Source organism: Bufo gargarizans, chromosome 10, assembly GCF_014858855.1.
Source record: "Bufo gargarizans isolate SCDJY-AF-19 chromosome 10, ASM1485885v1, whole genome shotgun sequence".
In the NCBI taxonomy this organism is placed as follows: domain Eukaryota; kingdom Metazoa; phylum Chordata; class Amphibia; order Anura; family Bufonidae; genus Bufo; species Bufo gargarizans.
In genome coordinates this window covers 88,455,020-88,599,198 of record NC_058089.1, presented here as the reverse complement: position 1 = coordinate 88,599,198, position 144,179 = coordinate 88,455,020, and the positions used below count along the sequence as shown (strand labels likewise).

General features: G+C 44.5%; 1 protein-coding gene across 1 annotated transcript; it reads left to right on the top strand.

Moving 5' to 3' along the window:
- Positions 1-69,921: 69,921 nt before the first annotated feature.
- LOC122920079 (5-hydroxytryptamine receptor 3A-like) lies at positions 69,922-120,185 on the top strand. Its single transcript, XM_044269289.1, has 9 exons — positions 69,922-69,928; positions 70,574-70,719; positions 74,978-75,022; positions 76,404-76,513; positions 78,158-78,330; positions 81,831-81,991; positions 115,509-115,716; positions 118,494-118,715; positions 119,905-120,185. Exons 1-9 carry the CDS (start codon positions 69,922-69,924, stop codon positions 120,183-120,185), a joined length of 1,353 nt encoding a protein of 450 aa, XP_044125224.1.
- The last annotated feature ends 23,994 nt before the right edge of the window (positions 120,186-144,179 follow it).

The following is a 144,179-nucleotide window of genomic DNA, read 5'->3' as shown; positions in this document are numbered from 1 at the left end:
TGCCTTTGGATCTTGACCCGCTCGCAATACTCTGTCTGTAAATCGGTAAGGAATCAAGATGCTCTATGAGCTGCTCTCCTCTGGAGGGACTCCTGATGCTGGAGGGGGGCATCCCCTCACTGTTACATCTTGGCACATCTGCATCAGATGCTACCCTGACTTAGACTGACTAGACACTTCCTGATGCCCCTCCCCTGCTAGGAAATGGTAGTAGCCCACTTCTGTCCATAAGGGGGAGAATGGAATGGCAAGTTCCATTGTATCTAAAGATCTCTATCTGCTGCCACCTGCTGGTGATCCAGGCATATTACATGTACAAAACAGTTTCATAGCACCATTTTCAATGGACAGTGACAAATGACCTGAAATAAATACACAGATGACATTGTGGTTAGCAATTAAAGACAGTAGCAGGATGTAGAAATTATGATACCACTCTGGGGTATTACAAAAGCAGCAACCCTCTATTTACCACCATGGGAGTTCTGAAAAAAGCTGAGCACCAGGTCAGCTATTTCTGGCAGTCCCATAGAAGTAAATGGAGTGATGGCCGCACTTCCACGGTGTGCTGTCCATTTATCACTATGGGCCTTCCAAAAACAGTTGAGTGCACTTGCTCGTTCTGGAGATAGGAGCGAGTCCCAGAGGTGGTATATTCTAGGTATATGCCATCAATGTCTGAGATGAGACAACACCTTTAATTTGTAAGTAGTAAGTAATTGTAATGTTTTTCTGTCTTTAGCATGCCATACACCTTCAATAGCTGTTTTCATCCTCACATTCTAGAATATACATATAATTTATAAAATGTTATTCATTCTGCTGGGGGCAGCAATGCAAAAAAAAAAAAAATTCAATTCTGCAATTTTTAGTTTTATAGGCAGGGCCGGCGCCACCTGTAAGGCTATCTAGGCAGCGTGCGGTTTAAAAAAAAAGCGTTGCCGCAAGTTTTCTTTTAAAGTACAGTGGCGGGCCCTCCCCCGCACCGGGCGGTTGCCACACTGCCCGGGCTGGTGCGTCTATGATTGTGCACCGCCCGGGCGCAGCCTGAAGAGAGGGACTGACAGGAGGAAAGGCGCCTCTAATGTAGCGCGGCCGAGCTCTGTTCGGTCCGCGGTACAGGAGCTTTTGTTTCCTGTACCCGGCCGGACTGACAGGAAGTGCTCACTTAGTGTGCACTTCCTTTCAGTCCAGCCGGGTACAGGAAACAAATGCTCCTGTACCGCGGACCGAACAGAGCTCGGCCACGCTACACTAGAGGTAGGAGGGAATGAGAGTGACAAAGGGGGGGGGGAGTAAATGAGAGTGACAAGGGAGTGGGGGGGAACCGAGAGTGACAAGGGAGGGGGGGGAGGAAATGAGAGTGACAAGGGAGAGGGGGAGTAAATGAGAGTGACAAGGGGGGAGTAAATGAGAGTGACAAGGGAGGGGGGGTGAGAGTGACAAGGGAGGGGGGGAGGAAATGAGAGTGACAAGGGAGAGGGGGAGTAAATGAGAGTGACAAGGGGGGAGTAAATGAGAGTGACAAGGGAGGGAGGGGGGAGAAGAGAGTGACAAGGGAGGGAGGGGGGAGAAGAGAGTGACAAGGGAGGGAGGGGGGAGAAGAGAGTGACAAGGGAGGGAGGGGGGAGAAGAGAGTGACAAGGGAGGGAGGGGGGAGAAGAGAGTGACAAGGGAGGGAGGGGGGAGAAGAGAGTGACAAGGGAGGGAGGGGGAGAAGAGAGTGACAAGGGAGGGAGGGGGAGAAGAGAGTGACAAGGGAGGGAGGGGGGAGAAGAGAGTGACAAGGGAGGGGAGGGGGGGAGAAGAGAGTGACAAGGGAGGGAGGGGGAGAGAAGAGAGTGACAAGGGAGGGAGGGGGGAGAAGAGAAGAGAGTGACAAGGGACGGAGTGGGGGAGAAGAGAGTGACAAGGGAGGGTGGGAGAAGAGAGTGACAAGGGAGGGAGGGGGGAGAAGAGTAGTGACACAGGGAGGGAGGGGGCGAAGAGGTGACCACGGGAGGGGGGGAGAAGAGAGAGTGACAAGGGAGGGAGGGGGGAGAAGAGAGTGACAAGGGAGGGAGGGGGGAGAAGAGAGTGACAAGGGAGGGAGGGGGGAGAAGAGAGTGACAAGGGACGGAGTGGGGAGAAGAGAGTGACAAGGGACGGAGTGGGGGAGAAGAGAGTGACAAGGGAGGGGGAGAAGAGAGTGACCAGGGAGGGAGGGGGAGAAGAGAGTGACAAGGGAGGGGGGGGGAGAAATGAGAGTGACAAGGGAGAGGGGGAGTAATGAGAGTGACAAGGGGGGAGTAAATGAGAGTGACAAGGGAGGGGGGGTGAGAGTGACAAGGGAGGGGGGGAGGAAATGAGAGTGACAAGGGAGAGGGGGAGTAAATGAGAGTGGACAAGGGGGGAGTAAATGAGAGTGACAAGGGAGGGGGGGTGGAGAGTGACAAGGGAGGGGGGGTAGGAAATCAGAATGACAAGGGAGTGGGGGGAATGAGAGTGACAAGGGAGGGGGGTGAGAGTGACAAGGGAGGGAGAGAGTGACAAGGGAGCGGGGGAGAAGAAGAGTGACAAGGGAGGGGAGTGACAAGGGAGGGGGGAAGAGAGTGACAAGGGACAGAGGGGGTAGAAGAGAGTGACAAGGGAGGGGGGAAAGAGAGTGACAAGGGACGGAGGGGGGGAGAAGAGAGTGACAAGGGAGGGAGGGGGGAGAAGAGAGTGACAGGGAGGGAGGGGGAGAAGAGAGTGACAAGAGGGAGGGGGGAGAAGAGAGTGACAAGGGAGGGAGGGGGGAGAAGAGAGTGACAAGGGAGGGAGGGGGGAGAAGAGAGTGACAGGGAGGGAGGGGGGAGAAGAGAGTGACAAGGGAGGGAGGGGGAGAAGAGAGTGACAGGGAGGGGGGGAGAAGAGAGTGACAAGGGGGGGGGAGAAGAGAGTGACAAGGGAGGGGGGGAGAAGAGATGACAAGGGAGGGAGGGGGGAGAAGAGAGTGACAAGGGGGGAGGGGGAGAAGAGAGTGACAAGGGAGGGAGGGGGGAGAAGAGAGTGACAAGGGAGGGAGGGGGAGCAGAGAGTGACAAGGGAGGGAGGGGGGAGAAGAGAGTGACAAGGAGGGAGGGGGGAGAAGAGAGTGACCAAGGGGAGGGAGGGGGGAGAAGAGAGTGACAAGGGAGGGAGGGGGGAGAAGAGAGTGACAAGGGAGGGAGGGGGGGGAGAGAGAGTGACAAGGGAGGGAGGGGGAGAAGAGAGTGACAAGGGAGGGAGGGGGAGAAGAGAGTGACAAGGGAGGGGGAGGAGGAGGAGAGGTAGTGACAAGGGAGGGAGGGGGGAGAAGAGAGTGACAAGGGAGGGAGGGGGGAGAAGAGAGTGACAAGGGAGGGAGGGGGAGAAGAGAGTGACAAGGGAGTCCCCAGAGTCAGACCAAGAGCCAGACTGCAGCCGGAGACCAGATCTTATTGTCCTGGTGGTAAGTAGACAATGCAATATGTTTATTATGTAATTGTTTAGTCATTAATACTACATTGGAAACTAATTTACCTCACATTAAGGCTCCATTCACAACGTGTACGTGTTTAGCGGATACACAGAGCCGCGGATCCGCAAAACACAGAAAGCAGCATTTTGCGGACCGCACATTGCCAGCACTAATAGAATATGCCTGTTCTTGTCCCCAATTGCGGACAAGAATAGGACATGTTCTATTTTTTTGCAGAACCGAAGTGCGTACCAGGAAGTGCGGATCCGCAATTCCGTGTCCGGGCAGCACATTGTGCTGCCCCATAGGAATGAATGTGTCCGCAATTCCGTTCCGCAAAATGCAGAACGAAATTGCGGACGTGTGAATGGAGCCTAAAAGGACAATTATAGTCCCAGAACCAGTACAGGTTAATGTAGTGGTACTGGTGTCTATAGCCTGTTCTTGCAGAGAACAGACACTGTGCAGTACTGGTGGTAAAGGAGCACTATAGTGCCAGGAAAACAAACTTATTTTCCTGGCACTATATAGTTGTTAGGAGTGGGGCTCCCTCCCACTGGGCTGAAGGGGTTAAAACCCCTTAAGCCACTTACCTTCTCCCCGATCCTCCTCTCAGCTGCAAATGCGCATGCGCACCCATTCAAAACTATGTTCCACGTCTTACCACTGTAATTTTCACAGTGAGAATCGCGGAAGCACCTATAGCGGCTGTCAGGGAGGCAGCTACAAGAAGCTTGATTAACCCTAAGGGAACATAGCAGTTCTTTTAATTTAAATGCTGAGAAAGGGGTGGAACATATGTGATGTCATGATATGGGCAGATCGTATGATAAGGGGGGGGGCGGCATTTTTTATCTTGCCTAGGGCGGCAAAAATTCTTGCTCCGGCCCTGTTTATAGGTTTTCATGTGGGCCAGTGCGATTCCTGCAATACCAAATTTATATAGTTTTGCATTACAAAAGTGTTTTACTACTTTTCCATAATAAAAAAATACTTTGCAATATTCTGACAGCCATAACTTAAAAAAATAAATAAAAAATTCTATCCACTGAGTTGTTTGAAGGCTTTTTTTTTTTTAGGAATTAGTTGACATTTTAATTGGTACTATTTATGGGTACATACGATTTTTAGATCACTCTTCATCCATTTTTTTGGCAATGTGATAAAAAAGCGGTTTGGGCTTTTTTTCTTTCTTTAATTATTTTTATGGCGCCTGCCATGTGGGTTAAATAGTGTGATTATTTTATAGGACAAGTCATTATTATGTGCTTTCTTTTCTATTTTTATTTTTTTTAAAAGAGCTAGCGGAGATTTTTTTTTTTTTTTACTTTTTAAAAGAAAGAAAAAGTAGGTTGCTATTGACTAAGGCACAAAAGAGATTAAATTACAAGGATTACAGTGGTAAGAATAATAGTCTTATTTATTTATTTTTTTAAAAGGTCAGAATGGCTTAGGCTAGTTTACGCTAGTGCTAAACGGTTCTGGCAGGTTGTTCAGGTAGAGGACCAGTTTGTCGGAGTTCATCGTATCCGGTATAGTCGGATACTATCTGTCCCCATGGGAGCCCATTTACCATTATGGGACCCGGCGAGGATCTGTCCTGTTTCCAGCATTAGTGTCCCATTATAGTCAATGGGGCCTGGCTGTGCCGGATGCAATGAACTCTAGCAGGCTGTTCCTTTACCAGCACAGCCTGCCAGAACAGAGCGCTAGTGTGCAACTAATTAGAAACATGAGAGAAATGATACTCACTTTATCTGGCTGAGGCATCTCACCACCAAAGGATTCTAAACATCACAATTATTTATTTGCAACAAGTGTTTTCAACTTTTTTTCCCACTACTTTACTCCTATACTGTTAAAGTGGTTTTCCGGTAGTTTGATATTGATGGCCTATCCTCGGGTCATAAATATCATAAATTCTCACCTGCTATGTTACCTAATGTCTACATATATGAATTATAAATTGTAGCTGTATTTATGTGCTTTGCTGTATGTATTGTATCTCTCATGACTTAGTATTTCGTAAAATTTTCGGTATTTTAGTTTGAGGGAAGGATGATTTAACAATATCGCCTGACCCAAGAGAGAGTCACCAGAACCACCCCATAAATGCACATCCGACAATAAGTCAATATCAAAAATATATATAAAGTTTATTAGACACACCAACAGACACATTAAAAAATTGTATACAATTAGAACAAAGTGCGGTATGCAATATATTATATGTAACCAACACATAGAGGTCCACTGAATTGCCAAACCATAGGCATATATATTATAAACCAGCATATACAGATCCAGTATAAAGCATGAGGCAAATATTAAATAAGGTGAGACCACTAAAAGTACAAACAGACCAGGATAAGGTCAAAGTGAGAGAGCCAAACCTACAAAAGCCGCTGAGGACCCCTGTGGAAGCCGGATTGCTCCGGCGATACCCGTTAGCCGCTTTCTCATTTTTTTTCAGGTCCACTGCACCAGCGGCTTATGTAGGTTTGGCTCTCTCACTTTGACCTTATCCTGGTCTGTTTGTACTTTTAGTGGTCTCACCTTATTTTATATTTGCCTCATGCTTTATACTGGATCTGTATATGCTGGTTTATAATATATATGCCTATGGTTTGGCAATTCAGTGGACCTGTATGTGTTGGTTACATATAATATATTGCATACTGCACTTTGTTCTAATTGTATACAATTTTTTAATGTGTCTGTTGGTGTGTCTAATAAACTTTATATATATTTTTGATATTGACTTATTGTCGGATGTGCATTTATGGGGTGGTTCTGGTGACTCTTTCTTGGGTCGGGTGATATTGTTTCATGCTCTTTCACCACCCCCTGCACTCCGTATATTATTTGGTGTGCCCCCTGACTCTGTTATTCCATTGGAAGGATGATTTAAATAAATGTGAGGGGAAAATTATATCGATATACATCTGTGACTAGACAGCACATTTCCTTGTAGGTAGAAAAACATTTGATTATTAAACAAAGATGATTTAAATAAATGTGAGGGGAATTTTTTATTTTTTCCTGCAACGTGTAGAATGGCTACACTGCCTATTGATATCCATCTGTGAGTAGACAGACTTCCTTGTAGGTAGAGGAACATTACTCGTTTGCTGTTATTTTAAAGAAACACTAAACACACAAAACATTTTTTAAGTAATCCGTTCCTTAACCTTTTTTTCTTTAGATTCTATTCTTCCGCATACTGCAGTGAAAACTGAGAAATAAAGAATTCTAGAGGTGACCCATGACATCAGCTCGCTCCCCTGTACAGTATCTATTCACCAGTGTGATGTTGAACCCCTTCAACCACAGTGACATACCTGCACGTCACGGTGGTTGAGGAAAGGTATGGAGCGGGCTGCTGCTGTGAGCCTGATCCATACTGACGGGTGTCATCCGTATCATACAGTAGGCACCCAGCCGCAATGGCGGTGAACGGAGATCCCGCCGAACCCTGTCATTTAACCCCTCAGGTGTCACATTCAATACTGATTACGGCACCTGTGAGGCAAGGCAGAGGGATGCAATTTCCTCTGCCTTTTGATCGGGGCCCATATAGTGAAATTGCCTCCCAAGCCTGCCATGATACGCTCCCTGCTGCTCTGCCCACAAAGCACAGAACAGCAGGGAGCATGTGAAAATCCTATTCACCCTAATAGATCTCTATTAGGGCAAATAGGACAAGGGATCAAAAGATCCCAGCATCTAGTCCCCTAACGGGGTTAATAGTTATCAAACAAAAAGTTAAAAGGAAAAAAAAATCACCACCCTTTACCTTTTTTACATATAATAATAACAATAAAAAATAAATATATCAGGTATCGGCACATCCGAAAATGTCGCTGCAGTAAACGCTGTAACGGAAATTTCTTTTGAATAACAGTGATAAAAAAAATGGCACCAATAAAAACTACAGTTCGTCTGCGAAAAACAAACCCTCATACAGCTTTGTGGATGAAAATCAAAAAAAGTTATGGCTGTACACGATGCAAAGACAATTTCGATTTTTTTCAAAAGGTTTTTATTTTTTGGGGAAGTAGAAAAACAAATAAAAACCTATACAATCGCTGTGGCGCTGTATTTGTATTTAGCCACAGAATAAGAATGTCATGTCATTTTTAGTGCACAGTGAAAGCTGTGATCTCAAAACCCTAAAACCTTGGCGGAATTGTGTTTTTAACTTTTCCAATTTAACGCCACAAAGATTTTTTTTTTCCCATCTTCCAGTAACAGACATGAAAAATACAACTTATCCCGCAAAAAATAAGCCGTCATATGGCTATATGAACGGAAAATTTAAAATGTTATGGCTATTGGAATGTGGGGAGGAAACAACAAAAAATGCAAAACCAAAAATGGGCCTGGTACTTAAGGGGTTAAACAAGCACTGATCAACTTGTTAGAAATTGCCATTTTCTATGACCCTGCATGTGTAATACCCCAGAGTGGTATTACCAGCTCTTTGTGCCCCCTACTATCACCTTGGTTGACACAATGTCATCTTATGTAGTGATTTCCAGGTCCTGTATAATATGCATATTCTTTCCCTTGTAATGTACTGTTAAAGTGTAATGTACCTGGTCTACCAGCAGATGGCGGCAGCAATGGCAGAGCTAGTTTGCTTAGAGTGGAACCTCCTATCCATGTTAGCCCTCTCTAGAGAGGGAGGAGTTTTAGTTAGTGAAAGTTAGTCTAGCTTATCCCCTCTATGGGGTAAGCAACAGGCCCTCGTCCCTGTTGGACGGGTCTTGCCAAGGCCAGCAAGAGCACCAGCTGGATGTAGAAGCAGAAACAGAGAGCTTCAGAACACAATCGGCTTGATGGGCACGTGGAGTTGTTTCCTGGCCACACATTCTGTTATCGATGGCTGACGACAGAACAGAGAAAGCGGAGGAAAGGCATTAGCTGATGATGATAACAAGGGCACTGTACTGCACGTTGATGTGACCTGGCTGACGCAAAGGAGACCAGGAGAAGGAGGATACTTTTGCGCTAGCTTCAACTATTTGTACTTCCACTTTCCACAGTAACTGGTGATGCCGCATTTTGTGCTGCAATTGATCTGTGATGCCTATATTTGTGTTTGAATGCACATGGCTTATTTTCAGCTTGCAGCTCTTGCACATGGCAATGCTTTAGTCTTCTGGCACTGTGGTGTAAAACTGCCAGATAGGACATACTTCTACAATTTGCACAGAGCCACAAACAGCTGAGCTTGACTTAGGTCTGGCATCCTTTGAGCCTATGTCCACAGTATCAACGGTATCACAAGTTCCCAAGCTGACCATAGTAAAAGTAAATCTGGCCCTGGCAATTTTTTGGGAGATATTGGCCGTACATTGTGTCTGCCCCTAATTGCCGCCACCATGGTCACCACCCACTTCCACTGATGTTACCGCCTCCTTGGCACCCCGATCCAGCTCCCAGGTCTTGTCCAACACACAATCATCGTTATCCTCCACCCCACTTTTTATCAGACTGTTATGTGTCATCGTGGGCTCTTTTTCACCTTCCCAATTCCTGGCTCTGTACTTGCCATGAGTTCCACTGTCACTACCATTGCCATTACCACCACCACTGTAGCTACAAGTGTCATGGCTAACATCACCAACACAGCTATGCATGGGGTCCAACACCTCTGCCTGAACCTCCTCCTCATGGTAATCCAAACACTGACTCAAGTCATCAACAGAGAAACTATATTTACTATCTTCCATAGAACATGGGGTTTAGTTACCTCTTTTTTAGGAAAAAAGAAGGCACCTCACTAGAAGAGGGCAATGAAAACACAGAAGATGCAACTGAAAGGCTTCTATGGAGTTGCAAGAAGAAATGCTATGACCGTTGGCTCCAAGATATGGTGTCAGACTCAAAAGTGAAATCCACATCATCCTGCTATGACTGAGAGGAGAAGTGAACCATCCATTCCACAATCTCATCGTCTTTGCCTCGTAAATAATGTGGTGCCAGAGAGAACTGTGGCCTACCCCCTGTACTACTGCTAGCTGGATGGCTGGTGCTAGTACTGGTGTTTGCACTACTACCCACATTCTTACTCTGGAATGATGAGGCCTAGGTTTGTTTTTTGCACTCTTTCTTTTTCCAGAAATTTTATTATGAGGCCTATAAATAAAAGTCACGGTTTTGGTACACAGATTAATAAATACCGTAATACTAGCAAAATTGCAAGTTTTTTTTTCTGTAATTTAAAGACACAGGTGCAATTAATTGTCTCTCCCCTTCTACAAACACACTGCACACTGGTATTGACAATTTGGTAATACAATTTTTGCAGTATATGTGTTTGAACTGCACAGTATATTGCAGCAATAGAATGCATTTACTAAGGGTACTTTCACACTAGCGTTTTTCTTTTACGGCATAGAGTTCCATCCTAGGGGCTCTATACCGGAAAAGAACTGATCAGTTTTTTCCCCTTGCATGCTGAATGGAGAGCAATCCGTTCAGGATGCATCAGGATGTCTTCAGTTCAGTCTTTTTGATTATTCAGTACGGAGACAATACCACAGCATGCTACCGTTTTATCTCTGCCAATAAAAACTGAACACTTGCCTGAATGCCGGCATTTTTTTCAATAGGAATGTATTAGTGCTGGATCCGGCATTCAAAATACTGCAATGTCGTTTCCGTCCTTCCAGTCTGCGCATGAAGGTGAAAAAAATAAATTCCGGATCCGTTTTTCTGGATGACATGGAAAGACGGATCCGGCATTTCAATGCATTTGTAAGACGGATCAGGATCCTGATCCGTCTTACAAATGCCATCACTTGGCATACATTTTGATGGATCCGGCAGGCAGTTCCGGCGACAGATCTGCTTGCTGGATCACTCTGCCACAAGTATGAAAGTACCCTAACACAAGTATAGTAATGTAAATTTTGAATTTTGGCAGTTAAATGTGTTTGAATTACACAATATATTACATTAATAGAATGCTTTCACTAACATGAGTATAACAATGCAATTTTTGCAATACAATGTGTTTAAACTAAACAGTATATTATAGTTAATAGAACGCACTCACTAACACAGGTATAACATTGCAATTTTTTCATTAAATATGTTTGAACTTCATGGTATCTTGGAGCAATACAACAGGTTTTTTTTAACACTAAAAATAAAATGAGTTCAATAACATGGGTATACAAATGGCGTTATATTACAGTATTGCTTTTGTTGTAACTACCAGTCATCTTGCAGTAATATACAATGCATTCAGTAACATAAAGTACTGGTATAAAGTACTGGTATAAAGCACTGAAATGCCTAATTACAAATGGTAAATGTAAACAATTTTTTAGACAATGTGGAATTGCTTATTATTTGGAGCAGAACGTTTGTTATTGGGGTGCTGGCAATAAGCCTATGAACTGTAGAAACAAGATTAAAAAATAAAAATAAAAAAAAAGCTGGTTGTGTGTTCATATACAGAAAAAAAAAATATGAGTTTCAGGTATAGCCCGCTAGTGTCCTCCGTGAAACTTGTTTTACGTCACACTCACTAGGTACGGAGCCTGTGTGGATCAAAACACATCCAATGTGTTTCGGAATGCATGGATTCCTTCGGCAGGGATGGGGTTTAGATCCATACTTCATGTCTTTAAATATATTCCGTGCTCCTGGATCACCTGCGCTTTTATTGAGGAGAATACTGTCTTGTTGCCTGCCATTACCACATCAGGTAAATTCCAATTAACATAAATTAGGCAAGTTCTTATTGGACAGCCCCTTCTACATTCTTAATTATTAAACATGCAATGTGTAAATGGGACCAATGAGTATTAGATAGAAATGTTAAAAAAGCAAATAATTTAATCTCCTGATTCAGTCCTAAGGGTACTAGACGATTCAGCTGAATGGAACCTTTAAAAGTGCTATTAGATTTCTTCTTAAAATGACCAGAGAAAGAATGTCCCATAAAATGTTTTTTAATGTTATTCACGTTCCCCTATTCTTTTATATAATTCCCGTTTAGTCATGCCCACATAGATTTTTTTAACATAGACATATAATAAATTACATTACTCCCCTGGTATTACAGGTGATATTACCCCTTATGGTATATTTATTTAGATTTTCACCATTCTCCATACAGTGGATATAAAAAGTCTACACACCCCTGTTAAAATGTCAGGTTTCTGTGATGTAAAAAAGGATGAGACAAAGATAAATCATTTCAGAACTTTTTCCACCTTTAATGTGACCTATAAACTGCACAACTCAATTGAAAAACAAACTAAAATCTTTTAGGTAGAGGGAAGAAAAAAATATAAAAATGTAATAATATGGTTGCATAAGTCTGAACACCCTTAAACTAATACTTTGTTGAAGCACCTTTTGATTTTATTCAGCACTCAGTCTTTTGGGGTATGAGTCTATCAGCATGGCACATTTTGACTTGGCAAGATTTGCCTACTCTTCTTTGCAAAAACACTCCAAATCTGTCAGATTGCAAGGTCATTTCCTGAGCACAGCCCTCTTCAGATCACCCCACAGATTTTCAATCGGATTCAGGTCTGGTCTCTGGCTGGGCCATTCCAAACCTTTAATCTTCTTCCGGTGAAGCCATTCCTTTGTTGATTTTTATGTATGCTTTGGGTCGTTGTCATGCTGAAAGATGAAGTTCCTCTTCATGTTCAGCTTTCTAGTAGAAGCCTGAAGGTTTTTTGCCAATATTGACTGGTATTTGGAACTGTTTATAATTCCCTCTAGATTAACTAAGGCCCCAGTTCCAGCTGAAGAAAAAACAGCCCCTTGGCATGATGCTGCCACCACCATGCTTCACTGTGGGTATGGTGCTCTTTTGGTGATGTGCAGTGTTGTTTTGGCGCCAAACATATCTTTTGGAATTATGGCCAAAAAGTTCAACCTTCGTTTCATCAGACCATAACACCTTTTTCCACATGCTTTTGGGAGACTTCAGATGTGTTTTTGCAAAATGCAGCCTGGCTTGGATGTTTTTCTTGGTAAAAAAAAAGGCTTTCGTCTTGCCACTCTACCGCATAGCCCAGACATATGAAGAATACGGGAGATTGTTGTCACATGTACCACACAGCCAGTACTTGCCAGATATTCCTACAGCTCCTTTAATGTTGCTGTAGGCCTCTTGGTAGCATCCCAGACCAGTTTTCTTCTCATCTTTTCATCAATTTTGGAGGGACGTCCAGTTCTTGGTAATGTCACTGTTGTGCCATATTTTCTTCACTTGATGATTGAAAGTATCCTTTCCTTCTCAATGCACCTTGATTCCTTTCATTGTCCCCGAAGACAGGCCTGGAGAACTATCAATGACACACACAGTATGATGTCAGAAACAGCTCTGAGTTTATTCTTAACCATACAGGCCTTTTATACATCCATCCATACATACAAGACCTGCTGCGGCTCTCATTACAATAGTGCTGACAAGGAACAGTTCCTTATACAGACAGAAGGTCAATGTAAATATATATTCACCCTCTAGTATGATGTCTCCCAACCTCCTGTCCTTCATACAGATCATATAGCTTATTCTATTTAACCCTTCAATCCCCTCTTAAGTCATGATTAGGGTCTGTGGGTTTTGGACACATTACACAAAACATCTGTATGAGGGAAGGGATACATTGGATACAACAACATATGACAATCAAGGAAGCAATTATAATTATAATACTGATCAATAATCTTCTTAATCAACTCAAATCCGGCAGCCAGCTCAATAACCAGTCCCATTAAGAGGATGAATTAACATCTTTCTTGATATTATTAGCAATTTCATATAATGCTTGAATATGGGACTGGATTGATCTGGAATGATCAGATAAATTAAAGCAACACAGTCTTTTAAAATCTTGACATTCTATATTATGTTTAAGTAACAGATAATCCACAGCAAATCTAGTTTCTAGCACTGCTCCTCTTACGCCTTGTATATCTAAAAGCATGTCTATTAAGGCGATAGAGGTATGATTCAGGGATTTAGCTAAGTCAAATGCAATAGAATTTATAGTACGAGTATTATATATAGCCAGTCCAGGCACTCCTAATATAGAGGCACCCAAACTTGTATATTCTGTACGGCTGAGAAGGGGTAAAGTAGAGTCACAGTCTTCTGATAAAGTCTTGGTAACTGATCTGTACGCTCTCCTTATAGGGGGTTGACTGGGAAGGGCCAAAGTCAGCCTGGATAACGCACAGGGACCTCCAATAACATTAGCAGGAATGTAATTGTAAGTGTTGTTACCACAAGACAAAAACCATCCCTTAGGGAGCATTATATTTTGGGAGTCACAATCGTCTTATTACAACTCATGGAATTATCCAGGGAGCTAGCAGGCCTACTATTCTTTTTACAAGTGTCGTCAATATAATCATATACACTATTCTTAGGTAATCCACTTTTTATGTTTCTATTATCACAATATAAAGTCATATCCTGGGAAAGGGTAAAACAAGTCTCTGCTGCAGTCACGTTAATAGTAATTATTCTAATATTATCCCTGCTATTTCCTAATTTCTGACACTCCCCACAAAAGTCATACAAGGGAAAAAAAGATTGTGTATTGTTAGCCTTTGACCAGACTTCAAGGAGGGATTCATCGGGTGTAGGCACAGCAATAACACATGTTTGTATAAGATCCCGTGGGCTCTGTAAGTCTTTAAGGCACAATGAACTAACATTTAGGGCATTTGCCATTCTGACTATGCTATTCTGTTCAGAATAAAAGGGGACAGGAGCAAAGGGATCTTGCTCCTGAGCTCTTTTATATACTGGCTGATTATTTGGTGCACCGCAGAAAAAACTTATCTCCTCTGGGTGATAAATACATGTAGTAATAAGCCAGACTGGCAAGAAAACACAAAGATTAATAATCAGCAGACAAACAAATCTCCCAGAATATTGTGGGATCATCATCTTCAGCCTGTGGCAATGCACCTTTCAGGGAAACTTCTTCTGTGCTCCCCTCTTTGTTCAGGGAATTCACACCTGCTTCACCCTCTTTGTCTTTGTCTGTCACCGGAGAAGAAGCCTTTAGGGACCTTTTTCACTCTGCTAGCGTGAATCCAGATTGGAGCCTCTTTTGTGAGAATCGCTGTTCTGGTGACTGCTACCACTCGGGTGGGTGGTCCAAACGGGAACTCAGTCTGTTTTCGACCTTTTGCCAGGCGCTGGACTATCACCATGTCTCCTGGTTGGAAAGGATGCGTAGGTTCCTGTGGAGAGAAAGGAGAGGCACGAGCAACATCTCGTTCAATTTAATCTAAAGTTTCTACAAGTTTCCTCACATATTCTGCCTGTACTACTTCTAGATCCCCTTTTTCTATCACAGGGGCCTTTGGACCCCAAGGGGTGGGGAAGGGTCTTCCCATTAGGACCTCAAATGGTGAGTAACCAGTATTCTTATTAGGCTGCATCCTAATTTCTGCTAGGGCTATAGGCAATAACTTTTTCCAATTAGTGAATGTGCCTCCAGTAATTTTCCTTATTTTCTCTTTAATTGTTCTATTCATTCTTTCTACTACCCCTGAAACTTTCAGTCAATCCTAAGGGCTTTGGAAAGCTCCTTACATACCCTGGACGCAAAGAGTCAATTTGAACAGGACACCCCCATCTGGGGATGATCTCCTGTAACAAAATTTTTACTACAATTTGTGTGGTTTCATTGGTGGTAGGAAAGACCTCCAGCCATCGATAGAACATATCCACAATTACAAGTGCATACTCCTGCTTTCTTCCTATCTTTGGGATATGTGTGAAGTCAATTTGTAAGTGAGTGAATGGTGAAGTCGGGTAATTCAGATGCTGATGTTGAGCCTTCTTTGAATTATTTAGGTTGTTTATAAGACATATAATACACCGTGAAACATAAGATCGTACCTTTGATCTAAGACCTGGTATAAAAAAATCTCTCCGAATGAGGTCAGTGGTTGCCTGGGCTCCTCTATGGCAAAGACCATGATATTGTGCAATTAAAATCGGGGCGTACTGCACCTACCGACTGCCATTCTATTTTGTCACTACTGGTAGCCAAATCCTGGAGGCTGAGCAATAGATTGTCAGTAAGGGTAATGACTGGAACTAGGGAGGGCATTTGAACTGTTGCTGCCGTTCTAATAGCGGCCTCTTTTGCTGCCTGATCAGCTAGGGCAGTGATAGGCAAACTGCGGCTCTCCAGCTGTTGCAGAACTACAACTCCCAGCATGCAAAGACTGCCTACAGCTTTCAGCCTACAGCAGGGCATGGTGGGAGTTGTAGTTTTGCAACAGCTGGAGAGCCGCAGTTTGCCTATCACTGAGCTAGGGCATTCCCTTTAGCTATGTGCATTTGTAGACCAGTATGTGCCTTACAATGAATAATAGCAACTTTGCTTGGTAATTGGATGGCGGCCAGGAGATCATGTACTAGGGTGGAATGTGAGATTTGTCTTTCATCTGCAGCTATGAAGCCTCTCCTCTGCCAGATTACCCCATGATCATGTACATCCCCAAAGGCATACTTGGAATCTGTGTAAACATTTACATCTCTCCCCTCAAAAAGACAACAAGCTCTAGTGAGGGCAATCAGCTCAGCTGCTTGGGCTGACTGAAAAGGTATAGGATTTGATTCCAGTATAACATCAGGGAGTTGAACCACAGCGTATCCTGCATGATAAGTGTTGTCATTAGGACAGGAACAGGATGCATCCACAAAAATATCAGGTGCTCCTTCAATGGGTGTGGACTGTAAGTCAGGCCTAGGTGAGGTATGTCCATGTATAAGTTCAGCACATGCATGGGGAGGAAGCAAATAGGTGTGGCCATCTCAGCGACCATAGCAAGGGCTGCCAAACTCCTCAGACACGCAGGCATGCCCTGAACCTGTACGGGAATCACTTTTGAGAAAAAAGCAACAAGGTGGAATTTGCCTCCATGATCTTGCCATGGTTTTACAATTGTCCCTGGCAAATAAGTGAAACATCACGCTATAGTCGGGTAGGCCCAAACCAGGACTTGAAACCATTGCACATTTCAAATGACTAAAAGCTTGTGACATTTCATCAGACCATTTAATGAAGTCAGTCAGTGGCTTGTCTCAGAATATTATCATAGTAAGAACAATCAGCAATCCATTGGCAGCAGTAACCAATCATGCCAAGAAAGGTCAACATGTCTTTCTTGGTTTGTGGGCGGGGCAGACCCAGTACGGAAGTAATTCTGGCATGGCTGATTTTCCTCTCACCTTTACTGAGAACAAAGCCCAAATACTCAACACTTTCCATACACCATTGTAATTTCTTCCTAGAAACTTTGTGACCACTTTCACATAACCACAGTAATAAACTAGTCTGCCTGGCAGGCCTCTCGAGTAGAACTACATATGAGGAGATTGTCCACATATTGTAGAAGGACAGAACCATGAGGGGCAGTCCAAGGACGCAGTGTAACTTGGAGGACAATGGAGTAGACTACTGGGGAGTCTACATAACCCTGAGGCATTCTACACCAAGTATACTGGCGAAATTTAAATGTGAAGGCAAAAAGTGTCCGTGTCTCTGTCAACTGAGACAGAAAAAAAATGCATTCTTTAAATGAATAACAGAGAAAAACTCTGCATGGGCAGGAATAGCTGATAGCAGAGATGGTACGTCTGGAACCACAGGGGCTATAGGTATGATCTGTGCATTTACTGCTCTAAGATCCTGGACAAACCTAAAGGTATTATCTGCCTTTCTCACTAGGTTGATAGGTGTATTATAGGGGGAGATCATTTCCTCAATAACCCCTGCCTCTAGGAATTCCATCAACATAGACTCAATCCCCTTTTCTTTTTCTGGGGAAAGGGGGTATTGTTTAATGTAAACAGGTGCAGCGCCGAGCTTAAGCATTTCCTTATATGGTGTACAAGAGATAAGGCCAACATCTTGGTCAGTATTTGCCCAAACCTCAGGAGGTACCGGATCAAGTAGCGAATCCCGAGGTTGGCATTCCAAATATAAAAAACAATTATCCTTTGGAACATGAATGGGCATAACTGAGGATGTGACATGTAGGTGTCCCGTCTTGCTAATCCCCAACTGCAACTTTAACAGAACAAACAAATCTCTCCCTAATAAATTCACAGGACAATTTGGAATGATCCTAAAACTGTGTGTGAACATTGACTGGTGCTGGTATGGATGTTGGATCGAGAGAGGAGGAGTTTTATAAGATCTGGTCAGTATCCCATTAATTCCCACATAGGGCTCAGCATTCTCTCTTGGACCACTATAATAATCCTCACATATAGTACTACTAGTAGCACCAGAATCCACAAGAAAAGGGAGAACACAATCAGTGGTGATTCCTTATAGTGGTTTGTGATGAGAGTGAATGCTGGGATACTGTCCCCCAGGCATCCTCATTGCGATGTCTGCTGCCCCTAGGCTACGGGAAAATGAGGGGTATTATTCTGGGGCTGTGGCAGTGGTGGGGGAAGATCTCGGATCTGAGCTTGTGGGTAAGGTTGGGTGCCTTGAGCTTGGGTACCATTTGGGGCATGTTGTCTGAGTGAGTAAGGGCATCGACTGATCCAGTGGTCAGTCTTACCACAATTAAAGCAACCTGCAGGACGATTTCTATTATTCCCTCCTCTCCCTTGTGCCACTTCCCCTATTGAGCTGATTTGAGGGACAATTCCTATCCTGAGTTTGGTAATGGGCCTCTTTAGGTCTTACTATTTCAAAACAACCCGCCGTATCTTTCTCCAGTAACTTATTTTGGAATTGATCTTTATTATAACTAGGCCATTCGGAGATTATTTGTTTAACAGTAAGTTGGAGATGTGGCTGTAGATTGGTAAGGAAAGTCTGAATGAGCATAAAATGCATATTATCCTGAATACTCATTCCTGCCTCTAGAGTCCAAACTTCATTGAACCTCTTCCAAAAGTCTATAACAGACTAGCCTGATTTTTGTTTACAGGCTACAGCAGTTGGCAATGAGGACCTACTCTGAAAACACCTCTCCATTTCACACTTAATTTCTTCCCACATTGTGTCTATGCCTACCTCAGTATTTCATTTATGATTTCCAGCCGGCATATTCGGAGGCTCTATAGTGCTTATAGAGGGGACCTTACTCCAATCCCAGGGGGAATTGTGTCCAACTATCCCATCTATTATAAGGCGCATATCCTCCTGAGTCAGACATCTCCGTTTACAAGCTCTCTTCAAATAATGAAATGTCCCAGATGAAAATGAAGAGCGTTTAGGGCAGTGTTTAACAATCTTATTAATATCATCTACTTTAATGGGTTTCTTTAATAAGGTGTCCCCTACAGTCATAAAAGGGAACTGTTCCTCAAGGTCACTGTTCTCATCATGATGAGGTATATGTTCAGGTTTGGGGGAAAAAAATTGTGATCTAAGGCACATGGGAGCTATGACATCCCCAGCACCAGCCGCTGGAGCCTGACCACCTGATCAGGCATAGGTTGTGGTAACTGCGGAGGTGGCAGCGGGAGCTGGGGAGCTGTAGGTGGTTGGATGTTAGTAGCAGTATATGCAGCCAGTAAATCGAAGTCATCTTTTGAAAGGGATGGATATATCTGTGGGATATTTCCTAAATAGGGAGGAGGGGGTTTCTGGAGTGAACCCCTTGTCAATTCATTTTCTAACTCATGTTTCTTTTTATATCCCTCCTGGTTCTCTGCCTCCTGTTTGTTAACCTTTTTATTTGGTCTATCATACCAATATGGTGCATAAGTAAGCCAATTTTCCCCTCCCGACTTTATATACTGCATGTCCCACTGGAGGTCTGGACCATAATATGGGTAAGCTTCAGTTTCACCCAAACATAACCCTTTTACCATATCCATATGGAAGGTGTCATTAGCCCCTTCCCGAGGGAACGAATTTATACTCTTCATCCCCTCTGTCCATCCTGCCATATTAACCACCTAGGGAGTAACTAAGTAATAATCAGTCCCACAGACCCGGGCTACATAATCCTTACATGTTTCTCCTACATTCGGAGGGGGTGGAGAGACCTTTCCTTGCTTTGCACCAATTTCTTATAACTTAATTGAGACGGAGGCAGAGCAAAACTTTCCCTAGGACTGGCTGTACTGAACCGTAAAGGCTCAGACAATTCCTGTCAACTGGGTCAGAGGACTTATGTCTATGCTCAACTTTCTTCTCAACGGACTGTTAGTATTATCCCTTCCAACCGTCACTTGCGTTCACTAATTTCTGCGTTAGCGGGTTTAACCTCGCCAGAAAAGTGGGGTGTCTTACGGTTATCCAGGACACACACAATAAAGTTAGTACAGTTTTCACAGTATCATTTGCTGCTTACCTTCAGCATAAAAATTACTTAATGCTTCATAACATAACAAAAAGCAGAAGAAAGCGACAGAAAAGAAGCGATAGAAATTGGGTGACAAGAGAAATCAAGGTGCAGACACTATTTGAATTCTTCCCAAAAGAATTCCTCTTTTAAATCCTTCCCTAAAGAATTTATCTGTTAGACTTGGCCAGTAGTCTATTTATAGTCTATCTTGCCTAAAGATAGATACTATTCCTTTCAGTGTGTCTAAAGTGGATTCAAAATAGAAGCAACAGAAAATGTTTCGGAAAGCATCGAATGTCCCCAGTCTTTAAAGACAGGAATCTTCCGTACTTACCGAATTCCTGTATTTTCTAACCCTGGCAGAGCCCCCAGCTGAAAGTATCCTTTCCTTCTCAATGCACCTTGATTCCTTTCTTTGTCCCCAAAGACAGGCCTGGAGAACTATCAATGACACACACAGTATGATGTCAGAAACAGCTCTGAGTTCTGAGTTTATTCTTAACCATACGGGCCTTTTATACATCCATCCATACATACAAGAACAGCTGTGGCTCTCATTACAATAGTGCTGACTAGGAACAGTTCCTTATACAGACAGAAGGTCAATGTAAATATATATTCACCCTCTAGTATGATGTCACCCAACCTCCTGTCCTTCATACAGATCATATAGCTTATTCTATTTAACCCTTCAATGATGACTGTCTTCACTGTGTTCCATGGTATATCTAATGCCTTGGAAATTCTTTTGTACCCTTCTCCTGACTGATACCTTTTAACAATGAGATCCCTCTGATGCTTTGGAAGCTCTCTGTGGACCATGGCTTTTGCTGTAGGATGTGACTAAGAAAATTTCAGGAAAGACCAACTAGAGCAACTGAACTTTATTTGGGGTTAATCAGAGGCACTTTAAATGATGTCAGGTGTATGCTGACTCATATTTAACATGATTTTGAATGTGATTGCTTAATTCTGAACACAGAAACATCACCAGTTATAAGAGGGTGTGCACACTTATGCAACCACATTATTTTAGTTTTCTTTAGTTTTCTTCCCTCCACCTACAAGATTTCAGTTTGTTTTTCAATTGAGTTGTACAGTTTATAGGTCACATTAAAGGTGGAAAAAGTTCTGAAATGATTTATCTTTGTCTCATTTTTTTACAAAAACCTGACATTTTAAAAGGGGTGTGTCGATTTTTTTGATATCCACTGTATATAAAATTAGATTTTTAGTGGTTAGTATTTATATCCCACAAGGAAAAAAAAACCACTGTTTTTTTGTTCTTCTTCCTGTTCATTACACCTGTTTGTACAATTGGGGCAACTGCGTTACCCAGATTTCATGCTGGGTAGCATATGGTAGCTGTTCACCTATTATTTTATTATATGCTGTGAGAATTTCCCAATGTTTTTTAATTATTTTCCTAAACTGGCCCACGTGTTCATTATATTGGGTAATTATAGAGATTTTTTATTCATTTTCATAATACTGGGTAATAGGGATTTTCAAAGTGTAACTGCCGTTCTATTTTTATTTGTCTAATATACAGGGGCAGTGATGTTAACCATTTTTGTAATATACTTTAAATACTGAAATCATACATTTCTATTAGAAAAATAGCTCTAAAGTGGCCCATTTTCAGCCTTAGCAATGCTCCTCTGTCTTCTGTTTACATAACACAATCAGTGTTAGCAAGTCTCTACTGTTATGTAAACAGAAAACAGAGGAGAATTGCTAATGATCAAAATAGGCCACTTTAGAGCTATTTTTCTAATAGAAATTTATGATTTCAGTAATTCAAGTATAATACAAAAATGGTCAGTATGGCAGTTACAGTCAAGAAATTCATTTATCTCTACTTGTTATATGATCTGATTGTATGCTACGCTGACAAACACTGACCCCCATGATCATTTGTTATTTTCTGCATAGTATTTTTTCATCGAACATTTCCTTGTAGTTTTAACAATATTACACATTTGACATATTTATAAACACTAAAAACTAAAAATACACACCAAAAATCCCAAGAACTGCTCAGTCATTCTTCCTTTTATTTTAGGTCCTATTCTTTTTCATAGTAAAACCAAAGTTAATAAACAAACTATTCTTCAAGATGTGCCCCATGAGATCAGAGCATAATGATATGATTAGCTGGAAGAAGACTGGCCGTTCTCACTGCAGAAAGAAACTAAGAATTATATAAATGGTAAAAAGTATAAATCTGAATGTGTCGGCCCTCTACAGAGCAATGAGGGGAGAGTTGCAGAGACCGACGAGGAGAAAGCAAAGCTATAAAATATTTTTTTCTCCACTGTATTCACTGAGGAAAATAAACTGTCAGATAAAATGCAGAATGTAAAAGTAAATTCCCCATTAAAAGTGCCCTGTCTGACCCAGGAAGAAGTACAGCGGCGTCTTAAAAAGATTAAAATAGACAAATCGCCAGGACCAGATGGCATACACCCCCGTATCCTAAGATAATTAAAGAGGACCTTTCACTAGAATAAAACATCTAAACTAACTATACAGACATGGAGAGTGGCGCCCAGGGATCTCCCTGCACTTACTGTTATACCTGGGCGCCGCTCCGTTCTCCTGGTATAGACTCCGGTATCTTCATATGTTAGGCTCCATCCAGTTGAACCTGCCGGCCTATCATTCTCCCATGCTGTAGAGCTGGCCAATCGCAGCGCTCAGCTCATAGCCTGAGAGAGAAAAAAGCCTCTCAGGTTATGAGCTGAGCGCTGCGATTGGCCAGCTCTACAGCATGGGAGAAGAAGACGCCGGCAGGTTCCACTGGGTGGAGCCTAGCATATGAAGATACCAGAGGCTATACCGGGAGAACGGAGTGGCGCCCAGGTTTAGCAGTAAGTGCAGGGAGATCCCTGGGCGCCTCTCTCCATGTCTGTATAGTTAGTTTAGATGTTTTATTCTAGTGAAAGGACCTCTTTAAGTAATGTCATAGCCAGACCCTTATTTCTGATATTTACAGACTCTATACTGACAGGGAGTGTTCCACAGGATTGGCGCATAGCAAATGTGGTGCCAATATTCAAAAAGGGTTCAAAAACAGAGCCCAGAAACTATATTTAAAATCTGTTGTGGGTAAACTGTTTGATGGTTTTCTAAGAGATGCTATCTTGGAGGATCTCAATGAAAATAAGCAAATAACGCCATATCAGCATGGCTTCATGAGGGATCAGTCATGTCAAACTAATTTAATCAGTTTCTATGAGGAGGTAAGTTCTAGACTTGACAGCGGCGAATCAATGGATGTCGTATATCTGGACTTCTCCAAAGCATTTGACACTGTACTACATACAAGGTTAGAATATAAAATGAGAATGCTTGGACTGGGAGAAAATGTCTGTATGTGGGTAAGTAGCTGGCTCAGTGATAGAAAACAGAGGGTGGTTATTAATGGTACACACTCAGATTGGGTCACTGTCACTAGTGGGGTACCTCAGGGGTCAGTATTGGGCCCTATTCTCTTCAATATATTTATTGATGATCTTGTAGAAGGCTTGCACAGTAAAATATTAAAAATATTAAATTTTGCAGATGACACTAAACTAGGTAAAGCAATTGACACTGAAGAGGACAATATACTGCTACAGATGGATCTGGATAGATTAGAAACATAGACACATAGAATGTGTCGGCAGATAAGAACCATTTGGCCCATCTAGTCTGCCCAATATACTGAATACTATGAATAGCCCCTGGCCCTATCTTATATGAAGGATGGCCGTATGCCTATCCCATGCATGCTTAAACTCCCTCACTGTATTTGCAGCTACCGCTTCTGCAGGAAGGCTATTCCATGCAGCCACTACTCTCTCAGTAAAGTAATACTTCCTTATATTACTTTTAAACCTTTGCCCCTCTAATTTAAAACTATGTCCTATTGTAGCAGTTTTTCTTCTTTTAAAGAGGACCTTTCACCGATTATGACACTGTGAACTAAGTATACAGACATGGAGAGCGGCGCCCGGGGATCTCACTGCACTTACTATTATCCCCGGGCGCCCCTCCGTTCTCCTGCTATGCCCTCCTGTATCTTCGGTCACAAAGTTATGGTAGGCGGAGTCTGCCCTTGTTCTGCTGTAGCTCTGGCCAATCGCAGTGCAGAGCTCACAGCCTGGGAGGTTATTTTCTCCCAGGCTGTGAGCTCTGCAATGCGATTGGCCAGCGCTACAGCAGAACGAGGGCAGACTCCGCCTACCATAACTTAGTGACTGAAATCTCCGCCTACTATAACTTAGTGGCCGGAGATACCGGAGGGAATAGCGGGAGAACGGAGCGGCGCCCAGGGATAATAGTAAGTGCAGTGAGATCCCCGGGCGCCGCTCTCCATGTCTGTATACTTAGTTTACAGTGTCATAATTGGTGAAAGGTCCTCTTTAAATATTCTCTCCTCTTTTACCTTGTTGATTCCCTTTATGTATTTAAAAGTTTCTATCATATATTAGAGGCTTGGGCAGAGAAGTGGCCGATGAGGTTAAACACTGACAAATGTAAGGTTATGCACATGGGAAGGAATAAGGCAAATCACCAGTACATACTAAATGGTAAAACACTCAGTAACACTGACATGGAAAAGGATCTAGGAATTTTTATAAACAGCAAACTAAGAAGTAAAAACCAGTGTCAGGCAGCTGCTGCCAAGACCAATAAGATAATGGGTTGCATCAGAAGGGGCATAGATGCCCGTGAGGAGAACATAGTCCTACCACTTTACAAATCGCTAGTCAGACCACACATGGAGTACTGTGTACAGTTCTGGGCTCCTGTGAACAAGGCAGACATAGCAGAGCTGGAGAGGGTTCAGAGGAGGGCAACTAAAGTAATACAGGAATGGGGCAACTACAGTACCCTGAAAGATTATCAACATTAGGCCCCATTCACACGTCCGCAATTTTGTTCCGCATTTTGCGGAACGGAATAGCAGACCCATTCATTTCTATGGGGCAGCACGATGTGCTGCCCGGATACAGAATTGCGGACCCGCACTTCCGGGTCCGCAATTCTGTTCCCGAAAAAAAAATAGAACATGTCCTATTCTTGTACGCAATTGCGGACAAAAATAGGCATATTCTATTAGTGCCGGCAATGTGCGGTCCTGCAAAATGCGGAACGCACATTGCAGCTGTCCGTGTTTTGCGGATCCGCTGATCCGTGGATCCGCAAAACACACTCGGATGTGTGAATTGACCCTTAGAGTTATTCACTTTAGAAAAAAGACGACTGAGGGGAGATCTAATTACTATGTATAAATATATGAGGGGTCAGTACAGAGATCTCTCCCATCATCTATTTATCCCCAGGACTGTGATTGTGACAAGGGGACATCCTCTGCGTCTGGAGGAAAGAAGGTTTGTACACAAACATAGAAGAGGATTCTTTAATGTAAGAGCAGTGAGACTATGGAGCTCTCTGCCTGAGGAGGTGGTGATGGTGAGTACAATAAAGGAATTCAAGAGGGGCCTGGATGTATTTCTGGAGCGTAATAATATTACAGGCTATAGCTACTAGAGAGGGGTCGTTGATCCAGGGAGTTATTCTGATTGCCTGATTGGAGTCGGGAAGGACAAATGTCTTTTTTCGGCCTTATATACTATGTTACTATTTCATATTAAAGGGGTTATTCCATGATTTAAAAGGGCTGTCCAGGATTTTTATATTGATGGCCTATCCTCGGGATAGGTCATAAATATCTGGTCAGTGGGTCTAATTCTCGACAACCCCATTAATAACGTTTGAAGAGTTCATGCAAAGTTATGGAAAATTCAATTCGGCTGCATTCGCCGAATAACCCAAATAAATTCACTTTGTGACAAATTACTTTGTCATGAAGCGCATTTCTTTGTATGTAGCGGACACAATGACGGGGAACGGCGATGGCGTCGTCCCCCGTCATTGAATCCCTCAGATGCTGCGTTCATCACTGATTGCGGCACCTGAGGCTACAATTTAGGCCTTTCAGGGGTTAATCAGGGTAAAAAAAAAAGAGTAAATACTTACCTTATCTATTTGATCGCGTAGAGGCCATCGCGGCCATCTTGATTAAAGACACCACCTGAAATCTTGCGCAGTGACGCCATGAAATCATTCTGTGTGGTATCTTCAATCAGAATGGCCATGACGGCCTCTTCATACTCAAATGGATGAGGTGAGTATGTGTTTATTTATTTTTTTTACTGCGATTTCAGGGAAAATTCATTCGTTACCACGAAGCGCAAGGAAATTTGGCTTTGCAGTGAATTGAATTTTTCCAGAAGTACAATTCGAATACTTCGATTCACTCAAAACTAGTCCTGGCAGCACACATACTCCAGTTTCATTACAGAGTAATAGATTCCTATATTCTGCGTTTAATGGTCATTCTCTTATGTCTTATAAGAGGCCCCCAGACTTAAAGGACAGATTAGTAAAGACAAATGTAGGTACACAGAGACGTACAACACAGATGAATCTTTTGCCATAGAAATTGTATTAATTGCAATGAAAATGCCACAGTGCAGTTCACTTGTTGTCCTGCTGGCTGGCTGCATGCGTTCTGTGCAGGGGCGTAACGATGGCAGTACAACCAATAGTGACAATGCCCCCCCATACATTGTGCCCAATGAAGTAATAATGCCACCATAGTGTCTCCAGTAGAAATAAGATCCCCTATAGTGCCCCCCAGCAGTAACAAGGCCTCTCTATAAGGTACCCTGATAGAGCCCCCAGTAGTAATAAGGCCCCGTATAGTGGACCAGTATTCATCTTCATGGATAAGCTACTAACCATCTTGTCATGGATTTCATCATGAACATGGATGTGTGAATAAGGCCTTAATCTGACATTGCACGTGGAGAGACACTAGTGCATGCCATTTGCAGGAAGGACACTTGCCAAGACAACCATGTGACGCTCAGCAAGTATCGTGTGTGGTCCTTCTGATTTGATACTTTCTTGGTGTTGCAAATGTCCTGTCTGGTGACCGCATGCACCATGTCTGATCAATGGGTGAAACTGTCTGGGCAACCCTTTTAATGGCCATTTAATATACTTTAAAGACTACATTCGCATGACCGTATGCATTTTGTGGTCCACAAAGTGCAAATCCGCAAAATACGGATGCAGTGCATACGCGATCTGCATTGTTTTGCAGATCCATTGACTTCCATGGGTCCACAGTCTACATTTTGGGGACGAGTATAGGACATGTCCTATACTTGTTTGCAAAATGTGGTCTGTGGACCCATTGAAGTCAATTGGTCCGTAAAAAAATACGACTCCATGTTGGTGACTCCATTGTTTGCAGACTGCAAAATACATACAGTTGCATAATTGTAGCCTTACAGTGTGTGGTCAAAAGGACAGTCACAGGAGTGACAAAGGGGGGTAGGGGTGATGGATAGGATGAAAAAGGAAAACATACCTGTCACAGGCAAACTATGTGCCTGTAAGTTCAGAGCCTGGCTGGGAGAGTAGGGACAGCCTCCGCTTGTCACTTGTGGTTCCTTCTAGGAACTCATAACGTGCCTTTTTGTTTTTAGCTGAAAGTAAGGGCTTTCTTCTGGCCACTAAGCCATAAAGCCCAACTCTATGGAGCGTACGGCTTAGTCCTTATGCACACGACCATTGTTTTGGTCCGCATCCGAGCCGCAGTTTTTGCGGCTTGGATGCAGACCCATTCGCTTCAAAGGGGCAGCAAAAGATGCGGACAGCACTCCGCTTTGCTCCGTTCCGTGGTCCTCCCAAAAAATATAACCTGTCCTATTCATGTCCGTTTTGCGGACAAGAATAGGCAGTTATATCAATGGCTGTCTGTGTCGTCCCACAAATTGTGGAACGCACACGGACGCCATCCGTGTTTTGCAGATCTGCAATTTGCAGACCGCAAAACACACAACGGTCGTGTGCATGAGGCCTTATTGTTGTCCTATGTACAGATACTCCAGTCTCTGCTGTGGAACTCTGCAGATCCTCCTGGGTTACCTTAGGTCTCTGTGCTGCCTGTCTGATTAATGCCCTTCTTGCCTGGTCCATGAGTTTTGGTAGGCGGCCATCTCTTGGCAGGTTTGCTGTTGTGCCATGTTCTTTCTATTTGGTTATAATAGATTTGATAGTACTCCTGGGGATCATCAAAGATTATGTCTTTTTATAACCTAACTCTGACTTGCACTTAACAACATTGTCCCTTACTTGTTTGGAGAGTTCCTTGGTCTTCATGGCAGTGTTTGGTTAGTGATGCCTCTTGCTTAGGTGTTGCAGCCTTTGGGGCCTTTCAAAAAAGGTGTGTATATGTAATGACAGATCATGTGACTCTTAGATTGCACACAGATGACATAATTTCACTAATTATGTGACTTCTGAAGGTAATTGATTGCACCAGAGCTTTTTATGGGCTTCCTAACAAAGGGGGTGAATACATACGCACAGGCCAATTTTCTGTTTTCTATTTCTAAACAATAGTTTTATTAATATATATTTTTCTCATTTCACTTCACCAACTTAGACTATTGCGTAAAATTCAAATTAACAAAACATTGAATTTAAGACTGTAATGTAACAAAATACGAAAAAAGTTAAGGGGGGGAATACTTTTGCGTTAAAGGAAATATTAATTATTAATATTTTGTGTTAATCTCAATAAATGATATTCATAAATCGGCGTGAGTTGTCTATTGATGACTCCACCTATTTATACCTTAAATAAGACTAACTCTGTTGCACTTACACTTTTTCCCTGAACTACATGCGGCGCATTACTATTAAGGCGGATACTATAAAAGACTATACACTGTGTTATGAACAATAAAAGGAATTTATTACACACAATAACATGTCTACAGTCCACTATTACGCTATATCTATATATATTTATATATATCAATGGTTATAAACATATATACATATAGACGCGCACACCACAGTACACCAATACAACACTACAACACAGCAATATAATATTACACCTAACTACACTACACACAGTACAATATCTTACACAATTCCACCCCACACTCTACCTAAACATTCCACTTACACACATACATAGCAGCAGCCCACCCACCTGACTCTATAGGCTGTGCCTATCAATACCAGCAAAGCAAGTGTTAACACCAATACCAGCAATGCACACTTCAAGGGTTAATCTAAAAAGGGTTAACCCAGGGTTGGTGGGTTAACTCAGGGTTTATGGTGGCACAGCAGGGGAGGGGTGTTTGGTGGCAGGAATGCAGGGCAGCAGGGGTTGAATGGGTTAATAGGCAAGGGTAGGCTCCAGGAGAAGTATATAGTGGGCTCAGCATGCATGTTGGTACTTGCATCCCTGGATCCGATGGAAGCTGTTATTGTACCGGACGGGGTTAAAAGCAGAGTGTGCTTGGCGTGCATGCTGTACCTGCGCTCCCTGGACTTTGTGTGGCTGTCATGGTCCATAACAGGTAGCAACTAGTGTTAGGGACCACTCATAGAGGCGACCTTGACGTGGTGAGTGGCTTATTACGCTTTGGCCAAAATGTACACCAATGCCTCATTCAACATCCAGCATAGAGGCAGGGCAGAGTGCTGGTTGCAGAGTGCGATTGCATTTGTGTTTTTGCGTTTGTATGTGTATTTCGCCATAGCAATGTGCACCTGCATACAGGGTTGTGCTGACTGAACCCCCCACATTTTTCTTTTTTTTTTCTTTTCAGGGGTAGGAAAGGGTTAACACTGTGCAGGGGTTGAGGGGAATTATTACAGGGGCTGCTGGGCAGTGAGATCAGGGGTTATGTTGGGGTACAGGGCAGCAGGGGTTAAGGAGGAGGCAGGGCAGGGAAAGCGATACTTAGCCATTCCAGTGTTCAGGGGCTGCCTGCGCTTTCCTTCCCCCCCCCCCCCCCCCTCCTGTCTGGGGATGGTGGGGTCCTCTGCCTCCCTCTTCCTCCTGAGCGCTGCCTGCGCTCTCTGTTCTCCTGCCTCTAACACAGCGCAGTTTTCCTCCTCAGCTCTTCCTTTCCTCCATGGGGGCTGATTGGGGCAAGGTCGGTTTCTTCTCTAGCGCAGCACAGCGCTGCCTGCGCTCTCTTCTGGGGGTCTTCTGGGAGGTTGGTCGGGATTCACTCTTCTCTTGAGCGCAGTGCCGCCGGGGTATTTAAACCCTGCGGCATTCGCTCTCGTCCCGCACGCCTGCAGCCGAGTACAGGTGGGTTGGCACGGTGATATGACATCACTGCACCACCCCACGCATCCCGGCGCGCGCTTCCAGGCGGGGGAAGATTTGAATCTCCCGCCTGTGAAGCGCCCGCATACCTCTGGCGCTGGAATTACAGCGCCAGAGGTATGTCACACACAGGGGCAGAGGAACTCTTTGTTCCCCTGTCCCTGTTATGTAAAGCATCTCCGCCCTTTCCGGAGATGCTATCAAAGGGCAGAGGATCTATAATGATTTTCTGTCCTTTGAAGTGGCCGAAACTGGACATAATTGTCCAGTTGTCATCCTCCCCTCCTGCAGGCGCATTCCAGAGGGGGGCACCCGCACTGGGGGACATGTTGGCCGCATTTTATAAGTATACATACATATACACAGATAATTGGAGCATATCTTATATATTATATATACACATGCATTAACATAAGTATTTATAGACATGTGTGTAAATACAGGGCCATACACACATATCCATATATATACTCACATATATACCTGGGGCATATATCACATAAAGGGGACATAAATATGTTCCCATTGGCCATACAGGGCCTATATATATATATATATATATATATATATATATGGCCATACAGGGAATGTATATCCCTATTTGCCATATAAGGGGCCAATATATATACAGATATACATATATATCAATGAAGGGGCAGATACACATATATATCTATACATACGCCCACCTGAATTCCCTCTACATTTAGCAAGGCACTGTATATGCTCCTGTCCTGGGTGTTTGCCATTTTACCCTGATCTGTGTGGTCACCTGGTAATTCATTGATGTCACCATGTCTTTAGCCTTGTCCGTTCCGCATGGGGTCCAGGCATCTTCCTGTCCCATGTCTAAGCAGCTCTGTCTGTGACGGTCGTGCATCCATTCCACATGGGGTCCAGGTATTTGCCTGTCTCATGTCGGAGCAACTTGTCTGTGACCTCCAAGCATCCATTCCGCATGGGTTCCAGGCATCTGTCTTTGTCTGCCTGTGTTCACCTTATGTCCTGTTTACGTTCAGTGTGTGGTTTATGTCTGAACTGTGTCCTACGTTCTGGTTGTTTGGATTCCCGTTCCTGTTTTGCTTTTGTGCCTGGACCACCAGTGTTATTCACCAGCGTCAATTGTCTTGCAGGTTCCGGCCAAGTGCACTGAGACCATCCCAGGAGGTAGCAATCTGGTGAACCCTCGGGAAAGTCTATCCCCATCCTCAGGGGAACTATGAAGATTAAGGGTTCACTTAGACAACGGCCTTAGAGGTTGGCCCTAAATCAATCCGGTGCATTAGGTCCAGTAGTGACCATCTGCCACTGTTTACCTTGCCTGTTTAGCCAGAATTATGCCTTTCGTGTTTGGTCATGTTTAATAAAGTCTCATGTTGTGTTCTCTGATCCGTTTGCCTGGTTTTTGTATGTTCGTGATATGTTCAGGGGTTCTGTTGACCCCTAAAACATGACAGAAAAAAGGTGATTTTTTTGGTGCATCGTTTAACTCCGGAGTCATACGCACAGGACTAAACACCATTTAATATGTGATTCAACTTACGTAGTATATGTTTTATGGTGCCCTTGAAAGTATATAAAGGAGAAATTGCCTGTGATATGTTTAATCAACATAGACATACAAATACATTTTTTACCAGTCCCCAAACATTTAATTGAGAAGGGACATAGAGAGAACGAGGGCATTACCATTGCTCTTCTTACACACAAGCTCCACTCCTTTCTGTGGTCAGACCCTCCCTCTCTGTCTTCTTACTGCCAGGTCCTGTCAATCAAAGCAGCCAGGGAGGGGCTGGCCACAGAAAGAACTGGAGCAGTGGTGCAACAAGAGCAATGGTGATGTCCTAGTTGCACTAAAGGCCAAATTTGCATATTAAGAAAAAGTATTGTAACCAAAGTCCCAAATCAACAAAAGAAAAACTATGTGTTTATCTATCTATCTATAGCTCATATTAATATATCTGTCTATCTATAGCTATCTCAAACTTATCTATCATATTTCTATGTATGTATGTATGTATGTATGTATTAATATCTATCTACAGTATCTATCATTATTATATATTGGAAAGCACCATTAAATCCATGCTGTACATTAAGAGAGGGTAACACATACATAAAAAATATAAAGATAATATAAATATATATAATATCCTAAAAAATTAGAATACAATAAACATGAAACTGTTAATGAACTGGTAACTGCTACTATTTGTCTGTCTTCTGCTATCTGCAAAATATATATAACAACGAATATAGGTGCACGCTACCTTGGCTGCAACACAATGCGTAGAACTAGAAGTAGCAGCACACTGCTTAATGCACAAAGACACAGGTAAACGGTGAATATATGAAGAAGTAAACTGCGTTACTGCTATACTTACTATATGAAAAGTAGAAACTCTTCGTATATTATTGATCAAAAATATGCCGGGCCCATTTACCAGCGACAAGGTGGCTTCTAACAGACGGGACCTACTCTAACACATGCCTCTCCTGGGCTTTTGGCCTACAAGTTTCTGGGCAAAGTAGAATCCAGCTACGAGATACTCTGATTTAAAAGCAACAGGTAGATGGGCACAAGGGTCACAGGGGACTCCACTCCCCCACATATAAAACACAAAAGAAAATTAAACCAACACCTCCAAAATATATACAAAAAGGGACACGGGTGTACGCTGCACAATGCGTAGAACTACAAGTAGCAGCACACTACTTAACCCCTTCAGGATCCTGCCATTTTTGACCTTAAGGACCAGGCCATTTTTTGCATATCTGACACTTTTCACTTTATGTGGTGATAACTTTAAAACGCTTTTACTTATCCAGGCCATTCTGAGATTGTTTTCTCGTTACATATTGTACTTCATGACAGTTGTAAATTTGAGTAAAAATTTATTCATAAAAAAATACCAAATTCACCCAAAATTTAACAAAATTAGCAATTTTCAAAATGGTAATTTCTCTGCTTTTAAAACAGATAGTAATGCCGGCGTATGCAGCAGGGACCTTACTGTCAGTGACTAATGGCTCAGTGCCCCTGATTGGCCGATCAGCCCCCCGTACATGCAAGTCGCTGGTCCTTAAAGGGGTTGTCCAGGTTCAGAGCTGAACCTGGACATACCTCCATTTTCACCCAGGCAGCCCCCCTGACAGGAGCATCGGAGCAGTTCATGCTCCGATGCTCTCCTTTGCCCTGCGCTAAATCGCACAGGGCAAAGGCATTTTTCTGAGTTCCGGTGACGTACCGGGGCTCTCCATGGGGCTGACAGGAACCCCGGTGACGTCACCGGCACTGATGGGCGGGATTTGGCTCTGCCCTAGCCAGTAAAACGGCTAGGGCAGAGCTAAAGCCCACCCCTCAGAGCCTGTGACATCACCGAACACACCGCTGGGCGGAAGTTACCGCCCGGCAGTGTGTTATTGAAAACAAAAGAGCCCGTGCCCTGCGCGATCTAGCGCAGGGCACTGGAGCACATCGGAGCATGAGATGCTCCGATGCTAGGCTCAGGGGGGCTGCCGGGGTGAAAATAAGGGTATGTCCGGGTTCAGCTCTGAACCCGGACAACCCCTTTAAGTCTCATCCAGCTGTGACGTACATGTACGGCAAGGGTCCTTAAGGGGTTAATGCACAAAAACATAAGTATCAATCTATCTATCTAATATCTATGTATTTAATATCTATCTATCTATGATCATGTCCTCAGCTGCTAGAACACCACCATGAGACTGCGTACTTTGCGGCTCTAATTTTTCATAGATAGATAGATATTAGATAGATAGGTAGATAGAATAAAAATGCATTTTTTAAAAACTTTAGTCATGTGGTAAAGTGAAAAACAGACTTGCTACCTTACAATACACAGTCCTGCATGGCTGGAGATTACTTGGAGCATTTCTTTGCATTGTATGCTTTCATAATACAGAAGACTTAACACATTGTATATTTCAGTTACCTAAGCGCTATTCATGAAAGATATGTCACGGGTATTTTAGAGGGGAAGTCCAAATAGATTCAAAACTTCCTCGATGCCGATAGCTGTTATAAAATATATAATCAGCCTATACTCACCTGTTTTTACTTCCTTGATTTTAGCCCTACCACTGTGGTCCATCTCGTGGTGGTTGTGTGGAAGAAAAAAAAAAAAAAAAAAAAAAAGGGGCCTAAATGGGTGAAAATGCTCCAAACCCAGACACTGTAGCGTGTCTATAACCGGGTGAGCAATTCCTCTGCATGCGCTCCGCAGACACCGGTGGTCCATGCCTGATGGCTTCCCGCTGCTCCCAGTGGGATACTCACTTGGATCCTGCATTAGTTCCAAAGGTCTGTGTCGGCAGTTGTCACGGTGTGAAGACTTCTCCATCTATGCGGCCTGTTTCTTCCTTGTCTATCTTTGCCATATGGTGTGCGTGCTCTCCTGAACTCTTGAAAGGTCACTGCACTTGTTCCCTAATCTGTCCCAACCTATGGTTAACCTCCCTTGGACGTTTAGGGCACCTTCCCCTGTAGGTGGGCAAAGGGTTGGACTGGAAAAAGAAAAAAGTACTAAATGTGGCCCCGTTTTTTAGTTGGGACCAAACTGATGGAAGGCAGGGCCAGCAATACCATATTGGGGCACATTACACCACCCCAACAGAGCCAAATACCACAGTCCAACACAAAATACTGCCAGCAGCACAAAATACATTCCCAAACACTTCCACTGGCCGGCCGTGAGTCCCACCGTGAAATTTCCCTGTAAGGTCTGTGGCCAATCCGCCCCTGGAAGTGTGCCTGAGCAATAGGTTATCTAGCTTGCTAGTTCCTACAAATATGTGCTATATTTTTGTTGTTTGCCTGTGCCCATTGTCTGCTTGTTTTCTGGATTTGGACCCATGCTGCCTGCCTTGACCTGTGGACTGTCTATCAGATGAAACGTATATATACTGCGTGCCCTGACCCCGGCTCATCCATTGAGAAGAATTTTGCCTGATCCCTCGGTGCTACGCACCAGTGTATCGTGACTCCTGTGGGTCAGCTGAACAAAGACTAATCTGAAAAGGTAGCTACCCGGAGGTTCCCCTGCAGCAGAGTCCAGTTCACTGTACAGGGGTTAAAGGGCTATTTAAAGAGGATCTGTCATGTTGCTTTTCCAAAACGAATGCTTTCATCTGTAGTCCGCCTACAGCAGAAACCATTACGTTTGTTTTTTTCAGATTGGCCCCTTGTTGGGCCGCTATTTTCCTCCTAGACTGCAGTTGGTGCGGGATAGCAGTGAATTATCTGGTGTATGTATAAGTGAATAAAGGTCCATTTTTGGTCAACTTAAATGCCTAGGAGTGCTGCTACTTTTTAAAGGGGTTGCCCCATGAGAAATATTCTAGTTTTCAACAAACCAGCACCTGTATCTGAATACTTTTGTAATTGCATGTGATTAAAAATTGTGCATGGCTACTAAGTTATTCAATTAAATCTATCTTTATAGCGCCACCTGCTGTTTGCTCTTTTTCTAATTTCTCTGTCCTCACTGGGACGGAAGCTCATGATCAGTTCTATCCTTCAACTTCAACTAGCTGCATTAGAAAGGGCATGCCCCTGGGAAAGGTCACATCCCCTAAGATGTCAGCTTGAAATAAATCTAGCAGAGCAATTGGAGTAATAAATGGAGAATTCTCTGGGTCTATTTGAGTTACAGGGTTGGTTAGAAAGACACTGTCATGTACTATAATATGTCTTCATTTTTTACATTAAAGGGGTTATCCTTGAAAAGATAATGATGACCTCTTCTCAGGTTAGTTTGCCATTATCACTTTGATGGGGTTTTGAGCCCCGGAACCCCTGCCGATCTGCTGTTTCAGGGAGACGCTTGAGTAATAATTATTTGAACATCTATGAAGAACACATTCATTATTACAGCAGTTGCTCCCTTTAGGATTCATATATTTGGACTCTCCAAATTTCTGCATTTAATGTACAAAAAATATCTTCCGAGGGCTATTCGCTATCCATACCTCATACCCTGCTACTGACAGTTAATGATGTCCTTCCTGAAGCCAGCCAATACTGCTTGTCATGACACCGCGACCCACTGGCCAGACAACCTATAAAGCAAAGGAAAAAAAAGTAAAATATGTAGAGTACAGACACCAGCAAGTAAACTTATGTATGCATACAAACAACTAAATATTCTCAAGTCAAGTAGTCAGTCCATCTAAAGAAGCAGGTAACAAACATCAAAGAATAAAACTCCTAATCTCGTTGTTGGGACAGTGGGGTTTCGCTCTGGCAGACAGGATTAGCAGACGCAGTATAGAGGCAACAACAAGTTCTTTGGATCAAACAGTTCAGTGTTTTATTCACACTTTAGGCAAGTGACAAAACAAGCAGTCATAATCAAACAAAAAGTCACCTTGCAGTGTTGGTGTTAATTCACACCATGCGACAATTCTGCCTCAAAGAGCCCTTGACCAAAGCAGCACCAACCTGTTTTCATGCCAAACAGGTAGCAAGCCTTCATCCAGACACAAGATCCCAACACAGAGACCTCACTTCTGAGCCCAGCTGCCTATTTAAGGACAGCCAGGTGCTGCCAAAACTCAGACCGGCACTTAAAATCCAGTCCGGTATTTGACCTCACCTGGCTGTAAATCAGCCCAGCAGCACATGCTGGGAGAAAAATACCTGTTTCCCAGACAAAACCTCTCACTGTGTCACAGGACCTTGAAGAAGTGTACACCAAAGATATATGCCAGAACAATAATAACCTTAAAGGGATTCTGTCACCCCGTTTTAGCCTATAGAGCTGCAGACATGCATGTCCGCAATATATCTGTCCAGGGGTCGTGGCTGGGCTCCAAGAAGGTTAGTACAGCCCCTTGGGCTCCTTACCAGGCTCATTTACATACCTAAAACATTTTAACACAATAAAAGCACACAGCCCTATGGGACAGGTATATTGCGGACATGCTTGCGGCGATCTAGCCGTGCATGTCCACAGCTCTATAGGCTAAAACGAGGTGACAGAATCCCTTTAACATGAGATTATCTATATCATTGCGCCTACCACATAAAATTATTTCTAACATATACTGCCCCTCCAACAAGCAGTGTATGTAGCTTTGCTCCTCAGTAGGGATGAGCGAACTCGAACTGTATAGTTCGGGTTCGTACCGAATTTTGGGGTGTCCGTGACACGGACCCGAACATTTTCGTAAAAGTCCGGGTTCGGTGTTCGTCGCTTTCTTGGCGCTTTTTGAAAGGCTGCAAAGCAGCCAATCAACAAGCGTCATACTACTTGCCCCAAGAGGCCGTCACAGCCATGCCTACTATTGGCATGGCTGTGATTGGCCAGAGCACCATGTGACCCAGCCTCTATTTAAGCTGGAGTCACATAGCACCGCCCGTCACTCTGCTCTGATTAGCATAGGGAGAGGTTGCGGCTGCGACAGTAGGGCGAGATTAGGCCGATTAACTCCTCCAAAGGACTTGATTAATCGATCGATCTGCAGCTGTGCATCATTGAGCTGCTGAAATTCAATTGCTCACTGTTTTTAGGCTGCCCAGACCGTTTGTCAGTCACTTTTTTCTGGGGTGATCGGCGGCCATTTTGTGTCTTGTGGTGCGCCAGCACGAGCTGCGACCAAGTGCATTTAACCCTCAATGGTGTGGTTGTTTTTTGGCTAAAGCCTACATCAGGGTGAAGCTGTCACACCAAGTGCATTTAACCAGCAATAGTCTGTTCATTTTTTGGCCATATACTACATCAGGGGCAAGCTGCGCCGGTCACCAAGTGCATTTAACCCTCAGTAGTGTGGTTGGTCAAGCTATCACACCAAGTGCATTTAACCAGCAATAGTCTGTTCATTTTTTGGCCATATACTACATCAGGGGCAAGCTGCGCCCGTCACCAAGTGCATTTAACCCTCAGTAGTGTGGTTGGTCAAGCTGTCACACCAAGTGCATTTAACCAGCAATAGTGTGGTTATTTTTTGGCCATATCCCAGTCTAATTCTGTCACTAAATCCATACCGGTCACCCAGCGCCTAAATACTAGGCCTCAAATTTATATCCCGCTAAATCTGTCGTTACCGCTGTACTGTTGTGGCTGGGCAAGTTATTTAGTGTCCGTCAAAGCACATTTTTTGTTCTGGGTTGAAATACAATTCCCAATTTAGCAATTTCCTAATTTAGTGGTTTCTGCTATATCAGAGCTATTTGAAATCTATCCCTAAAAGGGTATATAATATTCAAGGTGCACATAGGGTCATTCAGAATAACTTCACACACACGCTACTGTGCATTTTCAAGTCTAATTCTGTCACTAAATCCATACCGGTCACCCAGCGCCTAAATACTAGGCCTCAAATTTATATTCAGCTGAATTTGAATACAATACATTGGGCCAAATAATATTTTTGTTGTTGTGGTGAACCATAACAATGAGGAAAACATCTAGTAAGGGACGCGGACGTGGACATGGTCGTGGTGGTGTTAGTGGACCCTCTGGTGCTGGGAGAGGACGTGGCCGTTCTGCCACATCCACACGTCCTAGTGTACCAACTACCTCAGGTCCCAGTAGCCGCCAGAATTTACAGCGATATATGGTGGGGCCCAATGCCGTTCTAAGGATGGTAAGGCCTGAGCAGGTACAGGCATTAGTCAATTGGGTGGCCGACAGTGGATCCAGCACGTTCACATTATCTCCCACCCAGTCTTCTGCAGAAAGCGCACAGATGGCGCCTGAAAACCAACCCCATCAGTCTGTCACATCACCCCCATGCATACCAGGGAAACTGTCTCAGCCTCAAGTTATGCAGCAGTCTCTTATGCTGTTTGAAGACTCCGCTGGTAGGGTTTCCCAAGGGCATCCACCTAGCCCTTCCCCAGCGGTGAAAGACATAGAATGCACTGACGCACAACCACTTATGTTTCCTGATGATGAGGACATGGGAATACCACCTCAGCATGTCTCTGATGATGACGAAACACAGGTGCCAACTGCTGCGTCTTTCTGCAGTGTGCAGACTGAACAGGAGGTCAGGGATCAAGACTGAGTGGAAGACGATGCAGGGGACGATGAGGTCCTAGACTCCCACATGGAATGAAGGTCGTGCCACTGACTTTCACAGTTCGGAGGAAGAGGCAGTGGTGAGACCGAGCCAACAGTGTAGCAAAAGAGGGAGCAGTGGGCAAAAGCAGAACACCCGCCGCCAAGAGACTCCGCCTGCTACTGACCGCCGCCATCTGGGACCGAGCACCCCAAAGGCAGCTTCAAGGAGTTCCCTGGCATGGCACTTCTTCAAACAATGTGCTGACGACAAGACCCGAGTGGTTTGCACGCTGTGCCATCAGAGCCTGAAGCGAGGCATTAACGTTCTGAACCTTAGCACAACCTGCATGACCAGGCACCTGCATGCAAAGCATGAACTGCAGTGGAGTAAACACCTTAAAACCAAGGAAGTCACTCAGGCTCCCCCTGCTACCTCTTCTGCTGCTGCCGCCTCGGCCTCTTCTGCTGCTGCCTCGGCCTCTTCCTCCGCCTCTGGAGGAACGTTGGCACCTGCCGCCCAGCAAACAGGGGATGTACCACCAACACCACCACCACCTCCGTCACCAAGCATCTCAACCATGTCACACGGCAGCGTTCAGCTCTCCATCTCACAAACATTTGAGAGAAAGCGTAAATTCCCACCTAGCCACCCTCGATCCCTGGCCCTGAATGCCAGCATTTCTAAACTACTGGCCTATGAAATGCTGTCATTTAGGCTGGTGGACACAGACAGCTTCAAACAGCTCATGTCGCTTGCTGTCCCACAGTATGTTGTTTCCAGCCGGCACTACTTCTCCAAGAGAGCCGTGCCTTCCCTGCACAACCAAGTATCCGATAAAATCAAGTGTGCACTGCGCAACGCCATCTGTGGAAAGGTCCACCTAACCACAGATACGTGGACCAGTAAGCACGGCCAGGGACGCTATATCTCCCTAACTGCACACTGGGTAAATGTAGTGGCAGCTGGGCCCCAGGCGGAGAGCTGTTTGGCGCACGTCCTTCCGCCGCCAAGGATCACAGGGCAACATTCTTTGCCTCCTGTTGCCACCTCCTCCTACTCGACTTCCTCCTCCTCTTCTTCCACCTGCTCATCCAGTCAGCCACACACCTTCACCACCAACTTCAGCACAGCCCGGGGTAAATGTCAGCAGGCCATTCTGAAACTCATATGTTTGGGGGACAGGCCCCACACCGCACAGGAGTTGTGGCAGGGTATAGAACAACAGACCGACGAGTGGTTGCTGCCGGTGAGCCTCAAGCCCGGCCTGGTGGTGTGTGATAATGGGCGAAATCTCGTTGCAGCTCTGGGACTAGCCAGTTTGACGCACATCCCTTGCTTGGCGCATGTGCTGAATTTGGTGGTGCAGAAGTTCATTCACAACTACCCCGACATGTCAGAGCTGCTGCATAAAGTGCGGGCCGTCTGTTCGCGCTTCCGGCGTTCACATCCTGCTGCTGCTCGCCTGTCTGCGCTACAGTGTAACTTCGGCCTTCCCGCTCACATGCGACGTGCCCACCAGGTGGAACTCCACCTTGCACATGCTGGACAGACTGTGCGAGCAGCAGCAGGCCATAGTGGAGTTTCAGCTGCAGCACGCACGGGTCAGTCGCACTACAGAACAGCACCACTTCACCACCAATGACTGGGCCTCCATGCGAGACCTGTGTGCCCTGTTGCGCTGTTTAGAGTACTCCACCAACATGGCCAGTGGCGATGACGCCGTTATCAGCGTTACAATACCACTTCTATGTCTCCTTGAGAAAACACTTAGGGCGATGATGGAAGAGGAGGTGGCCCAGGAGGAGGAGGAGGAGGAGGAGGAGGGGGAGGAGGAAGAGGGGTCATTTTTAGCACTTTCAGGCCAGTCTCTTCGAAGTGACTCAGAGGGAGGTTTTTGGCAACAGCAGAGGCCAGGTACAAATGTGGCCAGCCAGGGCCCACTACTGGAGGACGAGGAGGACGAGGATGAGGAGGAGGTGGAGGAGGATGAGGATGAAGCATGGTCACAGCGGGGTGGCACCCAACGCAGCTCAGGTCCATCACTGGTGCGTGGCTGGGGGGAAAGGCAGGACGATGACGATACGCCTCCCACAGAGGACAGCTTGTCCTTACCCCTGGGCAGCCTGGCACACATGAGCGACTACATGCTGCAGTGCCTGCGCAACGACAGCAGAGTTGCCCACATTTTAACGTGTGCGGACTACTGGGTTGCCACCCTGCTGGATCCACGCTACAAAGACAATGTGCCCACCTTACTTCCTGCACTGGAGCGTGATAGCAAGATGCGCGAGTACAAGCGCACGTTGGTAGACGCGCTACTGAGAGAATTCCCAAATGTCACAGGGGAACAAGTGGAAGCCCAAGGCCAAGGCAGAGGAGGAGCAAGAGGTCGCCAAGGCAGCTGTGTCACGGCCAGCTCCTCTGAGGGCAGGGTTAGCATGGCAGAGATGTGGAAAAGTTTTGTCAACACGCCACAGCTAACTGCACCACCACCTGATACGCAACGTGTTAGCAGGAGGCAACATTTCACTAACATGGTGGAACAGTACGTGTGCACACCCCTCCACGTACTGACTGATGGTTCGGCCCCATTCAACTTCTGGGTCTCTAAATTGTCCACGTGGCCAGAGCTAGCCTTTTATGCCTTGGAGGTGCTGGCCTGCCCGGCGGCCAGCGTTTTGTCTGAACGTGTATTCAGCACGGCAGGGGGCGTCATTACAGACAAACGCAGCCGCCTGTCTACAGCCAATGTGGACAAGCTGACGTTCATAAAAATGAACCAGGCATGGATCCCACAGGACCTGTCCGTCCCTTGTCCAGATTAGACATTAACTACCTCCCCTTAACCATATATTATTGTACTCCAGGGCACTTCCTCATTCAATCCTATTTTTATTTTACCATTATATTGCGAGGCTACCCAAATTTGAATGAACCTCTCCTCTGTCTGGGTGCCGGGGCCTAAATACATGCCAATGGACTGTTCCAATGTTGGGTGACGTGAAGCCTGATTCTCTGCTATGACATGCAGACTAATTCTCTGCTGACATGAAGCCAGATTCTCTGTTACGGGACCTCTCTCCTCTGCCTGGGTGCTGGGCCTAAATATCTGACAATGGACTGTTGCATTGGTGGCTGATGTGAAGCCTGATTCTCTGCTATGATATGAAGACTGATTCTCTGCTGACATGAAGCCAGAAGGAGTGCGTCTGGATTCATCGCTTCAGATCCCAGGCACCCCTTGGGATTAATGAAAGACTCAATTTCTCTTGTTTTCTATGATCTCTGTGGGGGTGGCCATGTGCCTCCCTTATTCCCTCTGATCAGAATTGAGCTACTCGGTAATGTTATTTCAGCCAGACAAAACAATTAGGGTACGTTATGTATCCAGATATTGCGCACCAACTATAGGATGTGCGCCAGTCGACACTTAGTATCTAGGAAGTGCATTGAGGTGAAAACTATGTAAATGGATACTTTGTGGTCACTCTCACACTGAATCACCTTGCCCTCTATCAACCTATTTCTGTAATATATATTGCCTGTCTAAGTCTCTGCTGCCTGCATATGCTGTTTACCTGGCAGTCAGATCTTTAGGGCCGCCCCCTATGACACAGTATCTGATGCTGTTTGGATGGGACGGCTCACACACCGGATATGACGCCATGATGCGTTCCAACCGACCGGAAGTGGACGCTTTATGCGTTCCACCTGACGGAAGTGAGGCACTGAGGCGTCACTTGTGCCTCTATTGCAGAGACCAGAATAACTCATACATGCGGCTCACGGACCGGTAATGACGCAGATGGTGACGTCTGAGATCCGGAAGTGACCCGCTGGACGGAGTAATGAGCGCCGAATTCAAACAGCTGGTAAGAGGGCATATAGTAAAATAGAGTGAGTGTGAGTAGTGGGAGGAACAGGACGTACTGGGACGCAACCTAAATGTAAGTAAGGACCATTGAATGAGCACTGACAAATGAATATGTTGGCACCGATTATACCTCACTTTATGTATAAATTCTTTGCCCACAGCCCCTTGGGTAAGACGTTAGCCCTTACTTTATTGGGCATTGTAGCCCTCAGATGGCCTTGGACACTAAGTAAGTGTGGCGATATGGGAGGCCATATTATAACTCTATATCAAGCTTCCAACCTGACAGTGTCTCTATCTTTTACAGGCGGGATCTATCTATTGGTCCCTTGGTCCTATACTTGGTATCGTTTGCGTCTCTATACCTAGGTCCTCCACTATCACTTAAGTATATCTGAGTATATCTGATTTATCTGTATAAATATGACGGTTTTACCCATGACTGAGTACCCCCTGATGATCCTAGCAATAGGGAAAACGCGTAGGGGTAATGAGAACCAGCCTGGGTACGCACCGTGCTTGATGCCCCAGTGCTTTTGGTTCTTGGGGTTTTATGAGAACCAGCCTGGGAACACACCATTCTTGATGCCCCAGTGCTTTTGGTTTCTTTTTGTTTATGGGTGATACATACCTTGTTCACCCATTTCTGTCTAATCCTATGGGTTGGTGTCCCTGCTGGTAATTTATTACCTGGGACACAGAGTAACACCCGTCGGTACCTGGGGGGCCGTGATTATTCTGTGAGAGGAGGGTAAACGTAGGGCAGTCAGCCCAGGCACGAGGACAGGGAGTCCCCACCACTAGGGGACGTCCCTGGGCTGAGGGATTAGTTAGGTAGAGCATAGGGTTAAGTCAGACACACCTCATTGCTCCCCATAGCTGTCCTATGTTTACTCACTTCCTTTATACCATATCAATGGTCGGCTTCCTTGCAGGAACATAGTTTATCTTTTTTTTTCATCTGTTTTTCATTTTTGTCTGTTTCACAATGTTTCACTGGTGAACCACCACTGTGGTATTATTTTAAATAATATGTATAAGTAAAAGTTATGTTTTAAAGGGGTCAATACTGCTGGAAACACTCCATGAAGCCAGATTGTCTGTTACGGGACCTCTCTCCTCTGCCTGGGTGCTGGGCCTAAATATCTGACAATGGACTGTTGCATTGGTGGCTGACGTGAAGCCTGATTCTCTGCTATGACATGCAGACTGATTCTCTGCTGACATGAAGCCAGATTGTCTGTTACGGGACCTCTCTCCTCTGCCTGGGTGCTTGGCCTAAATTTATGACAATGGACTGTTCCAGTGGTGGGTGACGTGAAGCCAGATTCTCTGCTATGGGACCTCTCTCCAATTGTTTTTGGTTAATTTTTATTTATTTAATTTTTATTTTAATTCATTTCCCTATCCACATTTGTTTGCAGGGGATTTACCTACATTAGGGAGGTCTGATTTGATGACAAATCAGAATCGGAACCTGCGCTGATTCCAATCTGTGTCCGAGTATTAGCTCACAGTACGAGAGATAGGGGAAAAGAAAGTTTCACAATTTTCTAGTGAGAAAGACAAGAAAGGATGTATTCACAGTAGTTTTTCTGGTGGTTACCTTATTTGACAGGTAATTTATCTGTCCGTGGAGTATAATTCTTTTCGGATCCGGTGGGTTGGTTTACAGGTCGCCTTCAAGTTCAACCTCCAGTGTGGGTGGTGCTCCGGCCGGCAGCAAATCACTCACACGAGGGAACCCTAGTTGGAGTCCGGGAGCTTGGCGTGTGACGTCACCGCACTTGAGTATGGAAGCCTTCAGGGGACAAATTCAATCCGACGCGTTTCTGAGCCTAAACGGGCTCCTTCGTCAGGGATGGTGAGGTTTGTCAATCCTGAAAGTAAATAGGCTGTTGTTCCCATGGCAACTGCTAGTTTGTTGGTGCTAGGAACACTTAACCCCATCTGATCCGGTTAGTATTTTCTTTTATTCAAAAGCAAACAGTTCAATACCTTGATTGAGGCCATATGGGGCCAAGCTATTTAGTTTAAATATCCATTTGCTTTCTTGTTTTGACATTTCTTTTATATAATCACCACCTCTCTTATTAGCCGGTACTTTTTCGATCCCTCCAAAAATGGATCCCATGAATTTGCATGCATGATGTTGAGCATAGTGACGGGATAGTGGGTGTCCCTCAAATTTTTTGTGTATATTGTTCACATGTTCTCTAATTCTTGTTTTTAGTAGTCTTTTGGTCCTTCCCACATAGATTTTTTGACATGGGCATTTTATGAAGTAAATAACTCCTGCCGTGTTGCATGTTATATGATGGTTCAATTTGAAAGCGGAGTCCTTTGTTTTTAATTCTAACATGGGTCCTTTTGTGTATTTATTGGTCAATTTACAGTTTGGGCATAGTTTGCATGGAAAGAAGCCCTTCTTCATATTGCATTTCTTTATGGATAATGTTTTAGTTTTAATGGAGGGTGCCACTAAGTTGGAGAGGTTGGGAGCCTTCTTAAATATAAATTTGGGGTGCGGTGTTAGCATTTCGCCGATTTGTTTGTCCTGTTTGAGTATATCCCAATGTCGTTTAATGATATTCTTGAAGGTAGACGTGCCTTCACTATAATTGCTAATGATTGGGATGTCAATTGTTTGTGGGTGGTCATCAACTGTCTGTTTAGTTATCACGGCTTGTTTAGTCTGTAGGAGCGTGCGATGGTCCAGGTTATTAATTTGTTCAGCAATTGGTAAAAGGTTTTTGATGTCATATCCCTTGTCTAAGAATTTCTCATTAAGTTTCTGCACTTCTTCATCATAGTCCGTGTTGTTGGTACAATTTCTCCTAGCGCGTATGTATTGACTTCTTGGAATATTGTTCAGCCAGGTAGGCAGGTGGCAACTGTCAAGGGGTATGAAGCTATTAGTGTCAGTGGGTTTGTGATAGGTTTTTGTAGAGATAGAACCCTCTGAGATGGAAATAGTTAGGTCCAAAAAATTGATCTGGGTTCTGCTCCAGGTGGGACTAAAATTAAGATAAAAATCATTTTTATTTAAATCCTTTAAAAAATTTTCCAGTAAAATTTCATCTCCCTTCCAAATAAAAATTATGTCATCAATAAAACGTTTCCAGAGGACCAGACTCGCACCGGTTCCGCCCAGGGTCTGGTAAGTGAGCTCCTCCCACCGACCCATATATAGGTTTGCGAAACTCGGTGCGAATCTGGTCCCCATCGCGGTCCCCCACGTCTGCAAGTAAAAATCGGATCCGTATTTAAAATAATTATGTTTTAAAATGAAGGTGATACATTCTCCAATAAAGTTGATCTGGTTTTCTGGCATAACGCCATCTTTTCTCAGAAAGAATTCCGTTGCTTCTCTACCCTTCTCGTATTCAATCACGGTGTAGAGTGAGGTCACATCCAGCGTTCCCAAGATATAGTTATCCTTCCATTCAATTTCTTTCAAGATTTGTAGAATGTGTGTAGTGTCCTTGAGGTAGGCAGGTAGTTTTTGAACATAAGGTTGTAGTAGTACATCAACATATTTTGATAAATTGGATGTGAGTCCATCAATTCCTGAAATTATAGGCCTTCCAGGGGGGTTGGTCTTGTTTTTGTGTATCTTGGGCAGATAGTAAAAAATTGGGATCCTGGGATTCTGGTTGTTAATGTAGGTCGCTTCCTCCAATGTTAGAATGTTATTTAGTTTGCCGTTTTTTACTAGATTGTTCAGTTTCTTCTTGTATGGGTCCGTGGGATTTATTAGAAGTCTCTTATATGTTTTATTATCAGATAGTAGTCGTATACATTCTTTATGGTATGCCTCTTGTTCTAGTATTACTATACACCCCCCCTTGTCGGCTGGTTTGATAATAATACCATTATTATTCTGTAAAGTTTGTATAGATTATTCTGTAGTGTTTGGAAGGTTCTTATTGCATCTGAGTATTCACTGATTGGGTTAAATTTGGATTTTTGTTTTAGTGTCGTATGGATGAAGTGGTCCTTGTCCGTTGGTTTCTGGTTTTTATTGTATTTTAAGAACCTTCCAAACACTAGTGACCAGGGATCTGCGCAGAATCAACCCGCACAGGAGAAGAGGTCCGGGAAATCTCTGTAAGGGTGAACTAAAAGCTATACAAACTTTACAGAATAATAATGGTATTATTATCAAACCAGCCGACAAGGGGGGGTGTATAGTAATACTAGAACAAGAGGCATACCATAAAGAATGTATACGACTACTATCTGATAATAAAACATATAAGAGACTTCTAATAAATCCCACGGACCCATACAAGAAGAAACTGAACAATCTAGTAAAAAACGGCAAACTAAATAACATTCTAACATTGGAGGAAGCGACCTACATTAACAACCAGAATCCCAGGATCCCAATTTTTTACTATCTGCCCAAGATACACAAAAACAAGACCAACCCCCCTGGAAGGCCTATAATTTCAGGAATTGATGGACTCACATCCAATTTATCAAAATATGTTGATGTACTACTACAACCTTATGTTCAAAAACTACCTGCCTACCTCAAGGACACTACACACATTCTACAAATCTTGAAAGAAATTGAATGGAAGGATAACTATATCTTGGGAACGCTGGATGTGACCTCACTCTACACCGTGATTGAATACGAGAAGGGTAGAGAAGCAACGGAATTCTTTCTGAGAAAAGATGGCGTTATGCCAGAAAACCAGATCAACTTTATTGGAGAATGTATCACCTTCATTTTAAAACATAATTATTTTAAATACGGATCCGATTTTTACTTGCAGACGTGGGGGACCGCGATGGGGACCAGATTCGCACCGAGTTTCGCAAACCTATATATGGGTCGGTGGGAGGAGCTCACTTACCAGACCCTGGGCGGAACCGGTGCGAGTCTGGTCCTCTGGAAACGTTTTATTGATGACATAATTTTTATTTGGAAGGGAGATGAAATTTTACTGGAAAATTTTTTAAAGGATTTAAATAAAAATGATTTTTATCTTAATTTTAGTCCCACCTGGAGCAGAACCCAGATCAATTTTTTGGACCTAACTATTTCCATCTCAGAGGGTTCTATCTCTACAAAAACCTATCACAAACCCACTGACACTAATAGCTTCATACCCCTTGACAGTTGCCACCTGCCTACCTGGCTGAACAATATTCCAAGAAGTCAATACATACGCGCTAGGAGAAATTGTACCAACAACACGGACTATGATGAAGAAGTGCAGAAACTTAATGAGAAATTCTTAGACAAGGGATATGACATCAAAAACCTTTTACCAATTGCTGAACAAATTAATAACCTGGACCAACGCACGCTCCTACAGACTAAACAAGCCGTGATAACTAAACAGACAGTTGATGACCACCCACAAACAATTGACATCCCAATCATTAGCAATTATAGTGAAGGCACGTCTACCTTCAAGAATATCATTAAACGACATTGGGATATACTCAAACAGGACAAACAAATCGGCGAAATGCTAACACCGCACCCCAAATTTATATTTAAGAAGGCTCCCAACCTCTCCAACTTAGTGGCACCCTCCATTAAAACTAAAACATTATCCATAAAGAAATGCAATATGAAGAAGGGCTTCTTTCCATGCAAACTATGCCCAAACTGTAAATTGACCAATAAATACACAAAAGGACCCATGTTAGAATTAAAAACAAAGGACTCCGCTTTCAAATTGAACCATCATATAACATGCAACACGGCAGGAGTTATTTACTTCATAAAATGCCCATGTCAAAAAATCTATGTGGGAAGGACCAAAAGACTACTAAAAACAAGAATTAGAGAACATGTGAACAATATACACAAAAAATTTGAGGGACACCCACTATCCCGTCACTATGCTCAACATCATGCATGCAAATTCATGGGATCCATTTTTGGAGGGATCGAAAAAGTACCGGCTAATAAGAGAGGTGGTGATTATATAAAAGAAATGTCAAAACAAGAAAGCAAATGGATATTTAAACTAAATAGCTTGGCCCCATATGGCCTCAATCAAGGTATTGAACTGTTTGCTTTTGAATAAAAGAAAATACTAACCGGATCAGATGGGGTTAAGTGTTCCTAGCGCCAACAAACTAGCAGTTGCCATGGGAACAACAGCCTATTTACTTTCAGGATTGACAAACCTCACCATCCCTGACGAAGGAGCCCGTTTAGGCTCAGAAACGCGTCGGATTGAATTTGTCCCCTGAAGGCTTCCATACTCAAGTGCGGTGACGTCACACGCCAAGCTCCCGGACTCCAACTAGGGTTCCCTCGTGTGAGTGATTTGCTGCCGGCCGGAGCACCACCCACACTGGAGGTTGAACTTGAAGGCGACCTGTAAACCAACCCACCGGATCCGAAAAGAATTATACTCCACGGACAGATAAATTACCTGTCAAATAAGGTAACCACCAGAAAAACTACTGTGAATACATCCTTTCTTGTCTTTCTCACTAGAAAATTGTGAAACTTTCTTTTCCCCTATCTCTCGTACTGTTAGCTAATACTCGGACACAGATTGGAATCAGCGCAGGTTCCGATTCTGATTTGTCATCAAATCAGACCTCCCTAACTTTTTCCTATTACGGTCACTGCAGCAGACCGTGGCAGTGAACCTTGCAGCGAATCCTCTGTATGACACTTAAGATTTCAGTGAATCAGGGAGCGCGGGTGGGCTTGTAAAATTCTACAAACAGGATTTACCTACATGTTGCTGCCTTTTGCAGCCCTCTAGCCCTTTCCTGGGCTGTTTTACAGCCTTTTTAGTACCGAAAAGTTCGGGTCCCCATTGACTTCAATGGGGTTCGGGTTCGGGACGAAGTTCGGATCGGGTTCGGATCCCGAACCCGAACATTTCCGGGAAGTTCGGCCGAACTTCTCGAACCCGAACATCCAGGTGTTCGCTCAACTCTACTCCTCAGCTCTCATCAGCATTCCTGGAAGCAATCCTCGTTCATCTGGACAGGATTCCTCTAAGATGGCTGCTTTCTTTTCTTCTCCAGGCTCTGAAACGCCACCTTTCATGAATATGGAAATATATGCAGCCTGTTAGCTGTATTTTGGAAACAGCAGCATCTTGTGTCCAAACAGCAGAATGTCAGTCTAGATTATTTAATTTAATCTATACAAATAGTGTTCAGACAATGAGAGCTGTTTCCCCATCTCATAGTCCCGTCTTACCCAACATCTAGGTCACCCCACCTAACACCAGGCAGGAGCTCCAGGGTGTGCCCAAAGGGAAGAAAAGATCCCCCCCTCCATTCACTACACAGCCCCAGGGAGCGCTGGAATGAGGTCAGCCACCATGAACCATTACCAATTCTATCAGTGCTCTTCCTTCTGGATCTCTTCTGAAGAAGCGTACAGAGACTTGCCTGGACAATAAGAACATCCACATTAATTTGCCTATATCATTTTGCCTACCACATAAAAAATATCCACACTGTACCTGCCACAACAGTGGCCATAAAATACTTGTAGTCACCTAGAAGTGCCAAAAGAGCACTCCTTCTTTATAACTACCCCCTATCGAAAGAGGACAAGCAATTTAGCACTATCTAAAAGCATCAATTTGGCACACCAAGCAACTGAGACATGGATATAGACATGGAAACAGATTCATTGAATAAATAAAATTCCAGTAAAAAAAAAAGTATGCTTTTTTTCTACTGAGAATACTGCTCAATACCCCTGAGGAAGCCGGGTTATCTGGTGAAACATGTCGGGGGGCAGTTTTTAGGTTTTCTGTTCACCTGTCAATTTGAGCCAAGTCATTGGTAGTTAGATACCATATAACAACACGATCTAGAAGCAAATTCAGCTCTATACAGCAACCAATGAAGTGACTGGTAATGAGTGATATGTCATTAGCAAAGTAGTGACCTCAGCAGAGAAAGTGCACACCCCTGCTGGGGAAAATAAAACACGCACATGCGAGCCATCAAAGACAGGGAACAGTTTATTTTGAATTCCTTTTTGTTTGTCTCACACAACCAGTTTTACAATGTAGATTAAAAGTTATATTTTATTGAGATATTATTATCTGGGTCAAGTTGGTACACAGTCAGCAAGGCTTATTTGTGCTTTATGTAAATATACCTATACCCAGATAGGGTCAGATCTTGTGTATGCATCCTGTGCCTGCTTCATTTTAACAGAGAAATAAAGACAAGTGTTTTTATGGTAATTGCTGCATCTTTTGGATCTTTTGTACCTTTGGGTGTTGGGCTCAATGTTTTGGGGCCATATTACTGTGTGCAGTGGACTGAGCAGGTTTGCTTGTAGAATACATGAAAAGTTGTGAACTAGCATTCATGAGGTTCCTCAGGTATGCAGAGCAGCTCCACAAGAAACACCTAGGCATGGCAGGCTTTGGGGTTAGCCTCCCACAGACTCACACTTGAATGCATGTGGAGTATTGCACCATCTCGTGTCTTGGGTAGAGGACTGCTGACATGAACAAAACAGTAAAGTTCTGCAACATTCAACTATTGTGTAGTTCTACATTCAACTATTGTCATGCCTAGTATTACCAGCAACCATCAAGCTTATTGTGCCACTTTTTCTTACAAAGGACACCTGCACTTCTACATTCTTGAAGGTACCGGTGGAGGGCTCACACCGCCAATATGTGCAGAACAAATGACCATGGCACCCAATGAATTCTTGCTCAAATCAGACATAACTTAAAGGGGTTGTCAAACGAAAAAAATATTCTACAGTTTTCAAACCAGCACCTGGATCTGAATAATTTTGTAATTGCATGTAATAAAAAAATTTTGCATAGTCTCTGAGATATTCAATCAAATGTATTTGTATAGCGCCTTCTGCTGTTAGTTTTTTACTTACTTCTTTGTCCTGCTCACTGAGAAGGCTGCACATGGTCAGTTTCATTATTTAACTGCCTCCTGAGCTGTGATAGGTGGAGCATGGACACACCCCCTAAGCTATGATAGGGAGAGCATGGACACGCCTCCTGAGCTGCAGCAGAACAGACACTCCCCTTGAGCTGTCAGCTAGATATAAATCTAGCAGAGCAATGAATGGGGAGATCTCTGGATCCATGTGAGGTGCAGGGCTGGTTCTAGCTTTGTTAGGAAGACATGTTAATATGTGCTCGCATTGCTGAGAAAAATAATGTTTTAATATGAGCCTCTAGGAGCAATGGGGGCTATGCGATTACTCCCAGAGGCTCAGTTCTCTCTGCAACTGGCATGCTGTTTACACTGCCTGCTCCTGTCAATCAAAGTGGAGAGGATGCGGCAATTGCAGAGAAACTGGAGCCTCTAGGAGTAATGGCAACGAACATGAACATGGGACCAACACCGATGCCTTCAGCTACCAATCATACATGGAGTGCATTCCATATGTCCATATTTAACATGTCCTATTATTGTCAGCATTACGGACAAGGATAGGACTGTTCTATTAGGGGCCAGCTGCTCCATTCCACAAAAATTACGGAATGCACGCGGACGACATCTGTATTTTATTGCGGACCACAAAATACACATGGTCGTTTACATGAGGTCTACAGCGCACATTTCGCTGTGCACTTAAAATCTACGTTCTACACATTTTATCAATGGGGCCGCAGAGAACTGAGTACAGGCAGGAGCACACATTGCTGCTCCCACCCGTGCCCCCGGAGGTTTACTAAATCCTGGCATAGCACATGGGCAGTGGCGTAGCGTGGGTTGCCAGCACCCGGAGCAAGCCATGTATTGCGCCCCCCCCAACCTGTGGACTCGCCCCTTTTTACAGATAATGTAGTAGATGTCACCTGCAGTCCTATGTAACACCACAGATAACACAGTGCTAGCTCTCTGAGTACAGATAATGTAGTAGATGGGTGTGAGTCCCCAGAATTCAGAACACGCACAGTGTGACCTGAAGTCTGGGGCCAGAATGCGGCGGGGTGGGACATATTCTCAATCTCCTCGCCCTACCCTACTGTGAAACAGATATGTGGATGGACATTAATATATACAGTAGAATACGGCACCACATACCTCATCCATCCAGTGATATCTCCTGTGATGTAGACTTCCCTCAACGTCTTCATTCGGAGATAAGACCGCCATGATACCTTCTTTCAGCTGCGTCTCTACAGAGTTTCACAGAAATCATTTTTAGATTCCTCACTTTACTATCCTCCTCCCCTCCTTGTACCTCAACACTTATCCTACTGCCCCCCAATACTGTGGTAGAGCCAGACAGATAGGAGGACCAGAGTTGAGGCACACTCATATATACTAATATTACAGAAGGGCAATTATAATAATACAGAGGGGGCCATTATAGATACTAATAATACAGAGGGGGCTATTATATATACTAATAATACAGAGGGGGCTATTATATATACTAATAATACAGAGGGGGCCATTATATATACTAATAATACAGAGGGGGCCATTATATATACTAATAATACAGAGGCGGCCATTATATATTCTAATCCGTGTGGAGGGGGCACAAAGGAGGCAAAACCACTGTGTAGGGATGAGCGAATGTCATGTTATAAAATTTGTGCTTCATTTGGTGGTAGAAGCAGAATAGCATTATGTATTCCATTACCACGGACCATAACACAATTCTATGACGTAGAATGCATAACGGAATGCCTTTAGAGGCATTCCGTCATATTAGAAATCTATGGCCTGCATAACGGATCTGTCCCGTTTCCGTTATGCAAGAGAGGACTCCCCTGCATAACAGAAACGGGACGGATCCGTTATGCAGCGGATAGACTTCTATTATGAGCATTCCATTATGCATTCTACTTCAAAGAATTGCGTTATGGTCCGTGGTAATGGAATCCATAATGCAATTCTGCTTCTACCACCAAATGAAGTGTAAACAAATTTCAAAATGTGAAATTATCTCTACCACTGTGTGGAGGGGGCACAGAGGAGACAAAACCCACAGTGCGGAGAGCGCACAGACGAGGCAAAACCACCTGTGGAGGTTAGCTGTACAAATGGTAGGCAGTCGGCAGGGTTGGATGCAACATAAGGGTTTTATTGGAAAAAACACAACTCAAATTTGTTCCAACAGGATGGCTTGGCTTCAGCCCATCAAAGTTCAGTCACATAAAGCACATATCTTCAGCCCTCATGTGTCATATAACAGTTCAAATTTTACACAGGAGTCACCTTTCTGCAGAATCTTGTCTTTGCCCTTCTCAGGAACACTGTGGAGATGAATGCTCCTAAGTCCTCTGCAGACCAACACCAACCACACACTGACAGTGAGTCTTTTAAATTAGCTTCCAGCTGGGTGAGGTGGTAACACAGGAGATGGAGTATGGGAGTGACCTTCCCACCCAAACTCTTCAGTCACTCCTAAATCCCGGACCCAAATTCCAGCTACCACAAACTCAGCAATCTAACATCACTGGTTGCCATTTACCTCCGGGATTTACATCACTGAGAGCAGCAGCCTCAGTGACACATACTTACCATCAATAACCTCACCCTTTGGATGCTTACATATCCCCCCCCCTCTGCCCAAGGCCAGGGGACTGGGCACTTGACCCTGATAGACAGTAAATCCTTGACAAGGCATCAGCATTAACATGAAGCTTCCCTGCCCTGTGCTCTACCACAAAATTAAAGTCCTGCAACTCCAGGAACCACCGTGTTACCCTTGCATTGTTTCCTTTATTTCGGCACATCCATTTTAAAGGGGCATGGTCAGATACCAAGCGGAACTTCCTACCTGCCAAATAGTACCGCAAAGCCACGAGGGCCCACTTTATTGCCAAACACTCCCTCTCCACTATTGAGTAGTTTCTCTCACAGGAGGTGAGTTTTCTACTCAAATATATGATGGGGTGTTCTTCCCCATTTACCTCTTGTGACATTACTGCCCCTAACCCAACCTCTGAGGCATCGGTCTGGACAATAAACTCTTTTGAGAAGTCTGGTGCGATCAGCACAGGCTGACTGCATAGTGCTTTTTTAAGGTCCTGAAACGCCTTTTCTGTCTCTTGAGACCACTGTACCATTACTGACTTTCTCCCTTTTGTGAGGTCTGTTAATGGTGCTGCAATGGAGGCAAAGTTCGGGACAAATCTGCGGTAATAGCCAACAATCCCCAAGAACGCCTTCACTTGTTTTTTTGTCCGAGGCTGTGGCCACTTCTGAATTGCCTCCACTTTATTTACCTGTGGTCTTATTGTGCCCTTACCTACAATATACCCCAGATAGCGAGCCTCCTCCAACCCAATAGCGCACTTCTCCGGGTTAGCAGTAAAGCCAGCTTTCCTGAGGGAATCCAGTACGGCCTGTACCTTACCTAGATGGGATTCCCAGTCTGTGCTAAAGACCACAATATCGTCTAAGTATGCTGCTGCGTACCTTCTATGGGGCCCCAAGACCCTGTCCATTGCCCTCTGGAAAGTGGCGGGTGCCCCTTGTAACCCAAAGGGCATCCTGGTATATTGAAAGAGCCCGTCTGGGGTGGAGAAGGCAGTCTTTTCCTTTGCCTCCTCTGATAGGGGAATCTGCCAGTACCCCTTGGTGAGGTCAAGTGTGGTAATATACCTAGCTGGTCCCAACCTTTCAATTAATTCATCCACCCGGGGCATAGGATAGGAATCGCATTTAGAGACTTCATTTAGACGGCGGAAGTCATTGCAGAACCGCCAGGTCCCATTTGGTTTAGGCACTAATACAATGGGGCTGGACCACCCACTTTTGGATTCCTCAATAACCTGATGAGCTAACATACGATTTACCTCCTCAGAGACCGCTTGTCTCCGAGCCTCAGGGATTCTGTATGGTTTAATGTTTATCGTTACCTTGGGGTCAGTGACTATCTCATGCTGAATGACATCTGTAGTGCCTGGCAGGTCCGTAAAGATATCCCTGTTCTGCTGTAGAAACTCCTTGGTTTCTTGTTTTTGGGGTTTGGACAGGGTGTCACCTATTGCAACCTTTTCAATATCTGTGTGACAATCCATTTGGGGTTTTGTGGCTGCTATTAGGGACTCTCTATCCTTCCAAGGTTTGATTAAATTGACGTGATAGAGTTGGATGGGCTTTCTTTTCCCAGGCTGATGTATTTTATAATTGACTTCTCCAACCCTTTCTACTACTTCAAAAGGACCCTGCCACTTGGCCAGAAATTTGCTTTCTACCGTGGGAACCAGCACTAGTACCCTGTCCCCAGGGTTGAACTGCCTCACCCGGGCCGCTCTATTGTACACCCTGCTCTGGGACTCTTGGGCCTTCTGCATGTGTTCCCTCACAATGGGCATAATGCTGCTGATGCGATCTTGCATTTGGGCCACATGTTCTATCACACTTCTGTAAGGGGTAGCCTCACTCTCCCAAGTCTCCTTGGCAATATCCAGCAATCCCCTGGGATGTCTCCCATATAATAACTCAAATGGAGAGAAGCCAGTGGAGGACTGGGGGACCTCTCGGATGGAGAACATGAGATATGGCAACAGACAATCCCAGTCCCTCCCATCCTTTTCTACTACCCTTCTCAACATCCCCTTTAAGGTTTTATTGAACCTCTCTACAAGGCCATCTGTTTGGGGATGATATACAGAGGTTCTTAGCTGCTTAATTTTCAGCAGGTTGCAAAGCTCTTTCATAACTTTGGACATGAAAGGTGTGGTGTACCCTGGTCAGTCAGTATTTCTTTTGGTAGGCCAGTTCTGGAAAATATATGAACCAACTCCCGAGCAATGCACTTGGAGGAGGTATTCAGCAATGGAATGGCTTCAGGATACCTAGTGGCATAGTCCAGCACTACCAAAATATACTGGTGGCCTCGGGCAGACCTAACTAACGGCCCCACCAAATCCATAGCTATTCTGTCAAATGGAATCTCAATTATTGGCAGGGGAACCAAGTGGCTTCGAAAGTGACTCACAGGAGCCGTTACTTGGCAGGTTGGGCAGGATTGGCAAAACCTTTCAACCTCTTGGTAACAACCTGGCCAATAGAACCTTTGCAGGATTCTTTCCTTTGTTTTATCAGTCCCCAGATGACCCCCAAGTAAATGGGTGTGGGCCATATCAAGGACCATCCTTCTATAAGGTATGGGTACAACCAATTGCTCCACAATTTCATCACGCATCTTAGTAACATGATACAGTAAATTATCACTGACAGCAAAATGAGGAAACCTTTGATCAGCATTAGGCTCCTGAGGTACCTCATTTAGTACAGTTACATTTTCCCATGCATGTTTCAGGGTGGAGTCTCGTAACTGAGCAGTCCCAAAGTTCTCCCGAGACACTTCCAAGTCCGGTACATTCTGCTCAGGGTTAGACTCCTCACCCTCATCCCCAGCCAATACTGCAAGGGGAAAACTGTCTGATACCTCATTGGTCACCCCTACAGCATCTGTTTGGGCTTCTCCCCCTAAAGGAATTGGGCTGAAAGAAGGTGAACATGCAACAGGAGTATCATTACAGTGGGAATGAGACCAGAGATCCCAGAACAATGGAAAATCACGTCCCACAATCAATGGATGTAATAAGTCTGATACCACACCCACTTCATGGGTCACTGTCCCGCAGCCAGTCCCTACAGTCACTTTGGCCAGCGGATAATGCTTAGTCTCCCCATGGATACAAACCACCCCCACCCGCCTTTCAGGGATGACCAGGTCATGGGGTATGGCAGCACACAAGAGGGTGACCAGGCTACCCGAGTCCAAAAGGGCCACAACACTTACCCCATTTACCTGGAGTTGACGCTCCTGGGGACCTGGTTCCTGCAGGGGTGTAGCACTGCAAACAGGATGAGCAAACATGGAGAGGCGGCGGGTGGCACCACACTCCATTGGCTCCTCCCCCTGGGAACAGTGTGCTGCAATATGCCCCGGTTGCTGACACTTCCAACAACGGACCTTAGGTTGGCCTTCGAGTGGGGCCTCAGAACGGGAGGGTACCTTTCTTGGAATGAAAAACCTCTTTCCCTGGGGGAGCCACCCAGGCTTTGTCTGTTGGCTAGGTCCTCCTGCTCAGAGGTAGAAATGGCTGTGGAGGTTGCTCTCTGTCGACGACCACCAGAGGATCCCATGAACTGCTGTGGTTTACCTTCAGGCCTCAGACAGGTCTCAGTAGTCGTAAACCGCTCCACAAGTGAAACCAATTGATCCAGGGTTTTGGGGTCTCCTTGAGCAACCCAGCGGTGAATGTCCATAGGAAGTCCACTCACATAGCGGTCGAGCACGATTCGTTCGACAATGTCTGCTGTACTCAGTGTCTCAGGTTGTAGCCACTTGCGCACAAGGTGTAACAAATCAAACATTTGAGAGCGGGGCGTTTTTTTCTCTTCAAACCGCCATTCATGGACTCTGCGAGCACGGACAGATAAGGTGACTCCCAGCCGGGCCATGATTTCTGCTTTAAGGATATCATAGTCTTTGGCCTGCTCTGCCGTTAAATCAAAATATGCTTTTTGCGGCTCCCCAGTCAAATAAGGCGCCAGAACCTCAGTCCATTCAGCTGCAGGGAGTTTCTCCCTTTCCACAATCCTTTCAAACACCGCCATATAGACCTCTATGTCGTCATCTGGGGTCATTTTTTGCAAGGCGCGGTGCACTGCCTTTTTTACATTCACAGTCCCAGCTAACTCCTCCATATTCCTTGGCTGAGCTGACACACTCTCTCTCAGGACTGCGATCTGTTCCAGCAACAGACGGTTGGTTTCCTGCTGGGCAGCACTGACCTGCACAAACTGCTTAACCAGCTCCTCCATGGCAGGAGTCTCACTGGGCAACAATGTAGCAGCCTTTATCCAGGACATAAGCAGATTACAGAGCAAAAAAAAATTATGCAGCCGTTACCCTTAGCAACCACTTGCCCGCATCCTCCACCATATGTGGAGGTTAGCTGTACAAATGGTAGGCAGTCGGCAGGGTTGGATGCAACATAAGGGTTTTATTGGAAAAAACACAACTCAAATTTGTTCCAACAGGATGGCTTGGCTTCAGCCCATCAAAGTTCAGTCACATAAAGCACATATCTTCAGCCCTCATGTGTCATATAACAGTTCAAATTTTACACAGGCAAAAATACAGGAGTCACCTTTCTGCAGAATCTTGTCTTTGCCCTTCTCAGGAACACTGTGGAGATGAATGCTCCTAAGTCCTCTGCAGACCAACACCAACCACACACTGACAGTGAGTCTTTTAAATTAGCTTCCAGCTGGGTGAGGTGGTAACACAGGAGATGGAGTATGGGAGTGACCTTCCCACCCAAACTCTTCAGTCACTCCTAAATCCCGGACCCAAATTCCAGCTACCACAAACTCAGCAATCTAACATCACTGGTTGCCATTTACCTCCGGGATTTACATCACTGAGAGCAGCAGCCTCAGTGACACATACTTACCATGAATAACCTCACCCTTTGGATGCTTACACACCTTATGGCGTTAAAATACCTAATGTAAGGGGATGTACTTTATGGTGAGCAATGTAACTGTGGGTGACTATATAAAAGCTTCTAGCAGCTCTCACACCCCTCATATACTCCACTACAAGCTACATAAAAATACAGCCCCCAGACCCCTCACCAGAAATCACTGAGCACAGTATACAGGGAGTGCAGAATTATTAGGCAAATGAGTATTTTGACCACATCATCCTCTTTATGCATGTTGTCTTACTCCAAGCTGTATAGGCTCGAAAGCCTACTACCAATTAAGCATATTAGGTGATGTGCATCTCTGTAATGAGAAGGGGTGTGGTCTAATGACATCAACACCCTATATCAGGTGTGCATATTTATTAGGCAACTTCCTTTCCTTTGGCAAAATGGGTCAAAAGAAGGACTTGACAGGCTCAGAAAAGTCAAAAATAGTGAGATATCTTGCAGAGGGATGCAGCACTCTTAAAATTGCAAAGCTTCTGAAGTGTGGTCATCGAACAATCAAGCGTTTCATTCAAAATAGTCAACAGGGTTGCAAGAAGCGTGTGGAAAAACCAAGGCGCAAAATAACTGCCCATGAACTGAGAAAAGTCAAGCGTGCAGCTGCCAAGATGCCACTTGCCACCAGTTTGGCCATATTTCAGAGCTGCAACATCACTGGAGTGCCCAAAAGCAAAAGGTGTGCAATGGCCAAGGTAAGAAAGGCTGAAAGACGACAACCACTGAACAAGACACACAAGCTGAAACGTCAAGACTGGGCCAAGAAATATCTCAAGACTGATTTTTCTAAGGTTTTATGGACTGATGAAATGAGAGTGAGTCTTGATGGGCCAGATGGATGGGCCCGTGGCTGGATTGGTAAAGGGCAGAGAGCTCCAGTCCGACTCAGACGCCAGCAAGGTGGAGGTGGAGTACTGATTTGGGCTGGTATCATCAAAGATGAGCTTGTGGGGCCTTTTCGGGTTGAGGATGGAGTCAAGCTCAACTCCCAGTCCTACTGCCAGTTTCTGGAAGACACCTTCTTCAAGCAGTGGTACAGGAAGAAGTCTGCATCCTTCAAGAAAAACATGATTTTCATGCAGGACAATGCTCCATCACACGCGTCCAAGTACTCCACAGCGTGGCTGGCAAGAAAGGGTATAAAAGAAGAAAATCTAATGACATGGCCTCCTTGTTCACCTGATCTGAACCCCATTGAGAACCTGTGGTCCATCATCAAATGTGAGATTTACAAGGAGGGAAAACAGTACACCTCTCTGAACAGTGTCTGGGAGGCTGTGGTTGCTGCTGCACGCAATGTTGATGGTGAACAGATCAAAACACTGACAGAATCCATGGATGGCAGGCTTTTGAGTGTCCTTGCAAAGAAAGGTGGCTATATTGGTCACTGATTTGTTTTTGTTTTGTTTTTGAATGTCAGAAATTTATATTTGTGAATGTTGAGATGTTATATTGGTTTCACTGGTAAAAAAAAATAATTGAAATGGGTATATATTTGTTTTTTGTTAAGTTGCCTAATAATTATGCACAGTAATAGTCACCTGCACACATAGATATCCCCCTAAAATAGCTAAAACTAAAAACAAACTAAAAACTACTTCCAAAAATATTCAGCTTTGATATTAATGAGTTTTTTGGGTTCATTGAGAACATGGTTGTTGTTCAATAATAAAATTAATCCTCAAAAATACAACTTGCCTAATAATTCTGCACTCCCTGTACTGTAAGTGCCTACACTCTCCTGTAAGAAGTACTGTAAGTACTCTGCTCTGCTTCTCCTTACAGCCCTTTTCCTGCATCTGGCACAGTCTGTAAGGGGCGGCAGGAAGCAGCACATGAGCTCATGATGTCATGCCCTCGAAGAAGCTAATACATTCTAGGCCTGTCCTGATGCCTATGAGGCAGAATGGAAATCCCTGCTGCCCTCCTTTAAAAAATGCCTGCTGCCGGGCGCCCAGGGCAACAGCCCCCCCACGCTACACCATTGTACATGGGTGCCCTGTAACCATGTACTATGCCAGGATTTGCTGAGCAGAGCGGCTCCTGCCTGTGCCCGCTCCGCTAAGCTAAGAGCCAGCTTTTAGTTTAGTGGAGCAGGCACTGGCAGGAGCCCGCTCCGCTCAGCTAATCCTGGCATAGTACATGGTTACAGGGCACCCATGTGGCAATGTGTGCTCCTGCCCGTACTCAGTTCTCTGAAACCCTATTGATAAAATGTGTACTCCGTACTCCGGTGACAAGTCAGCAGTGTACTGAAAAGTAGATTTTAAGCGCACAACGAAACATGCGCTTTAGGCTCCATTCACACGTCCGCAACGTGTTTTACGTGTTTTGCGGATCCACGGAGCCGCGGATCCGCAAAACACGGAAAGCGGCAATGTGCGTTCCGCATTTTGTGGACTGCACATTGCCGGCACTAATAGAATATGCCTGTTCTTGTCCGCAATTGTGGACAAAAAAAGTCCATGTTCTATTTTTTTGGCGGAACGGAAGTGCGGATCCGCAATTCCGTGTCCGGGCAGCACGCATAGAAATGAATGGGTCCGCAATTCCGTTCTGCAAAATGCGGAACGAAATTGCGGACGTGTGAATGGAGCCTTAGGGAGAGAAAAGCGTAATAAAAATACAGAAAGCATTCATAAAGTATATTACACATACTGTTATTAGGGACACGTTCACAAAAATGTATTCAAAAGTTTAGTTACTGTTTAAATAAAAAAATAAAAAATTTGTAAACTTCAACTATCAAAAAGAACTGATAAATCTTGAAGCAAATACTGTTACCATCGACGAAAGATGGGTTTGACCTGATTGCCATAGTCACAAGATTTCTTCCTTTTAAACAGGTTTTTCCACTTTAAAGGCTTACATAGTCAATGTCCCTCCCACTGATATAATATATATATATATAACGCTTGAGCACAAGCTGAGATGTGAGGTCTAAGACACTGACGGGCGCGTTAGGATGTCTCTTCACAGAACTATACTGCCTCTTGCTGTCATTCTGCTAGGTAAGTTTTCCATAGAACATATGTTATAATAGAATGTGTCGGCAGATAAGAACCATTTGGCCCATCTAGTCTGCCCAATAATGGGGGGCATGTAAGATTATTGATGGCATCCCACCACCCTTGAGATGAAACTTTTAATATTTGGGATCACTTTTGTTAATGTTATTATTCTAATATTCCTCCCCTTTGCCTTACACTGTCCAGGAACAAGGTTACTTAGTTACGTAGATCGAAATAAGACTCAGGTCCATCAAGCTCAACCTTTCTCAGAGTAATTACACACCATTAATTGTTAGATTGGTTATAACCCTCCATGCTGTTTACTATTAGAGAAGCATCTTGCCCATTTTAAATGCTGCCATTTCATAATATGACTGCTCTAACTGTAAAGAATCCTTTCCTATAATGATGTCTAAATTACTTCTTCTCCACATGTCCCCTGGATCTTTTTTCCAAGCCAAATTTTTAAGCCCCTTGTTATAAGGGAGACCTTCCATCCCATTTCATAATTTGGTCTCCCGTCTCTGAACCCTTTTTACCTCTCCTATATACTTTATAGTATATGGAGCCCAAAACTAAATCCCATATTTAAAATGTAGCCTTAATAAGGATTTTTAAAGGGGTAATATTACATTGGAATCACAGGATTTTTATCTTTCTTTTTATAGACCCTAACATCTTCTTTGCTTTTCTAGCTGCTGCCTGACATTGAGTACTGTTACTAGGCTTACTTGTTACCAGAGAACCCAAGTCCTTTTCTTGTTCTGTTGTCCCCAGTTTTATTCCATTACAGTATATGAACCGAAAGGGATGCAAATGAGCTCTGTAAGCTCATTTGACTTATAGATGTAAGGCAGCTATCCTATAAGTCAATGTTCAGCTCCTTAACTAAGCCTTGAGACATGCCTTGGATATTAAATAAGCCAGCACCTCATCTGCAGACAGCTGTTTCAGGGCGATTGCATCAGGGCAGAGCAGAGAGTACTGGCTTGACTGGGTGAGAGGCCGGTCAGGGTTTGGGGGGTTTATCTCTCCTTAGGGAGAGAGCGCCTTAATCAGTGTGAGGAGGCCATACATGCTCCTCTGGAATTCTGGGAGGAAAGGGATGCAAATGAGCTCAGTATATTGACTTATACGTTTACTGTGACCTAAGTGCATGACTTTACATCTATCAACATTAAAATTCATCTGCCACGTTCTTGCCCATGCTGCCGGCTTATCTAGGTCTTTTTTAGACCTTGCTTATAGTTTCAGAACATGGTATATTCATTTGAACCTTCTACTCCAATATGAAAACAGAAATGTTAGAGACCATAGGTAGATGTAATAAATAAGTTACCTTCATTATTACTATAATTTCCATTGTCTCCTCACTAGGTGGATAGGTTAGGTTTCTTTAAACTAACGCTGTACAGTACATAGACAATTATACATACAACTGTTGTACTGTACTTTTTGTACTGAGCTTGAGGGTGAATTAGTATAGGCGGTGACCAAGGTTGAACTGAAGTCCCTTGGGCCCACCAGAGGAAATAATTCTGAGGGCCCACCCTATGTGTATATAGGTCCTGAAGAGCCCTGTTTCACTAGGGGTCCATTATTGTCAGAGGAGGATCCTCTGGTGCTCCGGTGGGTCAGTCCAACACTGGCGGTGGCATATGTATAGTCCTGCAGAAATATACTTGAAATAAAAGAGTGCATGTAGTGTTCAAAAATATATATTCTGTGTTAAAGGGGATTCTGTCACCAGATTTAACCCTATTAAGCTAGCTGACATTAGCAATGTGCTAATGTCAGCTAAACCTAACTAGCCTGTTCCTACTTTTATATATATATGTAATGAATAAATCAAGGCAACTGGACTTACTGTAGATTTCTTGAAAACGTTTCACTCGTTCTTTCAACAAGCTTTCTCAATTCTGAGTGACTGTACAAAAATTCTGGGAATAAATATGTAACTGAATCAACATCTGGCAATTATACCCAGCATTGGGTCAATGCTGGGTATAATTACCAGATGTTGATTCAGTTACATATTTATTCCCAGAATTTTTGTACAGTCACTCAGAATTGAGAAAGCTCGGGATATGTTCATGTTTTCACTAATAGTAATGAGCGGCAGGGGCAATATTCGAATTCGTGATATTTCGCGAATATTTGGGCTAATATTTGCCATATATTCGCAAATTCGAGTATTCGTTATCTCCAGTCATTATTTTCTTGATTGCGGAAATCTGCAATTGAAAAATGTGCGATAAAAATTTGCAATCAACACTACTCCAAAAGTCAATGATATTGCAGCCTTCTCATTGGCCCACAAGCTAGAAGCAGGGAGGGATCATGTGCACTCATTAAAAAAAAAATCTTGAATACTCAAAATTACGAATATATATCACTATATTCTAAATATTTGCAAATTCTCAAAGTGCCGATATTCACAATAAAAATTTGCAATTAGAATATTTGTAATCAACACTATTTACTAATCCCCACCCATCTTTATTGGCACTTAAAGGGATACTGTAGAGAACATTTTTTTTTTTACGTTTTGGCTTTACAAATTACAGCAGAGCACAATATTGTTCTTCTCTAGCAGTGATCATGGAAAGATGAAGGTCCTGAATCGGACCTAAAGCTGGATTTACACTGCCTATCTAAAGTTGCTGCCGATCACCCGGTGAACGAGCGAAACACTCGTTCATCGGGTGAAATGATCGTTGGTGTGGACACCTCCGTCATCTTTCCCGGGCGGCAGATTGAGCTGTCTAAACAGCACTCTGCTGCCCTGGAGCAATGATGTGTTGTCCTCATACTGTGGAGGTGATCGCTGCATGTAAATGTAGCTCTTCGCCTCCACTTAACGAACAGACTCTTCCCAACAATCGGCTTCTCCTCGCCTTGTGTAAATGCACCTTCAGAGTTATCTTATACTTCACAATACTGCTGTACAGGAAGCAGATTATGTCCACCAGGGGAGGTAAGGACTTGTGGACGGGCTGGATTTCAGAGATCTTTTGATTTCCTGGTGATATATTGTTCCCAGAGGTAGGCAATGTCTACAGAGAACACTTCCATGCTCGGCGAGCATGCATGTGTATGAGGGAGGATTGGGAGTGATAGCTGTCGGGCTAATGATCTCTTTTGGTCAAGAGATAACTAAAAAGGGGTTGTATGGGCCCTGAAAAAACGAAACGGGATGGCTGGGCATGGTGTGCGAGTAAAAAGAAAAAACCCACTAACCTGTTCTGGACCACAGAAAGTGCCAGATTATACCTGTTCTGTGACATCACTATGTGCATTATTTCTGTGCTGTGACATCACAGTTTGCAGTACCCCTGTCCTGTGATATCACTACATGCATTATTCCTATACTGTAAGGAAGCTTGATTCAAAGAGATCTTACAGATTCCATTGAGTTCAGCGGTAACTGTAAAAATCCCTGTGCACGGTGCTCCCTCTTGTGGCGGTTGTTGGTATCCAGTTGTATTGTGTACTATGTGAAGAGAAGTATAAGGGATAGCGCTTTATGGGGGGAATGTATTCAAGTATTTATGCCAGTTGTCTGGCAGAGCATGACCCTACGGTTACTTGTTACACCCCTGACTACCAATAATACCTCTAAACACAGCTAAAATAATACTGGGGAGCCTTAGTTTGCTCCTGGGGATCCAGTCTCTTTATAAGAAAGGGGGCCCTGGGCAATTGCCGAATATGCACCCTGCTAATACCAGGCCCTGAGTGTGACAAATACACAATAATAGAGAACATATGGTTGAGTGGACACTGTACATACATGTGGACACTGTACATACATGTATAAATAATTCATTATGCACATCTGTAAAGTTTAACAGACGTTGCAAAACTCTCCCTGATGGTTTGTTACAATGTATCAGTCCAGAGTCCAGGCAGTTTCAGGCTGTATTCACACAAACGTGTGACAGTCGTGCCAAATTGCGGATCCGCAAAACATGGGCATCGGCCGCGTGCACCACACATTGCGGTATGGACCCATTGATTTCATGCAGCGAAAGATTGGATATGGTCTATCTTTTGCGGCAGGGGCACAGACCCAGAAGCACAGGGAAGGGCTTCCGCGTGTTTCTGAGTCTGTGCCTGATGTCATCTCTTTTCTTTAAGTCAACGGGTCTGCACTGCGATACGGGTTGCACGTGGCCTGCGCCTGTGTTTTACGGATACGCGGTTTGCGGCTTGTTCCGCGGTCGTTTGAAAGCAGAGCATTGCGTGACTAGATAAAATTGTATCCACTTTTTACCTGTGGGCAGGACTAACTACCTATGTACAGGGCTGCTGCCCCGAATGTAAACCAGAGTGTAGTCATTCAGTGACAGCAAACACATATTTAGAAAATTGAGAATGTGAGACACGAAGGTGGTGGTGGGATTTATCATTCCCCCTACCCCAGAAAGTTATAAAACCCGGTTTTGGTTTTAAATGCCGTTGTGACTTCTTTTAGTGCAGTTGCCTCCTCTGTATACTTTTTTCCACAGTATGTCATATTTTTTTCCTTTAAGTAAATCAAAAGCCTCATTTTAAAAGCTCTGTAGTTACATAAGCAAAGTAAAAAAATGAATTGGCCAATTTTCTACTTCCATGAAGTGGTTCAGGCAGGTTTTTCTTAGGGTCCATTCACACGTCCGTGGAATGTGTCCACACCCGTTCCGCAATTATCCGGAACGGGTGCGGACCCATTCATTCTCTATGGGGCAGGAATGGATGCGGACAGCACACAGTGTGCTGTCCGCATCCGCATTTCCGGAGCGTGGCCCTGAACTTCTGGTCCGCGGCTCCGGAAAAAAATAGAACATGTCCTATTCTTGTCCGCAATTGCGGACAAGAATAGGCAGTACTATGGGGGTGCCAGCCGGGTGTATTGCGGATCCGCAATACACTACGGACGTGTGAATGGACCCTAATGTGAGAGTGGTGGTTCTTAAGAAGAATGACGTAATTGAGAACATTAGTCCTAATTTATCATTTCTTTACTCCAGAATTCTGGCATCAAAAAGTTGCAAAATAGGGCTTTTGCAACTTTTTGGAACTTGCTTGCGCAAAAATTTGTGACTTTTTTACACTTGCGCAAAATGTTGCGACTTTGCATTTGTACACCACTCACTCCAGTAATATAGGTGGGAAAGTGGGTGTGGTTAGCTATGTTAATGAGTTTCACTCCGGATTTATCATTGAGACTTTTTTTTATAAGTCACAAAAAAGTCGTAAGCTAGTCACTCCAGGAGGAGGAAAACTGGAGGAGCTTCTCTAGACAGAAGTGTTAGGTTTAAGGACAAGCCAAATGTATCAAACAACCTGTGACATTTGATAAAGATGGCACAAAGTTCTCCAACACAGACTCCAGCAATGCTGACTTCAAATATTCTCCTCATGATAAATTCCCCCCATTGTGTTGAGATCCCCATCCGACAGGAAGACATAAAAAACGAGCATCATGGGAAAAGATATTGAAGACGCAACCTGTGCTAAAAGGGTTGTCTGGGAATAGTAAAATGGACCTACTTTCTTAGAAACTGTGTCACAAGAATTGTTTTCTGACATTGCACAACCCCTCTAACATCAGCGGTAGAAGAAACATTGGCCCAGATGTTGGTTGAGGAGCCCTTGATGGTACAGGGTTTTAGGTGCAGGGAAGGCAGGGTCCCTGAGGTCCGTGACGCCAGCACCCTTGGGTGCAGAGATGATGTAGAAATAAAAAGGAGTCCGTTCTTATGAAGAACTGTAACATTTTGGGTCCATTAACACGTCCACAGCTGTTTTGCACAAAACACGGACACCGGCCATGTGCGTTCCGCATTTTGTGGACTGCACATAGCCGACACTATGATAAAAATGCCTTTTCTTATAGGATGTTCTATTTTTTGGACAGCGGAACGGAAGTGCTGATGCGGACATTGAAAATGAATGGGTTTGCACCCGTTCCACAAAATTGCGGAATGGATGCGGACACATTTTGCAGACATGTGAATCAACCTTTACTAGTAATCCTAGTGACAGGCTCTTGGTGCGGTATAGACTCTGTTCACACTCAGGCTCCTGTAACGTCTGGCTGACTATCTTCCAGGTGTGGAGTATATATCGATAAGCTGCTTCACATGGCCATTATACATATATCTTGCCTTCCTGGCTTACTCACAATGTCCATAAGTATTGGCCACACTGTCCATAGAGGAATGCGGCTCTGAGTACAGCTTGTACTGCACTGTAGAGTGTGAACAGGCACCAAAGGCTAACTCCTGTCTCACATTGGGGGCTAATAGAGTCTCTAGGCTGAGGTAACACTCTCGTCTCCACTAGTCTCTCCTTATGCTCCTCAACACTCTGGGTATCTGTTATTCCTCTTTTGAGGCCTAACCTTGGTCTGTGCACTCCTCAGAGGGGTAGCTGAATCTCAGCCTTTGCTGCACTTTACTTCATAGCTTCATCTGGTTTTGATTGGCTCTATCATCTGCCTCACCCTTCCTGCATCCTGTTATATATCTTTAGTAACAGCACCACCTAGTGGTGGCTGATGTGAAGTGGTGGTTTACCAGCCTGTTATAGGAATTACAGCAATATGCATACATAGCATAGAATGACATTCTGCAAATACTCTTAGCGTGCACACATTGTCGCGCGTTCCCAAATATCTATGTATGGGAACGCGCGACAAACGCCCCAAAAAAAGCTCAAGAACTTGTTTGAGCGTCGGGCGTTTTACAGCGCGATCGTACGCGCTGTAAAACGCCCAGGTGAGAACCATTCCCATAGGGAAGCATTGGTTTCTCCTTGTTGAGCGTTTTACAGCGCGTAGGAACGCGCTGTAAAACGCTCAGGTGTGAACTTAGGGTTAAAGGGAGTCTTTCACCTAAAATGACCATTATACACCACAAACATCATTATATCCATTACATTCCCCATATTATAATCTTACTTTTCATATTGCAGTCCATCGCCTATTTTCTCTTAAAAAACGCTTTTATTCCATATGCTAATTAGCTTCTGAAACGTGCCCGGGGGTGGCATTTATGCGGCCGGTGCCCAGGCCCCACAACGCTGTTCAAATAAAACCCCTCCCCTTTCACCCCCCTGCCCTGCCCTAGGTTCTTCAGATTCTATCCTCCCGTCATTGACAAATCCGGCGCCAATCAACATAATCCTCGCGCCTGCACACTCCATTACCCATTATGGGCAGAGGCAGCAGAGCGTTTAATGCGCATGCGCTGGCCCATACCTCCCGATTTAGCATGGAAGAAGTAAACTGCCGCAAGATAGGAGGTACCGGCCGGCGCATGAGCATTAAACGCTCTGCTGCCTCTGCCCATAATGGGTAATGGAGTGTGCAGGCGCAAGGATTATGTTGAACGGCGCAGGCGCCGGATTTGTCAATGACGGGAGGATGGAATCTGAAGAACCTAGGGCGGGCCAGGGGGGTGAAAGGGGAGGGGTTTTATTTAAACAGCGCCATGGGGCCTGGGCACCAGCCGATTAAAAACGCCGCCCCCGGGCACCTTCAGCTGCTAATTAGCATATGGAATAAAAGCGTTTTTAATAGAAAATAGGCGACGGACTGCAATATGAAAGGTAAGATTATAATATGGGGAATGTAATGAATATCATGATGTTTGTGGTGTATAATGGTCATTTTAGGTGACAGACTCCCTTTAAACATACAGGGCCCACTACTGATACAGAGTGGGACACTGCAATAATATATGCATTAATACGACTACCTAGGTGCATTACTTTACATCTAACAACATTAAAATTCATCTGCCATGTTTTTCCCTGACTTATCTAGGTCCTTCCATAATATTTGACAATCCAGCTGAGTTTTACGTATACTATGTATCTTTGTCATCAGGAAAAACGGACACTTCACGCTTTCCCAACCACCGGGTCATTAATAAAGAGATAAAGAATCGGCCTATCAGATCTCCTTGTGGTGCCCCTCTGCCCATTTTGAGCTTGTGCCATTCATAACAACTCTATGTTTTCTGTCCCGAAACCAATTCTTTACCCGTGTGCAAATATTGTCCCCTAGTCCCTGCACTTGTAGCTTGAGTACAAGGCTCATCTCTTAGAATACCATTCAAGTAGTTCACATACTAAAGATGTCAAACTCACCATCACACGGTTCCACCTCTTTGCTCTTCTTCGGTATTTCTACGAGGCTATTGATATAAAATATAATGAAGATTCTGAATATAGAATATAATGTTTTTCCAGGTTCTTGCCACTGTCAAAACAACTGCAGCTACGAAGATGTAGCCAACCTTGTGAATTATACACATTCTGATTTGCGGCCTGTGAAGGACTGTCAGACTGTTTCCCATGTTGAAGTAGACCTGAAACTGTATACGATCGTCAGTCTGGTGAGTTTTTTTTTTTTTGTCTACTTTGGTGATCAGGCTCAAATCAGTTCCTGTGTAGAAGAGTTTGGCGACCTTATATATAATCTATGTCTGGGTGGAACGTTAAGAGTAAAATAATAAATCTTTATTACGTGTATGTCTTAAAACAAACAAGCAAAGAGCTGACTTATGTAAACTAGTCAGGCTAAGGGCTCTTTCACACTTGCGTTCTTTTCTTCCGGCATAGAGTTCCGTCGTCGGGGCTCTATACCGGAAAAATCCTGATCAGGATTATCCCCATGCATTCTGAATGGAGAGAAATCCGTTCAGGATGCATCAGGATGTCTTCGGTTCAGGACCGGAACGTTTTTTGGCCGGAGAAAATACCGCAGCATGCCAAAAATCCTAAACACTTGCCGCAAGGCCAGATCCGGAATGAATGCCCATTGAAAGGCATTAATCCGGATCCGGCCTTAAGCTAAACGTCATTTCGGCGCATTACCGGATCCGACGTTTAGCTTTTTCTTAATGGTTACCATGGCTGCCAGGACGCTAAAATCCTGTTTGCCATGGTAAAGTGTAGTGGGGAGCGGAGGAGCAGCATACTTACCGTCCGTGCGGCTCCCAGGGCGCCCCACGCGCATGGATGACGTGATCGCATGGCATGTCATCCATGCGCATGGGCGCTCTGATGTCACTCTGGAGCGCCCCGGGAGCCGCACGGACTGTAAATATACCGCTCCCCCGCTCCCCACTACACTTTACCATGGCAAACATACCCTCAGGGACAATTCCCTAAGAAAAAATAAATAAAAAGACTATGTGTAATGGTCTGGTTTCATATGGTCGCTCACATGGATAGCGTTTCAATTGTGCCACATTTCAATTGTGAGGCCCTAGGTAGAGGGGTGTATATATATTCTTTTGTTCTCTCATTTATCACTACTGAGAGACGACAGGTGGAAGCAGATATCCGTATGGTCACCACTCCTCAAATTTTACCCCCCCCCCATAAGGTTACACCTGTTAGCCCATTCACTTCAATGGGTCCTCAAAAACAACGGAAGGTACTCCGTATGCATTTCGTTTCCGTATTTCCGTTCCGTTCAAAGATTGAACATGTCCTATTATTGCCCGCAAATCACGTTCCGTGGCTCCATTCAAGTCAATGGTTCCGCAAGCAAAAGGAATGCATCCGTATGTCTTCCGTATCAGTTCCGTTTTTGCGGAACCATCGATTGAAAATTTTATGCCCAGCCCAATTTTTTTATGTACCGACTGTTTAAACATTATTGTGTGCTTCCGTTTCCAATCCGCAAAAAAATGGATCACAAACGGAAACCAAATGGAAAAATAGAACGGCAAAATGGAACGGAAGCGGAACGGAAACGAAAACACTACTGAAACAAAGTGTGTGCAGGAGACCTAAGTCAGCTCTTAGCTCGTTTGTTTTAAGAAATACACGTAATAAAGATTTATTATTTTACTTTTAACGTTCCACCCAGGCATAGATTGTGAGTTGAGAAATTAGGGACGTATATGACCAAAAACATATTGAGGAGATTTAGCAACCATATACAGTATATATTAGATGAGAGCCATAGATAGGATAGGCTAATTGGTGGTCCTAATCTACTGTACAAATTTGATGTAAAAAATAAATAAAACTTATATGGACTAGAAAACAAGTAGATGTCAACCAGTCAAAATACACAAATACACTTGACTTTGTGGGGTATATCTGGCGCAGATTCTGTTGCACATCATGTTGCCACTTCTTCCCCGCTCACACCAGGTCTAAAAAAGGGGGTGTGGGGAACTTCCCGGGCCTTTTTACCATTTTCTATGCCTGGTTTAGGAATAGAAAATGGTCTAACTGTAAGGCCTCTTTCACACGGGGATTGCGGGAAAAGGTGCGGGTGCGGAACATGCGCGTGAGAAAAATCTGCATGTTTGGTACCCAAACCCGAACTTCTTCACAGAAGTTTGGGCTTGGGATCGGTGTTCTGTAGATTGTATTATTTTCCCTTATAACATGGTTATAAGGGAAAATAATAGCATTCTGAATACAGAATGCATAGTACAATAGCGCTGGAGGGGTTAAAAAAAATAAAAAATAATTTAGCTCACCTTAATCCACTTGCTCGCGCAGCCCGGCTTCTCGTCTGTGCTGTGTACAGGAAAAGGACCTGTAGTGATGTCACTCCGGTCATCACATGGTCTATCACATGATCCATCACCATGGTAAAAGATCATGTGATGGACCATGTGATGACTGGAGTGACATCACCACAGGTCCTTTTCCTGTACACAGCACAGAAGAGAAGCCGGGCTGTGCGAGGAAGTGGATTAAGGTAAGTTAAAATTATTTTTATTTATTTTTAACCCCTCCAGCGCTATTGTGCTATGCATTCTGTATTCAGAATGCTATTATTTTCTCTTATAACCATGTTATTATGGAAAATAATAATGATCGGGTCTCCATCCCGATCATCTCCTAGCAACCGTGCGTGAAAATCGCACCGCATCCACACTTGCTTGCGGATGCTTGCGATTTTCACGCAGCCCCATTCACTTCTATGAAAAACGCACAAAATAGAGCTTGCTGCGATTTTCATGCAACGCACAAGTGATGTGTGAAAATCACCGCTCATGTGCACAGCCCCATAGAAATGAATCGGTCCTGATTCAGTGCGGGTGCATAGCGTTCAACTCACGCATTGCACCCGTGCGGAAAACTCGCCCATGTGAAAGGGGCCTAAGACAGCAAGGAAGCTGGCTTACATTTAGAATCAGCAGTGGATACGCCAAAGTCATGTGGAGGCCGGCGCATCTACATAACCGGCGATCCCCCGGCAGCTAAAGGGGTTAATAAAGGGAACCTATCACCGGGATTTTGTGTATAGAGCTGAGGACATGGGTTGCTAGATGGCCGCTAGCACATCCGCAATACCCAGTCCCCATAGCTCTCTGTGCTTTTATTGTGTAAAAAAAAGATTTGATACATATGCAAATTAACCTGAAATGAGTCCTGTCCCTGAGCTGAGTCCAGCGTGAAGGAGCCCAGCACCGCTCCGCATCCTCAGAATCTCCTCCTTGCTCCCCAACGTCAGAAAGCCAGAGCGCCGTAATCTCACAATGCGCGAGCTAGCGCATGCACAGTGTCCTCATAGTGTTCCTTCCCTGTGCTGGCATCAGCCTCAGGGAAGGAACTGCGCATCGCAAGATTACGGCGCTCTGGCTTTCTGACATCGGGGAGCAAGGAGGAGATTCTGAGGATGCGGGGCGGTGCTGGGCTCCTTCACGTTGGACTCATCTCACATACAGGACACATCTCAGGGTAATTTGCATATTTTTACACAATAAAAGCACACAGAGCTATGGGGACTGGGTATTGCGGATGTGCGAGCGGCCATCTAGCAACCCATGTCCTCAGCTCTATACACAAAATCCCGGTGACAGGTTCTGTTTAAGTCTTAATAAATGTGCCATAAAGAAATTCGCTTTGTGATATGATAATCTGTTTAAAAAAAGTACTCATCTTATCCATTTGTTCGCGAAGAGTTAGTCGTGGCCATCTTGATTGAAGATCCAGCGTGAAATCTCGCTTGGTGCATGATGACGTCATCGCACTGGCCGGCATGATGATGTCATACATAACTGCGCACGAGATTTCATGCGGGATCTTCAATCAAGATGGCCACGGCGAACTCTTCGCGATCAAATAGATAAGGTGATTATGATTTTTTTTTACCACCATATTAGGGAATATTCATTTGTTACCACAAACGCACAAGGAAATTTGGCTTTGTGGGAAATCAAATTTTTCCTGAAATTCAGATTGAAGTCCACTTAGTGAACTTCAATTCGCTCAACACTAATTATATCTGTAGAATATGCCACAAATATCCAATAGGGAGATTTTATCTCTAGACCCATAACCTAATCGGGAGAACAGGGGTCCCCTGCCTTTAATACTTCTCCAATATACTCTATGGGAGTTCATGTGTCTGTTTCCATAATTTCTATAAAATATAATATAGAGAGCCAACAACCTGGTCATGATAGACTTCAAAGGAACTTTTTGGGACTCAAATATTGATGGCCTACACTTTAGATATAGTCAATCAATATCAGACAGGGATCTGACTCCTGGCTACCTCGCCAATCAGCTTACTGAAGAGTAGTGGCTGCTCCTGGTATTGAGATATGGAGGACTGAAGATCATGCAATCTTCTTTAGTCACAACTTAATTTATCTTCAATTTATTGTATTTTAGGACACAAGCTTGCAGATTTTGACCACCTATGTCTGGTTTAACATGGTAAGAGTGACAAACATCACTGTATTCATCTGTGATTTGCCTTATGTAATATATGTTTTTTTAGGAATGATGAGCTAAGGATCCCCTATATATTGGATACTTGAATAAAATTTATATAATGGCTTATCTCCAGGGGGCGGACTGGGAACTTAAAGTGGCCCTGGAAAAAATGAAAAGTATCACGATGTTGTAGGAGGGTCCGAATTAACACAAGAAGGGGCAACACAAGTAGGTGGGGCCAGTATTACCATAGTGCACCACAAAATACCATCCCGGCAGAACCAAATTCCACAGTGAAGCACACTTGCCTCTAATTAAGACATGGAGCAGGGGGCTTACGACATGAGATGCAGGCTACAGCACCAAGCCTTAGTGCCTGGACTTCCCCTAGTAATGACTATACTTATCCCAGTAGTTTGCTCCCCATGTGGCCAAGGAAAGAAGAAAAAGCATAAAATACCTGAGTGCAGTTCCAAGTCACCGTCTTTGGTGCAGTCCACAGATTTTGCACCATGGTGGCCCGTGGCCTTCCGAGGTATTCAACTGCATCGCGGTCATGTGGACAGCCATACAGCCATACAGGAGGAAATCTGCAGATGCCAGCCAGGTACATAAGTACTTGATGTTCCCAGCGTTAATTACTGCTGAGAGCCTCAGATCATTATGTACCTGGACGGTGGCAGTGAGAAGAGCTCAGGCGGCCCACTGGGCATAAGCCCACCAGAAAATTTACCTGTAGGGTTTATGGCCTGTCTGTCCATGCTTACCTTCCTCACAAGGCTGTCACATAACTGAGCAGCCATTAAAGCTGTCTTGGGCCTTTGAAGTAAAGTTCATTTTAGGCATGAACACACCTCCTGTCCATATAACCTGTTATGGAATATGGACATCATAGAGGGAACCTAGCAGGCTTGAGCCATCCCTCTGTTACATGACTGGTCGTTCATTTGAGTGACTGCTATTTTATACTACTTTTGCTAGGTAGCAGTCTGATTTAAAGGAGTTTTCCAGGATTTTCATATTGATGGTCCTCATTGCAGCACCCGGACTGATCTACAGTATGAAGAGGTAGAAGCGCTCCATGAGTGCTTAGGCCTCTTCCTAAACCATGTGACGTCAATTACATTGGTCACGTGGCCTAGTCACAGCTTGGTCCCATTAAAGTGAATGGGGCCGAGCTGTAATACCAACCACAGCCACTATCAAATGGACGGTGCTCTGTTTGGCAAGCTGAGATAAGGCTGCAGCCCTCATCGGAGTAGATGGGGAGTCTCCAAGATAGAATCCTTCTAGGTAATAGTAATATATGTAATAAAAGGGAGGCACCTGGTGCCCTTTACTACAGCTATGCTACATTTACCATACTATGTTTGTACCACAGGTATGGACGAACGAATTCATAAAGTGGGACCCAAAAGACTACTGTAACATCAGTAATATCTTAGTTCCTGACATGAATTTTTGGGTGCCTGACCTCTACATCTATGAAATGTAAGTGTGATTCAAAAAATAGAAATGGGTTTTACAGAGTATATCTTAAAGGAAACCTGTCACCATAATTTTGCGCATAGAGCTGGGGACATGGGCTGCTAGATGGCCGCTAGCACATCTGCAGTACCCAGGTCCCATAGCTCTCTGCGCTTTTATTGTGTTAAAAAACAGTTTTGAGTAATATGCAAATTACCTGATATGAGTCCTGTAGCCGGAGATGAGTCAAGCGGAAAGGAGCCCAGCACCGCCCCGCGTCCTCCGAATCTCCTCCTTGCCGGCTGACGTCATAGAGCTGCAGTGCCGAAATCTCGCGATGCGCGAGCTAGCGCATGCGCAGTGTCGGCATCATGTTCATTCTCTGTACTGGCATCAGCACAGGGAACGAACTACGCATGCACTAGCTCGCGCATCGCGAGATTTCGGCACTCCAGCTCCGTGACGTCAGCCGGCAAGGAGGAGATTCGGAGGACGCGGGGCGGTGCTGGGCTCCTTTCCGCTTGACTCATCTCTGGCTACAGGACTCATATCAGGTAATTTGCATATTACTAAAAACAGTTTTTAAACACAATAAAGCGCAGAGAGCTATGGGACCTGGGTACTGCAGATGTGCTAGTGGCTATCTAGCAGCCCATGTCCCCAGCTCTATGCTCAAAATCATGGTGACAGGTTTCCTTTAAAGGCTATGTACACCTTCAGAGACAATTTTTGTTTATGATTACAATTTACTCATTTTTGGCTAAAAAACATATTTTCAATTGACCTTTATCAAAAATGTTGTGCCGTTCTGGCACAAAGGATTAACAGTTTTTCTAGCTGTGTGACTGGTACTTTCACTTTGTGCTAGTCATCTAATAAACCTTCTCTCTTAACTACTAAAAGGTCCTAAACACTTATTTATCAGTAACATAGGAACTTAGGAACTGAGCTATAATGAGCTCTTATAATGTTAGAGAGGAGAGATAAGGAGCCATTCAGCTCCCCAACTGAAAATCCAGAGGCTGCTACTAGAGAATCTCAGCTCTGTATAGAAAAAAGGGCTCCATAATTTTAATAAAGACCAATTAAAAAAAGATTTTTAGCTCAAAATGAGTACAATGCAATAATAATAAAAACAAATTTGCCCCCAAGGTGTACATAGCCTTTATGGATAGACTATCAATATCAGATCAGTGGAGGGAGAACTCCCCTGCCACTCCCCCCAACTGAAGGATCCACAAGCTTTCTGAAATGTCATCATATATATAGAACACTTTCCTGTCCTGTTAGGCTACATACACATGACCGTATGTGTTTTGTGGTCCGCAAAAAAAACGGATGACATCCGTATGCCATCCGTTTTTTACAATGTGGTGGTACTATTATATTGGTAATAAAAAGCATATACTGTATGCTGCACATGTTCGGATTCCTTACACATATGTTCTAGAGCAACACGGGCTGTCCAATTCTTTCCATGATGTGAAGCTCTGTTTTTTTTTCTATGGCACTCTGATAAGGCTATATTCCTAAGTATCAGTAGTAATGCTGCACCAAACCTCACCACTATTGCAAAAGAAGCACTACGTAAGCAATCACTTCCCTCATCCTTCCATGATTATGTAGCACACAAGTTACTATTTAATGCATTGCCAATTACTTTTCCAGGACAGAATATGACAACAACAATCCAGTCATCCCATACTTCAATGTTTCCAATGATGGCAAAATAGAAAATCCAAAGCCACTAAGAATCGTCAGTTCCTGCAAGCTAAAGGTCACCAAGTTCCCTTTTGATGTCCAGAACTGTAGTTTGACCTTTGGTCCTTATATTCATACAGGTACATTTCCTTTTTTTTTATATTCAAATTTTAAATTGAAATTTTATATTAAATCAATAGTTATACCAGTTTTGAGTATTAATACATAAAAGAAAATATAGCATTCCGGTCGAATGTCATACTTTTTCCGAAACATACTGAAATGTTTCAAAAAGTGGGAGAGACCTCAGAATGCACAGAACACAATGCATTTTAACCAAAGTCTTTTTTTTTGTTTTAACATTGTATGATGTCTTGGTGTAAGGGGCACAAATAAAAAAGACTGGACCCCATAGCAAATTTTTGAAGGTGCCTCCCCCCTCCAGCAACTTTCCCACTTTAGTGCCCCACAAAGTAGTAAGGCATCATTACAGTAGTTTTGGACCCTTAGTGGTCCCCTTACAGTGGTGTTGGTCTCTTAGTCTTCTCTTACAATAGTGCTGACTCTTTACTAAAAAGTAATACTCACCTAGCCCCGTTCCCTTGAGTACATCATGCTCTCCCCAGCAGTGGGCGCTAGCCAGTGAAATGATTGCACCTACTGAGCTAAGCAGGGGAGCACATAGGCCAGGGGTTGAGGCCTGGGCCATAATAGATGACAGGCACAGCAGTTGAACTCAGGCCCAAGTCTGGCTGCTGTGACTGACCTCGTCCACCAGTAGACACTAGTGTTGAGCGTGAATATTCGAATCACAAAATTTAATTGCGAATATCGCCACTTTTGAGAATTCGCAAATATTTAGAATTTAGTGCTATATATTCGTATTCACTAGTATTCTAATCGCAAATTTATCTTGAATTTATTGCGAATTTATCGCGAATATCAGCACAGCAACATCCCTAGCAACCAAGTATCGCAAATTCGAATATTGCCCCTGCCGCTCACCACTGGTAGACACACACTCATACACACACAGTAATCGTTAAAGTAAGGATCACATGTTTTTTTTTTATTATGTCCTGATACAGTTGCAAGAAAAAGTATGTGAACCCTTTTTAATTATATAGATTTCTGCACAAATTGGTCATAAAATGTGATCTGATCTTCATCTAAGTCACAACAATAGACAATCACAGTCTGCTTAAACTAATAACACACAAAGAATTAAATGTTACCATGTTTTTATTGAACACACCATGTAAACATTCACAGTGCAGGTGGAAAAAGTATGTGAACCCTTGGATGTGAACCTCCTTTGGCATTAATAACTTCAACCAAACATTTCCTGTAGTTGCAGATCAGACGTGCACAACGGTCAGGAGTAATTCTTGACCGTTCCTCTTTACAGAACTGTTTCAGTTCAGCAATATTCTTGGGATGTCTGGTGTAAATCGCTTTCTTGAGGTCCTGCCACAGCATCTCAATCGGGTTGAGGTCAGAACTCTGACTGGGCCACTCCAGAAGGCGTATTTTCTTCTGTTTAAGCCATTCTGTTGTTAATTTACTTCTATGCTTTGGGTCGTTGTCCTGTTGCATCTTCTGTTGAGCTTCAGCTGGTGGACAGATGGCCTTAAGTTCGCCTGCAAAATGTCTTGATAAACTTGGGAATTCATTTTTCCTTCGATGATAGCAATCCGTCCAGGCCCTGACACAGCAAAGCAGCCCCAAACCATGATGCCCCCACCACCATACTTCACAGTTGGGATGAGGTTTTGATGTTGGTGTGCTGTACTTATTTCACCACATATAGTGTTGTGTGTTTCTTCCAAACAACTCAACTTTGGTTTCATCTGTCCACAGAATATTTTGCCTGTACTGCTGTGGAACATCCAGATGCTCTTGTGCAAACTGTAAACATGCAGCAATTTCTTTTGGGACAGCAGTGGCTTCCTCTGTGGTATCCTCCCATTAAATCAATTCTTGTTTAGTGTTTTACGTATGGTAGATTCGCTAACAGGGATGTTAGCATATGCCAGAGACTTTTGTAAGTCTTTAGCTGACACGCTAGGATTCTTCTTCACCTCATTGAGCAGTCTGTGCTGCGCTCTTGCAGTCATCTTTACAGGACGGCCACTCCTAGGGAGAGTAGCAGCAGTGGTGAACTTTCTCCATTTATAGACAATTTGTCTTACCATGGACTGATGAACAGCAAGGCTTTTGGAGATACTTTTATAACCGTTTCCAGCTTTATGCAAGTCAACAATTCTTAATTGTAGGTCTTCTGAAAACTCTTTTGTGCGAGGCATCATTCACATGAGGCAATGCTTCTTGTGAAAAGCGAACCTAGAACTGGTGTGTGTTTTTTATAGGGCAGGGAAGCTGTAACAAACACCAATCTCATCTCATTGATTGGACTCCAGTTGGCTGACACCTCACTCCAATTAGCTCTTGGAGATGTCATTAGGCTAGGGGTTCACATACTTTTTCCACCTGCACTGTGAATGTTTACATGGTGTGTTCAATAAAAACATGGTAACATTTAATTCTTTGTGTGTTATTAGATTAAGCAGACTGTGATTGTCTATTGTTGTGACTTAGATGAAGATCAGATCACATTTTATGACCAATTTGTGCCGAAATACATATCATTCCAAAGGGTTCACATTCTTTTTCTTGCAACTGTATGTAAAACCATGGAATTCAAAGAGGATATGCTTTTTTCTTATAACTGTATGATTTCGGTGACACTTCGGTGACACGATCTGAGTGGAACTATTATTTTGGGGGCAGTATTAGCATTGGGGACACCGTCTGTGTCAATATGGGGACTATCAAGAATTGCTATGGAACCCAGCATTTTTCTGGTTAACATGAGGCACCACCAAATTTTTCTAAGTGGCCTTCCCCAGCCTTTATCCAGCTCAGGTTAAAGAGGCTGTTCATCTTTGGGGAGTCTTTTGAGCAGGCCTCCTTTACGTGTCTGGACCTGGAGAGTGAATCATACCTGCTTCCTGCTGCTGGTTCCAGCTACTTCAGTCCTCTGCACACTGCCTTCTTCTGCTCCCAGCGTATCAACATCTGGTTTGACACTGCTGCAACCAATGACTGGCTACAGTGGTGGCCCCTCTCCCCTTGCATCACATGACCAATTGACACTATGCAAGAGAAGCAGATCACCACTGCAGCCAGTCATTGGTTGCATAAAGTAGAGAGAGGCAGTGGGGTAGAAAAGGAGCTGGAACCCAGCAGCAAAGAGCAGGTAAGTATGTGGAATTCATAGACCCGTTATCCGTATTCTGCAAACCGCAAAATGGATACAGTCATTTACATGTGGCCTAACTGGGGATCATCCTATAAGAATTAGAGCCTAGTGGTAAGTGATTGGCTTCAAGTCAGCTGCGTATAAGGTTGTCTTCTGCTAGACCCTTGGGGCCCATCATTGCAACAGAACCTGTATTCCTCTGGTATTCTGGTGGGCCAGTCGGACTTTGTTTACCCCATATTTCTATTCATGAGATCTCGTAATTTTATAAGGCAATGTTCCAGCTACATAACATGTCTTCAGTATATGCTATGCTATGTGTATACACGGAGTGAGCACATAGGACTTACATTACTTTTGTGTTGTGTTTATTCTTAGTTAAGGATATCGTTATGAGTTCAAAATCTAATTCGAGTTTGGTCAATGAAAAGTCACAGAAAATTTTTGTCAGTAAAGGGGATTGGTCTCTGTTGGATATCACTGTGTATGATAAAAATTACACACTTGATGGCAAGAATTACAGTACAGTTATATATCAGGTAAGAGTCTGGATGATAGCTTCATTGCAATTTCCACATCTCACAGGAACACAAGTGACACATGTATATAAAACCATGCACCATAAAGGTGTGATCTACCTCAAACCGCCAAGATAAGGAGCTCCACCTTTGACAAGCATTGATTATACAGTCAATAAATTTAAAATCTAGCATACTGTAAATATATCTTCATATGTTTTAATTTGTGTTTACTTTGAGCACTGTAGAAAAATGTTCATATCTAGAAACTGTCAACAAGCAGGTTACATGCCACTAAAAGGTTGTCATGGTGCAGTTCTCTGTAATAGTTGTGTCAATGCAGGCTGGCTGCAGTCTCTCTCGTGTACTGGCTGCATGGGGCTATGTGCTGGCTGCGGTGTTGTGTGTGAACTGTTTCCTGTGTTGTGTCTCCCCACTTCTATTTGTTGTTCCTATCACCGATGACGTGCAGGCTGGCTGCATGCACTTTGTGTACTGTGGGCGTTCCCTCGTACAGTGGATATAAAAAGTCTACACACCCCTGTTAAATGGTCAGGTTTCTGTGATGTAAAAAAATGAGACAAAGATAAATCCTTTCAGAATTTTTTCCACCTTTAATGTGACCTATAAACTGTACCACTGTTAAAGGGGATATTAATTATTGATATTTATGCAAATCTCGATAATTAATATTCATAAATAGGCGTAATCGTCTTATGATGGCTCCGCCTATTTAAGCCTTAATGAATAACAAATCGCTACTGATTGCCCTACACTAATCACTAAACTAGCTGCACGCGCCTTACTGACTACCACTAGTAATCACACGTTACACAATAGGGATAAATGACACGGTATTTATTAATAATACATTAGTAATGCAATGCCAACAATATACTAACTCTATTGCGGCGATACTTTACAACCAAAAAGGTATTAGGTTTATAACTATATATATCTATAACAAGGGGATAGATATATATTGTTATAACCGCGCACTACAATATAAATACACACACTAATACAATACACTAACACGGTACTAACTATACTAACACAGTCCCAAATCCACCCCAAGATCTAACTAGTATTAACGACAATTCATACACTTTAACGGACGCCCACCCAAACCTGTCTATATACTATCCCTACGGGGTAACGGTGCTGCTGGGGTAAGCAGGGCCGCCGCGGGGGTAAAGACACCAGGGAACAGGACCTGGGACAGGGGAAGATGTGGGTCACCAGGGGTACAGGGGATGAGGGGATATTATAGTAAGGGTATGGGGGAAAATAAGGGACATGAGGTTAGGAGGGTGTATAGGGGGGTAGATAGGTTTATAGAAGGGGGTAGATCGTTGGTGGTATAAGGGGAGATAGAAGGGCGTTGGTGGTATAGGGGGAGATAGATAGGTTTATAGAAGGGGGTAGCGTTGGTGGTATAGGGGGAGATAGATAGGTTTATAGAAGGGGGTAGCGTTGGTGGTATAAGGGGTTAATGCAGGGGGGTATATGGCAGAGTGCAGCAGGGGGGTATAGAGCAGCAGGGGGGGTATAGAGCAGCAGGGGGGTATAGAGTAGCAGGGGGGTATAGAGTAGCAGGGGGGGTATAGAGCAGGATACTTAGGGTTAATGCTCGTTGTCCAGGGGAGGCTCGTCCGTCCAGGGGGCTCGTCAGTCCAGGGGATGATGTTACTGGCTGGTATCTAACCCGACTGCTGAGCGGGGCGCCGCCGGTCTATTTAAACTTCGCGGCGCCCGCTCGCAGCCTCCCTATTGGCGCCATGCGCATGCGCACCGCCAGCCTCAATACGTGGGCCGGCGCGGTGATATGACGTCACCGCACCGGCCCGAGGATCTCGGAGCGCGCTTCCCAGGGGGGGGATCCTTTGATCCTCCCGCCTGTGAAGCGGACGCTTACCTCCGGCGCTGTAATTACAGCGCCGGAGGTCAGCCACTCACAGGGGCATGGGAACTCTTTGTTCCCATGTCTCTGTGAGGCGTACCACCTCCGGCGCTGCCGGAGATGGTGACAAAGGGCAGAGGATCTTATTGATCCTCTGTCCTTTGTAGAGGCCGACGCTGGACCTAATTGTCCAACTGTCGGTCTCCTCGTCTCCTCCACTCCCCCTCCCCAGCATGTAGGATTCTAGGCCATATATGCTCATAGATGCTTGGGGCACATCTATGAGCATATATGGATTATAGGGTTGATTATACATCAAGGGGGCACATATCTGACAAGGGGGCACATATCTGACAAGGGGGCACATACCTGACAAGGGGGCACATATCTGACAAGGGCTAATATATATATGTATATATGTCACGGCATATATACATATACAGACGTGGACAAAATTGTTGGTACCCTTTGGTCAATGAAAGAAAAAGTCACAATGGTCACAGAAATAACTTTAATCTGACAAAAGTAATAATAAATTAAAATTCTATAAATGTTAACCAATGAAAGTCAGACATTGTTTTTCAACCATGCTTCAACAGAATTATGTAAAAAAATAAACTCATGAAACAGGCATGGACAAAAATGATGGTACCCCTAACTTAATATTTTGTTGCGCAACCTTTTGAGGCAATCACTGCAATCAAACGCTTCCTGTAACTGTCAATGAGACATCTGCACCTCTCAGCAGGTATTTTGGCCCACTCCTCATGAGCAAACTGCTCCAGTTGTGTCCGGTTTGAAGGGTGCCTTTTCCAGACTGCATGTTTCAGCTCCTTCCAAAGATGCTCAATAGGATTGAGGTCAGGGCTCATAGAAGGCCACTTTAGAATAGTCCAATTTTTTCCTCTTAGCCATTCTTGGGTGTTTTTAGCGGTGTGTTTTGGGTCATTGTCCTGTTGCAAGACCCATGACCTGCGACTGAGACCAAGCTTTCTGACACTGGCTAGTACATTTCTCTCTAGAATTCCTTGATAGTCTTGAGATTTCATTGTACCCTGCACAGATTCAAGACACCCTGTGCCAGACGCAGCAAAGCAGCCCCAGAACATAACAGAGCCTCCTCCATGTTTCACAGTAGGGACAGTGTTCTTTTCTTGATATGCTTCATTTTTTCGTCTGTGAACATACAGCTGATGTGCCTTGGCAAAAACTTCGATTTTTGTCTCATCTGTCCACAGGACATTCTCCCAGAAGCTTTGTGGCTTGTCAACATGTAGTTTGGCATATTCCAGTCTTGCTTTTTTATGATTCGTTTTCAACAATGGTGTCCTCCTTGGTCGTCTCCCATGTAGTCCACTTTGGCTCAAACAACGACGGATGGTGCGATCTGACACTGATGTTCCTTGAGCATGAAGTTCACCTTGAATCTCTTTAGAAGTCTTTCTAGGCTCTTTTGTTACCATTCGGATTATCCGTCTCTTAGATTTGTCATCAATTTTCCTCCTGCGGCCACGTCCAGGGAGGTTGGCTACAGTCCCATGGATCTTAAACTTATGAATAATATGTGCAACTGTACTCACAGGAACATCTAGTTGCTTGGAGATGGTCTTATAGCCTTTACCTTTAACATGCTTGTCTATAATTTTCTTTCTGATCTCTTGAGACAGCTCTTTCCTTTGCTTCCTCTGGTCCATGTCGAGTGTGGTACACACCATATCACCAAACAACACAGTGATTACCTGGAGCCATATATATAGGCCCAATGGCTGATTACAAGGTTGTAGACACCTGTGATGCTAATTAGTGGACACACCTTGAATTAACATGTCCCTTTGGTCACATTATGTTCTGTGTTTTCTAGGGGTACCATCATTTTTGTCCATGCCTGTTTCATGAGTTTATTTTTTTACATAATTCTGTTGAAGCATGGTTGAAAAACAATGTCTGACTTTCATTGGTTAACATTTATAGAATTTTAATTTATTATTACTTTTGTCAGATTAAAGTTATTTCTGTGACCATTGTGACTTTTTCTTTCATTGACCAAAGGGTACCAACAATTTTGTCCACGTCTGTATATATATATATAAATATGATCCTTCCCTCAACAATCCCCCTGTTGTCGGGAATACGACAATAAACATTTTGGGGGAAGGGTAGGCATGCATTTGCCTCTTCAATCTACCCTTGGTGACATTTCCGGGAGGACTAAAATAATCTGACTCTTAGGTACCTGGACATCACCCATCGTGCTCCATCCTGCCTCTCATTAAAACGTCTCCATCCCCCGAATACCCCATCTTCTTCTCCTTGGAGAACTTTCTTGGTATCCTATGATCTTCAGGTGTCAGCCACTCCCAACGTAGTCTATTCCTGACTCCGGAGTGGCTTCACCCTTGCAGTCTTTAGATCACTCCATTCAGCGACCGTATTCTCTCTCTTTGCCAGTTTTGTTCTTCTGGCGTCCGTTACCCCCAATGTTAGTGCCGGTAATTAATGTAGCACCTCCTTATGGGGTACGGACGGCCGTAGGCTGACCTTTTAATGACTTTCATTGTAATAGAAGACTCAGTTGTTGGAGAGGTTCTCTCCGGGACAGATACATAGGTTTTTACAAGGTAGGTCAGATTTTCTGGTGAGAGGTGATGTCATAGTACCTAAATTCTACCTGCGGGAAGGAACCCCGCACTACCATCATTCAGTCCAACCCTTACAAAAAGTCACCATTGTCGATATTGAAGCGGCAAATACCTTAGTGATGAGGGGCCTGACCCTAGGGAATCTACTCTACCCCACTCATACAAACATGTCATATCCCTCCCAATACGGTCCAATTCAATTCAGTGTGTACCCATAGAGACTCATGCCACCTGGCCTTACTCTCTATACCTCCCAAGACACTGGTAGTTAACAGACCCTTGTGTCCTTGGGAAAATGACTATAGGATGCACGTGTGCGTCCAGCCATATTGTAGTATGGCTGTCGCCCATTTGCACCTAGAGTGTCCATGGGTACACAGGAACTCACATGCAAATAATCAATGTAAATCTATACACAATATATGAGGTCACAGGGTGGTCTATGATTATACCCCGAATCCTCCTACGAAAATCTACTACAATACGTGTATGCATACACACAATGTTATGAGGTCACAGGATGGCTTTTGGATTTTCATCCCGACCTTCATAGGAAACCGTATGTCCATGCGATCTCTGGCTTCAGGACTTTGTTGGAGCTAAATCCTGAGCCTCCTGCGATTAACTTTGTGAAGTTCTGTCTGGTTCTGGTTTAGCTGGTCCGCAAGTCTCTTGACCCTCCTGTAGATTAGACACAGTCCCGTGTACATGATTATTACCAGAACCAGAAGAACTATCACCGGATGAATCAATAGGTTGAAGAAGGATGTTGCCTTTGGACTGTAGCCGAACAGACTTTCCCACCAGGAGATCTTGGAGTCTTTGTCCAACGCGGTTGTGATTGCCGTAATTTTATTCTTGTCGTGCGTCAGTTGGATGGTGGCCTGTTTCTCTGTTTCTCGAAGATTCTTAAGTATTTTGTCTTCTTGGCTGAAGTCCAGCAGGAGATGTTTGAGTTCTACCCCAAAGCCAAGAGGAATTTTCTGGAGTCTCACGGGTACGTCGGGGCGGATGTCGAGTCTCTTCTCCGGGGTGATTGGTGTTCTTCCTTGTATCTCTGCGACATCTAAACCTAGGATGGGGCTAAGGGTGCAATACGCTCCAGGGAGGAGTACTCCTCTCTCAGTGCAGTTAGTTCCATAGATTGTATAAGACATGTTTTGCCTTTGGTACCAGCACCAATACCCCTGTCCCAAGTATTTAAGGGAAGAGGGTATTGGGCTGGCCTTCATCTCACAGGACCCCTCAGTGCTCCAACATTGGTGTCTTAACACCCGATCCTGACTACCTTGACAGAGGATAGCATCCCCTTTCTTCCAACATCCCTCTGTGTCTAACAGATAAGGATGGCCTTTCTCATAGGTTAGAACGCCCGCGGGGAGCTGTGGATGAAGCACCGTCTGGTTATTTATGACAACCCCTAAGTTAATTGCACTGTAACCTTGTCTAAGATGGCCAGATACAGGAGCCAATGACGAAGCAGTGCAAGTGAGATTCCTACAGCCGTGCCACTGTACTACCCACCAGTTGGTGTGATTGGCTGCAAAAGAAGATATAAGAGGACTTACACGTTGGCGGAGGTTAAATGGAAAGTGGCCGCCGTACAATGATGATACAATATGTTTAAGGTTGCCTGAGAGTTCACTCTGGACTTGCGTACACGCCAGAGCGAGCTGAGCTCTATCCTGTTCTTCCAAGAGACCCACGACTAACCTTCTAAACTTCTCTCGTAAAGCAGAAGATAGAGAGGTAGTGGCATCTATGTGCGAATGCTGCAAACCCTCTAAGACGTGGTTTACATCAAGCTGGGTCTCGAATCCTTCTCCGGCGTGTCGCGCAACATCCCCAAGTTTACCTCTCAGGACTTCCATGTCCATAGTGTTCAGGGCGCCCACTCCCAATGCACCTCCGCCTAGTCCCTTGGCTATCAGATCTCTTCTTCCCCTTTGATTCCTGTGTGTGAGATCATCCTTTCTTACCTCTTGCCCCGCCTCTATCCAACCTCTTATCATGTCAATTTGGTTCCTCACAAACTCCCCACATCTGTGATCCCATTGGTCGACTCGGAAGTCATCTACGGAAATTCTCCAAGTAAATAGGACGAATTTTGTCCCCGTGATGATCTTCCATGGGGATGACAGTTGAGGAGCTATAGGATCTGCCAATTGATGGATAGGGGCGTTGCAAGAGTCTAAATGCATTTTTACAGGTTGGAGACCTGTTGCTTCATAGGGGATCCTCACCACGGTTACACAAACTTGCCCTCTGCCTTTGAACGGATACCATTGGTCACTTTCTCCAACCTGTAGCACTAGTTTTCCTACGGGTTTGGATTTAGACAGATAGACCCATTGTGTAAAGGTCCAGCACCCTTCATCTACTGCCTCGCAAAAAGGCCATCTAAACGAGCCATCTATATTGATGTCAAAGTTAATATCCCTGCTACTGGGGTCTTTCCAATCGGAAGACACATACCTACCCCGGTATTCCTCATTCATAGGGGTACCGTCCATCCATACCTCCACTGTAGGGGTATCCACTCCATTGCACACCAAATCCCATCTCCAGGGATTAGTGTCCAAGGTTACCATCTGGGTATCTTGTTCCCAGTGGGCATAGGTGATGAAATAATATCCAGTCACCTCCTGAACACAATTGTCTCTCATGATGGTGATCATAAAAGACCGTATGGATGGAGATCCCTTTAATTGAGCATACCTGAGATCCTTGGCATCTGTCCGTACTTTTAAAATGGTGGCTCGGTAAAAGCCTTCCAGTTTTACCGGACCACTCTGGTCATTCCATAGGACCTGGCCAGAGTTACTGCAGTTTAACTTTAGCATCATTATACTGGTTCGTATGTAATCTGTGGACACATGTCCCTGAACATAACTGGATTCCCTAGTGATAATCATCTGGGAATCTCTTAACATACAATAAGCTTTTAGGGTGCCCTTTACCGGAATGGGTCTGTCAAAATATGTCCTTACCCTCAGCCCATCTTGGCTATCCCTCCTTATGAAGGTAGCTTTAAGGATATACCAGCCACTATATTCTGCACCCGTGACATCCTCGGGACTCAGAACCCCCTCCTTGGTACACAACACTGTGGTAGTGTTGGCTTCCACTTGTTTGTAAGGATGCAAGTGAGGGTCCCTAGATACCCATCTTAAGGATCTCATAGGAGTAGGGTCAGAGTCCCGAAAATGTCTGAATTCTTTGAGGCAGAGGGCATGTAAATCATGTTGTATGGCAGACACATTCTCCACAGGGGTATAGTGTTGAATTACACCTTGGGCAAAACTCTCCCTCTGGAAACCATACAGATACCATTGTCCTGGTATAAAGGAAAAGTTCTCGTATGGTTTCAAGATTTTGCCCTCCACACATTCCACCATTAAAAGGGCGGGTTTATTAACTCCCAGGCCCTCCCCCGAAGAGGTTGAGCCCGCCATCATCATGCTTACCACCAGTGCCACAAGTTGGGGATATGCCATGTTCAGAGGATCTCTACATCTTTTCAGGCTAGTAGTAGCCTTGGTGAGTCTCCCTTCTGTGATCTGTTAATTCAATGTGTGTGTAATTAGTTTCATGGATCCACCCTCGACCCACCAATACACCCCCCCCCTCCCGGTCACCCAACTCTGTGAGGGTTCCTGTTATTGAGTTGGGGAGGCTCGGGTGGCCTTGGCCTGGTCGATATGGATCCATAAAACTCCCTGCCGCCTACGTGACTTTTTCTTGGTCGTCATCGGCCTTTGCACCTTTAGCATGGTGTCACCCATTACTTCAAGGACCTGATAGGGTCCTTCCCAGTTTGCATCCCAGGGGCCGGCCCGACGGAAGATTTTCACCATCACCAGCTCTCCTACAGAGGGCATTGGTGTTTCCCCCTGTAGATACGGTCTGTGTAGCCGTATTGCTGCATGAGGCAATAACTCCTTCAGGTTTAGTTGTACCTGTTGGAGAAATAGGTCTCTGGCGATGGCGTTCTTCATCGGTTCTGACACCAGGGGTTCATTGGGCAGGCATAGGGGCATTTTGCGTCCGGTCATTAGTTTGAACGGGGTGATACCGGTACTGGTAGCCTCGGTAGCTCGGATTCCCATTAGCACGGCTGGCAGAGAGGTTACCCATGAGGAACCTTTCTCCAGTAGTGCTTTAGAAAGTCGTGTTTTTATGGTCCGGTTCATCCGCTCCACGATGCCCGCTGACTGAGGGTGGTAAGGCACATGAAATCTTTGCTTTATGTCTAAAAGACCACAAAGCGCCTTCATTACCTTACCCGTGAAATGGGTCCCTCTGTCTGACTCTATCAATCTGGGGATACCCCATCGTGACAGAACCTGTTCCCAGAGAACACGGGCAGTGGTTGTAGCCGAATCGTTAACCGTGGGGATGGCTTCTACCCATTTAGAGAAAACATCCACTACCACCAGTGCGTAACGATAGTTACGACTTCCTGTTGGTAAAGGTCCTATAAAATCTATTTGTAGTGCGGACCATGGACCATCTGCAGGAGGGACTCGCTGCAACACCGGCTTCAGGGCTGACGCCCTTGGGTTAACCTGAGCACATACCAGGCACTGTTGTGTTACTTCCTCTACTGTGTTGGACATTCCCGGCCAGTATAATTTGTCTCTCAGGAGAGACAAGAGTTTATCCCGGCCCAGGTGTCCAAACAGTTGGTGGTTCAATCTGGTCAGTTCTGCTTGCAGATGCTGTGGAACCACGGGAAGAGGAAGTTGTTGTGTACCGGTATCATAACACAGGATCCCTTGCTGTCTTGACCAGGGATGCTGAGGAGATGTGAGGTGTGTCATTAGAAGAGGGTCTTTTGCTTGTTCCTCCTCAAATGACACCGGGCCTTTACTCAGGTTGGTACGAACTGCAATGTGGTAGGCCGGTATCGGCTCAGTGTCTGTTTCCTGAAGGATCCCAGATACTGCCGCTAGTTTGGCCAATTCATCCGCCTTGTTGTTACCTAGCGTCAAAGGCTCATCCCCTTTCTGATGCGCAGGGATTTTTATGATGGCTGCTTCCGCCGGGTGTGCCATGCCCCATTCCCAAAGTTCTTTCAGGACCGACAAATGAGCCAGAGGTTTGTTTTGGCTATCCACAAATCCTCGTCTTTTCCATGTGTCCAGGTGCAGGGTGAGAGAACGAACTACATATGAACTGTCACTATATATAGTTCGTTTCCCTGGGGGTTGAAGAAGTAAGGCTTTCTTGACTGCCTCCAGTTCCGCCCGCTGTGCCGACATGTGACCTGGTAACTTGACAAGATTCTGGGTACCTGTGGTCTCATCCAGCACAGCAAAACCTGTGACATAGGTCCCATCCATGAAAAATCGAGAGCCATCAACAAAGATGACTCTGTCTTCTGGATGTTTATCGGTCCTGTAAATTTGTGGCGCGTTGATGTGCGCTGGTTGGCCACAGTCATGTTCGGTGCCAGTTAGGTTCAGTAACTGGGACAGAACATACTTGGCTTTGTGGTTCACCTGTAGGCTCCGGCCACTGAGATCCATAATCCACCTCCCAAATCTCTGTTGGGAGACTCCAGGGAGTGTATCACGGAGCAGGAGGGCCAATGGAGAGTGTGGAGTCTGCAAAGTGAGGGGCCTGAAGCCTACAATATGCTCAGTGGTTTTGACGGCATAGTGTATGGCTGCCAGTTGTTTGGCACACTCATCGAACCCTTGTTCAACAGGCGAAAGTAACCTGGAGAAGTATCCCAGCGGTCTAGTGTCATACCCTATCTGCTGTAGGAGGACCGCTGAGATAGACTCCGTCCCTGCATGCGCCTGTATGGCTATTTCCCCTTCAGGATGGGGGGTAGCCAATACAGGGGCAGAGGAGAGGTCCCTTTTCAAAGTAGAAAAGGCCTCTTCCTGTGCATCAGACCAACCTTTGATTGAAGGGTCTTCTCCTCTGAGGAGTTCATAGAGGGGTTTTGCTTTTGCAGCAAAATCCTCTATGAACTCCCTCATGAAATTAGCAACTCCCAGGAATTTTCTTAAATCCTGTAGAGTGCCCGGCCTAGGTAACTTTACCATGGCTTCCACTCTGGCTGCCATGATCCCTTTGGCTCCAAAAGAAATTTGGACTCCAAGAAAAGTCACCTCCGTTCTGGCCAAATTTGCCTTGTGGGGACTCAGCTTGAGTCCTGACTTGGCCAGGAGTCCCAATAGCTCTTTTAACAGAACCAAGTGTTCTTCTATGGTTTCTGTTTGTAAGAGCAGGTCATCCACGTATTGTAGAAGGCATCCCGGCCGTGAAAATACGCTCAGAACGGCCGCCAATGCCTGGTGAAAATACGTGGGACTACTGTGGAATCCCTGGGGGAGTACACCAAACATGTACTGTTTGTCCCCTACTGTAAAGGCAAATTTGTACCTACAGTTTTCAGTGAGTTCAATAGAGAAGAACCCATTGGCAACATCTATGGTTGAGAATATGCAACTTTTGCCGCTTATTCTGGCCATGATGTCGGGAGTCTGTGCCACCACTGGAGCGGACATTGGGGTGTACTTGTTGAGGACCCGGAGATCTATGATGAGCCTCCATGCATTGGTGTCCTTTTTCTTTACTGGCCAGAGGGCATTGTTGCATTTAGAATTGCCCTCTATGACCACCCCCTTAGTTTTCAATTCTTGGACAGTGTCCAAAATTGAATGGGTGGCTTCTGGCGGAAAGCGGTATTGGCGTTGAGGTGGAGGGTCAGGACCTTGTATGTCCACCTGAACTCCAATCAGTCTGCCACAATCGTTTTTTCCCTGGGCCCACAGATCGGGGTACTCATACACAATAGGCTCAAGATCTGGATTATGCGAGATCTCAGGCCATTTGTGTTCAAGTACTTCAGTAGAGTCATCTACTGTTGGCAATGGTGGTCCCAGAAACTGGCGTTGTATGACAAACACCTTGGATTGTCTGGGACCCTTCCACACAATACTATTTGCCAGATCTAGGATCCACCCATTTTGTGTCATTACGTCGGTTCCAATAATGTTGTCAGAACCGGGGTAATACCACATGGGGATCCTAAGGGTCGTGTGAGTGGTAATCTGGACAATTACTTCTTCTATTCTGTGGGCCTTCACCCCCCCTTGTTGGTGATCAAATCCGATCACCACACACTGAGGGCTGTTGGGATGTAAATCATGTTTGACATTGGTAATGGAAATTTCCGCACCAGTGTCCAGCATGATTTCGGCGTCCTGATTTTTGATTTTGGCTTTTATGTGGGGTCTCCCTGAAGAATCCAGTATGATAGGACATACTGGCGCCAGTTCTTTAGGGATCCCTGATCTTCAATCAATTTCTACCAGACTCCCAGTAGGTACCTGTGAGGTACATACTGCCACTCGTGGGTTCTTGTTATGGACCCTTAGTGTGGATTCCAGGGATTCCACACTCCTTACTAAACGCGCAGGGTCATTCACAACAGCCACACGTTTTGGTGTCTGGACCTGTGAATGTCCCAGATATTCCCCCACTGGTTTGGCATAATTAGGTTTCATCTTGAAACCGTTATTATTGCCCGTTCTCTCAGGATTTGTCCGGTTATTACGTGACCATTGTGGACAATTCCTCTTTATGTGCCCGTATTGTAAACATAGGAAGCATCGAATGCTTCCTATCCTTTCCAATGGCGGGGCCGTGGGGCGAATAGTTGAATTACCCTTTGTGTGCTGTACCCGATCATCTTGAGATATATCAGGTACAGGCGCACGCTCCGTCACTTTGACGAATTTCTTATTGAGCAGTGTATCCTGTCTGCACTGCTCAATAATCATAGCAGCATCCGTGAGGGATGGTTCCCTGGCTGCGCTTAACCGGATTGCGGTATCAAGGTATGGGAATTTTTCCACAAACATACGTATCATACCCTGTGGAATTCCGACACCGTGATCCTTTGTAACCCTTCTATACATGGCTTCAAACCGACTACACATAGACAAAGGTTTGTCATGTATAGTGGGTTTGAACTTGGACAGGATATCTGGAGTGACGTCCCAATGGCCCGTTGCCAGTCTCATGAGTATGGAGAGACGTTCCTCCTTGTCATAAAACTGTCCATTCATGGGTTGTGTCCTCCCTGTTACCTCATACCTTTGGTTTAGGTGTGTAGGTAACCATAACTTGAATAACTCCATGCGATATTCGTGAGCCACTGAATACTTGTTACAGTGACCCTCGAAGATATCACATGAAGTAAATGGATCTACAATGGGATCATATTTTGGGATCTCCTTGCAGATCCGTAACAGGAAGTTTATCCTTTCCATACTGGAATGGTTAGGATAAAAATCTTCCTGTCTTTCCGGACGCGTTGGCAGATTGGAAGTGGTAAATGGCCAACCACTTTCCTCTCTCCAATCGTTGTCCTGTTCCTGGAATCGGTTGCTACCCCTATTCTCCCTGGGTGTTTGGGTAAAAGGTAGCGTCCGTTCCACCTGTCCCCTGGTGTCTACTGCCTCGGGTGTTTGATCCGTGGAAGATATTGGCGCTGTCGCCGCCGTCTCCCCATGTGCCGTTCCCGAAACACAAACCTGTTTCGTGGGCAACATGCTGTTAGTACCAGGCCGTGACAGATTCGAGATGAGCTGCTGCAAATCCGCAATGGTTTGCGTTTTTGCAGCCAGGTCCTCTCGAAGTTGAACAATCATGCTATCCATGGATACCGTATTGTTCCTGAACTGATTTATCTCAGTGTACAGTCTGAGCAGTTCCTTGTCCATGTCAGAGTAGAAACTCTCCTTGTCCGAGAGTCTAGACTCTAACACGCAAATCTCCCTGCCCCTCTCGGCCGTACACTGGGACTTCTCTTGTAGTTGTGTTTGTAATGTGTGTAACTGTTTAATGTTCTCAACACAACAATTGCAGTGAAAGTTTGCCATGTTGGAAACTTCCTCTGCCTTTGTTGTGCTGTTAAGTGTTTCTAGATGTTCTGGCTTCCAAATGATATCCTCAAAGGTATGAACCAATTTGGCTAGCATTTGGAGTCGTTTTTTTGTTTTTTTGAACACACTACGATTAATGCACAGTTTATCGTGAGCGTATGCCTGGTCTAATAAAGTGGACCATAGCAGCTCAGTGGATTTGTAAGTGGTGGGGATGATGGGGTTGTATGTGCTATGTTTGCTGAGGTGTTGCAGTGTGGTGAAGTTCATACTCACTTTTTGACGAGAGGCCATCTTCATTGGTGTCGTTGTGTTGCTGCGTGGAGGAGGTCCTTCAATATTCGGAACGCCTTCTCCCGTTCAGCTAGACGACTTCTGTTTCAACGATGATGGTTCTCTCTTCAGTGGTGTTGTGATGACTTCTCTCCAGTTGGCGTGTAAGGGAATCAGAAAATATTAGTACACAAAGATCAGGAAAGATTTTAGATTCTCTGCTGTAGAGTTTGCTCTGTGTCCGGTTCTGATCGAGAAAAACCCGCTCTTACCTGTCCGAACTTGCAGGCTATGGACGCTCAGATCCACTGACCACGTCCTTCCCACCTGATTAGCTCACAGCGTAAGCGTTTTTTCAGTTCCAAAACCAACCACAGATACAAACTCACAGCAGTGGGCCTGGCTCGCCAATGTTAAAGGGGATATTAATTATTGATATTTATGCAAATCTCGATAATTAATATTCATAAATAGGCGTAATCGTCTTATGATGGCTCCGCCTATTTAAGCCTTAATGAATAACAAATCGCTACTGATTGCCCTACACTAATCACTAAACTAGCTGCACGCGCCTTACTGACTACCACTAGTAATCACACGTTACACAATAGGGATAAATGACACGGTATTTATTAATAATACATTAGTAATGCAATGCCAACAATATACTAACTCTATTGCGGCAATACTTTACAACCAAAAAGGTATTAGGTTTATAACTATATATATCTATAACAAGGGGATAGATATATATTGTTATAACCGCGCACTACAATATAAATACACACACTAATACAATACACTAACACGGTACTAACTATACTAACACAGTCCCAAATCCACCCCAAGATCTAACTAGTATTAACGACAATTCATACACTTTAACCTCCTCACGACCGCCGTACGCAGGATTGCGTCTTCGCGGCGGTCGTGCTGTTCTGGGTGGACGCGCCGGTGCGTCCTCTCGCGAGACGCGAGATTTCCGGGTATGCCGGCCCGCGCATGCGCATCGCGGGCCGGCAAAATTCAAAGAAGAACTTCGTCATCAACCTGCCGGCCACGATCATTGGCTGGCAGGTTGATGATTTTCAAAAAAACGAATCAGCAGCTAGATAACCCATCATATTAGTAAATATGATGGGGTTATATGGCTGCTGTGCTCCTCTGCTCCTTCTTTTGGTCGGTTGGTTCCAGGAGAGGAGCAGAGGAGCACATCATTACTGTGAGTACCCACTACAGTACACTTAGCCCCCAGATCACCTCCCAGCACCCAATTAACCCTTTGATCACCCTGTCAATCACTAGTGAAAAGGAAAAAAAGTGATCAGTGCAAACTGTCACTTTTTTTTTTTTCACTGTTATTGACCATTAGGTTTTAGGTATAGTTTAGGTCCCTTGGTTAGGTAGTTAGCGATCAGTTAGCGCCCAGCCCACCGCACCGCAGTCCGTTATTCGCTGATTAGCGTATCGCTAATCAGCATTTGTACTTTTATAGTATCTGAAAGTGATCAAAACTGATCACGGTCAGATCTATAATAGTACTAGTCTCACTTTAGTTCGCCCTCCACCCAAAACGCAGTGTTTGCCCGATCAGGCCTGATCGGTCGCCCACACGTGCGTTTGCCCACGCCCGCCCCACCGCAGTGACCAAAAAATTATTTTTTTTTGATCACTGCACATTCACTTTACACGCACTGCGGCGATAAAAAAATCAGTTTTGATATTTTTTATCAACCGCAGCGGCCTCCGGTACTTCGCTAGGCTCCCCTTTGTAAGACAGGCTTGCTTTTTTTTTCTTGGGTAGTCTCAGGGAATACCCCGAAATTTAGTTGCCCACATGTCTAACAGGGGGTATTCTTCTGAAGAGGCCTACAGGCTTCTGACCCAGTCGGATGAGGAGTGGGAACCCTCATCTGATGAATCCAGCGGGTCAGAATACGAACCTGTAGAAAGCAGTGGCTCTCTGACCCAAAGTTCGGACGAGGAGGCTGAGGTCCCTGATAGCAGCAGGCGTACCCGGCCCCGTGTCGCTAGACCGCAGGTTGCGCAGGATCCGCTTCAAGAGCAGCAGAGTGGGGCTGGTGCTGTCGGATTACGTGGTGAGGCATACACCAGCAGCCCAGCCCTTCCTGGACCTAGTACCAGCACTGCCGTACAACCTGGTGAAGTAGCGAGCACCAGAAGGGCAGTTGAAGCTGGTACGGTGGCACGTGCAGTAGTGACCCCGTCGCAGCCACCGCAAAGACGTGCCCGTAGAGCCCCTAGAATCCCAGAGGTGCTGGCAAACCCTGATTGGCAGTCCCCAACTTCCGCCGCACCCGTAGTTTTCCCTTTCACTGCCCAGTCTGGAGTTCGGGTTGAGACAGCTCAGATCGGTTCGGCCCTGGGATTTTTTGAGCTGTTCTTGACTGCGGAGCTTTTAGACTTAGTTGTGGCCGAAACAAACAGATATGCCACACAATTTATAACCGCTAACCCGGGAAGCTCTTATGCCCAGTCTTTCCGGTGGAAACCAGTCCAAGTTTCCGAAATTAAAACTTTTCTGGGCCTCCTCCTCAACATGGGCCTGACAAAAAAACATGAATTGCGGTCATATTGGTCCACGAACCCAATTCATCACATGCCCATGTTCTCTGCTGCTATGTCCAGGACACGATTTGAGACCATCCTGCGTTTCCTGCACTTTAGCGATAACAGCACCTCCCGTCCCAGGGGCCACCCTGCTTTTGACCGGCTCCACAAAATTCGGCCCCTCATAGACCATTTCAACCTGAAATTTGCAGATATTTATACCCCAGAGCAAAACATCTGCATAGACGAGTCCCTGATACATTTTACCGGGCGCCTTGGCTTCAAACAATACATCCCAAGCAAGCGCGCCCGGTATGGGGTCAAATTGTATAAGCTCTGTGAAAGGGCCACAGGCTATACCCACAAATTTCGGGTCTATGAGGGAAAAGATCAGACCCTGGAGCCGGTCGGTTGCCCTGACTACCTGGGGAGCAGTGGGAAGACAGTTTGGGACTTGGTGTCACCCTTATTCGGCAAGGGGTACCATCTTTATGTGGACAATTTTTACACAAGTGTGGCCCTCTTTAGGCATTTGTTTCTAGAACGGATTGGCGCCTGTGGTACCGCGCGAACTAGTCGCGCGGGCTTCCCCCAACGGCTCGTTACCACCCGTCTTGCAAGGGGGCAGAGGGCCGCACTGTGTAACGAAGAACTGCTCGCGGTGAAATGGAGAGACAAGCGTGACGTTTACATGCTCTCCTCCATTCACGCAGACACGACAATCCAAATTGAGCGAGCAACCCGTGTCATTGAAAAGCCCCTCTCAGTCCACGACTATAACCTCCACATGGGAGGGGTCGACTTCAATGACCAGATGTTGGCTCCGTATTTAGTTTCCCGACGCACCAGACGCTGGTATAAGAAGGTGTCTGTATATTTAATTCAATTGGCTCTGTACAATAGTTTTGTTCTCTACAGTAAGGCTGGGAGAACTGGATCCTTCCTCAAATTTCAGGAAGAGATCATCGCGAACCTCCTGTATCCAGGAGGTTCCGTGGCCCCATCCACCAGTGTAGTTAGCCGTCTACACGAGCGACACTTCCCCAGTGTCGTTGCTGGTACCTCAAACCGACCGCCACCCCGAAAAAAATGTCGTGTCTGTAGCAGGAGTGGAATAAGGCGTGACACCCGCTATTTCTGTCCTGACTGTCCCGACCACCCTGCCCTATGCTTTGGAGAGTGTTTCCGGAAGTACCACTCACAGGTACACTATTAGCATAGGGATCATCTCACCAGGATAGGCACACAGGGCTATTAGGGCCCATTCACTCACAGCTGCTGCAAACGTCTCCTTTCACATGGGACAAAGTGCATAACGCACTTCGCCACATCTTTGGGCGATTTGCGCTTTGCACATTGACCCATGGGGAAAGAGAGGTTTGTTCTATAAAGGTAAAAAAATAAAATAAAATAAAAAAAACAGGTAAGCAAACAGGTTAATGTTTAGTTCCAAAAGTTAAAGTTACATGTTCTGTTCCAAAGTTAATAAAATTATTGCGTTGTGGCCTGGTTTTTTCTTTTTTTTTTTTTTTTTTGTCTTTTTACCTTCCAGGTGGACCAACCGATCTACTAGCTGCAGCACCGATGTGCATTCTGACAGAAGCATTGCGCTGCTGTCAGATTACACGCAAGTCGGTGTATGCGGCGCTGCAAGACGAGATTTCTACTCTGCAGTAACAGATACGTTTGCCGAGGCATACGAGCTGAGGAGGAGGCGGCGTTCCTATGCTTTGGCAAGCACTTTGTATGTATATATATATATATATATAAAAAAAAAAATCCCGGCAATGATTTATTCATCCACATCGATTTATGTGAATGGAGAAATCTGGTTTGCCAGGGCATACGAGCTAAGTGGGTATGGATGTAGGGCGGAGCTCCTATGTCCTGGCAGACGCCTTTCCCCTCCATTTTTTTTTTTTGGGCAGAGATTTTTTCATCCACATTGATCGATGCGAATGAAGAAATCTGTGCCGTTCATTTTTTTCTTTCAGCCCAGAGGCTGAACGGAAAAAAAAATCTCATTACCTGTATGCTCAATATAAGGAGAATAGCAGAAACTCCTAATGCTGGCCATACATGTAATGATTGCGGAGACCCTCAAATGCCAGGGCAGTACAAACACCCCACAACTGACCCCATTTTGGAAAGAAGACACCCCAAGGTATTTGCTGAGGGGCATATTGAGTCCATGAAAGATTGAAATTTTTGTCCTAAGTTAGCGGAAAGTGAGACTTTGTGAGAAAAAACAAAAAAATATCAATTTCCGCTAACTTATGCGAAAAAAAAAAAATTTCTATGAACTTGCCAGGCCCCTCATTGGATACCTTGGGGTGTCTTCTTTCCAAAGTGGGGTCACATGTGGGGTATTTATACTGCCCTGGCTTTTTAGGGGCCCTAAAGCGTGAGAAGAAGTCTGGGATCCAAATGTCTAAAAATGCCCTCCTAAAAGGAATTTGGGCACCTTTGCGCATCTAGGCTGCAAAAAAGTGTGACACATCTGGTATCGCCGTACTCAGAAGAAGTTGGGGAATGTGTTTTGGGGTGTCATTTTACATATACCCATACTGGGTGAGATAAATATCTTGGTCAAATGCCAACTTTGTATAAAAAAATGGGAAAAGTTGTCTTTTGCCAACATATTTCTCTCACCCAGCATGGGTATATGTAAAATGGCACCCCAAAACACATTCCCCAACTTCTCCTGAGTACGGCGATACCAGATGTGTGACACTTTTTTGATGCCAAGGTGGGCAAAGGGGCAAATATTCCAAAGTGCACCTTTCGGATTTTGCAGGCCATTTTTTACACATTTTGATTGCAAAGTACTTCTCACACATATGGGCCCCTAAATTGCCAGGGCAGTATAACTACGCCACAAGTGACCCCATTTTGGAAAGAAGACACCCCAAGGTATTCTGTGAGGGGCATGGTGAGTTCCTAGAATTTTTTATTTTTTGTCGCAAGTTAGTGGAATATGAGACTTTGTAAGAAAAAAAAAAAAAAAAAAAACATCATCATTTTCCGCTAACTTGTGACAAAAAAAAAAAAATTCTAGGAACTCGCAGTGCCCCTCACGGAATACCTTAGGGTGTCTTCTTTCCAAAATGGGGTCACTTGTGGCGTAGTTATACTGCCCTGGCAATTTAGGGGCCCATATGTGTGAGAAGTACTTTGCAATCAAAATGTGTAAAAAATGGCCTGCAAAATCCGAAAGGTGCACTTTGGAATATGTGCCCCTTTGCCCACCTTGGCAGCAAAAAAGTGTGACACATCTGGTATCGCCGTACTCAGGAGAAGTTGGGGAATGTGTTTTGGGGTGTCATTTTACATATACCCATGCTGGGTGAGAAAAATATCTTGGTCAAATGCCAACTTTGTATAAAAAAATGGGAAAAGTTGTCGTTTGCCAAGATATTTTTCTCACCCAGCATGGGTATATGTAAAATGACACCCCAAAACACATTCCCCAACTTCTCCTGAGTACGGCGATACCAGATGTGTGACACTTTTTTGATGCCAAGGTGGGCAAAGGGGCACATATTCCAAAGTGCACCTTTCGTATTTCACCGGTCATTTTTTACAGATTTTGATTGCAAAGTACTTCTCACACATATGGGCCCCTAAATTGCCAGGGCAGTATAACTACGCCACAAGTGACCCCATTTTGGAAAGAAGACACCCCAAGGTATTCCGTGAGGGGCATGGCGAGTTCCTAGAATTTTTTATTTTTTGTCGCAAGTTAGTGGAATATGAGACTTTGTAAGGAAAAAAGAGAAAAAAAAAAAATCATCATTTTCCGCTAACTTGTGACAAAAAATAAAAAATTATAGGAACTCGCCGTGCCCCTCACGGAATACCTTAGGGTGTCTTCTTTCCAAAATGGGGTCACTTGTGGCGTAGTTATACTGCCCTGGCAATTTAGGGGCCCAAATGTGTGAGAAGTACCTTGCAATCAAAATGTGTAAAAAATGCCCTGCAAAATCCGAAAGGTGCACTTTGGAATATGTGCCCCTTTGCCCACCTTGGCAGCAAAAAAGTGTGACACATCTGGTATCGCCGTACTCAGGAGAAGTTGGGGAATGTGTTTTGGGGTGTCATTTTACATATACCCATGCTGGGTGAGAAAAATATCTTGGTCAAATGCCAACTTTGTATAAAAAAATGGGAAAAGTTGTCTTTTGCCAAGATATTTCTCTCACCCAGCATGGGTATATGTAAAATGACACCCCAAAACACATTCCCCAACTTCTCCGGAGTACGGCGATACCACATGTGTGACACTTTTTTGCTGCCAAGGTGGGCAAAGGGGCGCATATTCCAAAGTGCACCTTTCGGATTTCACCGGTCATTTCTTACACATTTTGATTGCAAGGTACTTCTCACACATTTGGGCCCCTAAATTGCCAGGGCAGTATAACTACCCCACAAGTGACCCCATTTTGGAAAGAAGACACCCCAAGGTATTCTGTGAGGGGCATGGTGAGTTCCTAGAATTTTTTATTTTTTGTCGCAAGTTAGTGGAATATGAGACTTTGTAAGAAAAAAATAAAATAAAAAAATCATCATCATTTTCCGCTAACTTGTGACAAAAAATAAAAAGTTCTATGAACTCACTATGCCCATCAGCGAATACCTTAGGGTGTCTACTTTCCGAAATGGGGTCATTTGTGGGGTTTTTCTACTGTTTGGGCATTGTAGAACCTCAGGAAACATGACAGGTGCTCAGAAAATCAGAGCCGTTTCAAAAAGCGGAAATTCACATTTTTGTACCATAGTTTGTAAACGCTATAACTTTTACCCAAACCATTTTTTTTTTGCCCAAACATTTTTTTTTATCAAAGACATGTAGAACTATAAATTTAGCGAAAAATTTATATATGGATGTCGTTTTTTTTGCAAAATTTCACAGCTGAAAGTGAAAAATGTCATTTTTTTGCAAAAAAATCGTTACATTTTGATTAATAACAAAAAAAGTAAAAATGTCAGCAGCAATAAAATACCACCAAATGAAAGCTCTATTAGTGAGAAGAAAAGGAGGTAAAATTCATTTGGGTGGTAAGTTGCATGACCGAGCGATAAACGGTGAAAGGAGTGTAGTGCCGAAGTGTAAAAAGTGGCCTGGTCATGAAGGGGGTTTCACCTAGCGGGGCTGAAGTGGTTAACGGACGCCCACCCAAACCTGTCTATATACTATCCCTACGGGTAACGGTGCTGCTGGGGTAAGCAGGGCCGCCGCGGGGGTAAAGACACCAGGGAACAGGACCTGGGACAGGGGAAGATGTGGGTCACCAGGGGTACAGGGGATGAGGGGATATTATAGTAAGGGTATGGGGGAAAATAAGGGACAAGAGGTTAGGAGGGTGTATAGGGGGGTAGATAGGTTTATAGAAGGGGGTAGATCGTTGGTGGTATAGGGGGAGATAGAAGGGCGTTGGTGGTATAGGGGGAGATAGATAGGTTTATAGAAGGGGGTAGCGTTGGTGGTATAGGGGGAGATAGATAGGTTTATAGAAGGGGGTAGCGTTGGTGGTATAAGGGGTTAATGCAGGGGGGTATATGGCAGAGTGCAGCAGGGGGGTATAGAGCAGCAGGGGGGGTATAGAGCAGCAGGGGGGTATAGAGTAGCAGGGGGGTATAGAGTAGCAGGGGGGGTATAGAGCAGGATACTTAGGGTTAATGCTCGTTGTCCAGGGGAGGCTCGTCCTTCCAGGGGGATCGTCAGTCCAGGGGATGATGTTACTGGCTGGTATCTAACCCGACTGCTGAGCGGGGCGCCGCCGGTCTATTTAAACTTCGCGGCGCCCGCTCGCAGCCTCCCTATTGGCGCCATGCGCATGCGCACCGCCAGCCTCAATACGTGGGCCGGCGCGGTGATATGACGTCACCGCGCCGGCCCGAGGATCTCGGAGCGCGCTTCCCAGGGGGGGGATCCTTTGATCCTCCCGCCTGTGCAGCGGACGCTTACCTCCGTCGCTGTAATTACAGCGCCGGAGGTCAGCCACTCACAGGGGCATGGGAACTCTTTGTTCCCATGTCTCTGTGAGGCGTACCACCTCCGGCGCTGCCGGAGATGGTGACAAAGGGCAGAGGATCTTATTGATCCTCTGTCCTTTGTAGAGGCCGACGCTGGACCTAATTGTCCAACTGTCGGTCTCCTCGTCTCCTCCACTCCCCCTCCCCAGCATGTAGGATTCTAGGCCATATATGCTCATAGATGCTTGGGGCACATCTATGAGCATATATGGATTATAGGGTTGATCATACATCAAGGGGGCACATATCTGACAAGGGGGCACATATCTGACAAGGGGGCACATACCTGACAAGGGGGCACATATCTGACAAGGGCTAATATATATATGTATATATGTCACGGCATATATACATATATATATATATATATAAATATGATCCTTCCCTCAACAACCACTCAATTGAAAAACAAACTGAAATCTTTTAGGTGGAGGGAAGAAAACAAAAAAAAACTAAAATAATGTGGTTGCATAACTGGGGATGCAGCGGTTTTCAGAATTAATCAATCACATTCAAAATCATGTTAAAAAGGGGTCATCATACACCTGCCATCATTTAAAGTGCCTCTGATTAAGCCCAAATAAAGTTCAGATGCTCTAGTTGGTCTTTCCTGAAATTTTCTTCGTCGCATCCCACAGCAAAAGCCATGGTCCACAGAGAGCTTCCAAAGCATCAGAGGGATCTCATTGTAAAAGGTATCAATCAGTCAGTAGAAGGGTACAAAAGAATTTCCAAGGCATTAGATATACCATGGAACACAGTGAAGACAGTCATCATTATGGCCACGTTGTTTAACTTGCTACCTAAATTTGATGGCCAGAACATGTCACTTTCGGACTGGGTGTCAAGATTACAGAGCGCTGCTAGGATTTACAATGTCAGCCCAGAACTACAAGTAGAAATTACTTTGGCCGCTCTAGAGGGTGAGGCCCGACAAAATGTTCTGCTACAACCGGAAGCCACGCGCAATACATTAAAAGAGATTCCTGGAAGAAATATACGGTGAAACATCCAGCGCAGGGCACCTCAGGGCGAAATTCTTTTACCGAATTCAGCGGAAAGACGAAGGTGTCTCGCAGTATGCAATGGCGCTACAGGAAGTGTTGGCCGAGGTGCAGAAAAAAGAGGCAGACGGAGTAACCGCCATGGGAACTGCAGATCGGATCCTGCGGGAGCAATTCATTCTGGGACTCTACAGCACTCCCCTGAAACGAGTCCTGCAGGAACTATGCTATGCATGAAAAGTTGGCACACCTGGAAAAACGGATGGAGTCGCACTATACCACTGAAACTGCCTACCCGGTCCGACAACAAATTTATCAGGCGCCCCCATGGGTTTCTATATCAGAATATCCTCACCCTAATTTACCTTCTCACCAAGCTCCTCAATATCCTCCAAGGAGGCATGTCAATCAAGTCCTAAGGGCACCTCCAATACACAGACAAGGAGAAGGCCGTCAAGGGGCACAGTGTTGGCGGTGTGGAAATTATGGACATTATGGCAGAGCGTGTCGGAGTGATGTGGCTAGACGCCCAGAGCCACCGTTAAACTTCCTGCCCCCGCAGTAGTGGGGCATACTGCGGAGGAGGTGGAGAGCCAAGATACCCAGTATGGCTCCAAACACCTGGTCATAGGGTGTCCAACCATTCGAGCTGAATTTGAAGGAATTCCGGTCGACTGCTTAGTGGATACCGGGTCACAAGTAACGACTATGCCTGAGTCACTCTTCTACCGTTACTTCCAAGTGCTGGCCAAGCAAGAGCGAGAGACGCTGGTCCGGGTTACAGCGGCCAATCAACAACAGATCCCTATCACAGGAGTCGTGTGGATGAATGTACGGCTATGTGGGCAAGAAGTGGGACGGAAAGGTATCCTGTTGGTCCCTGAGACGTTCAAAGAAGATGTGCCTGTGATAATGGGCATGAACATTCTGCGAGAATTAGATCAGATAATGTTCACCAAACGGGGGCCAGGCTATTGGAAGCAAGCCACTCCGCACAAACCTACTAGTTTCAATGTTTCAATGGCTGATCTGATTCTGTGGGACACAGAAAAGTGTCCCAGCACACCAGTCTGTGGGAACGATCCGAGCGCCATGAAAGGCTACCCTCAACATCCCCCCGGACGGGAGACCATTTTGACGTTACCCGTGGGAACCTTCCGCAATCTTGAAGGTATGGAGGTGTTTATCGAACCGACGGCCCTAGGAGAGTTGGGTCAGGATGTCCGGGTGGCCCAAACACTGGGAGTGGTCCAGAATGGACGAGTACCCATAAGAGCTGTGAATATTGGACATCTAGAAGTTTCCTTGATGCCAGGAGTGGAACTGGCTCGTGTGTACCTACATCGGGGAGAAGTACTGAGTCGGAGAGAAGTGACTCTAGCATCACCAAACAGGTGATGCTGTTTGGACCCTGGCAGTTACTGCCAGTGTAGAAGAGATGCCGACCCCAGAATGGGATGGGAGAACCATCTTGGATGGAAATAGGTGTGAAGGCTCTCAGTTCAGACCAACGGCAAGCAGTTGAAAACATGCTGTGGGAGAATAAGGCTGCATTCGCCCGTCACGCTGATGACTTTGGCTGCAAGGATGCTATCACACATGAGATACTGACTGGGGACACTCTTCCAATTCGGGAAAGATATTGGCAGATTCCGCCCAAGTTGTACCAGGAAGTGAAAACGTTGTTGAAACAGATGATAGATTCCGGAGTGGTGCGGGGTAGCCAGAGCCCTTGGGCGGCCCCAGTGGTGCCTGTTAAGAAGAAGGATAGCACTATTTGGTTTTGTGTGGATTACCGGCGGTTGAATGCATGCACCGGGCGAGACTCATATCCTCAGCCACATATCGAGGAGTCTCTGACTGCTCTAGGACGAACCAAATACTTCTCTACCTTGGACCTGGCGAGCGGGTAGTGGCAAGTGGCAGGGGCCGAGCAAGACAAGGCAAAGACGGCGTTCATACTCCCCATGGTACTATTCAAATTCAACAGGATGCCATTTGGGCTGACTAATGCACCGGGGACCTTTCAGTGGCTGATGGAGAGATGCCTGGGAGACCTGAATTTTGAAGCCACTCTGATATACCTGGACGATATCATCCTATACTCTGCTACTTTTCAAGAACACCTGAATCGGCTAGGGCAGGTACTCGAGCAACTGCGATCCCATGGCCTGAAGGTAAAGCCAAAGAAGTGTCATCTCTTTAAGAGGGAGATTGAGTAGTTGGGCCATAGGGTGTCCCAAGATGGAGTGTTGCCGTCCCAAGACAAAGTGGCTGCAATACGACAATGGCTAGTGCCCAGAACGCTGCGGGAGTTGAAGGCCTTCCTTGGACTGAGCGGGTACTACCGGAGGTTCATCAAAGACTATGCCAAGATAGCAGGCCCTCTGAATGAGTTGTTGAGAAGAACAGCTGGGCAACCGAAGGGCCAAAGTATTCCCTGGGGCAGAAGCAGGAAGAGGCCTTCCAGGTCTGACATCGGCCCCCATATTGGCTTATGCTGACTTTGATAAACCATTTCTCTTATCTACTGATGGCAGTCTCTACGGACTCGGGGCAGTCCTGTCGCATGTACAAGATGGACATGAGAGGGTGATCGCCTACGCCAGTAGATCCTTGAGAGAGACAGAGCGAAACCCCCACAACTACAGTTCCTTCCGGCTAGAACTCCTTGCCCTGGTGTGGGCCATGACGGAGAAGTTTGTGGGATATTTGACAGGAGCTAAGATCTTTGTACGGACTGATAACAATCCCCTGGCCCATCTGGACACTGCCAAGTTGGGAGCCCTGGAGCAACGCTGGGCAGCTCGCCTTGCAAAATATGACTTCTCAATTCGCTACCGTTCCGCTACGGAGAACACTAATGCCGATGGCCTGTCTAGGGTTACTTTTGAGACCCCAGTAGGGGATGTCAATGAGCAAAAAGAAGAAGATGAAACTCCGGATTTCCGCAAGTTTGTTCTGCCCACAGTTGCGGCCCAGACAAGTGGGGAGGCCCGTAAGCTACCCAAGGCATTGAGGAGGACTAATGAGGACTGAGGCCGATTACAGGATGAAGATGTTGGACTGCGGCAGATGAAAAGCTGGGTAACCCATCGAAGGAAGCCCAACAAATAAGTAAGGGTTGACCTGGATGCCGAGATGAAGTCCGTTCTACATCAATTGGACAGACTGGAAATGCACAGAGCTGTTCTGTACCGCAAGTGGCAACAGCCTAATGACCTAGAGGCGAGGTGGCAAGTAGTCATACCCGGAAGTGTGGCATGTGAGATAGCCAAAGATGCCCATGAATTTGGTGCTCACTTCGTGCCCGCCAAGACTTACCAGTAGCTGCAGCGTTATGTGTATTGTCCGCGACTGGGGGCAGTGGTGGAGGAAGTTTGCCGACAGTGTTGAGTGTGTGAACTCACTAAAAGCACGGAACAGAGGGCACCCCTCCAGTCTATACAGACCAAAGAACCGCTGGAATTATTGATGATAGACTACCTCCTCGTGGGACAATCATCAAGAGGTCCACAGTACTGCCTGGTCATGGTTGACCATTTCTCCAAGTTTGCAGTAGTCTCCCCAACTCAGGATCAGACGGCTGAGTCCGCAACACGTGATATCTGTCAGGATTTCATCCGGGTCTACGGGTGTCCAAAGCGGATCCACTCAGATCAAGGGGTGTGCTTTCAAGGGAAAGTAATGGAGGAGCTACACCGACTGTACGGTATTGAAAAATCCAGGACGACCCCCTATCATCCCCAAGGGATTGGGGCCTGTGAGGGCTTCAACCAGACGCTGCTACAAATGCTGAGAACGCTAGAGGAAGACAAGAGGGCACACTGGCCTGATTACCTGCCGGAACTAGTCTGGGCCTACAATAATCAGGTCCATACCACCACCGGTTACACCCCATATATGTTACTGTTTGGGAGAGCTGGTACAGAAATCATTGAATTGAACCTGGAATAGCCAGAAGACCTAATGGAGCGATCAACCACCTCATGGGTGAAAGAACACTGTCAGCGACTCCAGACCATCCGCCGTTTGGCAGGCCAGCAGTTACAGGAGAGAACTCATACGGACCGTCCTCCAGTCCAGGAGGTGCCACTGAAGCCTGGAGACCGGGTCCTGGTACGAGAGAAACGCCCCAGGGGCAAATTGAGTGAGCGTTGGGAAGTACAGCCATACAAAGTGATCAAGAGAGTGTACCCTAATGGTCCGGTTTACAAAGTGCAAGTTGAAAATGAGGAGTTTGCTTCACAGACTTTACATAGGAATATGCTACGGCCATGCCGGTCCGCAGATCCTGCACCTATTCAGAGGACACCTTCTCCTCCTGCCCCATACCCAGAATGTGTCATCTCAGATGCAAACGAATGTGAAGACTGGTGGAGCATTCCTGACACTGCGGAAGGTTCCCAGGCCGTAGGTGATGAGGCTCCTGCTACAGAACCACTACCGTCTCGCAGTGAGGAGGAACCCGCGACCACACCCAGATCTCCTACTGTAATGGAAGAGCCCAGGTTAACAACTCCCAGTGGAGAAAGTCAGGTCCTAGCAGATAGTCAAGACCTCCGGAGATCCAGTAGGTCTACTGCAGGGGCTCCACCAAATAGGTACGCTGCTGACGAGTTCATTTGGTCTGCCTGTAGGTATTGTGGACAATGTTGTACTGCCGTTTAAAATGTTTCATTAACCCCTTTGTTTTCCATGGACTATATAGACGGCCACCTTTAAGTGGGGAGGCATGTAAGAGGCAGCCCTGAATCAACCAGCAGCATTTCCAGCACTTATATCTATGCAGACTGTCATGTTTCCCTCCGACCACCAGAGGCCACTGTGACTAAACAGGAACCTAAGTTGTGCTGGACAGAGGCTAAGAAAGAGTTAAGACGTTTTTCCCGGGCTGTTCCAGAAGTTGCTGGGGCCTTGCTGAGATAACAGGGAGAGATGGACTGCTGAGAGATACCAGTAAAAGACTGGAGCAGCTGGAGGCTATATTAGCTGAGATTTTCCTGATAGCTGTGGAGCTGCACACAGAGGACTTCACCGTGTGTTCCAGAGGAGTGGGACCGTGTGTTAGAGACCAGTACAAGCTGGATCCTTCCTGCCAGAACTGAAACTAGGTGGAGATCTGAATCTGTTGCGACCAGAGAGAGAAAGTCAGCCAAGCAAGCGACCGGACCTGGAGCCAGACTGCATCTTATTGGATCCAGGAGAATCTTCAGAACTGTGAGTGGCACCGGTGCTTTTCTGTGATAGGTTATAGAGTCAGGGACTTAGTCAGTGCGCTGTAGAAGCGTCCCCTGGGTAGCAGGGCTAGATAGGTAATTGATAGTGAGAGTAGCTTGCAAGCTGACTGCTTACTGTTTAGCTCATTCTGTGTATATGCAAAATTCCATTGCCATTGTTGTTGATTTATATTCACCTGTTTATACCATTCCTTTCTTTGACCCATTGTGCCTCTGGTGCGGTGGTACTGTATTGTTACTCAGGTTTTCCGGCAGTTTCATTTTGCTCCTTAATAAAGCCGGTATTTGCTTCAGTCTCCTTGTCCGCTGTACTGTACTTGAAGCCTGCTTTGCGGTCTCTCCCTCCTCTAACCGCTACACTGTCACTCCTTGTTGTGTAGGCTGGCTGCCTGTACCTCGTACTGGCTACAGTTTAGCCTGTGTATGCTCGTTGTTGTCTGGGGCATGCTGACTGCAGCATTCTATGACTGTCTGAACTGACACTTGTATTGTTTATTCTTTGGTTCTGGTTACTACTGGTTCTGGTGGGGTTAACATTCCCTGGTCTGGTCCTGGGTATGGCTTATCAGCTGCCCTCCTTATGCAGCTATTTCTATCTGTGATCTGTGGGGCTTGGGGGTCAGTTCTGTCTTGTGCCTTGCTGGATGTAGCCTTTTGCTGCTGACCCAGGGGGGTTTGCCATTTGCCCTTCTGTGTGCTGTTGCCTGGTAAAGCAATAGCATTGTTGTATCCTTTTCCATGCCTTGCCTGAACTTCTGTACCTGTTTTGTGTCTTGATCCTGTCTGTTTAATGTATAGCCTGGCAGTGCTCAACTGATTCTGATAACCTGGCAGTGCTCAACTGCGTCTAAGAGTCTGGTAGTGCTCTACTGCTTCAGATCCAGTCTGTTCCGTGTATAGCCTGGCAGTGCACAACTGCTTCTGATCCAGTCTGTTCCTTGTCTTGCCTGGCAGTGCATTACTGCTTCTGTTCCTGTCCTGTGTATGAACCACCTTCGTGAGAGGGCTCCTGGGTTCTCCGGAGGGAGGACATCTACTCTGTGTGCAGCTTTGCCTGTGACCGCCATGCTTCCGTTCCGCATGAGGTCCAGGCATCTACTTGTGTGTCTGGTTCCCATTTGTCTTGTCTGATCCATGTCCTGTGCAGTTTGTTTGGGTTCCAGTCCTTCTGTTGTTGCTTGGTCCGCTGGTGCAAACAGGTAGTGGCCAAGTGTACCGGGACCATGCTGCAGGTAACACCAGTGAGCCCTCAGCCAAGTTCATCCCCACCACAAGGGGCTTTGTAAAGAACGGGGCTCACTGGCTTTCCGCCCTCTGCGGTTTGCCTCTAGTCTACCAGTGCACTTGGTTCAGTGGTAGGGCTACCAATATTGCCTATCCTGCTTGCCCTGCACTATTGTGATGTTCCTTTATTACATGTGTAATAACGTTTTCTGTTGGTTCTTCATCTGTTACCTGTCTTGCCATGTCTGCAAGACGTTACGATGGTCTGCCTGTCTTCTGGAATGTTTTGACAACTACCTTGCGTCCCACTTGTAATAGCAATTCTGGAGCATATATTATGACTCTATATTGTGTTGTTCCTTTATTATTCCTACTAGAAGTTTATGAATAAATTCCAAGTAGTCTGCAATAAAGGACCATCTGGGTGTTACCAGTTGGGGAGGCTGCATCTTCTGACACTCTCCAATCATTGCTGCCTGTGTCAGACTGTGCAGGGATGCCCCCAACTGGTGGCAATTCATTCACAAATTTCTAGCAGGAATAAAGGAGGAAGGTCACATCATAGATTTGTCAGAATTGCAATTTCAAGAGGAAAGAGAGTAGTTCTTAAAACAGACATGTCAAGACAGCATACTTATCCACACTGTAGTTAATACATTTGGTAATAAGGAGAGTGGCTAACAGGAATACTGTTACATATGTCCCCATAAAGTCGAGTGAACATTACGGCTTAGTTTACCATTCTTCTGATCTGTCAGAAGAACAGAAAAAATTAAAATAAATTAACCACTTTCCGTCCGCCCATAGGATATAAATGTCCTATGGGTGGACCTCTATTTCTGAAAGGACGTTTTAAAACATCCTTTCAGAAACAGCAGCTGCACGCTAATCGTGCAGCTGCTGATCGGGTTGCCCGCTGTCAGTGACAGCAGGGCAACCCAGAGATAAGGCAGGGACAGTTCACAGGTGTCCCTGCCTTCCGGATCGCTGCAGACACAGCGCTCACCGCTGTGCGCTTCCTGTTCCAGCCCGGCGGTCATGTGACTGCCGGGACCGGAGAGTGCAGGAGCTGTGTGAGGTCTTTCAGAGACCTCGATCAGCCCTGCTCTGAGGCTGTACAGCGCAGAATCATGCTGTACAGCCTCTCTGGGGGGTGCATTTCTTCTGTAACTGGGGCTACTATGTCAGCCCCAGTTACAGGAGAAATCAACAGTGAAGAAAAAAAAGAAAAAGTGAAGCAAATGTCCCCCAGAGGTCTTGTATGACCTTATGGGGGATGAAAAGTGTAAAAAAAAATAAAAAAAAATAAAGGGTTGAAAAAATAAAATAAAAAAAAGTTTAACATGTAAAAAAAAAAAAAAGTCCCCAAGTAAGGAATAAAATTTTTTTTTAAAAAATTGAAAAAATAAAATAAAATAGACATATTTGGTATTGCCGCGTCCGTAAAAACCAGCTCTATAAAAATATCACATGACCTAACCCCTCAGGGGAACACCGTAAAAAAAAAAAAAAAAAACAGTGTCAAAACAAGCAATTTTTGTCACCTTGCATCACAGAAGGTGCAACACCAAGTGATCAAAAACGCGTATGTCCCACAAAATGGAAAATGGTACAAATAAAACCGTCACCTCACCCCGCAAAAAATGAGCCCCTACATAAGAAAATCTCTCAAAAAATAAAAAAAACTATAGCTCTCAGAACATGGACACATTAATACATATTTTTTTTGCTTCAAAAATGCTATTATTGTGTAAAACTTTAATAAATGAGAAAAAGTATACATATTAGGTATCGCCACGTCCGTAACAATCTGCTCTATAAAAATGTCACTTGACTGAACCCCTCAGGTGAACGCTGTAAAAATAAATAGAAACTGTGCTAAAACAACCAATTTTTTGGTCACCTTGCCCCATAAAGTGTTATAATGAATGATCAAAAAATCATATGTACCCAAAAATAGTACTAATAAAACTGGCACCTTATCCCCTAGTTTCCAAAATGGGGTCACTTCTTGGGAGTTTCTACTGTAAGGGTGCATCAGGGGGCTTTAAATGGGACATGGCATCTAAAAACCATGTGGAGTTCCTTTTCTTCTGCGCCCTGCCGTGTGCCCATACAGCAGTTTATGACCACATGTGGGGTGTTTCTGTAAACCGCAGAATCTGGGTAATAAATATTGAGTTTTGTTTGGCTGTTAACCATCGATGTGTTAAAGAAAAAATTGGATTAAAATGGAAAATCTGCCAACAAAGTGAAATTTAAAAATGTGATCTCCATTTTCCTTTAATTCTTGTGGAACGCATAAAGGGTTAACAAAGTTTGTAAAATCGGTTTTGAATACCTTGAGGGGTGTAGTTTCTACAATGGGGTCATTTATGGGGGTATCCACTATGTAGGCCCCACAAAGTGACTTCAGACCTGAACTGGTCCTTATAAAGTGGGTTTTGGCAATTTTCTTAAAAATTTGAAGAATTGCTTCTAAACTTCTAAGCCTTCTAACGTCCTAAAAAAATAAAATGACATTTCCAAAATGATGCCAACATAAAGTAGACATATGGGGAATGTTAAGTAATAAATATTTTATGAGGTATCACTTTCTGTTTTAAAAGCAGAGAAATTGAAATTTAGAAAATTGTGAATTTTTCAAATTTTGGGGTAAATTTGGGATTTTTTCATAAATAAAGGTGAAATATTTTGACTCAAATTTATGACTATCATGAAGTACAATGTGTCACAAGAAAACAATCTCTGAATGACTTGGATAAATAAAGGCGTTCCAAAGTTATTACGACATAAAGTGAGATATGTCAGTTTTGCAAAATTAGGCCTGGTCAGGAAGGGGGCAAATGGCCCAGATGGGAAGTGGTTAAAAAACTGATTATTTATTTTGAGCATCCATGGGAGAAATAGTGCTCCATGAAGACTTTTTCTCCTGTCTAAATGAACAGATCTATAATAGAACTGACAACAACGGACGCAAAATGGGCACAACGGATGCTCAAAATAAAAGATCAGTTTTTGTTTTGAATTTTTTTTTTCTGTTCTTCCGACGGATCAGAAGAATGGAAAAAAGTGATGTGAACCCGGCCTAAATGGTGTCTGTAGATCCTGTCAACATTGGTGGGATCTGCCAATGATTATCTAATGGCTGGCTTAACTTTTTTATGACACGGTTCACCAAAGAATTGTTTCAACCTTGATCTACTGTAGTACCACTATCCTACTTAAAGGGGTTCTGCAACTTTTTCTTACTGATGACCTATCCTCTGGATCATTATCAGCATCTTATCAGTGGGGTTCTTACATCCAAGACCCCCGCCGATCAGCTGTTTCAGGAGGCAGCGATGCTGGCAGTAGCGCCATGGCCTTCTCATTGTTTCCCATAGGCTTAGTGACAACACGACCTGTATCACTGGCCTGGACACAGCTAAGCCCCGTTCACTTCAATGGGACTTAGCAGCGCCCAAGCCAGTGATACTAGTGGTTAGGTCACTGGGCCTGTGGGAAACAGCGCGAAGGCTGTGGTGCTACTGCCAGCATCGCTGCCTTCTGAAAAAGCTGATTGGCGGGGGTTCCGGGTGTCGAATCCCCGCCGATAAGATGCTGATGATCTATCCAGAGGATAGGTCATCAGTAAGAAAAAGCTGCAAAACTTCTTTAACTATGATCATTTCATTTAATTACCGTTTCAAGTATTATATGGCTAGCTACATTTTCAATCTCATTTCCATTTCTATAGATGATAATAAAAAGATCTCCTGTGGTTTACATCATAAACCTCATCATCCCAGCATGTTTCATGGTGATATTGGACATTGCTAGTATGTTTATTCAAATAGAAACTGGAGAGAGAATTGGCTTCAAAATTACATTGGTGTTGGGATTCTCCGTGCTTCTGCTGATTCTAAACAACATGCTCCCCACCTCCAACAACACTCCGATCCTTGGTATGTCGTCTGTTTTCAAGTTATGAAATGAATGTAATGTTCTGAGTTCTTAAAGAGGACCTTTCACCACTCCTGACATGCCAGTTTTAATAGTGTCATGCATTCCCTGTGTAATAATAATTCTAGAGCATCTATTCTTATGGCTCTATGTTGTGCCATTCCTCTATTTTTTGTAATAGAAGTTATAAATTAATTGCTAGCAGTCTGCAGTAAGGGTATAGACGGGAGGTTACAAGTTGCGGTGTGTACTTGCACTTTCTGAAAATCGCAGCACTGATTGGATAGAGTGAATCTGTAAATGTACACCCCCCCCCCCCTCCAAATGGTTACCACCCTCTGTACCCTTACTGCAGACTGCTAACAATTCATTCCTAACTTCTAGTAGAAATAATACAGGAATGGCACAACATACAGACATAAGAACAGATGCTCCAGAATCGTTACTACATGGGGAATGCATGGAGCTAATAAAACAGACATGTCAGGAGCGGTGAAAGTTCCCTTTTAAAGGGGTTATCCCATGACTAATGTAAAAAATACATATCAGACATCTTATTGTACATGACAATCTCTTTCTAACAAAGCTAGAACCAGCCCTGTACCTCACATGGATCCAGAGATCTCTGCATTCATTGCTCTGCTAGATTTATATCAGGCTGAAAGCTCAAGGGGAGTGTCTGTTCTGCTGCAGCTAAGGGGGCGTGTCCATGCTCCACCTATCACAGCTCAGGAGGCGTGTCTCAGCTCTCCCTATCACAGCTCAGGAGGCAGTTGTAGGATGAAACTGAGTATGTGCGGCCATCTCAGTGAGCAGGACAAAGAAAGAAAAAACAAACAGCAGGTGGAGCTATACAAATACATTTTAATGAATAACTCAGTGGCAATGATAAATATTTGATTACATGCAATTACAAAAGTATTCAGATCCAGGTTTGAAAACTGTAGAATATTTTTTGTGGGACAACCCCTTTTATATATTCTATCAAATAATTTATATAGACTCCTCAACATTAAAATTGGAACATCAAAAAGGAACAGTCATGGATTTATGGGAATCACAGGACAAATAGACATGTTAATAATATGCAACTGATTACAAAATGGAAACCAAATATTCAAAACATCCATTTAATCAGTGAATATGGGAGCCAAACGCAGAAGTACAAGCACTTACACACCCTGGCATGCAATCAGTGAGGTTATTAGTGGTTGTCTAAGAAATGTTTTGAAAACGCTGAATGCCCTTGGGCACACAAATGATCAATATCCACTGCTAGGAGCTGCATTTGCAATTGTCGCCCAATGGCTTACCAGATGTCAAACGTTACACATTCTGGTTGAATACCGGCGCTGGCACAGAGAGGGATAAACAATCATACATATATACAGGACCCTCACTAACAATCCCCCAATGTATAATATCAAAGTCTCTACCTGTGTACGTGGACGATTGATCAGTGGTTTAGTCCTAATGTTCCAAGTAGCGCTAACAGTTCGTCCAGAACACTTCTGGCTCTACTCACACTCCGCGCGCTGCTCCGGCCGGCAGCTAGCACACGCGTGGTGGAGCCTGCAGGGATGAGTCCAGGAGCGTCTTCGTGTGATGTCACAGCTTTACTCTGGATGCCTCCAAGGGACAGTTTTCTATCCAAGGCGTTTCTGAACCTACCCTGACGAAGGAACCTGTAGGTTCAGAAATGCGTTGGATGGAAAACTGTCCCTTGGAGGCATCCAGAGTAAAGCTGTGACGTCACACGAAGAAGCTCCTGGACTCATCCCTGCAGGCTCCTCCACGCGTGCACTAGCTGCCAGCCGGAGCAGAGCGCGAAGTGTGAGTAGAGCCAGAAGTGTTCTGGACAATCTGTTGGCGCTACTTGAAACATTAGGACTAAACCACTGAACGATCGTCCACGTACACAGGTGAAGACTTTGCTATTATACATTGGGGAATTGTTAGGGTCCTGCATATATGTATGATTCTTTACCCCTCTCTGTGCCAGCGCCGGTATTCAGCCAGAATGTGTAACGTTTGATATCCACAACCGGTAAGATCAGGCTGGACACTCACCCACAATACCAGTCAGCGGCATTTCTGGTGGAAACACCGGCTGCAGAGAGAATAGCACGGTATCGCAAGTGTCACTCACCTCGTAACCGACTAGAGACCAAAATTTTCACTTCCTCTGGATGGTGGTCAAGAGACAGAGGGCCTTTGTTACTTGTTGCACCCCTACAGAAGGCATAAGGTTTCATTATACAAAAAAATATTGCATTTCTTTAGAAATGTTGAAAACATCTCTTAAAATAATTGGTCTCCAAGATAAAAGATGCATGAACGGCAGTAGACAAGGGTTTTGATAGCTAAAACAATATTAATGTCAGTGTCGACTGTTTGCACTGACAGAAAGTAGACTAGAGAAGAAGCTGGATGTAGGAACAGTAAATACCACAGTAGATATTATTTAGATAGTTTTTCAGAAAATTAAAAACATGAAAAGGTCAAAACCCTACATAAAGTAAAGGAATAAGTTCCAAAGGGTGCATTGGCTGCGGATTCTGCCTGTACTATACAGTACCTGATGCAAGACAATGTGGTCACCTCATTGGACATGTGGAATGTGACATTTCAAAATCAATGCGTCATGCTGCAAGTAGAATTTATACCTGCATGTGGACAATAGCAAATGGAGTCCGAAGCATAATGGGGGGATATACAGATGTGTACCTTCTTTTTTGATTTTGCATATAAATATTTTTGTTGTTGTTGCTTTTAACAGGTGTTTTCTGCTGCGTGTGCCTTGGAGTCATGGTAGGCAGTATACTCACCTCAATTGCAACAGCCTATATGTTAATGTTATCTGAAAACCAATATGAAATCCCACCTTGGATAAGAATCTGGGTCATGAAACATCTAGCACGTGTTCTGTTCTTCAAACTGGAAAAAAACACAAATGATAATCTGGTTGATGTAGAGTCTGCGGAAAATGGTGAGTCCAAATATTAAAGTAAGTTTTCCATGAGATGTATAACTTATAGTTATCCTTCAATGAGAGCCTAAAATAGGGAAAGTCGAGATCACCAGCTATGCAAAATATAAATGGCTTCTAACGGAAAAGAGCAAAGGGGCTGGTCCTTATTCGCATAATAGAGGCCTAGTATCAGGGATCTTATCCTTTTGAAGCCATATGTTACTCAAACCACTTTTATAGTCCCCAGCTCTATTATGATTCCTACAACCACCTTGTTTTATGGAGGCATAATATATCGTAGAACTCACAGGAGTCTCTACAGCACCTCTGAATGCTGTCTATTTTATACAAAGTCATACAGACTTTTATCTATCTATATGATGCTGTACTGCAGAGGCACCTCTCTAATATGATGTCATCTAGGGGCACCATATGGTGGCATGCAGTTTTTCTATGTCGCCATAGTCCTGAGCTACAGGGACTCCACAAATTAAATGGGTGGGTGGGGCCTGACTAACATTGGTTAGGCTCCACCCATCTGCTTAATTTGTGACTAATTCTAGTAGGGCAGCACCGGAAACTGATGCTGGAGGCCTGGACTGCATATGATGCAGGTGAGATGAGCGCCGGACCCGGTCGCACCCTCTGCGACTGTGATTGTTACATCCCTGCGAAGTCAACCTCGGTACCAAAGCCAACTTAGGATTGCTGTTTTAAAATGGTTTTCAAGTTGTGCAATCAAAGACCAAAGTTCTTTACTGAAGTCTCGCAAGACTTCGGAGATAACGAATTTCACCTCGGCGGAGCCCATACATTTGAATGTTGTGCGGAGAAGGGTCTCTGTACAGCATTCCAACAAAGTTTTGAACTACTCGATCTTGGATCTGAAGCGCGCTTCACTCAACACTCGTTATAATATTCCAGGTAAGGCGAACAGGTGAACACATTTGGTGTATGTGATAGGGAAGCTCCTTGCATCAACGCCAAATGTAACCATAAAAAATTAACCTGACAAAAGCCTACTGTATAGTTAAGTGCAGCAGACTATAGAGGACCACTTTAAAAAAAAGTATGATATATATTTTTGTATTGTGGCCAATTGCTAATGGATGCCACTGTACGGTATGTGTCAGAGGCAGGGTATACTCCCAACATACACCTTCAATGTATAGACTAAATTAAAAATGAACAGGGTCTTACGTATCATTCTTTCTTTCAGATAATAGAGATGATAGTAAAATTAAACCATGCACGACTATCAAGATGAGTAAAATGTCCACACAAAGTGATACAAGAATTCATGTGGAGGTGAACCTGTTAAGGAGATTATTGGAACAAGTCCTCAAGATCCGCAAGGAAATTAAGTACTCAAAGGAACAGAAGGATGTTAAGTCAGATTGGCATTTTGCTGCAGCCGTGATAGACCGGCTTGTCTTTATAGTCTATTTGCTCATTGTAATTATTATGTTTTTAGTTGTCATCATAGTCTGGGCTTCATGACAGAGATTACCACAGAGCAAGAGAACACTCTTCTTACTTGTGAAGCTAGTACAGGCTTTTGAGTCTACAGTATCCATGCTGTCTCCAGACCTGTAGGTCTCTGCAATCATTTATGTGCTAATGTTATGTGTTATTAAAGTTATATTCTGTTCTGTACACCAGCAGAGGAGGTATGGTTGGCAGAGACTGGGTTAACCACCCTATTCCTCCCCACTTGGTAGGAGTGGGCTGGTCCGATTTCCTGCTAGGAGGGATAATTCAAGTCCAGACAGAGAAGAGGAAAGAAGCTTGAGATCCTGTTCCAAGGGACCACATCCAGTTCTCCTGTGAGACCACGATTCCATAAAGATTCCTAGAACTGAAATAGCTTCCATCATAGAAGCCACTGTCTGTTAGTCAGCAGAGTGACCAGCAAATTGTAGCTTTACAGGCCCTGCTGCAGGTGAGGGAAATACAGTTCGGACACCCATCCCCTTAAACGACATCCAGGGCAGACTACCCCCAAGCCTGTATTACATAGTGGACACCTATATCCACAAATGCCATCATACCTTATCATCTGGTGACAGAAACTGCACTGTGTACTTACTACTGCTGGATGTACCAGAATGTATACTTTTCAATAATTAAAGAGAGACTTTTACTTCTGCCCTGATGCTTCAAACCTCCTTTCCACTGAGCCGATCCCCAGGGAGTACACCGTGACACAACATCAGGGCTACTACCACTCTCATCCACTCCACAGGCTCCTCAGGGGATTGCTGCAGTTGCTAATCCTTAAATGTACATAGTTATAAATAAATAAAAAAACTCACTGCTGAATATTTATTATCAAAATGTGATTAAAACAATGTATTAAATGCACAATATAGAGTGTTCTATTCTTGCTATTGTCATTATGAGGGCAAAAACACTATGTAATTGCCTGTCAAGGAAATGTACTGTATGCATCCTGAGAGAAATGACGATCCCAATCCATAACAGGTCCTCATACATTGAGGAAGTTCATTTGAAAAGTTGTCTATGCAAGTCTGGATTCTTGTTTCATAGTTGTCAATATACTGAGCACTATTTTAAAATTTTCAGAAGGAATTACAGGGGGTCAGCACAAGGCACAGTTCTAGGTAAAGATAGTCCAGAATTGTTACATAATGGAAAACGCTAATATATACTAAAACAGACAGAAAGGCTGACAGATCTGCTTTCATAAATTTTCTCTTATCCCTTAACACTCTAGAATGCTCTGACGCTATTGAATAAAATGGAAATTGCTAAATCTGCTAAGGATGGGTTCACTCGTTCCAGGCACATCATGGTCATGGTGCATTGAGGATGTGGTCATGATGAAGCGGAGCATAATCATACTGTAGTAGACTATACATAAGTGTATACAGTACAGTAAAATCCAGTGACTCACCAGTGATTTATTTTGATTGGAGCTGTTTACTTTCTCTTCTCTATCCGACCCAGACAACCGTGACAATGTCTTCTGACCACAACTCATTTGTGTAAAGTTTGAAGCCCCTCAAAGTGCCCCATGCAATAATAGTTGCTCATTCATGCTCCTCACAGTTTCTCCTTAGTGCCTCTAACTTTCTGTTTCACACATTAATGATACTCATCATCTAGGAGATTCCTGGAAAAGAAGAGACCACAGGGATGAGATGGCAAATTTCCAGAGCACCAAATGTAGGGTTGATTTATCTCAAAAAGCAGGCCTCCATGAACTTTAACTGTATGAGGCACCGGCACGTTACATCATTAGAGTTAACCCTGGAACTGAATCAATGTACAGAGGACATGGCACATCAGTGTGGAAATGGTGTGTGGTCTGATGGAAAGGGACATGGTTATGTGGAGCCCAAGGACCTCTGGAGGACAACATCCTAAAGTTGCCAAGTATGAGTAATAGAGCCCCCACAGAGAGAAAAAGTTCTGCCAGGATTGTTGCCAACTTAGTGCCCCCCACTCAGTACTTGTGCACTTACTCAGTAATAATGCCCCCTTAGCCTGTGAAGAGTTCTGTACAGGATTTCAGTGGGCATTGAGGGGTTGTAGAAGGTCAGACGGCATAGCTGAGCAGGTCCTGGAGTAAAAAAGCCTTGCTGAAGCAGCGGGAAGCAGAGCAGTTTAAGGGAGGACCTGCAGCACAGTGAGAGTAGGGTTTGGGCTTAGCAGGAGGAAAGCTGTGAGCTCTAATCGAGCCATAGACACAATCACCGGCCTTGCAGCAGTTTAGCCTCTTTACCACTCTGGTGGTGGTCTTGCATGAGAGCAAGAAGCACACACTAAGGGTAGGGGGTGAGATATGACTAATTGTGGAAGTACAGTATATTTTTTCAATGTGACTGTTACAAGAGATACAATATGTACTTACTACTACAAATACAATACTACTGTAATACAAGGCATGTAATGGATTCCAAGTGCTAACGAAAAAGAAATGTAAGAAATGTGTTACAGTGAGCAAATATTACATCTTAAAGGCTACTTTTTATATTACAATTCTGATTGAAAGGGGTTGTCCTGTGAAAAATATTCTACATTTTTAAAACCAGCACCTGGATGTGAATACGTTTGTAATTGCATGCAATTACAAATTTAGTATAGCCACTTATTCAATAAAATCTATCCGTAGAGCGCCACCTACAGTTTGCTTTCTTACTTATTTCTCTGTCCACCTCATTGAGCTGGACGCCAATGCTCATTTCCAACATTCACTAGATACATAGATCTTATGTCAGAAGGCTCAATCATGACTCAGTGCCTCAGAGATGGTAATGATCTGTCAGTTTTTAACTATTCCTTCAGAGCCTGGAGCAGATTGTAACCCCTCTGGAATCCACCTGACTATACAAAGAATAGTCCAAGAAATACATTGTTTGCACACCCTTCCCCTGCAAGGAATTTCAACTGCTTAGAAATAGGTTTGTAGTTTCCAACACTGAAAACTGAGTTGGCGAACTGAAGAAGAAAGAAAGTGAACCCTACAATTTCCAAATGCAATGAGACACCCATCTTCTTGTCTATCTTACAAACAATGGTACAATGGCTAATAAATAAGGCTCTCGAACAAGGGACCCCCCTCTATTTTCTCACACTGCCACTAAAGGGGTTTTCTAAACTAGACAACCCCTAATGAATGCAATCTGTCTCCATTGCTCCTTCAAGTTAAGCATGATAGCTATTGGATGGACAATCAATTTCCCCCTAAGCCCAGTTCCCTTCCTTCCATATTTTTATTATTCATGATATTCTCCTTTTCCAACTAACCATTCAATTCCATATGTGCCGTTCTCCAAGCAGGCGAGACACCCTCCTACATATCTGTAGCGGGGTCTACCAGGTCAGACCTCCCCTTGTCCCATCAATTGAGTGGATACCATGGTGGAAAAGTACAGCAGTTTTACGTTTTTCAGTAAGCTAGAAGGCTTTATGTAATAACATGTGAACCTGACAAGTCTCCTCTGACACCATCACCTGTATTACCTGGTTAACAACAGATGATACAACAAAACACTGAGAGGGGTATTTATCAAAATTGGTTATCAAAATTGGTGCCACCCTCTGAATGTTTTATACATGTCTAGCCATTTTATCACCATTATAAATGTCTACTAATTATTTCTATAATTAAATGAATATAATAAATTTGCTTTCCTAAGCATGGTAGACATTTGGATCAACAGCTGTAGGGTTGGCATACCTGACAACTTTTGAAAAGAAGGAAGAGGGACATTATGTGCAGCGTAATTAAATGTACTTCCCCTTCTACAAACACAGTGAATACTGTTATTGACAGTTTACTTTGGCAATAATACAGTATTGACACCAGTAATATTTCTGCATACAGTCTTATTTGCCTTTAATACCTCAGTTTCTCCTTTCTCTACTGCAAAACACACATTGCAAACTTGTAATGCCATTATTCTACCCCTACAACACCAATATAACAATGCAGGAATTGTTATTTGCGTCTGAAAACGCAGCTTAAAAAAAGATCACTCTCTACTGCAAAACACAAATTGCAAACTTGCAATGTGATTATTCTCCTGGAAAAAAACAGCTGTCTCTCTGTGAATGATTTTTTTATATATATCTCTATTCTTCCAGGTGTCTGGCTTTGTAGAGCAGAACAGCAAGAATAATCTTCTGCAGCAGCTGTATTATTAAGCACTGTGACCAGCCCCTCACTCCATCAAAATGCTTTCCCTGATCAAAGCCTCTCAATTGTTTATTTCTATTCTTTCCCTACCCTGTCCCTGTTACGCTAGAAAAAATACTTGCTTGTGACTCTGTATACTGTCTAAGATCATTTCCTGTCAGACACAACCCCTTATTCCAACAAAACTAATATAAAGATGCAAAAAGGCTGGTGTAAGATTTGAATACTGTGTTGTTTGCATGCAAAAATTACGTTTTTTCTCTACTGTAAAACGCACGTTGCAAACCTGTAATACGATGCAGGAAAAGCAGTAATATTTGTGACTATAGTGTAAAGTGCATTTAATTTCACTGGTCTATAAATTACGCTATTGCTTTTGCTATAATGCAACGCTTTTAATAACACCAGACAGTATGATGCACTGAAAAAAAAAAGTGCAATTTCTCAGCAGCAGAATGCTATTGGGGTCCTGTGCTGGCAATCATAATAATATGTAGAAACTTGAGACTATTCAAATGATAAAAAAATAATATTTTTTCCTTGCAGGTGGCTGGTTTTGTAGTGCAAAACACAAAGAATGAGGTTCTGCAGCAGCTGTATTATTAGGAGAATTGTGCCCCAGCCCCTCACTCCCTCAAACTGCTTTCTCGCAATTATTTATTTCTATTCTTTCCCTACACTTTTCTTGTTACACTAGAAGAGCCACTGCCATATGTAAATATGTCTGTCTCGCCACACTGTATAAGAATCTTCCTGATAAGCCTAATTATTAGTTAAATGGGATGTACTTTTTCATCCAGACAGCCCCTCTGATATGAGCATCTGAGCATTTAGTCCTCTAAAGGGTGTTTTTGTTAGATCCGTTGATTCAACGGGTCTCTGGTAGACGGAGGCTTCCGCCTAGTGTGGCGTCATTAGCACTAATGGGCAACAGGCTAGGGCAGCTGTAAAGCCCGTCCATTAGTTCTGGTGGATTCACAGTCAACACTGCTAGGTGGAAGCCTCTGCCTAGCAGTGTAAAAAATAAAAACAAACAGCCCTTGCCCTGCGCCATACAGAGCTAAGTCCAGATCAAAGTTTACAGCGCCAGATCAGGGGTCGCCTTTATCAGGGTGGGTGCTCCGCCTATATCTTGCTTAGGGCACTAGGTCTATGTAAGAAACTGACCCCTTTCTGACACTACCTGTAAACCAGAGCATAAAGCTATGGATCCCTGCTGGCACTCTCACTTTAGTATTAAAAGAACGAGGTTTTATTTTAAAATGAAATAATTGTTGGAGGGCACTCAATTACCTGACAACATCAGACAGGGTGTCAATGAACCCATTTAATAATCATAAAATATTTGCTAAAAATATTCACATAAAAAAATCGCATGAAAATATTCACAGGAAAATATTCACATAAAATAATCACATGAAAAAAAAAATCGTATGAAAATAAAATAAAATAATCACATGAAAAAGTTATTTTTATAAACTCATTAACACTCTAGGAACTGTGTACACATCTAATCGCATTGGGGTATATTGTGTTCGATTCTATTGAAAAGGCAGGTAATGACTGCAATATCAATGTTCAGTCTCTTTGTATAATATTATTGCCGCCTGTGATCGCCACCCACAGTGTAAAATAAAGACATGCTTATATCCCCATATGGCAAATGTCATGCATCAATGCAGCCCCTTGGGGCAGAGTACGTTACCCCTCTTGTATCACCGTGTAGAAATCCTTTGTTCAGCAAATTCGACACACATCGGCGTCCCAAACGGTCAAAAGGTCTCAACGCGGCGTCCCACGTGACCAAAGCTGCGTCCTACGTGGAAGGTACGGTTCTTTAGGGAACTGCTGGATGCGCTTACTTTCTTAAGTCCGGGCTGTATGCTTTGTGTTCGCACAACCTGAGTCCTGGTGGCTGCCTATTAATAACGGCACCTTGGATTTTGATTACAGATGATTGTTGCTGTCATAAACCGGATGCGTTTCGGGGATCAAGCCCCTTCCTCAGCGGTGATGACAGCTGCTATGTTTACTTCTCTTTATATACCCTTCCTTTATCCCATCCGGGAATTCTGGGATTTCAGCTACAATAAAATCCCGATATGGATCATTTCTCCGGGTAATTTATCTATTCTTATACATATAATAATCAATCTCCAGACCTAAAGAAAACGCTCTGGGGTCATCCATGCATAGTTAATACCACAAGTGCGTTTTCTAAAATCTTCACTGAACAGCAATCAAACTTCATACCCATATAGATACTCCCAAGAAAAGCATAATAGCACAAAAACGCATGATGTTATAAAAAACGCAGTTGCATTATCTGTGCATTTTTTATGCGATTTTTTCTAAATCATGTACAAACCGGATTCCAAAAAAAGTTGGGACACTATACAAATCGTGAATAAATACTGAATGCAATGATGTGGAGGTGCCAACTTCTAATATTTTATTCAGAATAGAACATAAATCACGAAACATTCTTGTCTAATACAGGCCTCTAACTGTTCAATCGTCTTGGGCCTTCTTTGTTGCACCTTCCTCTTTATGATGCGCCAAATGTTCTCTATAGGTGAAAGATCTGGACTGCAGACTGGCCATTTCATTACCCGGATCCTTCTCCTACGCAGCCATGATGTTGTGATTGATGCAGAATGTGGTCTGGCATTATCTTGTTGAAAAATGCAGGGTCTTCCCTGAAAGATGACGTCTGGATGGGAGCAGATGTTGTTCTAGAACCTGAATATATTTTTCTGCATTGATGGTGCCTTTCCAGACATGCAAGCTGCCCATGCCACACGCACTCATGCAACCCCATACCATCAGAGATGCAGGCTTCTGAACTGAGCGTTGATAACAACTTGGGTTGTCCTTGTCCTCTTTGGTCCGGATGACATGGCGTCCCAGATTTCCAAAAAGAACTTTGAATCGTGACTCGTCTGACCACAGAACAGTCTTCCATTTTGCCACACTCCATTTTAAATGATCCCTGGCCCAGTGAAAACGCCTGAGCTTGTGGATCTTGCTTAGAAATGGCTTCTTCTTTGCACTGTAGAGTTTCAGCTGGCAACGGCGGATGGCACGGTGGATTGTGTTCACTGACAATGGTTTCTGGAAGTATTCCTGAGCCCATTCTGTGATTTCCTTTACAGTAGCATTCCTGTTTGTGGTGCAGTGTCGTTTAAGGGCCCGGGCATCCAGTATGGTTTTACGGCCTTGACCCTTACGCACAGAGATTGTTCCTGATTCTCTGACTCTTCGGATGATGTTATGCACAGTTGATGATGATAGATGCAAAGTCTTTGCAATTTTTCGCTGGGTAACACCTTTCTGATATTGCTCCATATCTTTCTGCGCAACATTGTGAGAATTGGTGATCCTCTACCCATCTTGGCTTCTGAGAGACACTGCCACTCTGAGAAGCTCTTTTTATACCCAATCATGTAGCCAATTGACCTAATTAGTGTTAATTGGTCTTTCAGCTCTTCGTTATGCTCAAATTTACTTTTTCCAGCCTCTTATTGCTACTTGTCCCAACTTTTATGGGATTTGTTGACACCGTGAAATTTTGAATCAACGTATTTTTCCTTTAAAATGATACATTTACTCGGATTAAACGTTTGATCTGTCATCTACGTTCTATTACAAATAAAAGATTGACATTTGCCATCTCCACATCATTGCATTCAGTTTTTATTCACGATTTGTATAGTGTCCCAACTTTTTTGGAATCCGGTTTGTAATATAGCCCAACTAATAAGTTAAAACCATTAAAAACACATAACAAATCTTGATAATCAGGAAAATTGCACAAAAGTATATTGTACAGAAGTATATTGCACAGAAGTATATTGCACAGAAGTATAGGAGGGGCGGTCAGGCGGGGAGAAGGGATCCAAGTGCTGGAAAACAGTCTGACTTGTATCCCCTGTCCCCACTGGACAATCCCCCAGGGTTCGTCCATATACAGGCGATCATAGGAACCCAAATAACTCTAGTTCTGCATTTAACCCTTTTGGGGCCAGCGTGTCAAACTCGAATATTCTCCGAGACTCCTGCCTAGACATACGAATTATGGGGTTCCCGCCTCTGTTTGAATGGTATACCCTTTCAATGGCCATAAACCGAAGAGAGGTTGGATCACAGTTATGAAAGACCTTGAAGTGTTTGGAGAGTGAATGTAATTCATCTCCCTTCAATATCTTCAAAACGTGCTCCCTCACTGTCTTTTCGTCCTGCCTACATATTGCTTACGGCACGGGCATTCTAGGAGGTAGATCACATTTTGGGAATCGCACATTAGTGTTTCCCTAATCTCTATCTCAAAGCCATTCTGGGTAGATTTCACCTTTAAAGTTTTTTTGGGGAAGGAAGTATTCTTGCAGTTTAGACATCTCCCACATCTGAAAAACCCTTTTGGTGTCAACCACTGTGAACCCGTTGTTGTCCTTGGTTGTTTAATAGTCAGAGCTATCTTTGATGCCAAATTATTGGCTTTAGTGTATGTTATTTGGGGGGATTCAGTAAGGAAGGGGCCCAACAGTTTGGCCTCTAGTAGAAAATGCCAGTATTTTCTGACTATTCTCTCTACCTGCTTGTATTGTGAATGAAATGGTAGAATCTCAGGATTTCCTTTTGTTCTATGGCATCTTTTCCTCTAAAGAAAGACTCCCTTTCCATTCCCCTTACTTTATCCATAGCCTCCATAATAATTGTGGGTGGGTATTCCTTCTCCAGAAACTGATCCCTTAATTCTGAAGCCTCCACTTCAAACTGATCGCTCTGCAAAAACAGATTGGCATAGCTGGGGGCGAATCTGGTGCCCATGGCGGTACCTGTCAACTGAAGAAAAAATTGATCCTCAAACATAAAATAGTTATGTGACAAGATGAACTGAGCTGCCTCAACAATAAAACCTATCTGCGCTTCGTCCAATTCACTGTTATTCCTGAGTTGGCTATTTAAGGCCTCAAGGCCCCTGGTATGTTCAATAATTGTATATAACGAACTGACATCCAGGGTGCCCATAATCCAGTGTTCCTCCCATTTGAGTGATTATATAGTTATAATTATATCAGTTGTGTCCCTGATATAAGATGGGACTTTTTTGACTACCGGTTGCAGCCACTCATCTATGTACTGTGACAGGTTTGCCGAAAGGGATTCGATCCCCGATACTATTGGCCTATTGGGGAGGAGATTTTAAATCCTTATGGATCTTGGGAATACAGTAAAAGGCCGGAATCCTCTTATTTGTACCCAAGATGAAACGTGACTCCTGTTCCGATAAGAAACCTTCCTCAACCCCCTTCCGGCTGAGCTCTGTTAGTGATCGAACAAAATCTTCTGTAGGTTCTTTTTTCTATTTTTTATATGTGCCCTCATGATTAAGCTGCCTAAGACACTCGGCTCTATACGCCTCTGTATCCAAAACTACCACCGCTCCTCCTTTGTCCGCAGGGCGTACAGTAATGTTGTGTGTCTTCTGCAGCTGTTGGATTGCTTCGATCTCCTTTCTATTAAGATTATTTCTATTTCTAGGTTTCATCTGTCTCAGTTCTCTTTCAACATTCACCCTAAAGGCCGTCATCTTATCACTGATTTCCTGCCTGGGAAATTTCTTCGATCTTTCTCTTAAGGTAGTATGCGGGTATCTTTTGGACTCAACTCCTACTGGGTCATAAACAGATATGGAGTTTTTTAGGAAATATTTCTTCAGGCATAATTTCCTAATGAACTTTTCTATACCAATGTACGTTGAAAATGTATCAATTGATTTAGTGGGTGCAAATTTCAGACCCTTATTTAACAGTGAAACTTGTGATTTTGTGAGATTTGTTTTACTGATATAAATTATGTTCGATGTGTCCTGTCTGCATAGGGATTGTGCCTTTTTCCGTGAGTGTCTCCCTCTCCGTGTCTTTTTTGTGCATTGTACTGGTACGATGGTGGATTCGGTGGTGATCTGTTCCAATGATTGCTCGACCCCTGATAGTTGGCCTCCATTCGTTGTGGTGAGTGTCTCTCGTGAGTGGCTTGTCGGTGTCTTAAGTTGTAATCGTGCTGTTGTGTGTTTTGGTGTCTCTGTGTTGGATTTCGTGTATGTCGACGTGGAGGGGAAGGAGTGCGTGATTTCCTGACCCTGTGATGTGGGGGAGTCCCATCTAAAAAAGGGGAGAAGCCAAAGCCTCAAATCTATTAGAGGTTGGGATGATGACATGATCCCTTAGTCTAATAGTCTCTCCCTTTTCCGTACTTACTCCATTAGGGTTGGTATTTGATGTTTTCTTAATTTCCTGTTTATTTTTCCCTGTATATTTTAATTTTTTAGATTTTCTATCTCACCCTCTAGATTGTCTAAATTATGGCAAATTCTCTCTTTCCACCTCAAAACCTCTTCCGTATCTGGAAAAAGTTCTATCTCTTTCCTCAGAGTGGAAATCTGGTCCGTGAACTGTTCAAATCTACCAAATCAGAGGCTGGATTTTTTATGAGACTTAATCCTCTGGGGATAATACCTTTACACAGATACTGATTCAGTGCCATAATTTCCCATTTATTGCGCAGTTGTTTTTGCAATAACTTTTCCAATTCTGTGAAGGTGTCATCTCTAGTTTTGCCCACATGTGTAGGATTCTCATCCAGTATATCAAAAGAAAAAGATTGTATCTTTTTATATTTGGTGTCTAGATGTTCCCAGATATCCATTGGGAAAGAGACGGGGAGCTCAACTGGGGGTGAAGAAGGCCAAAAGTATAGTGGTATACAGCGGCTCACCCACTGTGGCCATGGTGGTGGACAGGCTGGTCCTCATAATATACCTGTTCATAGTCATAGTGATGTTTGCAGTGGTCATTGGTATCTGCATCACGTGATACATTCTACGCCAAACCTCAAGCTCACCTACATATGTTCATTTCCTTCTGTAATGAATACAGCCTCTCAGAACTGTGGCTGTTTTTTTTACTATGTGTATCATCTTACTCTGCAAATATTTTCTTGATTTCATGTCATATCATCACATGTGATCCTTTGGGTTATTTTCTTTTAGCATGGACAGCCGAGCCTTAACTTAAAGGGGAATGCTTGTTATAGTACAAAGAGGCCCTGGTCACCTGAGAGCTTTGGCCCTTCAAACAGCTGATCGGCGGGGTTGGTGGGAGGTGTACCGCTACTGATTAGAGATTGATGATCTATCCTGGAGATAGTTATTGAGTAATATTTATAGTATTTTGTTATTTTATTGTGTCCCTTTTCTTGTGCCAGGTTGTTAACCCTTTGAGGATATGACAATATAGCATTTTTGTGTTTTCATTTTTTACTCCCTGCCTTTCCTGAGCCATACCTTTTTTATTTTTCCATTCACATAGATGTATCAGTTTTTTGTTTTGTTTTTTGCAGGACAAGTTGCACTTTCTAATGTCACAATTTAATACTTCATACAATGTAGTGAGAAGCTGAAAACAAAAATCCAAATGGGGTGAAATTGCAAATAGAAAACAGTTCCACCACAGATTTCATTTTACAGCATCCCGACTTTGTAAACTGACCTGTTACCTTCATTCTCTGGGTCAGTATGATTACAACAATACCACTATAGCACTGACTCTGCTCAGGAGCAGGTACCAACTTTAAGGAGATGACATCCACAGTTCATGTCTTGGAGAACCCCTTTAACCCTTCTATTGGAATATAATTACCTTTTGGTAAATATAAGTCTATGGAGAGAGGAAGAGGGATAAGTAGGCTGCAGCCATCTAGTCAATGATTTATTACTTCACTCTGAACAGTGGTAGAGCCTTATCCTACTAGATATAGGAGAGTCAAAAGTGTAGCAGAGCTAAGAACCTGCACTTTGTTCATCTTTCATCAGGCAACCTCCTCCCTACATAGACTTCAATGTAAAAAACAGGAAACAGCAAAGCAGCCTGATAAAAGCAAATGGAAGCCTGTTTCTTTAATAAGATACAGTATATTGCAAATTTTCTTTTATCCACATTCACTATTTATGCAAAGTTGTTTTATAATTGAAGATACACCTTAAATTTTCCATAGGTGCAGCATATTACCCGGGTTATCTCTGGGTTATACTGTGGGGGTGCTCAGTGTATAAGGGGTAGACACTAAGGGAGATGGGGGTGCTCAGTGTATGAGGGGGGATGTGGGTGCTCTGTGTATGAGGGGAGGTACTGGGGGGGGCTCTGTGTATGAGGGGAGATACTGTGGAGGATGGGGGTGCCCAGTATAAGAGGGGTAGACACTGAGGGGATGGGTGTCCTCAGAATGTCACCTGGGTTATCTCTGACTTCTGAATGCTAATGCTGCCTAATTTTGTAGGAGTATATGCCCTCTCCTCTTCATGCCTGCAGTCCAGGAAAGCTGGATAACAACCCTTGTGAGAACTTCAATAGGTTAATAGTGTTGTATACAGGTCCATGAGATAATTCACACTTTGCATACAAGTTACATACAATACATTAACTTCAGTTCATAAAGGAATCCCCAGGGGACGCTAGGGTCAAATTAAAAAGTTTCAAAAATGTGAGATAATGCACAGGCAAATTCTATATGTGTGTTCTGCAAAATGTATAAATTTATAGGAAACAGTACTTGTGAGTCACTAAGTTTATACCTGAAATGTGTATTTACATTTCTTTTCTAAATAAATATTTAGCCTCAAGACACCATTAAAATCATTATACTAAATCACCACCTGAGGTATACAAGTAGGACACGTTCATCCACAGTATTTGTTGCCAACATTTCTGTGACTGTCCCATTCATCTCAGTGGGGCTAGCAGAAAATCATGCGCTTGCTGCCAAACCACATTCAGATGCAGATTAATTTCCAGTTGCATAACCTTCTTTAAAATTTCTGAATATATACATAAGCTTACATTTGTTGCAAATATTGCAAAAAATAAATATGTATAGAGTAATGTAGTTTGAAGCTTTACATATAGGGAACTGTTGGATTAGCACTTGGATCAGCAATCCCCGACACACCAGCTGTTCTAAAACTACAACTCCCAGAATGATCCTATCTAGATAGGAGTTACAAAAACAGCAAAGCAAGCATGCATGTCAGGAGTTGTAGTTTCCCAGCAGCTGGAGTGCCGAAGGTTGCTGACTCCTGGATTCGCATATCCCAGAATGAGATTCATTATGAAAAGTACAGTTTTCATCATTAAAATACTCTAATTACATGTAAACAAAAGTGACTGGTTGCTATGGATAATACCTTTACTTTTCTGTTCTTTTCATAAATGAGGCCACAGACATATACACTAGTCTAATCAAGGGTACACCTAGCCTTTCTGCTGCCTGAGATGAAAATGGAAACAGCGCCTCCTCCCACACCAAATTCTCAACCTAACCCTGTCCCTCCTAACATTACGTATATCACTACAAAACATACAGGGTAATACAGCGCCACATACCTCTTACATCCAGTGATGTCTCTTCTGATGTAGATGTTCTCTTTCCTCATCTTCTCCTTTCAGACCAGACCACCATGATGATTTTTCAGCCATTTCTCATCTCTGCAGTTTGACAACAAAATATCTTAGTTTACAATTTTTCCATCATCCTCCCATCTTCTGGACAAATCTTCATTCCACCCCCAATACTGTGCCGCTGTGCTCCCCAATACTATACTGCAGAAACAGATAAACCCCCTGATAATACTAGTACCACACAGATAGTTCCTCTTCAATAATTATTGGCCCACAGTGCCCTAAAATAACTGCGCCCAGCAAATCGTGTCCCTGACACTAATAGTGTAAACATAATGTCCCCCAAAAATAACTGTGCTAAGCTGATACTCTGCCAGGGTGCCCCCCACAGTAATAGTTCTCCCCAACGTCCCACCAATAGTAATATTTCTCTGCTAGAGCACACTTGATAGTAATAGTGCTCCTACAGTGGCCCCAACATGTCCCCACTGTGCCCCAGAAGTAATAATGCTCCCATAGTGCCCATACTAGTAATCATGTTCCTCATAGTCCCCCAGTAGTAATAAAGCCCACCACAATGCCCCCAGTAATAATAATTCTCCATATAATGTGACAGTAGAAAAATAGACAGTACAGAAAATGCCCCCAGTTGAGCTAATGTCCCCATTGTGCCTTCATAAAGTGCCAGTATAAAATACCCCTATACAGTGCCCCCAGTAAATGCCCCCATAGTGCTCCTCTCCCCCTTCCTCATAGTGCCCCCTATAATGTACCAGTATATAATGCCCCTATAAAGTGCCCCAGTAAATACCTTCAATGTCCCCAATAATTTGCCAGTATGAAATACCCCTTCTTTGTGCCCTCAATAGATGCCCCCATAGTGCCCCCAATAATGTGCCAATAAGAAGTGCCCCCATAGATGGCCCCCAATAATGTGCCAGTTATAAGTGTCCCCAAAGATGCCCCCATAGCGCTCCTCTCCTGCATTGTGTGCCAGATTAAAAAAAATACACTTACACATATACTTCCCTCCATGATGCTGGCAGAAATCTTCCGGCCTGTGTTCCGTGCTGTACAGGCTCAGGCTGCACAATGACATAATCGCGCCGCCTGCACCGGCCTCTCATGGCGCGCAGCCCTAGTGCCTGCAGCCTATCAGAGAAATGGGGAAGTAAATACGCCTCTCCCTTCCCCGCAGCACCATTCATCTCTATCGCTGTCCTAAGGATGGCGATATAGATGAATATAGAGATGAGCGCTTCCACAATGTAAGCGCTCAGCTCCTGCTGCCCTGCCACCCCCCACTTGTCACCAGGGCCGCGGCCCTGAGTCTTACAGACGTGCGTGCAAAGAGAGGTGGAGATTAAGTCACCTGGAAAACTGCACACGCTCCAAGTACTGGGTCACACCTCCAAAAACCTCACTGGTCAGCTTTAGGCCTCATTCACACTGGCAAGTATAACTCCAGGTTGTATCTGAAATACAGGGGTCATGTGTCACCTTGCTACCCATAAGGAGGGGTGCAATTAACTAATGAGCACTTCTATTGTGGAAACGCTCATTAGTACAGGAGGCTCGGGGGGAAAGGTGAGTATGGCGCTCCTTGTGCTTTCAGTACTTTCTGTTTAGTGCAGCACAATGATCTCCTGGCTCAGCACAGCCTGCGCCGAGAGCTGTGAGGGGAGCAGGACAGGCAAGGCCTGTGTGGAGCGTTGTGAGGGGAGCAGGACAGGCAAGGCCTGTGTGGAGCGCTGTGAGGGGAGCAGGACAGGCAAGGCCTGTGCAGAGCATTGTGAGGGGAGCAGGACAGGCAAGGCCTGTGCAGAGCATTGTGAGGGGAGCAGGACAGGCAAGGCCTGTGCGGAGCGCTGTGAGGGGAGCAGGACAGGCAAGGCCTGTGCAGAGCATTGTGAGGGGAGCAGGACAGGCAAGGCCTGTGCGGAGAGCTGTGAGGGGAGCAGGACAGGCAAGGCCTGTGGGGAGCGTTGTGAGGGGAGCAGGACAGGCAAGGCCTGTGTGGAGCGTTGTGAGGGGAGCAGGACAGGCAAGGCCTGTGTGGAGCGCTGTGAGGGGAGCAGGACAGGCAAGGCCTGTGCAGAGCATTGTGAGGGGAGCAGGACAGGCAAGGCCTGTGCAGAGCATTGTGAGGGGAGCAGGACAGGCAAGGCCTGTGCGGAGCGCTGTGAGGGGAGCAGGACAGGCAAGGCCTGTGCAGAGCATTGTGAGGGGAGCAGGACAGGCAAGGCCTGTGCGGAGCGCTGTGAGGGGAGCAGGACAGGCAAGGCCTGTGTGGAGCGGTGTGAGGGGAGCAGGACAGGCAAGGCCTGTGCGGAGCGCTGTGAGGGGAGCAGGACAGGCAAGGCCTGTGCGGAGCGCTGTGAGGGGAGCAGGACAGGCAAGGCCTGTGCGGAGCGCTGTGAGGGGAGCAGGACAGGCAAGGCCTGTGTGGAGCGCTGTGAGGGAAGGAGGATAGGCAAGGCCTGTGCGGAGCGCTGTGAGGGGAGCAGGACAGGCAAGGCCTGTGTGGAGCGCTGTGAGGGGAGCAGGACAGGCAAGGCCTGTGTGGAGAACTGTGAGGGGAGCAGGACAGGCAAGGCCTGTGTGGAGCGCTGTGAGGGAAGGAGGATAGGCAAGGCCTGTGTGGAGCGCTGTGAGGGAAGGAGGATAGGCAAGGCCTGTGCGGAGTGCTGTGAGGGGAGCAGGACAGGCAAGGCCTGTGTGGAGCGCTGTGAGGGGAGCAGGACAGGCAAGGCCTGTGTGGAGCGCTGTGAGGGAAGGAGGATAGGCAAGGCCTGTGTGGAGCGCTGTGAGGGAAGGAGGAGAGGCTTGTCCTGGGAGTAGACAAGAAAAGATGGCAGCTGACCTGTGAGGAGCTTGTTTCACAGTGATTTTAATCATGTAAATGTGCTGGATTCTCCGTATTAGGGGCTGATACTGGGGGAGGGAGTGATACTGTGGGGGCATGGGGTACTCAATGTACTGTATAATGGGCTAATACTATGGGGTGCTTAGTGTATGAGGGGAGATACTGTAGAGGATGGGGTGCTCAGTGTATGAGGGGACATACTGTGGAGGATGGGGGTGCTCAGTGTATGAGGGGACATACTGTGGAGGATGGGGTGCTCAGTGTATGAGGGGACATACTGTGGAGGATGGGGGTGCTCAGTGTATGAGGGGACATACTGTGGAGGATGGGGTGCTCAGTGTATGAGGGGAGATACTGTGGAGGATGGGGGTGCTCAGTGTATGACAGGAGATACTGTGGAGGATGGCGGTGCTCAGTATATGAGGGGAGATACTGTGGAGGATGGGGGTGCTCAGTGTATGAGGGGAGATACTGTGGAGGATGGAGATGCTTAGTGTATGAGGGGAGATACTGTGGAGGATGGGGGTGCTCAGTGTATGAGGAGAGATACTGTGGAGATGGGGATGCTCAGTGTATGAGGGCTGATACTGTGGAGGATGGGGGTGCTCAGTGTATGAGGGCTGATACTGTGGAGGATGGGGGTGCTCAGTGTATGAGGGCTGATACTGTGGAGGATGGGGGGTGCTCAGTGTATGACGGGAGATACTGTGGAGGATGGCGGTGCTCAGTGTATGAGGGGAGATACTGTGGAGGATGGGGGTGCTCAGTGTATGAGGGGAGATACTGTGGAGGATGGGGGTGCTCAGTGTATGAGGGGAGAAACTGTGGAGGATGGAGATGCTTAGTGTATGAGGGGAGATACTGTGGAGGATGGGGGTGCTCAGTGTATGAGGGGAGATACTGTGGAGGATGGGGGTGCTCAGTGTATGAGGAGAGATACTGTGGAGATGGGGATGCTCAGTGTATGAGGGGAGATACTGTGGAGGATGGGGGTCCTCAGTGTATGAGGGGAGATACTGTGAAAGATGGGGATGCTCAGTGTATGAGGGGAGATACTGTGGAGGATGGGGGTGCTCAGTGTATGAGGGGAGATACTGTGAAAGATGGGTATGCTCAGTGTATGAGGGGAGATACTGTGGAGGATGGGGGTGCTCAGTGTATCAGAGGAGATGCTGTGGAGGATGGGGTGTCACGGTCTCTCAGGTGACTGGTGTCAGGAGATCAGAGAGACTGGCTGAGCCGTGGAGGAATCAAACTGCCTCCTTGATTTCTCTTTATTCAGTGTTGATAGGCTTAATGACCATTTCCCTTTTCTCAGCTGTTGCTCAGTGGTCATATTTCTACCTTTACAGTCTGACGCCACCCTTCAGCTTAATTTTGGTTTGGCTGTGTGACGTCAGGACACAGTGCAACATAGGACATAGTGCTGAACCAGGAGCAGTGGTGACTGGAAAAGGAGCAGAGCGGTGAGTATATATTTTTTTTCTGGTCTGAGGCCTGCATTTAGTGGACTGAGGAGTGAGGTTTTGTTTATGGGGGCGACAGGGGTCTGATTTGGGGGTCTGATCGGGGGGGTCTATATAATTTTGTGGGCTGATCTTTATAAATGTGGGGTCTAATCTGGGGGTCTGTATAAATTTGTGGGCTGATCTGTATAAATTTAATGGATGATTTGGGGGTCTACATAAATTTTGGGGCTGATTTGGGGTCCGGATGAATTTGGGGCTGACTTGGGGTCTATATGAATTTAGAGGCTTATCTGGGATCTGGATTAATTTTGGGGTCTGTTATGGCATTCTGTATTAACTGTGGGGTTTGTCTAAAAGTCTGTGTTAATTTTGTGGTTTGTCTGGTGGTTTGTATTAATTATGGAATCTCGTTCTGGAGGTCTGTATTAATTTGGGGGTCTGTATTAATTTTGGATACTGGTGTGGAAGTCTATTTGGGCTCTCATCTGGGCTCTGTGTTAAAGGGGTTGTCTGGGTTCAGAGCTGAACCCCCACATACCGCTATTTTGATTCATGCAGCCCCCCTGATATGATCATCGGGGCATGAAATGCTCCGATGCTCTCCTGTGCCCTGCGCTGAATCGGGTAGGAAAAATACTTTTACCAACCAATATGGTATTTGGCTATTGGGAACCTACCCTACAGATCGAAGATACCGAACTCTTACACCAAGGGGTAGTCGTGATTCAGGTCCCGGAAGATGACCGTTGCCCTGTGGTCCTGGGGATGAATGTACTTGGCAACTGTTACACTGAAGTGCTGGAAGCCTTGAACAAAAGCCTACTGACCGCACCCTGTGTGACTCAACGCATCATAAACCAGACTATCCAGGTGCTGGCTGCCCAACAGGTTGAAATCTGCAGTGTCCGCATCAAGGATGCTCAGCCTATTAGACTCCAGCCAGGAGCAGAGACCCTGATATAGTGCAGGGCTTTCATCGGTGTCCGAGGTCAGGATTACCTAGCCCTCGTGGAACCCCTGAAGCTACAAGATAATCTCCTTGTCTTAGTCGCTAGGAGCTTTAGCACTGTGTCGTGCGGAAATGTACCCATACGCTTGGTCAATCTAAGTGATGAAGCTGTAGAATTAAAAAAGTACTATCCAGTGGAGAGTCTACATCATGTCCGTCTGCAAGATGTCCTGGATCCCCCTACTGCTGCTGCACAACAATCTCTACAAACAGCGGACACAGCCGAAGACCTACACATTAACAATTAAAATATAAATTTTCAGCAGATTTGTGTAGGATTTTTTTTTTTTTCTAAAATGAAATTTCACAGAATATCGGTATAAATTATCGGCTATCGACCTGAAAGTTCACAAATTATCGGTATCGGCCCTAAAAAATCAATATTGGTCGATCCCTACCAGAGGGAGGACAAACCTCTCATCCAATTCAGCAGCAGCTCCAGCAGCGAGGAGGATCTGAAATCCCTCCTCTAAAGAGCTGGACCTTCTCAAAATGTCCAATGAAAAGAAACTACTGACTTTAGGGAGCCACCCTGTGGACTGCGTCTGAAGGGTGAGGGCCTGTTGGCATGTTTTATATGTTTTTTGTTTTTAGGTTGCCCTAGTTTAGCCCTCACCCGGATGGTCATGTGAGTAAGGACTCCCCCCCCCCCCATCATCTACTACATCCAAGTTGCACTGACCAAATTTATTTTTCCCCCTTTTTCAGGTTATTTGAGAGACCCTTGTCCAAACGGGTCTTATGACCTGTGCTGCTACTTTATTACCCATTCGGATTACAAATGACTTTGTGCCTTATGTGGATTACAAATGACTTTGCTCATTTGGATTACAAATAATGACATTACGATTCCTGTTCTGCTTCGCGTTATTGAACTGTTGTAAAACACTAGCAGACAGCTTAACAATAATTCCGAAGTCAAGAAATGTGAGACATCAGATCTGTATGTATTCTTTTTTCTGAATAATTTTGTAAAACTACAATATAAACATAAACAAAACATGTGTCAATACATTAAACATAATACAGCAGCCTCACTCCATCAGTGAGAGTACTCAGTAACATTTCAGTATAATCTTTACAGCACATTACATACATTTATTATGCACAAAATGGGCAGAACACTCCCTGTCTGGCATAATTATTATGTCACTACCTAAATAACTACTGCTATGCAGAAAAAAACAGATAAACAGGAAATGGAATCCTAGCTAATCTGAAACTAAAACTATAATGTCAGTTATAGGTCTAAGATAAATTTTGGAAGTCCCATTCTTTGCAATCTTGACCTCCACCTTCCTAACATTGCCATCCCTGCTTGGTAGAGCATTGACAATAAGTCCTACAGGCCACTCGTTCCTGCTCTCTTAGCTGTCCTTCAACAGAACAACATCACCCACTTTTACATTTGGGCCGATCCTCAGTCCATTTCCTATGGTGTTGCAGATTTGACAGATACTCCCTCTTCCATCTTTTCCAAAAGGTTTCTACCAAGCATTGTACTTGCTTCCATTGTTTCGCATGAACTTGTGCTGTACTTATGGTTCCGGATGGAGCAGACAAAGTTCACCTTTTGAGTCAACAACATTGCTGGGGTAAGGACCATAGGTGTATCTGGGTCTGAGGACACAGGAACTATAGGCCTGGCATTCATAATAGCTGTAACCCCTGCCATAAGGGTGCTTAAAGTCTCATGGGTCAAGTGAGCAGTTTTAGTTTGTAGCAACATATCGTCCAAGATTCGCCTGGCATTACCTATAAGTCTCTCCCAGACACCACACATGTGTGAAGAGTGTGGAGGATTAAAGACCCATGTACAGCCTCTGTCTTGGAGAAAGTCTTGCAATTGTGATTCACTCTCACAAATGTTAAGTTCTTTGCAGGCTCCTACAAAGTTTGTTCCTCTGTCAGAATGGAGCAGTTTTGCAGGGCCACGAATTGAGAAGAATCTCCTCAAGGCATTAATAAAGCTTGATGTTGACATGATTTCAAGTAGCTCTATGTGTACAGCTCGGGTGGACAAACAAGTGAAAAGGACTGCCCATCGTTTACTGTCTGAACTGCCTCCTCTAGTGCGGCGGGTTAAAACAGACCACGGACCAAATACATCTAAGCCCACATTGGTGAAAGGTGGTTGAGCAATTACTCTGTCCTCTGGTAGCTCTGCCATCTTTTGACTTTGTAACCTTCCTCGCAGCTTGCGACAGATGACAAATTTGTGTATAACAGCTGATACCAAGTGTTTGCCACCAAGAATCCAGAAACCTACGGATCTAATTGCACCCTCTCTGATGTGTCGCCCTTGGTAAACTACTTGTTCATGATAGTACCTAACAAGCAGTGTCGCAATGTGGTGATTATAAGGTATAATGACAGGCTGTTTCTCTTCCTCTGAAAGTTCTGCAAGAGACAAACGTCCACCTACTCTCAACAACCCATTTTTGTCTAAAAAGGGGCTAAGCTTCCTAAGACGGCTTTGTTTTGGGAATGTCTTTTGTTTTTTTGATGCAGTCAATTTCCTTCTGGAAATGTTTGTTTTGAACAGAAGAGATTATAATGGACTTTGCCTGAGCAAGTTCTTCTAGATTGACCTGTTCATAGAAACTTCCCCACCTTCTGACCTCCGAAAGGTTTTAGCGACATGGATGAGTCTGGCTAGGGTCTTAACTAATATCTTCCAGCAAAAAAATCTATCAAAGCAATGTGAGTCAAGTGTCGCTTCAGAAGCTCTGGTGCTGAAGCTTGTCATTTCAAATCTGATTTCAGGGTCAGCTTCAGGTTCTATGAGTGGATAAACATTAGCAGTGTCTATCTGCTCACAGTGTGGTTGGTACAGAAAGGATGGGCCTGAGAACCATATAGAGTTCTTAAGGCATGCTGCTTGAGTAGGCCTAGTGGCATAATCTGCAGGGTTTTAATCTGTAGATACATAGAACCACTGATCTGGGTGTGTAGACTGCCTGATTCTATTCACTCTGTTGGAGACATACAGATAGAACCTCCTAGTGGTATTGCAAATGTACCCTAGGACAGTCTTGCTATCAGTTAAGAATTTCACAGCATCAAAATCAGTGTCTAGTTGATCTGTGATTAGCTCAGACATTTCGACTGCAAGTACAGCAGCACACAACTCTAAATGAGGAATAGTGTGGGCTGGTTTTGGGCTTAATTTGGACTTTCCCGTGACAAATCCAACATGACACACATTTTCTGCATCAATTACTTTCAAGTAAGCTACTGCACCTATAGCTGTGGTAGATGCGTCTGAGAAGATGCATAGTTCTTTCCTGCAAGCTGATGATAGAAATACGGGCACATAGCATCTGTCTATCTTTAGGTGCTCTAACGCTTACAAGGATTCTGTCCATTGAACCCACTCACTTAGTCTCTCTTGTGGAAGCAATGCATCCCATTCACTTTTCTCAGATGACAGTTCACGAACTAAGGCCTTGCCTCTTATAGTCACAGGTGATACAAACCCTAGGGGATCATAGAGGCTATTTACAGTGGATAGAATACCTCTACGTGTAAAAGGCTTTTCCTCTGAGGAAACTCTGAAAACAAAACTATCATTTTCTAGATCCCAACTTAGGCCTAGGCTCTTCTGCAAGGGAAGGGTGTCTGTACCTAGGCAAAGATCTTTAAGGTCCTTAGCTCTGTCTGCTACAGGAAAGGCTTCCTAGCTTTTTGGCTGTTGGAAGCGATTTTATGAAGACGCAGATTGGATTCTGCCAGCATTTGCTTTGCTTTACTGAGGATGGAGATTGCATCTTCAGGTGTGCTAGCAGAAGCGAGTCCATCATCTACATAGAAATGTCTCAATACAAAGTGTTTGGCTTCTTGTCCATAGCACTCTGCATTTTTCTGGACAGCCTTTTGCATGCAGTATATAGCGACAGCAGGAGAGGGGCTATTGCCAAATACGTGCACTTTCATTCTGTACTCGACAATTTCTTTGTCTATGTCATTGTCTTGGTACCATAGAAAACGTAGAAAGTCTCTGTGGTCTTCTCTGACAAGAAAGCAATAAAACATTTGTTGCACATCTGCTGTGAAAGCAACGGGCTCTTTTCTGAAGCGCATGAGGACACCTAGCAAAGTATTGTTTAGGTCAGGGCCACTCAACAGTACGTCATTTAAAGACACTTCTTTATACTCTGCGCTGGAATCAAAAACTATTCTGATTTGGTTAGGTTTGTGTGGATGGTAAACACCAAACATTGGTAGATACCAGTGTTCCCTGTCTGTCTCAAGTGGTCCTGCAACTTCAGCGTGATCATTGTCTAGCATCCCCTTAATGAATTCAGTGAAATCTCTTTTCACTTTTGGCTTTCTCTGCAGTGTTTTGCTGAGTGAATGCAAACGCTTCATGGCTTGCTCCCTGTTACTAGGCAAAACACGTCTGGGTGTGCGAAAGGGGAGAGGAGCCACCCAACTGTGATTGTCATCTTGGTAAGCCTCTTTATCCATAATCTGCAAGAAGATCTGATCCTCTATAGAGAGGGCCTGTTTATCATCATCTTTAGTTTTCTGAAATACTGTTATCCCTAGATTGTCTGTCTCAATGTTGGAATTGACTTCTTCTTTACCATATAGTGTAGAAGAGTCACAGTGTTGTGTTGACCTGCCAAAGCTTTCCTTGACAATGAAGTTGTTGTGACAGGGACTGAGAAAGGATGTGCGTCCATTTGTTAACACAGATGTCTTCAAAGTGCTAATGTTGTCAGGCTGGTGCACTGTCCCCAGGCAAACTTCTCCTACAAAGACCCACCCCAGGTCCAGTCTCTATGCATAGGGGGCATTATAAGGTCCATTGATTTGCTGGCGTACCTTGTGTACCTGAAGGATATCTCCTCCAAGAAGTAGAAGGATAGAAACATCTGGCTCAACAGCTGGGATAAGGTGAGCAATTGAGCGGAGGTGGGGGTGGTGATGAGCTACTTCTGGAGATGGAATCTCAGTTTTGTCGTCAGGTATCATGCCACACTCTATTAGGGTAGGAAGTGGGAACTGCACTTTCTTATTGA

Excerpts from the sequence above, each read along its gene's own strand:
- LOC122920079 (XM_044269289.1), top strand. Across the intron at positions 78,331-81,830 it reads TGGTCCTTATATTCATACAG|TTAAGGATATCGTTATGAGT; the intron begins GTACATTTCCTT and ends GTTTATTCTTAG. Across the intron at positions 81,992-115,508 it reads ACAGTACAGTTATATATCAG|ATGATAATAAAAAGATCTCC; the intron begins GTAAGAGTCTGG and ends CCATTTCTATAG.